At 50.6% G+C, this 117,917-nt stretch overlaps 2 protein-coding genes, 1 long non-coding RNA gene and 1 other non-coding gene across 26 annotated transcripts; 3 read left to right on the top strand and 1 right to left on the bottom strand.

Annotated features, from left to right (window-relative positions):
• Positions 1 to 11,262: 11,262 nt before the first annotated feature.
• On the bottom strand, positions 11,263 to 16,575 carry LOC102553569 (uncharacterized). Of its 14 annotated transcripts, none has more exons than XR_010053871.1 (5): positions 15,030 to 16,575; positions 14,228 to 14,480; positions 12,758 to 13,180; positions 12,029 to 12,088; positions 11,263 to 11,741 (listed from the first exon to the last, which is right to left on the bottom strand). It is a non-coding gene; the product is annotated as an uncharacterized LOC102553569 (long non-coding RNA). The 14 variants fall into 14 exon arrangements; XR_010053870.1 differs by having other exon boundaries at positions 11,263 to 11,520; XR_010053873.1 differs by having other exon boundaries at positions 11,263 to 11,738; positions 14,228 to 14,477.
• A 1,649-nt stretch (positions 16,576 to 18,224) lies between these two features.
• On the top strand, positions 18,225 to 98,897 carry Myh9 (myosin, heavy chain 9). 2 transcript variants are annotated; one of them, NM_001305877.2, is made up of 41 exons: positions 18,225 to 18,382; positions 46,263 to 46,614; positions 51,252 to 51,408; positions 63,152 to 63,179; positions 63,958 to 64,051; positions 67,456 to 67,548; positions 68,000 to 68,063; positions 68,632 to 68,730; positions 69,007 to 69,150; positions 69,915 to 70,010; positions 70,958 to 71,076; positions 72,231 to 72,383; positions 73,187 to 73,360; positions 74,575 to 74,748; positions 76,333 to 76,447; positions 78,140 to 78,333; positions 78,437 to 78,558; positions 79,743 to 79,812; positions 81,847 to 82,007; positions 82,703 to 82,811; positions 83,739 to 83,870; positions 84,345 to 84,551; positions 84,981 to 85,118; positions 85,625 to 85,748; positions 86,189 to 86,360; positions 88,016 to 88,228; positions 88,715 to 88,859; positions 89,881 to 90,087; positions 90,249 to 90,353; positions 90,516 to 90,668; positions 90,829 to 91,077; positions 92,161 to 92,373; positions 92,479 to 92,691; positions 92,945 to 93,106; positions 94,015 to 94,143; positions 95,042 to 95,130; positions 95,208 to 95,331; positions 95,629 to 95,837; positions 96,286 to 96,394; positions 96,478 to 96,650; positions 97,476 to 98,897. In NM_001305877.2, the coding sequence occupies exons 2-41, from the start codon at positions 46,282 to 46,284 to the stop codon at positions 97,591 to 97,593; spliced, it is 5,883 nt and encodes a 1,960-aa protein (NP_001292806.1). In that variant the 5' UTR covers positions 18,225 to 18,382; positions 46,263 to 46,281; the 3' UTR covers positions 97,594 to 98,897. The 2 variants fall into 2 exon arrangements, with proteins under 2 accessions (NP_001292806.1, NP_037326.2); NM_013194.2 differs by lacking the exon at positions 18,225 to 18,382 and having other exon boundaries at positions 46,261 to 46,614.
• Positions 19,577 to 19,678, top strand: LOC120093913 (U6 spliceosomal RNA). Its single transcript, XR_005487630.1, has one exon. It is a non-coding gene; the product is annotated as a U6 spliceosomal RNA (small nuclear RNA).
• Positions 98,898 to 103,978: 5,081 nt separating the features above from the next.
• Apol2 (apolipoprotein L, 2) lies at positions 103,979 to 111,244 on the top strand. 9 transcript variants are annotated; one of them, XM_235465.10, is made up of 5 exons: positions 103,979 to 104,086; positions 104,297 to 104,472; positions 106,114 to 106,194; positions 106,494 to 106,620; positions 109,412 to 111,244. In XM_235465.10, the coding sequence occupies exons 2-5, from the start codon at positions 104,409 to 104,411 to the stop codon at positions 110,292 to 110,294; spliced, it is 1,155 nt and encodes a 384-aa protein (XP_235465.6). In that variant the 5' UTR covers positions 103,979 to 104,086; positions 104,297 to 104,408; the 3' UTR covers positions 110,295 to 111,244. The 9 variants fall into 9 exon arrangements, with proteins under 9 accessions (XP_235465.6, XP_006242008.1, XP_006242006.1 ...); XM_006241948.5 differs by having other exon boundaries at positions 104,057 to 104,086; positions 104,297 to 104,324; XM_006241946.5 differs by lacking the exon at positions 104,297 to 104,472 and having other exon boundaries at positions 103,998 to 104,086; positions 106,135 to 106,194.
• The last annotated feature ends 6,673 nt before the right edge of the window (positions 111,245 to 117,917 follow it).

The raw sequence follows: 117,917 nt of genomic DNA, 5'->3' as shown, positions 1-117,917 counted from the left end.
CTCTGCAAGAACAGCCAATGCTCTTAATCATTAAGCTCTCTCTCCAGCTCCCTAAAGTAGGATCTTAACTCCGCTCAGTAGGAGTAACAGGGATACAATGTAGCAATTTAAATAAAGAATGTCTAGCAACTTATTAAAGTTTGCTGAGTGCCGGATACCATATGGGTGTTTCCCATCCAGCATTTTAACAGTGCTGCTGCGTTATGGGAAATGAGAGTTAACCTTCCCAAGGTCGTACAGCAAACCAGAGGCCAAAGGGAAGCCAACATCATGTTTTTCCTTCCTGTCAGCCATGCCTCACTGCACTAATTAACATTAGTGTCATGCTTTTCTATTTAAAAACGAGTCTCAAGTCACAGAAGACTTTTGACCCTCCTGTGGCATTTGAAAGATGGATGCCGAAATAAAGCTGGGGGAAGCTGCTTGGTCCCAGCCAAGCCAGCCTGGTCTTGTTCCTTAGAAAACAGTCATGTGATCCTGATAGCAGCGTCTGTCATTCTGTCTTCAGCACTGAAAAAGCAAGATTCAGAGTGCAGTATGATGTCCCTCGGGCCTTACCACAAGCCACTGGCAACATCAACAGGGCTGTTTTGTCTAACCCCAAAGACATACTTTGGTTGTTGTGCTGGACCTTGACCCCAGGATCTTTTCCATGGTAGGCAAGCACCCTACTACTGACCTACACCCTACACCCTTATTTTCTTTCTTCCTTTCTTTCTTCCTTTCTTTCTCTCTCTCTCTTTCTCTCTCTCTCTCTTTCTTTCTTTCTTTCTTTCTTTCTTTCTTTCTTTCTTTCTTTCTTTCTTCTTCAAGACAAAGTTTTTTCTGTGTAGTCCTGGCTGTTCTGGAACTCTGTAGACCAGGCTAGCCTTGAACTCAAAGGTATGCCGGCCTCTGCCTCTCAAGTGCTGGGACTAAAGGCATACGCTACTACCACCTGTGTTTCGTTTGTTTGTTTTTACTTTTTGTTTTGATTTTTTGTTTTTGTTTTCACTACTTAGACCAGGCTGGCCTTGAATTACCCATAAGATCCACCTACCTCTTAAGTACCGGGACTAAAGGTGTGTGGCACGATGCTCTGGTGGGCTTCTTCTTTTTTATTTATTCATTTATTCTTTTTTCTTTCTCTTTTTTATTTTTTTTAAAGATTTATTTATTATATATAAGTACACTGTAGCTGTCTTCAGACACACCAGAAGAGGGCAACAGATCTCATTCCAGATGGTTGTGAACTACCATGTGGTTGCTGGGATTTGAACTCAGGACCTCTGGAAGAGCAGTCAGTGCTCTTAACCTCTGAGCCATCTCGCCAGCCCTCTTTCTCTTTTTTAAATTTATTGTCTTAGTTAGGGTTTCAATTGCTATGAAGTGATACCATGAGCAAGGCACCTCTTATAAGGACAACATTTAATTGGGGCTGGCTTATAGGTTCTGAGGTTCAGTCCATGATCATCAAGGCAGGAAGCATGGCAGCATCCAGGCAGGAAAAGTGCTGGAGAAGCTGAGAGTTCTAAATCTTGATCTGAAGGAAGCCAAGAACAGACTTCTTCCAGGCATCTAGGAGGAGGGGCTCAACCACTCTCATAGTCACACACTTCCTTCAACAAGGCCATATCTACTCCAAAAGGCCATACATCCTAATAGTGCCACTCTCTGGGCCAAGCATATTCAAACCACCACAGGTATTCTTTCGTAATTTTACAGACACATTACACTTTGCTCATTGTCTGCCCTCTTCTCCTCTCCCCTCCCCTCTTATCCCTCCTGTTCAACCCTTCCTTCTCAACAAGTCTCTCTTACTGCCTGTCTTGTGTACTTCCCATTGGATTTAATTAGCGTTGCCTGGATGAGGTGGATGGTTTACTTGAGCAAGGGCAGTTCACATCTGCCTATACCACTGACGAATATGATCCCTCTCTCCCAGTAAACATTAACTGCCTATAATTCCTCAGGGTGGGGTGGGTCCTTACGAACTCCAACCCCATCCAGAATGGAATGTTTGTTGATGGGCCCAGTCTTGTGTGCTGATAGCCATTGAGAGCTGTATAACACGCGGGTGTAGCAGCTACTCGTCCAGAGATAACTTTCCTTTTTAGCTTAAATTCGTTCTATTTGTAATTGTGTGTATGTGCACATATCCAAGATAACATCTTTAAGAAAGTGACTCACTCCTTCTACCATCGTGAGGGTTCCAGAGATCGAACTTGGTCACTGGGTTTATCTAAAGCACCTTTCCCATGTCCACTCATACAGAATGACTTTATTAAGTAACAAGCACAATGGTTTGCAAAGGTGGAGCTCCCCAGCCTCTTCCATTTGGCCTGCCCAAGGCTCACGCACAGATTAGGAGAGCATTGTGTTACACCCCTTTCCAGCTTCCAAACTGAAGCCTGGACAAAGGTCACATAGTTAACCTGTAGATAGGACAGCATCTGAGCCAGGTCCACCCAAGAGAGCACACGGCAGGAAAGGGGAAGGGAGGGACAGTCAGGCATGCCCAAGGTCAGGCCACCGACTCCAACCTCCACCCTGCCTCTCTCTTGGTTCCAAGGGCCTCTCTCCAACCATCCGGGTGCCTCCTGCTCCGGGATCTCTCCGGCTCTGGTACGAATGTGCGGAAACCCGCCAGCTACCTCAGAGCGGAAACCTGGCGGACCTGTTAGGCCTTTGCAACCATTGGTGGCCGTAGAAACGGGATACTTTACATGCACGTTTCCTATTGGCTACTGGGGCGGAAGTAGGCGGGCCCTGCCAGCTACACCTGCCTAAGGGTGGAGCGAGGGCAGCTTCTGCGCAGACAAGGTGCGGGGGGAGAAGGCTGTGATTCTGGAGTCAGGAGTCAGGCAGGAACCGCCAGCACTGAACCCCAGCCGCTACTTGTGGGTGTGAACGGACTGGAACAAGACACAGCAATTGCTTAGTTACTTCTGGGAACTGGAGGATAGGCACAGAAGGCAGATTTTATTTTGAAATATTTTATGCCCCAATCTGAACCATGGGGCCTACCAAACCGTGTGTGTTTGTGTGTACATGTGTGTGTGTATGCACTTGATCTTACCCAAAAGGCCTAGAAAATCTTAAAGGAATAGCCATTTTCTAAGGATCCTCTCAGAAATGTTTTGTTTGTTTCATATTGTTTTGTTTCCAGACAAGGTCTCACTTCATATTCCTTGAGGGCCTGGATGAATGTTAGGTAGACCAGACTGAACTCAAACTTGCAGAGATCCTCCTGTCTTTGCCTCCCACATGTGGGGATTAAAAGTGTGCACCACCACACCTCTTATATTCCTATGCATGTATGTATGTATGTATGTATGTATGTATGTATGTACATATTATGTGGTATACGTACAATGTGAGTGTTGTGCATAGTCATGGAGAGGCCAGAGGAAGTCTTCTCTCACTGTCTACCTTATTACCTTGATGCCTGGTCACTCACTAACTCTGGAATTAGACTGATAGCCATCAAGCCATATTAATCCTCCTGCCTCAGTTTCTAGGAGTGCAGTAACCATGATCATGCTTGGCTTTTCACATGGGTACTGGAGATTTGAACCCAAGTCCTCATGTTTGAGCAGCAGTTGCTCTTCTCCCTTGGGCTTCCTTCCCAGACCCTCTCTGTGTTCTGCTCTGTGTTATTTCTTGAGTGGACATGTATGTAACACCCAGTGTCTGTCAGCCACTGCCCTCTGCACTAGGGCTCAGGCACAGAGCCGAGGCTGGAAGTCCCCCATCCTCTTGGAGTTTACAGTTTAATGAAGACAAAGTGGATATGCTGCCACACGGTGAGAGAACAGGAAGAGAAGGCAGGCCACAGCTGCAGGGAAGTCTTCCCCGGAAAGGGGTGATGACCTGTCACCCGGGTTAGGAGCTTAGAGGGGACATTCGAGTGGAGGTGGCATTTTATTTTAGGACTGTCTTGAATGATGTAATGGGAGTGGACAGTTGACACAAAAGTGCTCCTTGCTGGAGTCAGCAAGAGGAGTAGTCCCTGTGCCTCATCAGGGTTTAGAAAATGGATTTTGACTCACAAAGGGGAGTGGGGAGACAGATAGCCCAGGAGAGAGTAAGTTTGGGACCTTCTATTTCCCAGAGTGGCCAGCCTGGCCTCTACTTTGGTCACTGAGCTGAGCTGTAACCAGTAGTGCAGTATTTGGAAGCTATGCTGACTGAGATTTTACTTCTTTGGGAGGCAGCTTTGGACTTTAGGAAAGAGAATTCTCCCCCTTTTTTTCAAACATGTATTTATTTATTATATATAAATACACTGTCGCTGTCTTCACACACACCAGAGGAGGGCATCAGATCTCATTCCAGATGGTTGTGAGCCACCATGTGGTTGCTGGGATTTGAACTCAGGACCTCTGGAAGAGCAGTCAGTGCTCTCTTAACCACGGAGCCATCTCTCCAGCCCAGGAAAGAGAATTCTTGATCTGGCCTTTGTTGATGTGACCTTAGAACCTGCCCGGTTTGTTTAGTCTAAGTCTCCCCACAATAATTAGGTTAATAACAGCCAGTGCACCGGAGCCTGGTGAGAACTGTATATGCTATTCTGACACTTTAATAAGAGAATTGGATGTATGTCCATGTGTCTGTGTATGCCACACGTATGTAGGTGCCCACATTGCTGGAAGAGATCATCAGATCCCCTGGAACTGGAGCTACTGGTTATTGTGAGCTGCCTGACATGGCTGCTGAGAACTGAACTCGGATCCTGGGGAAGAGTAGCAAAAGCTCTTAACCACTCAACGGTCTCTTTAGCCTGCATCACATCACTACACTCTTAGCCACAAATGTGATGTCAGGGTAAGCTTTTCACATACCTATCTCACTCCCAAGGCATGCCTAAGCTGTCACACTTAGGGACTAACACAGGAACTGCTCACATGTCCCATAGAGGCACCTTACTTTGCAGTTATTTTTAGCCTTCGACTGGATACCTGATGTAGAACCTGTAGGTTTGAGAGGCCAGCTTATCATGGACGAGGGCTCAGAAAATGCCTGGCGTGTTCCACAATCCCCATAAATGTGCCTCTGAAGCCTTGGAAAGCCAATGGTGGGGAGACTGCTGACAGAGTTGGACTCTCCAGGCCTGGGAAGCACCTCAAATTAAATCAAGGGTATTTATGGAAGGGCTGTCTCTGGCTCTTGGGCTCACTCCAGGCAGTTTGATACTTTGGCCCTTGCTCACTGGGAGACACCCAGTCTGAGCCACCAAGCACCTCCCTCTCTTGCCCAACCGCCCTGCATGGTTTTGTCTCGTTTCCGTGGTTGAATGACTTCTCGTTTCCGTGGTTGAATGAGTTTGAGGGGCTTCTCTTGGGCAACTGTGGTGTTGTCGTCTCTGTCCCTCTTCCTCTCAGCCCCTCCCTCACGAGCCTCTGACCTCCAGAATCCTGCAAGTCACCCTCTGAGTTAGTCAAGATGACTATCAAGATAACATAGGCCCCTCAGGTTTTGTAAGTTGTGTTCTCACAAGTTTTCCTGGATAATCAAATGAAGCATGTAACTCGGTGAAGTTAGCCCACGGTTGTCATTTTTCGTCCCTTTCTTTCCTGCCACCTTCCTTGCAACAGAGGTCACGCTGGCCTTCAACTCTTGATTTGTACGCCCCCACCTCTCAAATGCTAGAATGAGAGGTACTCAGAACTAAACCTGGCTGGAACTCTTATCTGTTTATAAATGAAGAATGCTAAGGCCCAGAATAGTCAAGTAGTTAGCCTAAGGTCACACAGTAAGGAAATGGCTTTTCTTCCTTCCCTCCTTCCTTCCTTCCTTCCTTCCTTCCTTCCTTCCTTCCTTCCTCCCTTCCCCTCTCTCTCTCTCTCTCTCTCTTTCTTTCTTTCTTTCTTTTTTTCCTTCTTTCTTTCTAACCTAACACATGTAACAACCTCACCCTGGTGTGGTGGGTTTCTTTCTTAAAAAAAAAAAAAGTTCGTTTGTTTTGTTTGTTTTGAGACAAGGTTTTACAATGCAGCTTTGACTGATCCTGGAACTCACTATACAGATGAGGCTGGCCTCAAATTCACAGAGAGCTGCCGTGTGCGGTCAGAGATGACCCTAGTTCACCATCATGCCAGGCTGTATGCTCTGGGTTTTTACCTGTGTCATTTTAATGTCTCCCAGCTCGTAGGTAGTAGAGCTAAAATTCCTATCCAGGTGCTAGGTGACCAGGTCCAGGCTGCTCTGAACTGGCTTAAGTTATGTTCCCTGCACACTGCTCAGATCCTGTGAGCTCACCCATCCAACCACGTTTGGCTGCTGAGGCAGCATGGGATGCAGGCTTCCTAACACTGGAAGGGGCTTTATAGCATCCTGGCCATGTTCCCAGCAAACATGACTGTATACACAGCCCTTGGACACATGTAGAAAAGCAGGCTCCAGGGGAAGAGCCTGAGAGCCATTGGCACACCGAGTTCAACCATGTCCCGTAGTAGAGTCAAACTCACACCCTAGAGTATGGTGGCTCAGGGTGCTGTGCCTAAGGAGCCGTAGGCTGTGGGCGGAAGAAGTAGGCTGGGAGGTAGTTTTCACCTTCAAATACCTTTTGTGTGGGACCAAGCAGGGCACTGTCACTTCGTTTTTTCATTCTCTCAAATCATGGCATTATTGAGATACAATTCACGTGCCCTAAAGTTTCCTGTTTAGACTAGAATTTTATGGCTTTCAGGAGACTCTCAGAGCCCCCACAACTACCTCCATGATGTAATTCCTAAACATTTTCATTACCTTAAAGAAACTTCAGGGCCAGAAGGATGCCTTAGCAGGCAAAGGAGTTTGCAGCCAAGCTTGGCAGCATGACTTCCCTAGAACCAACATGGTGATAACCTTCAAGTGGTTCTCCAACCCTTACACGCCTTGGCATGAACACACATGCTCACACATGCACGCACACACATACATACTCACATGTAAGTAAATGCAATTAAAACCACTTAATTAAAAAAAGAAACTCCCTACCCATTAGCACTCACTGCCCATCCCCTTGTCTCAGACCTGTCAGCCACGATGGTTGTTCTGCATTGAGGGTGGTCTTGAACTCTGATCTTCCAGCTTCTACTTCCTAACTGTTCAGATGACAGACTGGCTTGATTGCTTTTTCTTTCCAGACTTTCGGGTATATAACCTTGCTTTATTCATCAGTTCAGGGACATTGGGTCTATGTAAGTAATGTCGCTATCATCAGTCATGTCTTGAAAACAAGTGTGACTCTAGGTCTCGAGGTACCACAGGTTTTTTTTCTCCTACTAACACAAGATACTGGGAAATGTAGGAAGAAAATAAATGTAAGGGTTGCAGAGACGGCTTAGCACTTAAGAGCACTGGTTGCTCCTCCAGGGGACCCGGATCCAATTCCCAGCACCTACATGGTAGCTCACACTCCTGTGTCACTCGTCCCAGAAGGTTCGAGACCCTCTTTTGACCTCCTGGGGCATGCACACGGTGCACAGACACATGTATAGGCAAAATACGCAGGCACATAAAATAAACAAGGGGATAAATAAATAGCTTTTTAAAAAGTCAGATGTGGTTTTAATCCCATACTGGCAGATCTGTGAGTTTGAGGTCAGTTTGGTCTACACAGTGAATTCCAGGGCAACCAGGCTACAGAGAGACCTTGTCTGAAACAGAAAAAGGAAATAAGGAAAAAAGTTTATTCCCTACAGTCCTTTAAGTTGGATAGCTTAAAAGCAAAGTGCCTGAATCTCTGGAGACCTTTTTGCTAGGTCACAATGTGGAGGAGCATATCAGGCAGAGAGAGCTGGGAAAACCAGAGTCCCTTTTCAAACAACACACTCTGGAGATAAGTCTTGCCCTCCTCCACAGGTTATGGGGGTCTGGTTTGTTTGTTTTTAGGACGGGGTCTTACTCTGTAGACGACGTTGGCTTTGAATTTACAGAGACTGCCTGCCTCTGCCTCCTGAGTGCTGGGATTAAAGGTGTCTGACACCACACCTGGCAGCACCTTTTCACTTCATACTGTAACCCGGGCTGGCCTCAGACTTGTGTCAATCCTCCTGCCTCTGTCACTCAAATGCTGAAATCACAGGTGTGCACCCTTTAAAGGTCCCCACCTTCTAATCTCATTGTGGTAACATAATTTCCACATGAGTTGGGAGAAGACATTCAAATGGTTTTTATTTATTTGTTTGCTTGCTTACTTGCTTTGCCCTACTGGAGATCCAGCCACTATTTTTTTAAAATTATTCTTTATGTGTGTGGATGTTTTGCCTGCACGTTTGTCTGTGCCTGGTTCCCCACAAAGGGCAGAGGAGGGCACTGGAATGGACAACAGTGTGAGCTGCTATGTGGGTGCTGGGAACCAAACTTGGCTCCTTCAGCAGAATAATGAGTACTCTTAACTACTGGATCATCTCACCAGCTTCTCATCTCCTCTTTAAATGTGTTCTTCCTTTTGTTGTTTTAAAGTGATTCTATTGCTCGAATGCACAAGACAAGCTTAAGCCGCGAGAGCAGTCCGTGGACGACTCATCTTCTGGTTGGGAGGATCCACTTCGCCTTGCAATAACAACCAATCAGTGAACTTGGCTCACTATCAGAACCAAGAGGAATTTAGCATCCTCATCCTTTCTGTTCCTCTCAAAATGCTGTGGACAAGACTGCTTTCTTCATTTCTTTTTTAAGCTTCACTGTGGAAACTGAGACTTCCGCCTAAGCTGTGCAGGGTGGGGTGGTATGCGGTGGCTGTGGGCTGAAGCACTTCTGCCCTGGAAAAGACTGGCCTGGAGGCTCCTCCCTCTTTGCTGTGTTCTTGTGAACCACTTAGTCTCTGAAAGCGCTCTCTCTCTCTCTCTCTCTCTCTCTCTCTCTCTCTCTCTTTCTTCTCCCTCTTTTCCTTCCTCCCTCCCTCCCTCTCTCCCTCCCTACTTCTCAGCCTCTCTTCTCCATCTTTCTTCTTTTGGGACTGAGAATGGTCCCAAGGCCTCACTCTTGCTAAGCACATGCTTTGCCAAGAAATCCCACTGAAGCTCTAATTTTCTCTTAGACCTGATATGGGATCTAAGGAGATCGCAGGACAGTTGGGTGCCTGTTTGAGCTCACTTGTCCATTTAAAAACTTACCCATTCCCAAAGGCTTGATTCTCAGTTCATTCACTCCTTCCTTCCTTCCTCCCTCCCTCCCTCTATCCCTCCCTCCCTTCTTCCCAATCTTCCTTCCTTCTGTCCTCTTTCCTAAGTACTGTGCATTGAACCTTGGATCTCTTACATGTTGAGCAAGTCTCTACCCCTGAGCCCAAACCTCTTTTTATTTTTTATTTTGAGTATGACTTCATTAAGTTGCCCAGGCTGGTCTTGAACTTTCCATTCTTCTTCCTCAGCCTCCTGAAGGCTCAGCCTTTCGTTCTTGTTTTCTTTTCTTTTTTCTTTCTTTCATTTTTGGTTTTTCAAGACAGGATTTCTCTGTGTCATCCTGACTGTCCTGGAACTCGATCTGTAGACGAGGTTGGCCTTGAACTCACAAAGATATGTGCCTCCCAAGCGCTGAGATTAAAATCATGGGCTACCACACCCAGCCCTCAGCCTCTGATTCTAAATTTGACACTTGCTTCTCAGTGAGGACCGATCTGGCCTCGGAGGGGAGGCACTGGAAGGTGATATTGAAGATACTGTGCCTCCCACATTCTATCATCTCCCTGCCCCCAGGACCTGGGTTGTAAACTTCACCCGAGTGTCCAGTTTTTCTGCTATAAAAAGGAGATTAGACACACCTCACGGGGCTATTAGGATCAAATGACTTTTGGAAAACATTCAGTCAGTGACTTGCACTGTCATTAAAACAGTACAATGCACCCATCCCGCCACTCCAGACGGAGTTAATGCAATGGCAGGTCAGGGCTGCCAGGTTCTGAGGAGCAGACACAGAAGAGGTCATGAGCTACTGTCAGAGCCACTGTAATAGAGGCATGTTTAAGGCTCTCTGCAGGTAGAGAGGAAGGGTGTGGCAAGGTGGCTTAAGCAGAAGGAAGTGGTGAGGGAAGGGTTGGGTGGCAGTGTGGCAGGTGGCCCTTTCTCTGCAGGGTAGATGAGAGGCCCAGGGACTTCTGGAGTGGGAGGAGCCTCCTCCTGGTGGCTTTTACTTTCACCAATGCTGATGCCTGATGAGTGGCCTGTCTCTACCGAGGGGGAATGGACTGGCCTTTGACTTATAGATCCAGATCAGGAGCCAGCAAGAGGGCACAGAGGATATGGGAGCTTGCCACCAAGCCTGAGGACCTGGGCTTCATCCTTTGGAACCCACATGATGGAAGATGAGAACCTACTCCTGTAAAGTTGTCCTCTGACCTGGACACACACACACACACACACACACACACACACACACACACACACTCTCAACAATCAATCAACCACACTAGATGGGACATAAACTTGACTCCTTTCCTCTCAAGCACACACTCAAGTCTTTGGGAATCCAAGGCCTGGTGGATGAGGGCTAAGTGAACACTGCTGAGTGGGTTCAAGAGGGAAGAGAGAGACCTGGCTCAGACCTGGGGGCGGGGCAGAGTGATACAAAAGAAGGGGTTTAGCAGTCTTCCCCTGCCATTTAATTGCCTGGGATCCTGGGATCTTTGGCAAGTCTCAACGCTGTCAGGCAGGGCTCAGTTTACTCCCAAGAGGAGACGATAAGCACACCCCTCCTCAAACAGTAAACACCAAGATGGGGTGAGGCAGTGTGAAGACACTGTCACAGAGTCCCCAGCTGCACGCTTTCATTGCAACCTGCTTATGACTGCATTTTTGGAGCGGGTCAGCCAAATGTGGACTCTCCGTGCACGGAGACACACACCGTTCAGCAACAGGAAAGAGTGAAATACCGACAGATGCTCCGACGAAACCGTGTTCCTGAAACACTAAGCTAAATAAAAGCAGCCAGACACAAAAGCCCACACGCTGTGATGCCACTTCTGTGGAATGTTCTCAGGAAGCCAATCCATCCAGAAAGTTGATTAATGGTTGTCAACTTCCAGACAGGGGTAGGGGTGGGGTGGAGAAGGTTGGGGAAAATGGGGAGAGACAGCTGATGAACATGGGGTTTCTTGTGGGGTTGGGGAAGGACCGCACAATCTTAGACACCGGCAACAACAACCTACGGACTCGAGCTCTTCGCATGAAATCTGCGGAATGGGAGTTACAGCCCAGTAAATGTACTTAGAGGAGCCAGCAGCATGTTTGGGAATCTGGTTCCCAGCACCCGGTGTGTGGGCCCAAACAAATGAAGAATTGTACTCTCCTGCCTGCCTTCAGTGTAGTGGGTTCATGTTGCACTCTTGCAATTTTTATTGGCTTATTTGTTTGTTCGTGCACCACACAGATACTCATTGAAGGTCTTTCGAGATTCCGAATTCCGTGTTGGGTCCCACGGATGCACACACACCGCCTGATGTGAGGTGTCTCAGCAGGAGGCAGGCGAGCTGGAGGGGCAGATAGTGGGGATTCCAGGGTGCTGTGAGGGAGAAGAGAAGGACTCCAGGCCAGGAGGGAGGATGCAGAGAGGTTCCTGGAGGGAGATCCATGGTCAGAGGCTCAGGGAGGTGGGGGTAAGGGCAGGGACATGGAGGCCAAGCTGGGCTCTAGGCAGTGTTGCCAAACAGGCACAGGAGCCATTGTGATAGAGATTGGGATCGTGCTTGTTGACTGAACGCTGGTGAGAGAATGCTAGAGAGTGGAGCGTCCCTCTTGGGGGAGGGGAGGCAGGCGTGGTCCTTGTGGCTGGTGCTGCTGAATGAATAGCAAATTGTGTGAAAGAATGCTGGACTCACGGCTTTAATTACCCCCTCTAGATATAGGAGGCCTTTGAAGGTTTGTTTCAGGCTGGCCTTAAACCTGTGATCCTCTTGCCTCAGCCTTAGGAGGGCAGACATATCTGCCTCAGAGCTAGGATCTCACACTTGTGCATGCCAGGCAAGTGACCCACCGCCGAGGAGTGTACACCACCTCTCTAGACATTTAATGTCCCCACAGTGGAATCTCCTCATCAAGCCCATAGACACCTTGATTAAACTCACTGCTTTCCGTTTGCTTTGTTTTGACACAGGGTCTTCTTGGTATCCCCGAATATCCTGGAACTTAATTTAGTTCAGGGTTAACCTCAAACTTGGAGCAGCTCTCCTGCCTCTGCCTTCCAAGTACTGGGATTACAGGTTTTGGTCACCAACCCTGGCTGCTTTTCAGACTTTGTCAGGATTCAGACCCAGTGAGCAAATTTGGATCCAGCGGATCAGGGTGCTTGCCAGTTCTTGCCCTAGGCTAATTTTCACTTACTGCTGGGTTTCAAATCTGGGGTTTTGCGGGGGCTCACTGCCTCTGTTGCTGCACTCAACCTCCCTGTCCTGGGACTTCCCACAATGCTTCTATCATCCAAGGACTTCACTTTCCACAGCAGGCTCTGGCCTTTTCTAAGCTCCGCTACTTTCTGAATGATACTCCCCACTCCGACGCTAAGCTGCCCGAGGTCCTGCCCAGGCTGCGTCTCCTCCCTCTTGTCCTTGTGTCAATGTGTCCTGCCTGGAATGAGCTTCCTTTGCCCTTCTTTCACCTGCATGCTCTCCCCAGCCCTGCTGAGCCTGTGCCGGAGGTCCAAGCATAGGACGTTAGAGGGCATGCTGTATACTGTTTCTGAATTCCAGTTCTTGCCCTGTGGCCTGGCTAAGCAAAAGTCCAGAGGCAGCACGAATACATTAGAGAATGACCTGTTGGAGGCAGTAAGGCAGGGGCCCACACATCCCTTGTCCTACCTGCGCTGGCTCCACTGTCAATGCTTGACATGTATAGCAAGCCACTGGACACCATCCTCAGAACAACCCGGTTTTGAAGGGAATGATATCAGCCCAATCCTAAGAATGAAAGATGAGGCACAGAACAATAGTTCAGTGTGGGCGGAGTCTGGATTCTACTTAGGCATCCCAAGACAGACACAGGACAGAGAAGTCCTGCCAGAGAGACACAAACATGTCATATGAAGCAGAAGGAACACTCTCCTTCTAGTGGGGCTTGGGGTATGGAAAGACAAGCAGGAGCTCAAGGGTCAGAATCCTCAGAGAGAGGATGAAGGCTGTGCTGTGGCAGTGGCTTGTTTATAGTGGCTGATGCATAGTGTGACCGGCAGCTTGGACAGAAGGCCACGTAGGAGAGACACGGCATTCCCAGAGGCTGGGGTCCTGTAACAACAGTGTAGGAGGCTGAGATTCACTGTAGATACCAAAAAGGCTCTACATGTGCACACAGACACACAGACAGACAGACAGACACACACACACACACACACACACACACACACCCTGAGAAAAAGAAGACACATGTACTATATATCTTTCTCCTCCCCCGTTCCTCTTCCTTGTGCTCTGTCACCATCCTTTAGTCCCCCCTTTTGGGCGGTATAGTCTCATTCATGTTTGGAATTAGAAAACTATCCTTCAAATTCCTAATCCGGGCTGGAGAGATGGCTCAGTGGTTAAAAGCACTGACTACTCTTCCAGAGGTCCGGAGTTCAATTCCCAGCAACCACATGGTGGCTCACAACCCTCTGTAATGGGATTTGGGATTTGATGCCCTCTTCTAGTGTGTCTGAAGACAGTTACAGTGTACTCAAATATATAAAATAAATAAATCTTAAAAAACAAAACAAAACAACAACAACAAAAATTCCTAATCCTCCTGCCTCCACCTCCCCAGTGCAGGGATTACCGGCATGCACCACATATCTGGCTGTAAGTACATGCATTTTTTTAAAAAAGAATTATTAGGGGTTGGGGATTTAGCTCAGTGGTAGAGTGCTTGCCTAGCAAGCGCAAGGCCCTGGGTTCGGTCCCCAGCTCCGAAAAAAAAAAAAGAAAAAAAAAAAAGAAAAGAAAAAAGAATTATTATATATGAGTATACTGTAGCTGTCTTCAGACACACCAGAAGAGGGCATCAGATCTCATTACAGATGGTTGTGAGCCACCATGTGGTTGCTGGGATTTGAACTCAAGTGCTCTTAACCACTGAGCCATCTCTCCAGCCCAAGTACATGCATTTTAAACTTAAGATTCTGCGTATCAGAAACAAACATATGGTAGCATGTTTCAGATCTTGGTCTGGCTTATTTCTCTTAACAGGATGATCTCCACTTCCACTCATTTTGCTGTGAACGGCATCATGGTATTTCATGCTTCTTAAAGGTTAAAAGTCCATTGTGGATACTCAGCACATTGGCTTTAGCTGTTTACCTGGTGGTGGGCACCCAGGCTAGATCCATAGTAAAATATGGATGTACAAGGGGCTCAGTGGCAAGTTGACCTAGATTCCTTCAGAATGTTTATTCCTTTTTTTCCAAACAGGATTTCTCCACGTAGCCTTGGCTATCCCAGAACTTGCTCTGTAGACGAGACTGGCTGTGACTTCGGTGATCCACCTGCCTCTGCCTCCGAAGACTGGGATTAAAAAGGCATGTGCCACCACGGGGGTCGGGGGGGAAGGCTGCTTGTAAAAAAAATTTTATTAATTATTTATATAAGTACACTGTAGCTGTCAGACACACCAGAAGAGGGCATCAGATCCCATTACAGATGGTTGTGAGCCACCATGTGGTTGCTGGGAATTGAACTCAGGACCTCTGGAAGAACTTCCAGTGCTCTTAACCACTGAGCCATTTCTCTAGCCCGCTTTCTTTCTCTCTCTCTCTCTCTCTCTCTCTCTCTCTCTCTTTCATTCTTTCTTTCTTTCTTTCTTGTGTATATGAGTACACTGTCGCTCTCTTCAGACACTCCAGAAGAGGGCACTGGGTCCCCTTACAGATGATTGTGAGCCACCATCTGATTGCTGGGAACCGAACTCAGGACCTCTGAAAGAGCAAACAGTGCTCTTAACCGCTGAGCCATTTCTCCAGCCCGTTGAGCCATCTTTCCAGCCCAGAGCTGCATATTACAATTTTTTAAAGTTGAGGAAAAAAAAGAAAGAAAGGAAGGAAGGAAGAAAGAAAAGATTGTTCGATAGTTGGAGGCCTGGGTGGAACATGGACTTGGCAGTTACCTCCAAGGCTGGCACAGTTGGAGGTGGCAGAGTAGGTTGGAAGTCCTGGAAATGAGGCACAGGTTGGTGAAAGAGAACTACTGGTCTGCGGACAGTGCATCGCTGTGCGCCTGCGCAGCTGGTTCCACGTGACTGGCCTGCAGTGTCCCACCCACCTACGTCACCAGGCTAGGGAGGAATCTGCAGGAAGAGTGTTCCTGCGGGTTTCTAGAACATCTTTAGAGGCAGGGACTGTTGATTTTCTCTCTTTTCATGTATATATAGTAAGCAAGTGTAGACCAATTTATCCACTTACTTTTTAAAACATTTATTATTTTCATTTTATGTGCATCGGTGTTTTTTGCCTGCAGCCAGGCCTGCATGAAGGTGTCAGATCTTGGAGTTCCAGACAGTTGCGAGTTGCTGCATGGGTGTTAGGATTTGAACTGGGGTCCTCAGGAAGACCAGTCACCGTCTTCTACTGCTGAGTCGTCTCTTCAGCCCCCATTACAATTATTATTTTTAAGTCAGGGTCTCATTATGTAGCCCAGGTTGGCCTCCAAACTCACTGTCTGCTGCAGCCTTTGGAGTGTTATGAGTGTTGGAATTAGGGACATGAAACACTGTGCCTGGTACCATTTTCTATGGAGTGACTTTTCTCTTACTACTTTTTTTGGGGGGGGGCTGTGGGTGGGGTCTAACTATATCACCTGGGCTGTCACGGAACTGGAGACCTATCTTACCTCAAAAATACTGAGCACTAGGATTTAAGGAATGAGCCACTAAACCTCTCTCTCTCTCTCTCTCTCTCTCTCTCTCTCTCTCTCTCTTCTTTCTCTCTCTCTTTTAAACATTGAAAAATTTATTTTGTGTGTATCAGAGAACAACCTGAGGTAGTAGGCACTCTCTTTTTGCCAGGGGAGTCCCAGGGACAGAATACAGATTTGGCAGCAGGCACCTTTACTTGTCGAGCCATCTCACTGTTCCCTTTTGATTGTTTTAAACGTCTGTGAACATTTCTGCGGCTTTGGGTTTTTTTTTTTTTTTTTTTTTTTTTGGAGCTGGGGACCGAACCCAGGGCCTTGCACTTCCTAGGCAAGTGCTCTACCACTGAGCTAAATCCCCAACCCTTGTGAACACTTCTGAACATCCTTTGATGGATCTAGCTAGTCCTCTTTGGTTGCATACATGCTTAAGAGTGGAACTGCTGACTCTTGAGGTGTATATCAAACTTTAGTAAATAAAGCCAAGGACAGGTCTGCTTTCTCTTTCTTTTTTGAGACCAGGATTCATGTAGCCTAGATTGGCCATAAACCCACTATGTAGCCAAGAGTAAGGTTGACATCCTGATCCTCCTGCTTCTACCCTCTGCAGTGCTGAAATTACAAGTGTGTGCCACCATTCCTGGCTTATGTGCTTTCCCAAAGTGTAGAAGCACATATTCCTGTAAGCAATTGATGGGGTCATCTCTTATCCATTGCTGATAATGTTGGCATTTTAACGTTAGCAACCACCAAAGGGTCTGTGTGTGTTGCTATGACATATATACGTGTGTGTGTGTGTGTGTGTGTGTGTGTGTATAATAGTATTTTATTTTGTGGGATATATATATATATAATATATATTATATATATATAATAGTATTTTATTTTGTGGGCTTTTGAGACTAGGTCCTGCTATGACAGATCCCCAAACTTGCAATGACTCTGGGTTTACAGGTATGAGCTGCCATGCTGGGTTCACTCATAGTTTTCACATTCATCTTCTGTGATAACAAATGGGGTGCTTCTCTTTTAACCTCCTGTGAAAGTCTGTCCTTTCTTTAGTAAATTGTGTGTGTGTTGGTGCTGATAGAGCCTGAGCTTGGCACATGGTGGATACGTGTTCTATTGCTGAATTACATCTCCAGTCTCTTGATGATTAGTTTTAAAAGTAATTATTGGCTTTATATATTTCACACCTTTGAACTGCGTGTCTGTGTAGTTCAGGCTAGTCTTGAACTCCTCCTCCTCCCTCAGCCTCTTGAGTTCTGGTGTACCACCCACAACCACAGGATTTTTCAGCCTCTTTTTTTTTTTTTTTTTGCAGTTGGATTTTTCTTATCAACCGGGAAGCAGTCTTTAATGTAATGTGGATAGCGATCCTTGGTCATCTGGGCTGCAAAATCTCTTTCTTTCTTTATCTGTCTTGTGACTTTAGAATGAAGTTTTCCCTGAAGTTCATTTGGGAAGGCTCATTTTGACTGTATTAGCAAGAACATTCCAGCAGTTAAGAGCAATGACGAGAAATTTGCATTGACTTGACGTGCTGCAGGATCGACCACACAGATCAATGGACACAACTCAGAAACGGACAATTAGGGCAGAAAATAATGCGTGGACAGACTCCTGATGGATTAAAGGCAAAGTACATTTTTTTAAATGAAAAAAGAAAACTTCTCATGGTAACTAAAATAAAACAAATGAAATCTACCCTTAAAATAATTTAGTGACAAACATCTGAGATGTGTGCGAGTTAATTACTCTAAGTGTGGCTTAGACAGCATTCCAGGCAGAGGGACCCGCCAGAGCAAAGGTTCAGAGGCTGGAGGACAGCCCCGAGCCGGCTCCAAAATCGAACTCAGGACGCCCACACGGAATGCAGGGTTGAAGCCATGCCCGCCCCCACAGTCATCATAATTATGTAAAATACCACTTTTCCCATATATGGTACTTAATATCTGTTCTCCTGTTAGGACAGGACGAAGGGAAAACACGGTTCGCGGGGCGGAGTGTCAGAGTCTCAGACCTTCCCAGCACGCTCCCTCCGGCCCTGGCGCGACCCAAGCTGCGACCGGAGCCGGGACCTGGAGCCAAGCGCGCCGGAGCCGCCAGCTCTTGATTGGATATAGTCCGCGTCAATCCTGGTCCTGTAACCTGGCTGTCCGTTGGGTCCGCCCCACAAGGCGTGGCTCCCGCCTAGGAAGCGCGGGTGGAAGGTGGGGTGGGCGGAGGTGGGGACAGATGAATCCCAGCCCTCTACTTCCTTTCCTTGTCTATTTATAGGCCGAAAACCTGTCAGTTTAGGCCAGACCCCTATTGGATTGGGCAATGTGGGAAGAGGCGGGCGCCTGGAAGCTCCACCCCCGAGCCGGCGGCGGGCTGTAGACCTGCCCTCCTCTGGAAGGGCGGGGCAGGGCGGGCGGCGAGCACCAGAGCTGGGTGCGGTGAGGCGCGCAGATCACCGCGGTTCCTGGGCAGGGCACGGAAGGCTCAAGAACCTGATCTGCTGTAGCTCCAGTCTCGCGTTCGCCCCACCCCACCGCGCCGCCCGAGCGCTCGAGAAAGTCCACTCGGAAGAACCAGCGCCTGTTTCCCGGGCAGATCCAGGTTCAGGTGAGCGAGCTCTGCCGGTATGTCCCGCCCCGGAGCTGCCGAGCGCGCGCGCGCGGCGACCAGACTCTAGGCGTTTGGGGTCGGCGGCCCTGTGGTTCTCCGCCTCCGCGTGGCTGGTTTCGGCGCGGTCGGGTGCGACTCGACTTCGCATCCTCATCCGAGGGGTGATAGGCAGCGAGGCCTCGGGGTTAGGGAGCCAGGGGGACACAGTCCCCGTCCCTGCCGGACGCCTTCCCAGTCCGGGCACTGGGAGCTCGGCCTGCTCCTGTCGCCACTGTGTTCCCTCCTCCCTGACGGCCGGCTCGGGCAAACTTTTTAACCCCTTCGGGGACGCTGCAGTCTCTGAGCCCTGGGCTGAGCTCGCCAGATGAGGTCGTGGGCTCCGGGCAGCGGCTCCTTTGTAAGTTTGGCAAAGGGAGGTAACGGGCAGGCGGAGACCGCTTGGCAGCTGTCAGGGCGTCCTCCTGAGTCAGGATCGGTCGGTCCTGCTGCAGACATTGCGCCTGGCTGTGTTTCCGCCGTCCGCTGCGGACTTCCTCATTTGTCCGTCAGCCCTCGGGCCGGGAGGGGGCGGAGAGAGGTACTCTGGGTGCGTGGGAAAAGGGGACCCAGCTGCCGCGGGGCTCAGGGCGCCGGAAAGACCCCCCCCGTCTGACCTCATTCAACCTTGGATTTCTATTGCCCGAGGTCGAAAGGCCTGGGTCTGCCTGCAGCTGTCCCGCCGCCCAGGCAGGCGTGCACCTGATTCCACCGCACCTTGGGACGCCACGCCCGGGCCAGTCTCTGGGAGCTGGCCCTGACTTTAAGTCCAGGCCCGACAGCCGCTTCTTTTATGTTTGGTTAGAGGCGGAGTTTTGAAGACATCCCCCACTTCCTTGCGCTGGGGTCTTCACCCCATCCAGTTCTGGAGCCACGCCTAGGGCAGGAACTGCACCCAGCTCCTCCCGGTCCCCATCTCTCCCAGGCAACGGAGTCAGTACCCTCTAGGACTTGCTTGCGGGCTGTAGTGAAACTGAGGGCTGAGTGGGCCCGGGCGGGTGCCTGAGGCCCCACCCAGCGGTGTTAGGGAAAAGGTTCCTGGGAAGTTCCAGGTCTTAGAGACCGGGAGGCTGCCTCTGCTGGGCTGTGGAGAGGTCCACTGGTTTCTCAGTTCTCGGAGCGGTTTTCTGGATTAGCAAGCTTTCAAAGTAACTTGTGTGTTCCCTATGGCCGCACCTATATTAAAATTGAAACGATACAGATTAGCTTGGCCCCTGCTTAAGGATGACATGCAAATGCATTGAGTTCCATATTTTTAGCCAACGCAAACTGGCGTGTCTCAGCCATCTCTGGGCAAGTATCTCTAAGAGTGGCTCACTCTCAAGCAGGACTAGGAGGTCTCTGCCCCCCAAGGGACTTCCTCCTCTGCTGTATGCCAGCCTGCCTCAGGAACCCCACCTGGAACTCTCAAGCCACTAGGCAAGTCTGTAACCCGCCCCGGAGCCCCTCCCAAGCCTTGGACCAAGTGAAAATAAAGCTTTTTGAAAGAGCATAAAAAATAAAAAAATAAATAAAAAGGTAACTTGTTCACAGAAACATTGTAGCCATTTTTGACTCCACTGTCTAGAGTCCAGGCTGATAACTTCACCTGGAGGCCTACCTCCCTTTCTGTTAAAGAGCTAAACTGCTTGAAGGCCCGTTTAGACAATCACTCAATATCAGTCAATTAATATACAAGGTTGTTATGGGTGGGGGTGGGGGAAGGGCCTATAGATGTGTAATTGAGCAAATATTTAACCTGCTTCTGCCAGGGACTTGGCCAGGTGCTGTGTGTGGGGGTGGGGTGGGGTGGGTGAGAATTGAGTAAGACCTGGCCGCCCCTGCTCAGAGGCACTCAGGGGAGTGCTGAGACAAAACCAGTAGGTGACTGAAGTGGAGACGTCGGGAGCCCCAGAAAGGTGCTGTGAGGCATAGGATTACCCTGTGAGAGCCTGCTGTCCTCCTGAAGGGACTTGTGTCCTGGGGAAATCTGAAGGCATTAAAGAGCAGAGTGGTAGACTAAGACACAAAGACAGCTTGTGGTGTGTCCCAAACAAGCCACAGACAAAGGACTCAAGGAATTCCTAGGCTCAGGGGGCCACTGCTGTCCAGGGGAGGCAGGGCAACCACCATGAGGAAGAAAGACATTTTCAGGCTTGACAAACTGAGGCAAGCACGTGGTGAAGGAAAGTGGGGAGTCATTTAGTGGATAATTGGGGAGCAGTTAAAATAAAAGCATCGAGGGATTGCTTAGTGTAGTTTGAGAGCCACTGTGCTTGCTGTGTGGGTGACACCTCCAGATCTTAGCTCCTACACTCAGCAGGTCTTGGCGGGGGAGGTGGGCAGAACCAGGTTCCCCTCTAACTAGCACTGGCAAGTTGTGTTGGGGAGGCTTTTGCTAGCCCTGGGTGGGGAAGGGAAGCTGAGAGGTAGGAACTCTCAGTGGAGCTTAGTGGGGCTTCTGGTCTGAAGGGCAGGCAAGGGGAGAGGAGAGAAAGGACAGGGTCCTGGTTTTCTTGTTTTCTATCAATTTTGAACTTTTTAACCAAAGAGTTTGGAGACGAGGCAACTTCTCTTTTGTGGAAGGAAGGGTGCAAGTTAATCACAGCCTGCCTTTTGCCTGGTTTTGCTCTAGAAAAAAAACAAAACAAGGATCTCTTAGCTCTTTAAAGAAGAGGAGAAGCACACTAAGAAATGCAACATTGTCCCTAGCCTGGTAGGGAATTGCTAGAAATGGGGTTGGCTGGAGTTTCCCTCACTTCCTCTTCTCACTAATCCTTCAGTAAAGTGCTTAAGACAGCCCCTACCAGCTTGACATCTTTATTTCAAAAGGAGAGGAGGGCTTTAGCTGTTGTTTTCCTTCTCTTGGTGGGGGAAGGAGCTAAAGCCAGGAGGGAAAAAAAAATCCTTGCCTTGACAGCTTCCTCCAAGCATCATGTTCCAAAAATATTTAGAATAAGAAAGTCTGTGTGTTCTCTTAATTAAACAAACGTCCTAATTTACTGAGCACAAAACAGCATCTCTACCACAAGGGCAGGAAGTGCATTTTCCTTTCGTGCTGCCCTACAGAATCACTGCCTCTCTGCTTTAACCCCTGGTGCTCTGAGCCCCTGGGTCAGGTCCTCTGGTGACAGCAGAACAGTGCCCTGGCTCCTAGGCAACTGGCTCATACATCTCCTTAAATAAAAAAAAAAAAAAAAAAAAAAAAAAAAAAAAAAAAAAAAAAAAGAAAAGAAAAATAAGCTCTCAGGAAAGAAGTAAATAAAGACAGATTCTAACTTAAGGCAATCGGTTCCTCTCTTCCACCATGTGGCCCTTGGGACTCAGACTCGGTGGCAAGAGTCTTTAGTCTACCAAGTTGACTCCAGAATCTCATTTTTAAAGTTGGGAAAAGGGAGTCAGGGAAAGAACTTTAACTGTGGTAATAGGCAGAGTTGAAATCTTTAACTCTCCTACCAGCGTTGTGACATTGCACACATTACATAATTCCCTAAGCCTCAGTTTTCTCACCTGGAACATGGGAATCAATTGCACCTACTCTGCAGAGATAGATGCAAGAACCAGAGGAGTAGTCGGTGCAAAAGTGCAAAAGGCCTGGTACACAGTGGCTGTCTACATTTTTCTTATTATTTTAAACAGTTTTACCAGTCTTGCCTCCTTAGGTGACTATGTGAGGGTGGAGGGTAGACTCTTTTCTTAGTTCCTAACTCAGTGTTTCTCCACCCTCTAACAAGGGGTGCATGTATCATGTGATGGTTGCGGTTGACTGAGGGGGGCCAAACTGATGAAGACGCAGTAAGTGGTTTTCAGTCCCCTCTGCTGCTGATTTGGGGTGCACTTGCTTACAGATGTGGGCTGAATGACCTGCTGTGAGGTGCTGGCCTAGGCAGGAGTTGCTCATACTGGCTGTGGTTTCTGCTTTTTCTCTAAGACATGACAACCCCTAGATGACAGACAGGCAAGGGTAGTATAGGAAAAACAACTGTGTTGTCCAGAGGCCTGGCTTCCAGTGGTAGTGCTGGCAGAGGGTAGGTTTGATTGTGTTAGCGAGGACCATATTCCCTGTAAGACAGAAGTAGTTTGTGTGCCTGTTGGCCCACAAAGGTGCCTGGGAAGCTCTACAGTTGAGGGACTACTGCCCTTCCAAACACCTCTGCTTCCCACTTGAGTTCTTTGTGGGTGGGATATATATAGCATGTACGTGCATGTGTCTTAAGGCCAGGAGCTAGAGGAGGCCAGAGAGGTGTGGGGGTTTCCCCCTTCAGCTAGAATTATAGGCAGTTGTGAATCACACGATGTGGGTACTGAGAACCGAATGCTAGTCCTCTGCCAAATCAGTACATTTAACCACAGAGCCGTTCCTCTAGTCCTGGGCACACCTCTTTTTCCAAGGTAATTGACACTGTCTGTTGAAGCATAGTCCCTTCTAACTTCGTTCTAGGAATTCACCCCGCAGATAAACTTGACTGTGCAGAAGGAAACGTCTGAGGACAGTCATTGTGGCATTGTCAGAGAAGAAGGCAGGAAACGAGCTCACTGTCCATTAGAAAGGTCACTGTAATCATGGGGCAGCTGCACAGCGGAAATCCTTGCAGCCCTTAAAAGACAGGCTCATCTCTATGTGCTTGCAGGGCATGCTCTCCAGGGGGATGAAAGAGCACAGCTAGATATTACAATGCACTCAGTTCCCATTCATGGAGAACCTTTTGCTTCTCTGTTCATTTGTTGAGGCAGGATCTCACTGTGCGAGGTCAGGTTCCCCTCTGACTTTCCACCCCTGACAGCTTGAACGCTGGGATTACAGCCCTGTGCCGTCACAACAGGCTTGGGTGCAAAGGGCTTACACATGGGCGGACTTGCTCTTCTGGCCTAGAACACTTTGGGTCCTGTTTTCCTCAGCCTCAGTGACAGATGTACTCTCCTGATAATGGGCCCATCACCCACTCCAGCCTGGGAAATATGAGTGGTGATTACTTTTTCTTTTGCTATGACAAAAAGAAGCTTGCATGTGTTTTTTATTGTTGAGGTATCACTATGTAGACCAGGCTGCCCTGGAATTCATAAGAGATCCATCCACTTGCCTCTGCCTTTTGAGTGCTGCGGTTAAAGGTGTGTCCCCTTTTTCAACTTGGGGTCAGAGCATTCCAGAATACACTCCTTTCTGCTCTGCCTCAGGTATCGATCACCCAGACATCTGCTCTATGGTTATTGATGCATGGCTATGGAAAAGCTCAAGTTTTTGAGACCATATGATCAAAGAGGATCATGGTGACTTGGGCAGGGGCGGCTGACCTTGGTCTCCAAGGAGGGCCACTGTCAGCCTTGAACAGTGGACACTGGAGAGGCTGCCCGCTCTGCTTATTGTATGCTGGGATCCTTTTCCAGGGCAGCCTGAGCAAGCGCCTCCCAGGGTTCTGAGTAGGACCCGCCCCACTGCCAGACACTATGGAAAGTAAGAGTGGTGTGAGTCACCCTAGATGGAGGACCGTGAGCCAGGCTCTAAAGTAGGCCTGCCACCACATGGGCAGGCACTTTTGAAGGCTGATGCCTATGTGTTGTCTCCTCTGGGGCACAGGGGATCTGATGTGGATCTCTTTAAAAAGGACCAGAGGCAAGCTTGTGCTGGAATTAGTCAGGGTCCCTCTTTGACCAGTTCCCTAAGCCTGAGGTGATTCAGCACGGGGCAGGTGGCTGGAGAAGGAGGCTCCTGGCTGACCTTGGCTGAGGTCTCTCTAGCTTCAATCTAGTTTCGAATGCCCAGGACACACCCCCCCCCCCCCCCCCCCCCCCCCCGTCCCTTGTGGCTGAGGAGCTTGCAATGCTCTCTGGAAGGAAGCTGCTGGTGAGTAGTAGGGCTTCCTGCAGGACAGGTCGGGCTGCTGCCCGGAGGTACAGGTTGCTGATCTTTTCCATCCCCCAAGTTACTTCCTTGTAGCTGCACTGATTCCAAGGTCCTTATATGGTGCTTTATGAGATGCTTTGCAGAGGAAAAGGGGGCCTCCCAGGGAGGCCTCTATGGTCCCCATGGGCCAGACGCTTGTCTCTAAAAAGTTTATGCATTGGGATAGCCATAGGCGAATTCCTTTCTTGTATAAGGCTGTCATGGACCAAGAGGACATTTGCAGTTTGGGCACTTGACCCTTAGATTTCCTAAAGTTCTTCTCCCTGCAGTGCTGGGAGTCAAGCAGTCCCAAGGCTGAGATGCTAGGCAACTACTTTGCCAATGAGCTTTTCCCAGAACTATTCTCCAGCCTCTGAATATTGATTGGAATTATAAATGGTGTTCTGACTAAAAGAAAAACCATCAGTGCTGGGTCTGGTGGCTCATACCTTCAATCCCAGCACTCAGAAAGCAGAGGCTGGCAAATGTCTGAGTTCAAGGCCAGCCTGCTCTACATAGAAAGACTCTGTCTTTGAAAAAAGAAACCAAACCAAATCTAAAAGCCCCTTCTGTTGAATTTGCTTACAGTGTAGAGTGTCTGAGCCCAAGGCAGGGAGGGGTCTTGGGTGTGGCGACTGGAAGAGTATTTTTTTCTCACCATGTTGGTGAGTACTTGCCCAGGACTCATGCTGAGAGTTGCTCTTGGCTTCACTCTGAGGCAGGGGAAAGTGCTTTTGAATGGCACCATCTTTCCTGGCTATTGTGAGAGTCCTTTAGCCTGCCCTCAAAAACCTCCCTCCCCTGAAACGTCTTCTCCTTTGAGGCAGTAAGTTCAAGAATGGGGGAGGGGGAGGGTTTGTCTGAACTTCTTCCAGTTGGGTGGGGCCCTCAGGCAAAAAAGTTTCCCACAGCTAAAAAACAAAACAAAACAAAACAAAAAAGAAAAGAAAAAGAAAAAAAAAGTAAGAAATTAGTATCTCTTCTTGGGTAGTGCCAAGCGGAATGGTGGGCCATCCAGAAAGCCACTCTGGCACTGGTCCTCCAGCCAGTCTGAATTTCTAGTAACTTTGGCTCTAAGTCTCAGGATCGGTAACTTTTTTGTATTTTCAATACAAACATGGTAGAAGGAACAAACCAAGGCGTTTTGGTTTTGGCTTCAGGCAGATCGTACATACCGCCTGCTGCCTGCCGCTCGCCTAGCTCGCCTACTCCCTGCGCTTGCTTGCCTCAGTTCCCCCATGCAAGCATGGAGACGCCAGCTTTGAAGGGGTGCAGTCTTCATCTTTCCCCCTGCCCTCCCCTCATACACTGTTCTCAGCATCATTTCTCCTCAGACGGGTGGGAAATGCATGTTCAGGTTTTAAAGGTTTTAATGTATTCTACAGAGCTGTTCCTCAGTGACAAGCTAACTGACAGTGGGCTGGACGCTAGGCTTGATGTTGAGACTTCTGAGGCCAGCCCCTTGTGGATCCTTCCCCTCCTACGACACAGCTCAGCTTGTTACTCTGATCTGAGCTGGCTAAGCATTAAGAAAAAAGGGTTTACAAGGCAGCAGCGGCATCTTTGTGTAGAATGTGTTTCCTGTGTTTTATGTGAAGTCACTGGGCTGGAGAAGGCAGCTTCCTGTGTGATAAACATGAAGGGCCAGGCATGAAACACTGGATGATTTAACCTAACTAGGCCCGAAAGGGAGCCAGGGCTAAGCATCTTAGAGCTCACTGGACTTCGAGGCCTGGAAAGTGAAAGGCTGGTCCCTTTCCTTTGTGGTCCCTGCCTCACATTGGGCTGGATACAGAGTCAGCTTCAGTCTTTGCTGCTTGAACAGAATTGAGATCTCCATCATGCCCCTTTTTGAGATGAGTTTCTGTTGCTGTGCTAAAACACCATGACCTAAAGCAACTTGGGGATGAAAGTTGTTTTTTAAAATTAGGTTTATATCTGTAGTCTTTCATGAAGAGAAGACAGGGCAGGAACCTGGAGGCAGGAACTGAAGCAGAGGCCATGGAGGAATGCTGCCTACTACTGCCTCCTTGTTCCTCATAGCCTTGCTTGCAAAGAGGGTGGACTGGTCTTCTCAGTTTTCCCCTTCATGGACTGTGAGCTTACTAAAGAGTAGCATCATCCCCATTGCTGCTGGTCACTCACCGAGGCCTCCTGTACCATGGTGTTTAGTTGAGGGGTGGGGCAGGTGAGAGGACCATGGCTGCCAGCATGAATTCAAGCCCAGGATGACTTTGCAGTTGTGGGACCCAGTGGTGCCCCGCTAGGGACTGTGGCCAGAAGCTCACTGCTGTCTTAACAGGTGGGCTCTTGCCCTATCTGTGCATTGTGTACTGTTCCTCTGTCTGTCCTCCTATCCAGCCCTTAGTTATTCAGTAACCACACTGGATAACGTGGGTTTCCCATGCTCAAAGATGGACCCCAGGGCCAGGTACTGGGAGCTACAGAAAGTGTGGTTTCTCTTTGTAGGAACTGATGGTCTCTGGCTCATACAGGAGAGCAGGCCTTGGGTGTCTGAGAAGGCTGCCTAGAGGAGGTGGCACTTGGGCTGATTACAGAATCAGAGCACAGGGCACGACGTGTCCAAGGATCAGGGATGAGATCTTGCTCAGGCATTTCGCTTTGTTTAGGAGTGATTCAGATTGGCGAAGGTTCTGTGACTCACTGACTGGTGAAAGGTTCCCCCTTTTGTAGGCCCTAGCCTTTTCAGAGCCCAAGGTAGCCTGTGGAGACCTGCTTTCCTTGAGCCATTTTCTGGTAAGTAGAGTGCTCCCTTCCACTCCCAGGTCATTAACTACTGATTGGGTGTCTTCTGGTTGGGTGGTCAGATATCAAGTTATTCCCAGTCAAAGGACTTGAGGTGAGACTTTTCATGGAGAATTGTGAAACACCATTGCTACTGAAAACAGTGTCCTGTTAAAGTTGAGAAGAGAAAGTAGGAGCTTGTTGTTTGCAGCACAAACATGTGGACAAAGCTGGCAAGAAGCACACACCATTGAAGTTTCCAGATTACCTGCACATATAAGTACTCACACACATGTATGTACAGGAACACACACACACACACACACACACACACACGCACACACACGCAGGCTTGTACTTATCCCAGGCAGAATGATACCGTGTACACTGAATTCACACTCAGTGCTGTAATCTGAAGTTTCCTATGTTGCAACATTCTCCATACTGGGTATTTAATGACCATGTTATGGTCCTCTGAGGGGAGGAACTATTATTTACATTGTCAAAAAATACTATGAGTTTTATTGACTCTTAAAATGTATTCACTTAGTGAGTATCTATTGTAGGTCTTGTCCAGAGATGGTCGTACATCAAGATGTCAGGTCTGAGATCACTGCTCCCCTGGGCTCAGGTCTAGTCCTAGGCACATGGTCACTGCCTTCTGGGGTTGTGGCATGAGACATGGGGGTTTGCAGAGGAGATGGGGCTCCTAGGTGCCCAGTCCGGTTCATATAAAGCTGGTAAAACCACTTTGTCATTCATGAGCTGTCAGGAAGCTCAGGAACTGGAGCCAAGAGCTGGGCGATCTTTCCAGACTCTGTGTATGGAAGGTCTTCCTTCCGCCTGTTACATCCCAGTTTTACCTGTCTCCTATCTCCTGTGTATACCAAAGAACTGGGTCAGGAAACCTATCTGGAAGAGGTGAGAGACCAAAAGTCTCCAAGGGGCCTAGTTCACAGGGTAGTCACTGCAGAGGATGCTACTGAGGAAGAGGGAGACTGCTGAGAGTAGGGAGAAAGGTAGGGGGAGGAAGGAACAGGGGCTAGGGTCCTTTCTAATGAGGGTGCGGAGGTCAGGAAACATCTAGACACCTTGCCAGGAGCCCAGGACTCAGCTGAGGCCTGGCTGAGATGTTGTAAGAATTGTAGCAATAAGTTGCAACAGTTGGCTTTGTTGTAAAAAAGGAAGTTTCAGAATCCTTGTTGCAGTTTTTGAACTGATCTTTATCTGCAGTGGGGAAGTATTTGCAGGGTACCTGGGTACCAGGATGGTGGGTCCTTCCCTTCATCAGGGAGGGCAAGCATTGTGCTTTGCTCTCTCTGTCCCCTCCCCTCAGTTCCCACTCCAGTTCAAGGCTTTCTGAAATGTTTGGTCTTCTTAGAGAGCAGGAGAGGTTACTTTGTTGCTTGGGAAGGTGCCAGAAGCTTGTTGCCACCTGCCTCTGGGGAATGAAGTGGGCTGGGGTGGCCCCAGAAATGCTGATGGGACTCAGGCATTGCAGGCCTCACTTACCTCCTTGGGTCTCTCCACTAGGCAGTTTGTATTTCCATCAGCCCCAGGCCTCTTGGGTTTGAAGTTTGCCATGGATCTCAATGCTCCCTCACCCCCCAGGTTACTTGAAGCAACACAGTCCAAGGCTTAATCTAGCTTTCTCTTCTCACACATGGGTTGAAGTTGGTACTAAAAAAGAGTAATTGGGGGAGTCCAGTGGCTGGTGGATTATAACGTTCCCAGTTAAGACAGGCCCTTTGTAGCTCTTTTAAAGAAAGATTGATTGGTTTATATGTATGGCCTGCATGTGTACTACGTGCATGCCTGGTGCCCACCAAGCCCAGAAGATTGTGTTGGAGTCCTGGATGTGGAATTATGAACGGTTATGTGTCACCATGCGGGTGTGGGAAACTGAATCTGGATCTGTGGCTCCCTTGTATCTTTATTCACTTCCTGTTTACACTGTGCTTGGTAATTGTGGGCCAAAGATTATCTTTGGAATTCATACTATTTTACATTATTTACCAGCTGTCCCAGTGCAGCCCAGACATTCTGGTGATCCTTTCAGGAGTTGTGTGTTGCCCCCCAACCCCATTTTGAGACAGGGTTTCACTACATAGCCTTGTAGCTCTGGCTGGCCTGTAGATCAGGGTGGCCTTGAATTCATAGAGATCCACTTGCTTCTGTCTCCCCAGTACTGGGATCTTAGTCTGCTTTGATATCCATTTTCTCATGTGTTAACAGAATACTACTGTAGGGGTTCTTAACGTGTGGGTCATGACCCTTTGTGATGTGACCCACCTTGCATATCAGACATTTACATTATGATTCATAACAGTAGGAAAATCACAATTATGAAGTAGTGAAACTAATTTTATGTTTGGGGGATACCACAACATGAGGAACTGTATTAAAGGGTCACAGGGTTAGGAAGGTTGAGAACCCTGGGTTCCTAAATCTTAGCTGGATTTAAGAGGAACTCAATGAAGTATAGGCTGGACTACATATTTGAAACTTTGTTTCAAACAAACCAAACCAACTATGCTTTGCACCACTCAGACCTGACCCTTGGCTTGCTGCTCTGTAGGATGGAGGGCCCTCAGCTCAGTCTGTGGACCGCTGTGCAGACCACAGGTGTGCTAGCCCTCATCCTTATCCTGCCTCAGTGGCCCCCTCCCACTTCAGATCAGCCCTTAAAGGCCTGGGTGCTGAGTATGGCCTCTCTCCAGAGGAGCATCAGCAAAGCCTGGAAGAGTGGGTCAGAACTATAAACGCTAAGTCCCCGGGGTTGGCCAGTGCCCAGTGGCTACTCTCAGAAGCTTCCTCGATGAGTACTTAGCCTGACTGAAGTGCCAATCCTACCTCTCCTGGAAGTGCTGGCTCCATTCTGGCCTTGCTTCACCACCAGGACCCTTGTGAAGTTCATTGCCCATGGTGAACTGGGAAAACATGTTTATACCTGACTGGTCAGACACACAGGTTTCATTTCAGCACCTCTTGTCTCCGGTGACCTTGGGTAGGTGGCTGTATTTCCTTGGCTTCTGAGGCCTAACTACCATGAAGTATGTGTCTAGTATCTACAGAAAGGTTGGGGTGGGGGGTTCTGGCTTCTGACCCCGTCCTTTTCTCTCTCTCGTAAGCTCTTTGACCTTGGCTAAGTTATGGGACCACTGTGTCCCAGGGTTTTTCCACTAATCTATGGACTGAGATAAAAAGCAATACCTCGGGGGTTTTGCTGCTCAGTGAAACCTTATTGATTCTTTTGCATTTTATTTACACATACTCTGCCCAAAACAGTGACAAGTTATTCCTTACATTTTTTTTCTAGTTATAAAAAATACCTGTTTTAGGTGCTAGAGAGATGACTCAGTTGGTAAGGTATTTGCATGAAGAACTGAATTTGGATCCTGAGTAATTGCATCAAAAAGAACAGTGAGATATACTGGTGCTTACCTGTAATTCCAGCCAGGGGAGGCAGAGACAGGAAGGGTCCTGGGGCCTACTTGGGGAACTGCAGGTTTTGTGACAGATTTCTATTAAAAATAATGGGGTGCTGGAGAGATGGCTTAGTGGTTAAGAGCACTGACAGGTCTTCCTCTTCCAGAGGCCCTGAGTTCAATTTCCACATGTAGTTCATAACCATCTGTAATGGGATCCAATGCTCTCTTCTGGTCTGTCTGATGACAGCTACAGGGTACTCATATATGTTAAATAAATAAATAAATAAATAAATAAATAAATAAATAAATAAATAAATACTAGAGAGAGTAGAGTGTTAAGAGTACCAACTGCTCTTCCTGAGGACTAGGGTTTAATTCCTAGCACGCACACACACACACACACACACACACACACACACACACACACACGGTGGAGAGCAGTGGAGGAAGATACCCACTGCTGACCTCTGACCTCTGCACATGCAGGAATAGACACATACAGAAAGCTATATGTAAGGTACTTTGTCACTGTGACTATATGAAGCTGTTTTGAAGTCCCATCAGGTTATTATGGCTGAAGTCTCCTACAAGGAAGGCTGTCGGGATTACTGCTCTCATTTTATAGCAGGACATGTCGAGAACCTAATAAACCTAATAATCAAGCCATAGGTAGACAGCGAGAGAGCTAAGATTCTCTGTCCCATGGCCTTCCCACCTGGTGACACTATTGTATGGGCAATGGGTTCCAATGGCCTACTGACTTTTTGGTACTGGGTATAAGATTCTACCTCAGGTGGATGTGGGTAGGCCAGGCAGACAGGCAGGTCCACAGGTGTGTGGTGGGTTAGGAAGGAGCTGCTGGTTTTAGCCTTTCTTCAGAGAACCCAGTCCTTTTGCTTCTCTTCTCCAGCATGCCTCTTCCTGCTGGCTACCATCAGCATGCTGTTCTCAGTCTGCCTTCTGCCCACAGCCTGCTGGCCGAACTGTTTCCTGTCCCTATCTGGGTAAGGAGGAGGAAGTGGATGTTTGGCCAAGTGCTCAGGAGGAATGCCTCATTGTCTCACCCTGTGGAGCATGTGGCATCCCCCGGCCTATCAGTGCCCTGCTGCTCAAGGTAGCCATCTCTCCTTCCAAGCCCTGGCCCAGGCCGTGAGTTTCAGGCTTCTGAAGGTCCCTCCTGCCACTTCTTTTTTTTTTTTTTTTTTTTTTTTTTTGGTTCTTTTTTCCGGAGCTGGGGACCGAACCCAGGGCCTTGCGCTTCCTAGGTAAGCACTCTACCACTGAGCTAAATCCCCAGCCCCCCTCCTGCCACTTCTTAGTTATGTGTCCTGCGTGTGAGGATACTGGGGATGCTCGCAGGTGGCAAGGCTCTTGATATCACACACCACACTTGGGAGCACTCTGTGAAAAGCACCTGAAGCTACTGCTGTGTGTGTGTGTGTGTGTGTGTGTGTGTGTGTGTGTGTGTGCACGCGCGCGCGCACCCCCCTTAGAAAACCAATCTTGGGCTTTAATTATCTTTAGGTTGAAATAGCACACCCCCCACCCCCTTCCGCCCACCCCCTTTCTTCTGGCTTTCAGACAAGAATGTGAAGAATGTGGTCCTCTGTTGTGGAGTAGAGGTCTGGGTGCTGGGGCCATCTGGGTGCCTAGGCCATCTGGGCGCTGGGGTAGGACTCAAGGCTCTTCAGTTTTACAGGCTGCTTTGTTATGCCTAGACTGACAGGGACATTCCGGATCAGTTGTGGTTTGTTTCCAGTCATGACAACTCCAGGCTTATTAAATTCCTGTGTATTCTATGTGGCCCTAGTAAGACTCCCAGGAGTCTTACCTCAGAGGAATCAAGTTCAAAGGGATTTGGGTCGGGGCGGGGTGGGGGGGGAGGCTGTGGTGAGGGGATCTGTCAGTATCAGGCCTGAGGAATCAATTTTGCTGCTCTAGCTGTGGGATAAGGAGGCCAGAGTCACCCCTGCACCTTTTCTTCTTGATCTGTTGTCTGCTGTGGTCCTTACTGAAGTGCTTCATGTGTCTGCTGCTGCCTTGCATCCTAGGAGGCAGGGAGCAAGAGGTTGGATGCAGGACTCTGAAGCCCAGAATGAGACAGCAGGATACAGAGATCAATAGCAAGCATGCACCAGCTGTCTCTTTTGTGAAACAGGATACCAGTAGAAGTTAGCTAATGGGGCTGCTGTGTGTTAGGGCAGTTGCTCTGAAGTATGAGCAGGAGGAAGTGCTCTGAGGTGTGTTCTGTGAGGGAGATTCCGAGTGATCGCTCGTTCACACCCCCGTCACCCAGACAGCAGACCATCCAGTGCTTTTGCTCAGGAGAGCCTACCTCAGGAGTATCACCTGCACTGAACCCACCTTCGGGGACACTTCTGTGCTGCTGTGTCTGTTGGCATGTTTGCATGCATACATGTCTCCGAGCACAGATCTCTACACATGTCATTGTATGCACACATCTCTGTGTGTCTCTAACAGGTCTGTGTGTATACATGCCTGTACATGTTTGTGTGTGACTGGGTCTTTGTAAGTACATGTCTCTGTATATATGTCTGTGACTGTGTACACGAGAACATACGAGTATGTGTAAGTAGGTCTTCGTGTGTACATATCTTTTTTTTAAAAATTTATTTATTTTATCTATATGTTAGTACACTGTCGTTCTCTTCAGACACTTCAGAAGAGAGCATCTCATTACAGATGGTTGTGAGCCACCATGTGGTTGCTGGGAATTGAACTCAGGACCTCTGGAAGAGCAGTCAGTGCTCTTAACCGCTGAGCCATCTCTCCAGCCCTGTACATATCTTCTTATGTCTGTATCCAGGTTTTTGGACATGTGTCTGTGTGTATCTGTTTACGTATGTAGGTTTCTGTGTACGTATCTGTCTGTATCTCCATCTTTATTTTTTGTATGTGTATGGGTGTGCAGGTATGTTCAGAGGCAAGAGAAAGCTATGGGAATTGGCCTTTCCTTATCTATCCTATGTGGATCCTGCTGATTAAACTCAAGAAGGTGCTAGGCTTAGCGATAGGCACTGTCCCTGAGCCATCGCACTGGCTTGTGTCTGGGTCTTTATGTATATGTATATGGGGGTTGTGGGTATAGGGCTTGTTCCTGAGCAGGATGGCCAGGCCTGAATGTCCCTAGTGTTGTGTTTTGTAAAAAAAAAAAAAAGAGCCAGGATATGTTTGAAGGAGGTATGGCGAGGTGGAAGGGGGTGCCTCTGTGGGCCCATGTTGAGACATCCTTTCCCCTTAGGATATAGTATGGAATAGAGTTTATTTAGAGCACCAGGAGGGGAGTAGAGGAGGGAAGTAGAGACAGAGAAAGGCAGAATGAGAGCGAGAGCGGGGGAGGGGTGCATTCAGGAACACAAGGAGAGAGAGGGACAAGGGGAATGCAGAGAGAAGGGACAGAGAGGGAAGAGTAGGAGAGTAAGAGTGAGGAGGGGGCCAGCAGCTCCTTTTATAGTGAGTCAGGCATACCTGGCTATTGCCAGGTAACTGTGGGGCAGGGCCTAGAAGGAATGCTAACACCTAGTGCAGTGTCACTGCTTTTAATGTGCAAACTTGGCCAGTCCTGGTCACTTTGGAGTCTGATTGTGGTCCAAGCAAAGGGACAATTCTGGTGAAGGCCGCGGTGAGGTCATTCCTGCCAGCCAGACTCCTATTCAAGGGCAGCTGGGCCGCCTGCCTTTAGATAAAGAGTGCTATGTTACCCACCCAGGGATTGTTATTTCCCCCTTATGTGGTCTTGCCTCACGCTCCTTCTTTGATTATCTTGAGGTAGGAGGCTCTGGAATGCAGCCTGACCACCTCAGAAGAGGCTATCAGATTCCCTGCTGCTGGAGTTATAGGCCATTGCCCTATGGGTGCTGGGACCTGAACTCTGGTCCTCTGGAAGAATAAGCAAGCATTCTTTTTTTTTTTTTTTTCCTATTCTTTTTTTTGGAGCTGGGGACCGAACCATAAGCAAGCATTCTTAACCCTGAGCTTTTCTCCAGGTCCTGGCTATCTGTTCTTTTGGTAAATTATTTTGAGAATTATCACTAAGGGGAAGGTAGGGCTTAAATAAGGTAAACATTTATGTATTTCAGCCAGAATATCTACTGATATACCCCAGTCACTAGTAATCTATGCCATAGCAACCTTTCAAAATAGTGTTATGTTTCACCAGTGCCAGTTTTTGCTGAATGAAAGCCAGTTGAGACCTATGTTTTCTGTAATGATACATAATATATTATTTTAAAACAAGGAAAGAAAAGGTCTTGGGATAGACTTGGCCTTATTGCTTCTAAAGATTCAGGGCTGCAGGTATATACACCATGCCCTGTCTGCTGCCTTCCTGATTTTTTTTTTTTTTTTCCGGAGCTGGGGACCGAACCCAGGGCCTTGAGCTTGCTAGGCAAGCTCTCTACCACTGAGCTAAATCCCCAACCCTGCCTTCCTGATTCTTAAAGAATGTTTCAGAAGGCAAGTCAGAACTTCAGGCAACTCTGAGCTTCCTAAGCTCCTTGTTTAAGGGTGAGGCACCAGGATTTCACCTTGGCTTGGGTAAAGTTGGCAAGTTCATACCAGGGGAATATGGTGAACTATACGGGTTCAGCAGGCATCAGGGTTTTGGTTTGCTGTTACTGTCTTCTGGCTTGCCAGAGCTTGGAGCTTCCTTTGCCTCTGGACTCTGGAGTTCTGCTTGGCCTAATTGAAGGTGGGACTCGGTCCAGCAGGACCAGTGAAGTGTGAGTCAGGTGGGTGTTTTCAGACTGTCAGCTCAGGCTTAGGGTCGATCTTGACATTATTTTTGAATGGGTGGTACTGATGTTTCTAGAAATGAAATAAAGTTCTTCCCAGTGAAAATTATAAGCACACGGCACCTGTTGAGCATTCTGTGAAGCTGGTTGGTGTTGGTCAAAACAGTTTGGAAAGTGTCCTTCTGTCTGTCCCTGCGTGGCTCTGCGTGTCCATGTCTGTGTGTTTGTCCTCCAGTGGTTTGAGATGAAAACTAAAAGCCAGAGCTCCTTGGATGAGGTATTCTGGGGGTGGGGGCTCTCACAGCTCTGACCCTGTGCAGTTCTCCTTCAGGTCTGAGCCGATCAGATCCTGGAAACCAACCTGGAAGCCAGCCCTTTGCAAGGCCAAATTCTGACTAGAGCTCTGGACAGCATTTTGGGAAGGAGCTGGATTCTTGGAAGGGATAAATCACGTTGAGTTGGGTTAGGCAGGGTGTGACTTCAAGCCCCTGAAGTATGCAGCACCAATGACTGACTCATTGTGAGTTCAGCCGTGACAGACTCATTACAGAGCCAGAGACATGTAGGGGGAGGGCTGCTTGTCTGGGCCTCTACCAAACATTGCCCCCATGACCTTGTATCTTTTACAGTGGCCCTAGAGTTAGGCCTGGCCTGCTACATCTTCCTTACTTTTCTGCTTCTCCAGTTACCACAGGGGGTTTGGGGATTACCTGAGGCCTGAGTCTCCAGTGTGTTATCTTGCTAAGACTATGTCCCCACCCTTTCAGGGGTGGTGTTCGTGGTCAGAGTTCACTCTTGCTGGATCAGTTAAGGGAGACTGTTGGGACTATCACTTGTGTTTTAGAAACCAAGATTAGTGTCAGTCGCACAGCTGGCCAGGTGGAGAGGCTGTGGTGACAGGAATCCTCTGTAGTCCCAGAGGTTTGGACCTGTGCTTGCACACGTAATCACTGATGTCTGGGCAGTGAGGTGTGTCAGCTAGTATGCTGTATGAGTGTGCAAGGCAGCTCTCAGGGCTTGCTGGCCAGCCAGTCTAGACAGATGCCAGCTGGGGTCAGTGAGAGTCTCAGAATAAAATAAAATAAAGTAAGGTAGAGAGAGCTAGAGGAAGACTGGACACTGACTGCCATAGACACTGTCTTCCCCCACCCCCGCTCTCTTAACTACACACAGAGAGCAAAAGGGAGAGAAGATGGGAGATAGTTATTCTATTGGACTTGATTCCTGGGATTCTGACATTTAGGAAAGGAAGATTAGACCCTCCCTTCCCCCTTGTCAGATCAGGTCAGTCATTATCTAATGCCTACCTGTGTTGAGCACCAAGGGCCTTGGTGACCAGAGTACCTCGCCCTACAGGCGTAGAAGAATGAGATTATTTGGGGAAGTGGCTCTATAATTCAGCTTAAAAAATTATCTCTTTCAGGGGCTGGAGATTTGGCTCTGGTAATTTGCCTGGTGTATAAGCACCACCCCCAAATCTAAAAGACAAAAAAAATGTTAAAAAGCTAACTGTCAGAAGAGAAAATATGATGCTGAAGATCTGGTGGGTTTGAGATACAGTGACCTTTGTCATTTACTTATTTATAGGCAGGACCTTGTCATGGAACTTGCCATGGAGACCTGGTTAGGCCAAATTCACAGGTCTGCTTGCCTCTGCCTTCTGAAGGGCGGGTGATGAAGGCCGGAGCCTGAGCCACCACCAGGCCCAGGCCTTGTTTCCGGCTCTGGGTTGCGGCCCTGGGTTGCGCTGCTCAGCGGTGTGACGTGGATCAGAGACTCTGCGCTTTCCCAGAGATAGTGCCGTATAATTAAAATGTTCGAGTGTGGTTATTTTTCAGCAAACCATGCTCGTGTGCTTGAGGGGAGAAAAACCCTCTCTCAGCAGAACTAAAGGGAAGGAAGGAACCTCACTGTTGGAAGGCTCCAAGTTGCCCTGTGCATGTATGGGCAGCTGCCAGCAAACTGGGAGAAGCTGTCTGAGAGCACACCACTAGTGTACACGTGAGAACAGCTCCACAGGGAGAAGGGAACCCAGAAGTATTCTTCCAACCTATCAAACCTGAGGGAGGGGGAGGGGACCCACAGCCCAGAGCTGGTTGGGGAATCTCTTCCTGGAATAACTTGCTTCCCTGCAGCTCCTGGATGGCTGAGTGAAAGCTCATTACATGCAGGTGAGGCTGCTGCGTGATCTCACTGTGCAAATATTGAACCAATTAAAATTTAAGCCAGAGGCCAGTGTAAATGACTTATCTGCAACTCCAGCCCCGCCTGCTACCTGCCTGGCCTTAGCTCTGGGCCAAAACTGCCTAACCTGTTGTTGAAGGCCCCACCTCCATCTGCTTTTCCCTGCCCCTTCTCCCTCTTTCTCTCTTCTGTCCTTTTCCTTATCTCCCTTCCTCTATTCCTTTGTCCTGGAGACTTAAGTACCAAGGTCCTAGGTGCTTGGACCCCAGAAGACAAAGTGTTTTCAAAAGTTCAGGTCCTTCCCGCAGCACTGGCCTGGGGACCCTGGATTGTAAAGAGGGGCAGAGGAAACAGTTCTGTACTTTGGAAACTAAGCAGAGTAGCAGAGGTTCTAGGGCAGAACTGAGCTTGGGTCGTGGTGGTGGTGGTGGTGGTGGTGGTGGTGGTGGTGGTGGTGGTGGTGGTAGGGATAATTTATACCAAGGCATTAGGAATGGGCTGCTGGGTGAGGGCTGTGCCTAGGGCATGGAAGACTCAGTCAGCAGGAAACACTGGTCTGGGGATGATATGAGAAAAGACAGTCTGGGGAGCTGACGTTGGTAAAGGCTCTGTGGAAAGATTGTCAAAGGCCTTGGGTGCAGGGCTGGGCTCCAGTGGCCTGTGTGGGCAGTTTGTCCTCAGGGTAGACGTTGCACTGTTGGGAGTGGCTCAGATCACTTTCTGCTCAGACTGACTTATTCATTCATCATTTAGAAGTGATTTGCATGGAGGAGACTCATGTCTGTCCTGTAGTTCTTGTGACATGTGCTACATAGGGTCCCTGACACTCAGCAAACATACGTAGAGCCCTGGGGCTGGCCACTTGTCATCTGGGAGGCTGTAACTGTAGGACTCCAGGGAGTTGGGATGGGGGTCAGAAGGTAAAATCTGGAGGCTTTTATCTTGTTCTCCTAGTTCTAACCCCGACCCCTGCCTGCCTGGATCCCCCTTAACTCCTATGCCTTCCTAAACTGGGAACTGGATCCCCTGTGTCCGCTACCCTGTCTACACTGAGAGCTGATTCCTGAGTCTTCTACTTTGTCCTGGGAGCTGAATCCCCTCTGAGTTCCCTACTCTGACTGCACTGGTCCAGGACTTCCCATATGTGGCTACCCACCCCCTCAGTGAAGTATGTAGGGTGAACTCTCAAATTCAGAGCTGATGATGTCATTTCCCCCTCCCTCACTGTCCCCAGAATAAAGCCCACATTCCTAAATGGCTGATAAGATCCTGCTTAGGCGTGGGTGATGCCTACAGCCCCTTGTAAATTCACCCCCACGTTTACTGCATAGGAGGGAATCTACACTTGTATTTACCGTGTACATTTTAAAATGTGTCGGTGTCCTTTGCTGGGCATAGGGCATTGTGAAAATGACCACAGGCCACATGTGGGTTTTAGAAAGAAGGCAGCCAGGCAGGCTTTGGGCTGAATTCCTCTGGGCCTTTCTCTGTTTTCCTTATCTGCCAAGCATCAGCCTGGGCCGGGGTTGGAGAACTGCTAATACAAACAGGTCCTAGCTTCTTCTGTAAGCAAACAACATTCCTGAGGGGTGGGTGCGTGGCTCCTGGTGCTCTGCCTGCTTCTATCTCCACCCCTCACAACCTGAGGTCCGTGGCTGCCTTACAGGGGCTACAGAGAAGCTGGCTTTGAGGTGGAGTGGTCCCTATGTGAACAGCCATTATCCCAGGTGTCTGTACCAGGCTCTTTGTGTGCTCTCAGGTTCAACAGCCCCAGTAGACATCTTGCAAGTGTGAAAGCTGAGGCCCAGGGTGAGGTCACAAACAGTGGTCAGTGCCAGGCCAGGTTCAGGTCTAGCTCTTCTGGCACAGCCCTTGTGCACAGTTCATGCGCACATCCTGTCACCATTTCCCAGATCAGCTTGGAGCAGTCCTTTTCCCCCACAGGATCTTCCTGAGTGCCAAGCCTAATCGGGTGACTTGGGCAGGCTTCCTTCTGCCTGCATCAGAGCTCTGCAGGAGGCTGTGGTGGTGTGCACTTCCTCCGAGGGGACCAGAACCTGCATAGTCACAGGGACCCTTCCTAGGGAGGATGAGGAGTCATTTCCAGAGCAGGGCAAAGTAGAAATGTGAAACATTAAATCTCGGTGGCAGCGTGAACCGCAGCTCTTTAGCAGCTGTCACATCCCCTCCCATTCTGAAGTGAAGTGTCACAAGAAGCAGAGGACAGAAAATTGTAGAATTCAAGCCCTGGTCTTTTTGGCCTCCAGGCTGTACCCATTCCATGTGTTTGGTGTACTCCAAGCATTTATCTTGGGGTTTGAACAGGTGCCCCCACTGATTGTTTCCAAGTTCTAAGACTTGGCTCCAAGCTCATGGCCAAGACTGACGGCTGCAGCCCTTGTGTGACAGGTGAAGACTTAGCCCTCCGCAGATCCTTATGTCACTCAAGGACGCGGCACAGGCCCTGCTTGTCAACATCCTTTCTGGTATATTGGTCTTGTAGGTCCAACTTTGTCTTGGTATGTTGGGGTGCCAGAACGTTCTTTTGGGGATGATTAAATTATCTGCACCCCATTGTTTCTTGGTAGATCGAGGCCTCAATTTTGCAATTTTGAGTGTGTGACACTCAGTCCTAGAATGACATAGTTTTCCTGGAAATGAGCTTGTCATGTTCTTCACTCCTTGATTCTGTATTTCTCCTTCCTCTCTTCCTGTACTCTGACCCTTGGCAAAGCTTAGGTGACTTTCTAGCCAATTCTGTTCATTTGTTTGTTAATTCATTCATTCACTCGCTCACTCATTCACTTAGAACTTTAGCTGAGTGCCTGCCCTGGGCCATCCATTGTGCTAAACATTGGAACTGAGAAGACTGAGACCCAATTCCTGCCCTCAAATGAAACTAGGTAATTACAGTTTGGCCGGTTGGTCAGTGTGGTGGAAATGAACCCAGGGTTCAGAGGGAGGGCCCATCAAACAGGTTATCTTCCTGCTGGATGAGACCTGAGGGCCTCTGATGCAGAGGGCACAGTCTCTTGGCATCCTGGTCAGATGGGCCATGCACATGGAGCTGGCATGAAGAGCTGGGGAGCACAGTGGAGAGGGAGAGGGAGAGGCAGGGCAGCTTTCACAGGCTGATCAGCAGGCTTGTTCTGAGTAGGGAGTGGAGCTACCGAATCTGCTGAACCTACCCAGCAATGTCAATAAAACAGGAGAGCGTGTCAGTAGTAATGTGAGCTGGGGAGTCCTGAGCTGGGAGCCAGGCTAAGGAGAAGTGTGAATGCACAGGGCACCGGGGATGGAGGCCTTGTTCATCCACTGGGGACAAGTCCACAGTGACTGACTTGGGTAGCCAGAGGGACAGAGACCCAGGGAAGGCCATGGGAGGTGGAGAGCTCAGGCAGGGTGCTCCTCCAGGTGGAGGTAGGTCACCCGAAGGTGCTTAGATGAATTGGCGGGTGGAGAAGGGAAGTGCTCATCTGGGATCTGAGTACCCAGGGAGGAAGCCATGGGCTCCCGAGACTAATCCTGACTGACACACAGTGTTACTAAGTAAATAGTATTTGCTTGGAAGTCTCCAGATAGGATGAGCTGGCACTAAGCTGGAGCAACCCTTGCTCTCCCTCCCCTGTTGCCTCCCAATCTCTGTTGCTTACCTGGACCGTTAGATGCTGCTGGACTTTGTATATGAATCACTGAGCTGCTGTGTTGGAAGTCCTGTACACTGCCTCTGTGTGTCTTAAAATTTATTTATTTATTTTCTGGGATTGAACCTGAGGCTTTGAGCACAGGACAAGCCCTCTGGCATATTCATCCCCTGGTCCCAGGACCACAGATAATTAGGTGAATTTCTTAAAGTGCTGCCTCTTGTAAAGGACAGTCCTATCTTGGTGACAGTGACATCCATACTAGAATTGGATCTAGTTATTGCATCCTAGAATCATGTTAGCCCCAGAATTTTACTTTCTTTTGACATTGGGTCTTGTGTAACCGTCAACTGGGCTGGCTTCAGACCTCTGAGCCCTCTAGGATTATAGGCATATGTGGAATTAAGCAACTTTTCCTGTGCATAGGGAAAGAAAGAAAGCAGCATGCATGGGATCTGGGGCTGAGGCATGACAAGCACTCCCTCCTCAGTCGTCATATCTGTCTAGTGGACACTTGAGTTTGGGGGACACTGACCAAAATGAAGAAAACTGCCTTTTTTCTGTCTGCCCTGTCTGCCCTCCTTTGTCCACAGGGATGCCTCGGAGCTGTGTGTGTGCGATCTGTCCTGTGTCTCTCTGCATTGTAAAACCCAGGAACTTCCACCTTTGCCGTGACTTCTTTATGTGTAGGTCTTCAAATATGTTTTGTTGATTGAACCAGTGAAGAAGTGAAACTCGTGGCTTTGAAGGTGGTTAGAGCAGTTTTATAGAACCAATGTCATTAATGGTGGGATTGGGGCTTGACAATTTCATTGACCTTAAAACTAATAGATGTGAGGAGAGGGAGGGTGGATGTGCTCTCTCTCGTTCACATACTTGTGATTAATCACACTGGGCTTCAGTGTGTCTCACTCAGCTGTGGGTCCTTGTGGCACTCACCTGGTAGAAATCCTTTAAGGAAGGGAAGATTGATTTGACTTGCAGGTGGAGGGTTCCTTCTGCCCTTCTGCTCTTGAAGTGGAGCATCTGGGGTAGGAGGAGGTGGAGGGAAGCTGCTTGCCTCATGGTAGTGAGGAGGCACAGGGATATCAAAGAGTGGCCTGGGACATGATCCTCATCCACTGGGCTCCACCTCTGAAAATGACTGCCATCGCCCATTAAAGGCATCTAATTGTGACTCTACTGAAGGGCCCAAAGTCCCACCTCCGAGCATTTGGGGACCGTCAGCACCTGAGCCTCTCTGGGGGACATCAGTGTCCAAACCATAACACAGAATCTGAGTTGAGAGTGCCAGGGTCAGGACTGGAGTCTCAGCCTTTGGCCATTGGCTGAGCCCCACTACACTTACCACTTTACCTCAGCTCTAGCAGGTCCCATCTTCAATCAGAGTCCCTGTGCACTCTAGGGCAGGGAGCCAGGCCCACAGCTTTGAGGAGACATCCTCATGTCTGCCTCACCAGGGGCTTCTCTCTCCATTTGTTTCCTTCCCATGGTTCTGTGACTTTGGGGAACAGTAGAAGTGACACAGGTTGGAGGCCCCAAAGGCCTAACTTAACCTGGATTTTGAGGCTTGATGGAGTCTCATCCTCGCCAGTAAAATGGGGTGAAATCTTCCTTATGAAGTGGTGCCAGGATGGGGTGGAAATGGAATACGCATTAGCAAGCACAGAGAGCAGAGGGTTTAGGTGACTGCCACAGTTTGAGGGGTGCCAGCCTGGAAAATGTGGCCTTGGAGGATGTTAGACCGTTCCTGGTTGTCTAGGAATGGAAAAGCTCACAGCGTCTCCAGCACAGTTCCCGTCTTTACTGGGCCAGCAGTGTGCTTTCTGAGTAAACACGGAGATAAGTAAAAGGAGAAGCAGGAAGGGGGCAGGGGAGACAACATAGTGGATGCTTGGGGGTGGGTGGGAGGAGGCTGAGGGAATTGCATTCTGGGCTGAAAGAAGAGGTTTTTGGTCAACCTCCTTGCTTTCAGTTTCATCATTTCCTGAGAGTCCTAATTTAGCTTCTGGTGTATCCTGCTCCATTATGGCCTAAAAAGGCAACAGCTTGGCTTTCTGGAGTTGGATGGGTACCCGCAGGAAGCTGCTGGGGAAGGCCAGCCCAACCCGACCGGTCTTCAGTGGGCCAGAGCGCCTGTGTCCCTTAACTCCTCAAGTGCTGCTGGCCAGCCCCTCGGAGAGCGTTCCTGTGAGTTCCAGGGCAGGCAGTGTTGGCACAGTCTCGTTCTCGCGTACACATGCTCCTGCCCCGACGGCAGCAGCCCTCTCAGAAGATGGTTAGACTGCACAGACATGTTCCCACACGTCCCCGCTGCAGAGCCTCACTGCAGGGAGGCCTAAGGTAATGAGGGGAACTAAACCCTTCAAAGTGCTGAGAACTGTAGACCGCTCGCCTAGCATGCACAAAGCCTCGGTTCAATTCAGTTCCTGGTACTGAAAATAACAACAAAGCTAAAACAAACTAAATCCAGACTCCACCACCCCAAACCCCATGTATGTCACTCCCAACCAAACCAAGCCAGCTTCGGAGTACTGTGCAGTCACTGATGAGCCACGAAGGAGCTTCTGAGTTTGAGTCCTCGCCTTCTTGGCTCCTGTGACCAGAGGGTTGCTTGATCACTTGTAAATGAAGCTTTGGGATAAACACAAAAAACCCTGGTCCTAGTAAGTTAGGGAACAACAAAATATGGATCTCTTCTCTTCCTCGACAGACAATTGTTTTTGAGTCGGAATTAGAGGGGACCTGTAAAAAGAGAGAAGAGGGCTTAAAATATTTCATTTGTATCAAGTTTTGCTTTCATGTATGTGTGTACACATGTGTGTGCTGGTACCCACAGAGTGGGTAGGGTCCCCTGGATCCGGAGTTACATAGATGGTTGTGAACCACAATGTGCATTCTGGAAACCAAAACTGGAGCTTCTGTAAGAGCAACAAAGCATGCCTCACTGCTAGGCCGTCTGTCTCTCCAGTCCCCAGAAAACTGATTTTTTTTTTTTTAAAACCTGAAACTCGCTCTGTAAACCAGGTTTGGCCTTGAACTCACAGAGATCTGCCTGCCTCTGTTTCCCGAGTACTGGAATTATAGGCATGTGCCACCACTGCCTGCCTTATTAAAAATATTTAAGAATATGCATATACACTCTGACTCCCCCACCCCCTTCCCTCCCAGGTTACGCTGAGCTGTGACAGTTACAGCCCAGTTCTAGGGCTGAAGCCACAGAGGCAAGGCAAATCTGGGTTGGAACCCCATTGCGTGATGGAGCTGGGGATTCGAGCCTGTTCTCTCTGGAGGTAATGAAAGCCGCTGTCCAGGGAGACTGACTAGTGAGGTTGTCGACGGGTAACAGCTGTTCTACCTCCTAGTGCAGGGATCTTGTGCAGGGTATGGTACACACCCTCAGGTGTACCCTCAGGCGTCTTGACTGTGATGGGTTTCACTGTGTAACCCAGTCTAGCCTCTTAATTCACAGTTCTCCTGCCTTAGCCCTTCAAGGGCTTAGATTACAAGCTCGAAGTGAAGCTGTCACCCAGCCACACACTTAGGAGTTTTGAGAAGCGCAATGGCGATGATGTCTTATCCTTTATGAGTTTGAATTCTGAAGAAATTAAACACCAGCAGCTCATGAAGCCTGGGCCTTGTGAGCAGAGCAGGGGCGTGGTGGGGAGGCTGTTAGTTTATGGTCAGGCACCTTTTGGGAGGTAGAGTACCACTGTGGCAGACAGAAGGTTTGTCCAGTGGCCTATTCTAAAACTGAAGCACATGCTGGGACATTGGAGCTCACTCCACAGAAAAGCTGAAGGCAAGGCACTTTACAGCTCCTGGTTCTGTCTTGCCTCTGGCTGGACCCTGCCCTCTCTCCTGCAGTCCTTGTAGGGTGGATGGTGCCTTGTGCAGGGGCTAAGAGGGTGGGTGCAAGGAATGCAGTTCCCTGATGCTGGGTTAGATGAGGAAAGCCACCAGCTGAGGGAGCTGCAGTGGCTGCCTGGGCTCCCTGAACTTCCTTCTTCTCCTTCCCTCTTGGGAGGGAGTTTGGGAGCACTGGGTTTCCAGGAAAACAGTCCCCGGTGGAGTGAGCAGAAAGCCCCTGAGCTTAGGTCTGGAAACCATTTAACAAGCCAGAGGAGGAGGCCTGGGTAGCCAAAGCCTCTTGGACATCCAAGTCCCTGTTGTAATCAGGAAACTTGAAAGACGAATAACTCTGGGTTCTCAACTGGGAACTTTGTGGTTTTCCAGAATAGGGTGTCCAGATTTGAGCTTACAGAGTGGAACTTTCTTGAGTCCTTTGGGTGCCCCGGCGAAGCTTCTAGTTGCTTCTTCTGGTGACTTTGGGCTGAGTGATTTACACCAGGTTTCAGATTCTTGTTTTGATTCACCCAAAGCAACAGCCTCCCAGGGACCCAGCCTCTGTCTCTGGGCTTCAGTCATTACCTTGCTAAACATGCGGATGCCATAGGACCTAGAGTCTTGAGCCATTGTGCACAAACTCCCCTGGCTCCCAGTACTGTGCTTACAGATGGGGGTTATCATGTGTGCTGTCCATTAGTGATTCTGTAAGGAGTATTAGGACTTGAAAGATGACTCAGTGGTAAGGAGCACTGATTGCTCTTCCAGAGGTCCTGAGTTCAAATCCCAGCAACCACATGGTGGCTCACAACCATCTGTAATGAGATCTGATGCCCTCTTCTGGTGTGCATGAAGACAGCTACAGTGTAATCATATACATAAATAAATCTTTAAAAAAAAAAAAAAGGAGTATTAGCTTCTAAGCTTGATTCTGCAGATGAGCTTTGAGAAGAGCAAGTCCTGGGTGCTCACGTCCTCCTGACCCACCAGCCATGCCTATTCCTTTCCCCTTCACAGTATACCCCAGAGCCTGGCTTGTGTTCTTATTTCTGTCATTGTGCATTTGTAATGGGTTGCCATTTTGGCTATTAAAATGCTGTGCTTTTGGCAGCGTTGAGTGCGTGGTCACTCCGCTGCCTTACCAGAAGACTGGCTGAGTCTGTCTCTGTTGACTTGTACACTCCTCCCTTCCAGGGTAGTTTCTTGTTATGGACTTGCTGATGTGCACCACGGGATGGTGTACTTACTTACTGATTTCTAACCAAATCTTGCTTTCTCTCAGATGTGTCGGGTAAAAAGATCCTGGCAGTCTCCCCATCTGCTTACGTAGAATTTCACTGTGACATGACTCATGTTCTGTCGTTGTTCCTCACGTAGGTCCTGGCCATAAGTCACCATGGCCCAGCAGGCTGCAGACAAGTACCTCTATGTGGATAAAAACTTCATCAATAACCCGCTGGCCCAGGCCGACTGGGCTGCCAAGAAGCTGGTATGGGTGCCTTCCACCAAGAATGGCTTTGAACCAGCCAGCCTTAAGGAGGAGGTGGGAGAAGAGGCCATTGTGGAGCTGGTGGAGAATGGGAAGAAGGTGAAGGTGAACAAGGATGATATCCAGAAGATGAACCCACCCAAGTTCTCCAAGGTGGAGGACATGGCAGAGCTCACGTGCCTCAACGAAGCCTCGGTGCTGCACAACCTCAAGGAGCGATACTACTCAGGGCTCATCTATGTAAGTGGCTGGGATGGGCGGACTCTCGCTTTGCCCCTAGGTGCCAGCCGACCAGCGCTCCCACTGTGTGGGCGAGAAGAGGGCTTTGAGCGGTGCCAGGTGACATGCTCACAGCTGCTGCCTCTGCGCATCCTAGTGGGATGCTTGAACATTACCCTGTTCCCCGCTCACCCTGTCTTTGGCCACATGCAGTAAGAGCACGCTCCCACCTGCTAGCCTCAGACCTCAGATCTTTCTGGGTTCAGGCCAACATAGTAAATTCCTTCTTCATGGAGTGGCTCTGTCTTCTGGCTCCTGACTCTGCTGTACTGCCTTGTCAAGCCCCATAGCCATCAGTTTGGTTCAGCCTCATTTTGGTGCCTCTTAGGTTTTCCTTGTAGAATTCGGTTGGTCCCTTCCTAAGTAAGGTTACACTTAGAACAGAGCTGAGCTGTCCAGAGTGGATTGGTGACATGTCAACACGTTTGTTAGTGCTGGTTTCATGTCACGTTCTACAAAGAAGTGTCATTAGTGTCCTGAGAGCAGTGTGTGCAAAGGCCCCAGGTACACCAAAGACCAGAGTGACTTTCTTCTGTTTGGACTTCTGTTTTGTTTTCAGGTGGACCCCTTTGTCACTGTGTGGGCAGTGTCGACAGCATTTTCCCAGCCCCATGTTGTAGGCAATGTGAGCTTTACTGGCCCTGAGGTCTCAAGGTTTGCCCACCCCAGGTTTATCTTTTTTTTTTTTCTTAAAGTCATTGAAAACAGCATCATTTTATGTTTGATCATTGATATCATCAAGATGATCCAGATGCTGCTACATCTGCTGCTCTCTTGAGCTTAGATATTTATTTCTCTATCACAAAATCCACGTCTGAGTCTCCCACAGACAATCTTTAGGCAACTGCTCTGCGGGTTCCTGGATCGTTTTGTCTCTCAGCCTCCGCACTCCAGTTATTCCCTTGCATTTGGCAGGACCACACTTGCTACAGCAGCTCAGAAGGTGGTGGGCCTTAGAGCTACCGCAGGGGTTCAACCATGCATCTTTTGTAACACTCTCCAAGGCCTGCCCATTGATACCTTGCTTCTGCCAAGGTCGGAGGTTCCTCTTTTTAGCTTAGGTGTTTAGGAAGAAATAATGTGGTGGTTGTTCTTGTTAAAATAGCTCTTTGTTTGAATGCGCTGCTGTAGCCTCCGTGGTCTTGCTCTCAAGGCCGAGTAACACAGTTCAGACCCCAAGGGCCCGAGATATCTCAGGGTTTCTATAGCCCTCTTATCTGACAGCTGGGAAGCCGTCTCAGTGCACCAGGCTTGCTGTTGATCTTGGGGAGGAGCGGGCTCGCATGCTGAGCTCGGGACCAGCCACTGAGTTTTCTGAGATGATTTCCCATTTCCACATTGTGCTGATCGCTTCTATTTCACCTGCCAGAACCCTCCACACGGAAGTCCCAGGCGGGCCGGAGCACAGCAAGAGCAGGGCTTTTACCACTAAATCAAACCTCTGAGCCCTGGACCTGGAGCTTTTGGTGAGAATGTGTATACAACGAATCCGAAACTCTTGCCCCTCAGGAGCATTAAACATGAAATTTAAATCGAGGGCCTGTGGAAAAATGCAGGAAGAAAGCCTTGTATCTGCTTAGATAACGGATCCACATTTCCCTGGTCTGAGGGTAGGGTGCTCCTAGCAGGCTTTGTTGCTGATGTTACACCCACTCTGCTGTGCTGCTCTGCCCCTTACTGACTATGTCACATGGTGCCTCGAGCTTCACTTCCTTGTTAGAGCTTCCAGGTAGCTCCTGGCTTGCACCAGATCTGGACTCTGTCTGCCACTACTTAGTCCTCTCCTTGGCCTCTTACTGATGTCTCCATTTAACTGAGTCCCTGTTGGCAACAGGCTGACCACCTGTACTTGCCTCTAGCTAGCTGCTCACATGGGCCATGTTAGTGATTAAGAGCATTCAGTATTAAGCAGTACCCCTGTGTAAGTCACAGTGCAGGGCTTCATTCTGTAGGTGGATGTGGTGTACGGAAGCTAATCCCCCCCCCCCACCCCCATCCCAGCTCTGGTGGCAGGCATTGGCTCTGTTTGGTTCCTTTGTCAGGCAGCTCCCTCTGTCACACTTCATCCCCCAAGTAGCATCACCAGGAGTTGTTAGTAGAAATCCCAGCAGATGCAGAACAGTGGGGTGAGCAAAGCCTTTGGTTGGCTGGGCAGGGCTGCAGCCTCCTTCACAGCCTACATATGTGCACCAAGGTTCCACACTGTGACTGCAGGAACATTCATGCTGCATTTGCCTAGCTTTGTGGGCGGCATGGCCAATTCTGTAGCACAGCTGCTCTGTCTTTTCCTTTAGGGGGAGGTGAGGCTTGGGACAGGGGGCGATTGGGCACAAAGAGCCTCTGTGGCCTGTGAATGGAGCAGCTTCCTGGTGTGACCGAGTGGGAGCAGAGCCATTGCTTAGCGTCTGTGTCTCCATGAACATTTAATGTGTTCCTTCCTCCCACCTGAGTTGTGCACCCCCTTCCCAGGGCTCAGCTGGCTAGTGTTCCTGGCTTAGGGGGGATCAGCCCAGAGAGTCCTTTAGAGCCCTCTATAGTGTCCATCCAGCTCTCCAAAAGAACAGTCCTTCTTTGGTCCCCCCCCCCCCCCCCAGCTGGGGACCGAACCCAGGGCCTTGCGCTTCCTAGGCAAGCGCTCTACCACTGAGCTAAATCCCCAACCCCCCAAAAGAACAGTCCTAATGACCCTCTGTCCCCTTCTGTTTTTGCCAGCTGTTTCAAGCATCTGGCTGTGTGGCAGTTTTACATGAGGACCATGTGTCCTTGGCTTTTATTGGTTTGGAGGGTAGGTTTTCTCCAAGGCGGAGAACAAAGTCAAAGTGTTTGGAGATCCTGGCATGATCTCATTATTCTTTGGGCTTGTATCTCATCCCCATCTGATGCCATCTGACATTTACACGGGATACTACAAGATGACCTTTCTCCTGTCTTTTTGCAGCACCTAAACCCTTGTCACATTGGGCTTTTTCGCTTTAACCTTCCTGGTCCCTTGAGAATAGAGTAGTTGGCAGGAGAACACACAGCTAGCCCCTCCCATTCCCATAACTCCCTGAGAAGAAGGAAGGCTGCAGTTCCACCTGCAGTCAGAGCCTCTTGTTACATCCAAGCTACCCGCTCTCCCTCGTGTAGAGCAGTGCACTTGGAAGCAGCTGACAAGTGACTGGGTGGTGGCTCCTCTGAGCATTGTCCTCAGTCTGATTTTTCTTGGCAGTTCCAAGGAGAAAGCTTGCTGGGGAAGAGCCCTGTCTTCACGCCTGGCTTTTATGCAAACCCCTGGGTTTATCCTTGTACTTTACCAGAGAGAGCGCAGGGAGGCAGGAGGGGCTGGACGCACATCTTGGTCAGCTCCCCAGATGGGCTGCCCCTGGATCAGGGGATAAACTATACGGTGAAGATGCAGGAAATGTGGAATGAGGAGAGGCAAAGATATCTGGAGAATGGGCCTCCTGACCCAGGCGGTTGGCCTTGGTCTTCTTGAGGCCTGAATTTGTTCTCGGTGAGGCTTTATGCCTTGTGGCCTTTGATATCCTTCAGTAGAGGTAGGGGCCTTGCTCTCCAGCCTTCCCTCCAGCTCGGGATCTGTTTTCCCAAGAAGATAGTGCTGGGAACGCTATTGCTGCTTGAAAACAGCCATGCCCCTAAACTGAGCACCCTGGGTCCCCTTGGCAGGGGCAGTTCTCATGCTGGTTAAGGGTCTGCCATCTGTGTGTTAGGAAGGGGGATTTATTAGAATTGGATTTATTAGAATTCTAATTCCTTAGAAACATGGGAGGGAAGAGCTGTCTGTAGGAAGCAGCTGTCCTGACCCATCAGTGAGTTCCTACCCCTCACCTTGCAGGAAGGAGCCAGCTTCAGCCTGTGGTCTTTATAGAGTGGGAACTGAGGCAGAAGGCTAAGGGATGCTCCCTGCCCCCAGCACCCTGGGTTTGAACCTTGCCTATCTGACCCAGGGGTTTTCTTTTAAAGATCAAAGTAGCCGGAGAGATTTGGGGATGTTGTGGGTATCCGGCATTAAGGGTATTGGCAGTTTTGAGTTTCTGCCTCTGGAGAGGGCTTTTAGAGGACCCCCAAAGTGGCCTTTATGTTTTTGAAAGATTTGCACAGGAATGCAGGACATGAGCTATTTTTTAGCCACTGAGGGCCTACTTGATTTAGAAAGAGAGCTTTTCCAGTGTTAGAGGGTGGAGAGAGAGAGTGTGTGTGTGTGAATAACTTGTGTTTCTCTGCAGTTTTCTGGGACACAGTTGAACCCTTTATCTCTGCATCTCTCATGAGAGACATCTACCTTATTGTACTAGGATCTGAGTTCAAGACAGGGCGTCTCCTTGCAGCCCTGCCTATCCTAGAACTTGTTTTGCAGACCTAGCTGATCTCAGCTCAGAGATTCACCTACCTCTGCCTGCTCCCACCACTGGCTGGATCTGAGTTGTCCCTCACCTCTCCCGCCCCACAAGCTTCAACAGGAGCAGGGACACCAGGGAGCGCTTTCACCCTAGGCTGAGGTGTGGCCTTGGAAACAGTTGGACACTCAGCCGCGCGATTTGAATGTTGTGGAGAATCAGACTTGCTAAAACATTCCCTTCTGTTGCTTTCTTTAGACCTATTCAGGCCTGTTCTGTGTGGTCATTAATCCTTATAAGAACCTGCCTATCTACTCAGAGGAGATCGTGGACATGTACAAGGGCAAGAAGAGGCACGAGATGCCGCCCCACATCTATGCCATCACAGACACTGCCTACAGGAGCATGATGCAGGGTGAGTGCTTAAGGCCCGGAGGTCCTTGCCTGGCCCTCCAGGTTCCATCCTTACCGGCAGTGTCAGTCACTTGCAAGAGCTGATTCCCATTGCTCTAGTGTCTGGTGAGGGGGTGGGGGTCATCATCAAGAGCCAGAGCCAGTGGCTATATAAAGGACATGTTTATAGGAACTTTAGAGACGATACTTTGTTTTCCTACTATTTCATCCTTCTGAGTTGCCCACATCAGTTTTCAGGTCTGTTCTAGGTCCTTCTTTTCTCCGCATTCTCCCTTCCGCATTCCTAGTGTAGCTGGTGATATGCTGGTGTACTTTCCCTTTTTAAAGAATAAATGTGAGGTCTCCCTTGGTGGCTGCACCCCTCCACTTGCCCAGGTTCTCTGTCCCATCACAGTGGAGTCCTTTGGGAGGATGTTTGTTCAGTAATCCCCTCTCCTCTGAGCTACACCCTTTGGCTACTTCCTGGCTAGACTGACTGACAGGTCACCCATTATCTCTGTAGATCTGTGTTCCTACCTCCTTCCCCCCTGCCTGGTGCGGGGCAGTCTCCCACTCTGCCTTCCCTTCAGTTGTCTCTCTGCTCCCTTGGGCTCACCCTCCCTGGTCTGCTTGGCTGTCTCCATGGTTCTCTATTCTGCCTATGGGTGCTCCTCTGAGGTTCACCCTCAGCCCCGGCCTTTCCTTCAGTGGAATGGTTTCTGCTGTCAGTGCCTGGCTAAAATCCCAGTCCATCCTTACACGTCCAAGCGTGAAGCCTGGAACCTAGGCATGTCACACACACTCTCCTGGCATCACCCCTTTCCCACATCAGCCAATACTTAACTTTGGGTTTTGCTTTTGTTTTCTGGGTTCTAAGGTAGTGCCTCACTATGTAGCCTAGGATGGTCTTAAACTTGGTTCTCCTGTCTTGTGCTTCCCCATGCATGGCCTCAGTTTACTCTGTAGGCATCCATTCTCTTAATGTTTCTGGTCCTATTTTCTTCCTGTTCTCACAGCTTTGGCCTTAGGTCAGGCTTTGCAATCTTTATCCATACTGTTGGCCTCTTAGTCTCCATAGTAACAGAGCCTCCGTCTCTTCTGACCACAGATCTCAGGCGTAGACATACACAGAGCTTTCACAGCCCTATCCCCAGCCCACCCCGCCCCCTTCCCCCTACTCCAGGGAGGCCCTGCAGTTCTCTGGCAGGTCTTTCTGCTTAGGCGCTTCACCGTTGCCCCATCTGCACCCAGTGCTCGCTGAGTCACTCTGCTCTCTGCAGCCCCCCGGCCCGCCAGGAGGAGATCCACACTTGATGTGAAGCCCGTGATGCTTGACTGGACTCAGGCATTTTAAGCTTCTATTTTCTCTCTTCAGTATGGATGAAGCCCATGCTGTTATTGTCGTCTTAGAACAAGCATAGCCCTGGCATACGTAATCCTAAGTCAGACCCGACTCCCAGCAGCCTGGCTGTCTTATTTTGATAGTGGTTTCTGGTGTTCTTTGTTCTTTAAACGCCATGGTCCATCTGGGCAGTGGTGGTGATACCCCTCGTATGTCTTTGCCCTGGTTTAGTGGGGTAAAATGGCAGTGTGCAGCATTCACCTGGCCCACAGTCTTTGTAGAAGGTGTTTCTCGGTTATACCTTAGGCAGCATGCACAAGTTTGGCCTAGCCTTTGGCTTGCGTTCATATCTATCAGAATTCCTGTGGAAGCCAGCCCTTTGGTTTGAAAGTAGATGTCTGTTTGAAAGTGCTAATGAGAACAGTCTGGCAGGAGAACACTCTGAGACTCCAGAGGAGTCTGAGTCTCCGTCTCTTGAGGTTCTGAGTCACTTTCCCTTGGCCCTCCCCAGCTCGATGGGAGAAGTGCATTTGGGGTCTTCCTGAGTAGGGAGGGCATGCTCTCGTTCTCTCTGGGATTTAAGCTGCTCTCTTCTGGCCTGTCAGGGAAGAGCAGTGGAGAGAGGCTCCCGCAGCTGATCATTGGAGCTGAACTTTTAGACTCTCATCGCAAAACCTGTAGGGCTCTTTCCCAAGAGAGTTATTAATTCTCATTCTTCATGAGAAGAAAGTTTGGGGATGGATTCCTGAAAGTCACATAGATTGGAAATGGTTAAGAGAAAGAGATTAAAAAAAATGTGTCTCCTTCCTTCCCGGCCTCATGAGGGAAGGAGCTGACTAGGACCCTGAGGGCAAGAGCAGGTGGAGGAGACGGTTGGCAGTGTAGGGTACCTGGGAGCCCTGTGCAGGCTGGGGCTGCAGTCTCACCCACAGTCTGAGAAGCTCCCACCTTGCTTTCTGTTTTGCTTTGGGCTTGCTGGAACTCTTTGACCCCCATGTGGACCTACTAAGCATGTTCTAGGTTGCTGGTCAGTTCCTTGTACACAGTGGGCCCACAAAGCCTTTAGCAGTAGGTGTCTTGTTCTTGGGATGTGAAGGAAGTTACTCACACAGCCTGCCTGTGTCATGGTGGGTCACTAGTAGAGAGTGTCTCCCAAAGGAGCCCTGGGGTCTCGCTCTAAGGCAGGCATTAGAGGTGGAACCTTGACCGGCAGTCTATTGGGGCTTGTTCCTCTGTTTTGGACTTGCTGCTCACTCTGGGGGATGGGGGCAGGTTTGCTTTGTCTTTTGCATCTCAGAAGGTAGATCCAGATGGTTCCTCTTCTGTCCCCCCTCCCCCAAGAACTAGACAAAAATTTCTTTCCCGAGTTGACTGTGGCTTATGACATACTAGCATTCATTTTACCAAATAAGGTGGTTGGTGGCTTTGTCTGGGGACTGTTATGAGACAGACTTTTTGAGCCCCTCCCAGGGCCCTTGTCTCTGAAGCCTTCAGTGCTGGGTTTGCCTGTTCAATCTCAGTTACTGCCTGTAGTCCTTCAGTTTCACCCTGCTTCGGATGACAGGTGACCTATTTCTATTTGTCAGAGGCGACACTTGGGATTCTGTAGGATGCATGGTAGTTATCCTGGCCTCTTTCATTCTCCCTAGTTGTGACCACAAAAAAAATCCCCAGCCACTTCCATTAGATGTTCTCTGATGGACAAAATTGCTCCCAGTTGAAAATCCCTAGACCAAGCTTTATAAGTTGTCTGGACCCTGTACTATCAAAGATTTGAGACAATCTCAAAGAATGCTGGGATAGATTAGTATTGTCTGCCATTAGTATGGGCACAGGGTAGAGCATTGAAGGGTGCGGTGTTTGGCTTCGGCCACACAAGCAGGTAATAAGAAATGTTGGAATATTAAAAAGGGCTCGGCTACTACCCTGTCCCTGGAGGCCTCCGCAGTCCAGATGACAGAGAAGACAGGCTTGCCGACAGGTCTGGGGCTACAGTTGCACGGCAAGGCAAGCCGCTGCTGCCAGGGCAGTGGCAACAGGTGTCAGGTGTCTCAGAGTTCAAGGAAGTTGTGGCTGCTGAGGCCAGCGTGGCGTCAGTGAAGGCACCGTGGAGGTAGAGCCCACGGGAAACTTGGCTGCTTCATGTTAATAAGTGGTTCTGCTGTGGCCCAGACGTGCCTGCCTGCACAGTTTTGTTTGTTGTTTTAATCTCCAGCCTTGGGTTTAATTAGAGTTGTGTTTGCAGGCTTACAGCTCTGGCTCTCCATTTGTTTCATTTTTGCAGTCTTGGCTATTAAGAGGCGTTTTAGCCTTAGGAGCCAGGTGAGACCTTGAGCCTGTGTTGCTGCCCCCAGCATGTAGGGTGCAGGCGTATCCCAGGGCAGGCCCAGCGGCTGCTGGTGGAAAGGAGGCCGTAGCACCTGTTCCCTGTGTGTGGACTGGGGGAGGGGAGCTTTGGCTTCCTCTGGGCCCTTGTTGGTGAGAGTGAGTGTTGGTCTGATCAGTGAGAGAATTTGGCTTAAGCTCAGTTATTCTCCCAGCGCAGGTAGAAAAGCTGTGCTTTTTGTTAGCTCTGAGCCAGTCTGGCTCACTCAGGGATGGATGCTGGCGTTCCAGTGAGCTCACAGGGTTTGCAGGGGAGGCATCAAAGTTAGCTTGCATTGCAGGCCTGCCTTTTGCACTGTGCTAGCCCTCTCTCCATCCCTTCTTTGCTTCTCTGGAAGCTGCCCTGGAAGTGGTTGGTCACTGAATGACCACATTCCTCTGGGTGGCTGACTGACCTTCTTGGGTAAACAGTGACAGTGAGCTTGGTGAGTGCCCTTACCATCTAAGAATGGTTCCCCTGGCTCACAGGTGAAGGGATGGGCTCAGGTGTGATAGCTGATGTGTCATCTATTGGGACTGGGGGTGGGGGTGGGGGGTCTCTCTTTTTCCCCACCTGAACAAGGGGGTCATGGCTACCTCTTTTCTGGCTAGTCCTTGAAGGAATTCATGGTATGTAGCAGTTAGGTGGGGGCGCATGCACATGGGAAAGCCCTCCCTTCACCTCTCGGTATCTGATCAGCTGGTGCTAAGTCTTCTTGAGGAAAAATCCCCGACTCGTCAGAGTCCAGGAGAGTATTTCAGGTTCTGAGTGGCAGCATTGGAGCTGGAGCAGTGGGAAGCCACAGATGTGATGACTCCACTTAAGCAGGAATGTGCTGGCCAGGAGGTCTGAGCCCTGCCAGTCTTCTCACAAAGGCCCCACTGTCTGCTGGGAAGTATGGAGTCGGCCCTGTGCCTGGTCGTGTGCCTCAGGAGGCAGTGTGGCTTTCCTGAGGAGGGCCATGCTCTGTGTCTATGTGAAACAGGGCTTGCCTCATGCCTCCTGTGTACTGTAGAACATCTACATGTGCGGGCCATAGGTCCTGCTGAGAGGATTGCTGACTGGTACCCAGAGGTACCAGATGACAGTGTGGGGTGGGGACCCTCTGACAGTGACACAGAGGTGGTGTGCCCTGGAACTTTGAGGTGGGGTAGGTATGGGGTTTAGAAAACCACTAAGCACTTTGTAGACTACAGTCAAGCCTCAGCTGTAGGGAGAGAAGCCTTGTGAACAAGAGGGGCCGTCTCTGGGAAGAAAATGGAGTTTAGATCGAATAAAGCAGGACTCTTGCTCTTTCTCTACTAGCTGATTGGCACCGTTATAAAGTCTTTATTGTTTTTTTTTTTTTTTTTCTGCCACTCAAGCTTGTGGCTAGGCTAAGCTACAGAGATTCAGGAGTGGTTGTAGGCAGTGCAGGCCTGTGTGCCAGGTGCCTGTGGAAGGGGTAGCAGCTCCATGGACTTCCCAAAGCCCAGTCCTGACTCTACCCTCCAGCCTGCTTACTGGCAAATGAGCAGGTGCACCCTCCCTCCAGGGGCTTCAGTGTCAGCCACAGCGCTGCCTTCAGGATTTCAGAGGGCCTTCAGCCCTGCTGCAGTGAGGCCCTGGGCTGATAGTGATGGTCTTCTAGGAGAGCGTCATTTACTCCGTGGCCTCTCTTCCTCCCCTATTGCTGGTGGGCCAGTAGAGGCACTGAGCTGACTCACAAGCCTCCCACTGACTTCTCCCACTCTTCTCTGGAGCTAGGAGCCTGCTCATGGCTGCTCCCTGGATGGCAGGTCTGCTCTTGGAGTGAGTTACCTCCAAGCTAATCTCACCCGTTCTCTTGATCTCATGTCTAAAGAGGAGCAGTGATGTATAGGTCCTTTCTGTTGGCTTCTTTTTTTTGTGTGTGTATGCTGAAGATTGTACCTGGTGGATCACTTTTGAATCCAGTAATCTGCTGACCCGTATCTCTAGCTCCTTCCTTCACAACTCAGCTTTATGGTTTTCACCAAAACTCAACGGTCCCCTCCCCACTTCACGCTTTGACCTGGGCCAGCAAAACTGCTTTTTTAATCGGAGTAGTTGGAAAGTTGACGGTCTGATTTTGTGAGTCAGTGCACCCTTGTCTATCCCTGCCAGCAAAGGTAAATCCACCTGTAGGGGCTGGAGAGATGGTTCACTGGTTAAGAGCATTGGCTGCTCTTCCAGAGGGCCAGGGTTTGAGCCCCCTGCATCCACATGGTGGCTCACAAACGTCTGTAACTCCAGTTCTAAGGGGTCCAATGCCTTCTTTTGCTTTGGAGGGCACCAGGCACGTAGACATACATGGGCAAACTCCATCTTTTAAAAATCCACTGTAAAATCCAGTGGGCAGACCATGTCTGCTTGCTGTCAGCATTGTTGTATCAATGTGTGTGTGTCCTGCCCTCCCACGATCTATCAGAGACTGCGCTGGGGCTATGGCCCATCAGTATACTAGAGCCAGACAGTGCTGTGTTCAGAGCAGAGAGCCGCTTTCCTTTCCCCATTTATTGGCTTTCAGGAGTAAAGCTATGAGATGAGCAAAAATAATTCCTTGAAGTCAAAGTGGGCAGCCTGCACACATAAAGTTCCTGCAATGTTAACCCCGGTTACTGGCTCAGGATTGGCTCCCAAGGACCTAAGGTGTTTTTAGCATTCAGATAGTAGAGCCTGGTGGTTAAAGTCTGTTCGTAGTTTTGTCCGTCCACCTTTAGCTGGTCTAGAAATACAGTGGGAGGTCCAAGCAGAAAGGCGAGGGTGTGCCACTGTGCTCCTGTGGCCTGCTCTTCTTGGCAGCCTCCAGCATACTTCTAAGTAGACTGGCAAGGTGGCTCCAGCCCCACACCTCTAACTGATGCTTTTGAGCTTATTGGGTGGAGGTGGGGCAACAGGTTGCCCTTTGGACCAGTTCTCCCTGAGCCGTGCCTGGCTGTGTCCATACGGCTCCTGTCCTACTGCTTCTGTCCTACTCTCCCTTTGCTCCTTCCCCAAGGCACAGCTCTGCAGAGCCATGAGCTGTGGCTCCTTAACCCTCTGTCTGGGACCCAGCAAGGGACACCCCTTTCTACCTTGCCTTTGCTAGTCCCCAAGGGAGGTGTTGGGAATGAGCAAGGCAGGGCTGATCACGATGCCACCTGAAGGCGTTTGCCATGGGTAGTGGGCACTCATGTGGTTTTGGATATCTAAAAAGGCCAGAAACCTGTCGGAGTCGTCTGTGCCAGGCGGGCTGCCATCAAGAACATTGTGTCTCAGTCTTTCTGGCAGAGAGGGGGAAATTGTCCAATTGTGCACCTGAGTTTTGCTGGTGCATCTGGCTGAGAGAAAGCTTGTGTGGGACCGTGTTCATCTCAGCACAGTGAAGTCAAGAGTCATCTCTGCAGCTGTGTTCTAATCATCCAGCAGGGAGGGCTGCCCGACTCCTGCCTTCTGCACCGGGGCCTGGCTTTGTACCAGGTCTCCCTGAGCAGTGCAAGCGTGGGTCTGTCTCTAGCAGGGATTGCTGCTGAGTGAGCAGCTACTTGTGCATCCAGGTCCATGCTGTGTGCTTGGGGGACCCTGGCAAGGGGCTCCTTTTTTTTTTTTTAATTATTTATTATATGTATATGAGTACACTGTCTGTTGCTGTCTTAATACACACCAGAAGAGGGCATTGGATTCCATTACAGATGGTTGTGGGCTGTCATGTAATTATTGGGAATTGGACTCAGGACCTCTGGAAGAGGAGCAGTCAGTGCTCCTAAACCACTGTCATCTCTCCAGCCCCCAAGGGGTTTCCTTCTTAAGGGGCTGTCTGTTGGAGACTGCTAGAAACCTCTGTTCAGCCTGTCTACAACCTCTGCTAATAAGTAGGAAGTGGTATTTCACACCTTCTCTTCTCTCCTTTCTGTCTACTTCCCAAGCCTGTCACCCAAGCTGTGATCAGCTGGCTGTGGAGATGGCCTCAGCGCTCCACAGGCTCGCTTTCATCATGAGAGTGGCCCTGGCCAATGTGCATAGAGGTTGGACCCAGCTGTTGGTGCATTTACTGGGACAAAGTCCTGAGTTCTCTCCTCAATTCTGGACTTGAATCATCAGGTTCCTCAGGATCTGTGGCCTTCTCTGCAGGCCACACTAAGGCCTTCCCACTTCTAGCTTTGAACTGGTACCTCACACTTTATACGCTTTGCAAAGTCCTTTGTGCTGTGGCTCCCTGAGACCCAGCTAGGGTTCAGAGAGGTGACTGGAGTTGCAGCATTTGCTCAGTGAGCCAGCTGGAGTCACTTTGCCCACAGTCTTCACAGACTAAGCTACCCTCAGATCTGCTGTGCAGTTTTCCCCAGAGTACATTCAAAGGGGGGCTGCTTGTCATAGTCCTGACTAGGGTAGGCTTGTTTGCCTACCTTGACAGATCTTCTCAGCTCCAGAGAAGCCAGTGGACCTGGAGATGGGCTCCCTCAGGGAGGCACTAACCCAGTTGTGGCCTTATGACAGTTCCTCCAGGGAGGTACACACTCTCTGAGCCCAGCCATGAGTCAGTTCTAGTAGTGGCCTGCACCCTTCCTCCTATACTTCCTGTCTGGCTGATGTCACCACTGTTAGTAGTCTCAAGCCTCACAGCCTTTTATGGACAAGAACCAGCCATAGCTCCTCTCACAGAGGAAGTGAGCCATAGTGTATCTGCCCGCTCCCCTCCCCCATGCGTGCAAGCCTCTAAATGCCTGGAATGAAACACCTGCAGGCCTCAGTGGTCTTCCGAGTTGGCTAGAAACCTGTCCACTCAGGGTGGCCACATCAGCTCTGATCTCATTCTGTGGACCCAACCCTGGGCCTCTAGGTTTAAAGTCTAGTCACAGGCAGGAAGAGCTTGACTGCTGAATGTTTAACTTATGGGAGCCCTTTTTTTTTTTTTTTTTTTTTTTTTTTGCGGTTCTGGAAGGTTCTGTTAGGTGCTTAGAGCTGTGGTGTGGGGGTGGCTAAGAAAAGCATTCTGAGCGGGCCTCAGGCATTTATTTCCACAGGTCTTCAGAACAGACCTTGCTCATTCCCAGAGGTCAAGGTCTAACTGCTCTGGGTGTGTGGACCAGTAGCAGTCAAACTGCTCTCTGCCAGCCAGTGTCCCCTGCTCAGGGCTTTGTTCTGACTGAGGAATGTTGAGAGTTCTAGAGACCATGGCTGAGACTCACAGTGCTACCTCAGCCCACATCCTCTGACACAGGCTGAGATGGGTCCTGTGATTCAGAGCCTGTGTGTCTGAATAAGGCTGTGCTGGTGGCTGTTACCTCCCCAAGTCCCAGGTTAGAAGAAAGAAATAAGGGTGTTTCAGATAACCTGTTAGACTGCATAGGACCAAGTATGGACTTGGGCAGAAACAATGGCTTTAGGAGGCCTGCGAGTGTCCTCAGCTTCTGAGATGACAGTGTGAGGCAAGACTGTTGTCATGAGTGTCAGGGGAGGTCCCTACCCGAACACACAGGGTGGCAGGAAGCAGGATGAACTGGTTCAGGCCTACCACTTGCTGCAACTTCATTATCTGCAAGGGATGCCCTGAGCTCAGGAGCAAACTTCAAACATAAGCGCTGTGAAAAAAGTTACCTTTCTTTTCCGAGTGGTGAGAGTTTCCTTTGGCTACTCAGGAGGTCAGGTATCTGAGTAAGACTTCCAGAAAGTGTTGTAAGGATCGTGAGGAGTTAGAGGCAGTTTGCGTCACTCTAAGCCTACCATGCATGCTCGGTGCTGGGGGCCTTACTCCCCTTGGCGGTGGCTCAGCAGAGTCTGAAGCACCCGGGATTCCTCTGGACTTGTGTTTGGGCTGTGTGGATGGCAGCAGAAGTGGAGAGGACAGGTCACGGGGAGAGCTAAGGGTCCTGGGTAGGCAGAAGTTTCATGGTGAGTCCGGCTCTACGCGCAGGCCTCTATGTATATGTATATACATAAGTACATTGCATGCGGTGGATCTATTTAAGCACAAGTGTCTGTGTGTGTGCTGCTTTGTGCACTCTGTTCCTGCTCACATGTCTGTGCACACATTCTCGTGTGTATGCATGTGTGCTTCTGTGTGCATATGGGACTAAATGCAGCTGCCTGCATGTCTCTACTTTTGTGCATGTGTGTCCGTGTGGGTTGGCCACCCTGCTTCCTGTTCAGTAGTGAATAATTCTGACTCCTCCTCACATAAAGGAATTCCAGTCATCCAGGGCCTGGGCCTGGACAGCCCTGGGAACCAGTTCCTTCTGAAAGGAATGGAGAATGTTTCCTTTTATGGTAGTACCAGGCCCTTTCTGCTCGTGCCTCGCCAGCACACGCAGGTACATTCTTGCCTGCTCCAGAGCGGTGACTAAACATGCCCGCCTGCAGCCACAGCTGGGGCCGACCACAGGGAGCTGCTGGGAGAGGGCAGGGCCTGGGATGACAGAAATGCTTGCTTCAGCTTCCTGGGCCACACTGCTGTTGGGGGAGAAGGGGTAGAAGCAGCTGTCCTCTGGTCTGTCCACTCCTGCCATCATACCCAGGCTCGGTTCGGTCCTAGGCCTTGTCTGGCAGCATTTGGGGGTGGAGGGGCAGAGCAAGGGGGAGGAAGGTTGAGTGTCCCCTCTTGACTTGTCTCTGAGTGGTTCTCAGGCAAGTGGGGTGGTATTGGTGTGAGTGGGATGATGGGGGCCCCATTCCAAGATGTTTTCCTTTTTTCTTGATTTGGGGGTTTGGTTTATCAGCTTTATGGTTCAACCTCGCTTATGTCCACAGCAGTTCTGCCTCCAAGTGCCTGGCTTGGTGGCTATTTCTTGGGAGATTAGCATGAAGGCTGCAGCCGAGGGCAGTGGCAGCTGCTGCCTGTGTGGGATGTAAGGCTTTTCCCCTGCATCCTGTATGAGTCCTGATAGAGTAGAGATGGCTGTGTGTACTCGGCAGGTATGCTGCTGAGGTATGCTAGAAAGCTCACCTGCAGAGCACCGAGATCTGCCTGGTCAGTCTGCCACTGGATGGTTAATTCCCTGTCCCGAGGCCATGTGCACAGAAAACCATGAGTCATTCACCCAGCACCTTGTCACATGGGGTCCTGAGCCCGTGCAAGGGCCAGGAGTGCCAACATGATGGCCAGCAGCCACGAGTGCCCCTGACTGGTTCTCCTGTTCCCCTACCCCCTCCCCATACCACTGTGAGTTAGTTTACTGTATTCACAGGGTCAGCACCAGGTCTGTTTATATGTTATATTTATCAAAATAATCATGAAGTAGGGTGGGTAGCCAGTGTATGCTGTGCTGTGAAGCGTCATGGTCAGGTACCTCGCTGTGGTTCTGATGTTACCAAACGGCCCATGGGGGCTGGGTTCAACTGTTTAACTATAGGGTTTGAGGTGGGCCCATGGTCCCGGAGCTTGGCCATCTTAGCTTAGAGTTCAGAGTGCAGGGAGCTGTGGCTGTCCCTCCTTGCAGAGGGGAACATTCCTATTTCTCCTTGCTGAACTTGTGAAGGTAGGGTGACTGTTGGAAGTTCTTGCCACTGGTGTGTAGAGAGCAGGCTGTCACAGGCTCATGCCAGAAGCTGCCATTTATTCCTGGCTCCCCCTATCCTGTCGTCATTCATTGTGCCTTACATGAGCCAAGCACCATGCATGTGGATTCACATGTGTCCCTTTTACATGTGCTACCTCACAACATGGAGGAGTGCATGGGGCTCAGAGAAGGCTCAGTGTCCCATACTGGGACTGTCCCATTGTAAGCTAGGCCTTGCCATGTCGCCTGCTCTGTTTTCTGGCCCCTTAAACCATATTCCTTACTTAAATGTGGGCAGTGTTGCAAAAGCCTGCCATGGGCATTTTCCCCTGATATTCATGGGCTGGAGTGGGTGGCAGGGGTGTGCAGCCAGAGCTGGACGCAGGCAGCTGCCTGGGGCTCCTCCATTGTGAATGTCCCTCCTCTGAGGCTGTCCACAATAAGCCCAGGTTGGAGGCTTGGGAGAGTCCTTTCAGAGAAGCATTTAAGTCTTTGTTCCCTATCTTGGCAACTCTCCGTTGAGATAGGAAGGGGGAGGTTTCTTCTTCCTATCCAAGGTAACCTGATGTCCTCTTTGTTGCAGACCGAGAAGATCAGTCCATCCTTTGCACGTAAGTGTTTCTGAGAGAGGGAGGGGTTAGGGGAGAGAGGGAGGGGGAGAGGGAGAGGGAGAGAGTGTGTGTGTGGTGTCCATTGCTCTGATGATTTTATTTGTGGTGCTGGGGATTGAACTCATCCCTGCTCTTATTCCTGGGGAAAGATTATTTTTATCCTGTCAAAGGCAGGTTGATAAGCTCATTCCCAGTTCAGGCCCCTCCCCTCCCTGGGACAGGACTCAGGGCTGTACCAGTTGTCTCAGTGAGCTGAGCTGAGCATCAGCCCTGGAAAGTACTCTAGTGTGGGTGGGTGACAGCGGAGGAGCACCTGAGGCTCCAGTGAGAGCCACCAGCGGGCTTTTCAGAACCCCCAGCATGCCCTCCGGCCCCGGTTTGCTGATCTGGCGACTTTCCATCTTAATAAGGAGGCGGGGAGTTCATGGAACAGAAACTACCTCTCAGGAATGTTTGAAGGGAACACACATTAGTGCCTTTGGCTCCCAGGTCACCAGCTGCCTCCCTGATGTCTAAAACATTGGCTCTGAAGGTTGCCAAGTGACCAGGGTAGGCAGTGGCATGAATCGACTTTTGTCTGGCTCTCGAGGGCCGTGGAAGCAAACCGAGAGAAGGTTCCAGAGCATCCCATTTGGTTGCTGTTCCTTTCTCTTCATGTTGGCTCCCTCACGGGGACCCACAGAAGGGCAGAGTGGTAGACAGCAGCACTGTCCCCCAGTGGGCCGGAGGATGAGGACGAAGCCACATCTCAGTGAGGACTCATTAACTCTGTTGGCAGGGGTGAGTCTGGAGCAGGCAAGACAGAGAACACCAAGAAAGTCATCCAGTACCTGGCACATGTGGCCTCCTCACACAAGAGCAAGAAGGACCAGGTGAGTGCTTGGCACCTTGTGAAGGAGGGAGGCTTCATCTTTAAAAATGAGGATGCTCTTGGGATCAAGCAGAGGCTCACCCACTTCCCTGGTTGGTGGCTTAGAGGTAATGGGAGTGGCTGGATAGTAGCAGGTCCATTCCTTTCCTGGCCTCTGAACTCTCCAAGTTGCTATGGAAACTGGAGCCATCCCAGGGTTTGCACAGCAGAATGCTTGTCATGGCAGCTAACTGCTGCACACAGGGCCAGCCCAAGACGGCTCTCAAGTTGATGGAGGCCAGAAGGATTTGGGTTGACCTGCCTTTGATCCCCTACCCTTGTTCTGTTGTGTGAACCAATGCTCTGGGTGGACAGCCTCTCACTGAGGAAGCACAGTTGGAAAGTCATCTTACTTCCTTTTTTCCCTCCTCCCTTGGTGGATTTTGGTGGAACTCAGCAGTGCCCTGGCTAGGTGAGATGCACGTTTTACTGCACGTTTGCACTAGGAATGCGTGTTCTGCCATCGTGTGCCCTTGGACGCCATACATTCTTCTGAGCAGCTTTTCACCCCACACTTTGTCACTCTCCGCAGCTAGAACTTTTCCTAGAGGCTCGGCTCACTGATTGACTCGGGAGGAGGGCTGGGCGTGACGCACACAGCAATTCTTGACTGGGTCAGCCTCATCACCTGGCTTTTCTCAGAGCTCCAGACCTGCCTGAATTCCAGTTGGGCCCTGTGCAGTTCTGGTCTCGGCACGGTGGGATGTGCACCTGCCTTCCCAGAGTCCCACACGCTCAGTGGTGCATACCAGTCACAGATGACTGGCTCTTCCTCTCCTGGCACAAGCTGGGAGAGATGCCAGGAGGTCCCAGATTGGAGTTTCCAGGTTTCCTTGGTTGCCCTGAGAAATCTAAGTGCCGGTGATGTCACCCCCAGGCTACTGGGGTGCTCGACTGGCCTCACTGGCTTCACCATACTGGCGTTCTCCACACTGTTCACTAGTGAGTGGGGTGTCTCTGCATGCGTAGCTCGGGTGCAGCCGCACGGCATCCGTATGCCGTCTTGTGGAACCAGACCAGAAACAACTCTCTACATGCCAAGCTTCTCAGGACTTTCTGAGACTTTTTCCGTGGGGTGTTAGGAATTATATTTAGAAACTAATAAAGTTTCTTTTCTCTCCCCACCCCCTATCCCCCACCTCACCCCACCCCATTTTCCATTCTTTATAGGAGACCTGTTTTAAAAACAGAGCTGTGAGGTTAGGAGGTCTCTTGCTGTGGTTTTCTGTCTCTGAATTTGGAGTAAAATCTATTTCCCAGCTATTTGTTGAATGCTTGGTATGTGACTGGTTTTTAGGAGGGTGCTATTGGAGTCTCTGCCCTGGAGGACAAGAGACAGGACCCTAGTTAGAGAGCAGTAAAAGGGCCCCATGTGCCTCATGTCTGGTTCCAACTTTAGAGGGAAGGCATACAAATGATTGGGGTCTTAGGGTGGGAAGAAAGCTGTGAAGATGCACCCTGTGGTGGGCACTCTGTGCCTGGGTCCTCCTCCAGCTAGAGTGGTTGGCTGACTGCCTCTGCCACTGCAAAGGCCATTGACTGGTGTAGTTGTTTACCGTGCCTGAAGCTGTACTGTGATTTCCCATACCTGACACGTGCGAGGCCTGTCTGACGTTTGTGGGCGGGAACTCTTACCTGCAGTGACTGGCTTAACCCCTGACACCTGCAGACCAAGCCCACCAGACATTTTATGTGGCCTTGGCTAGGTCAGTGGATTTTCAGAACTGAGCTTCCTTAAGAGGACAATGAACTTCTGCTGTCTGAGCAGCCATCCTGTTTCCTTCAGGGTTTTTTTTTTTTTTTAGTAATTGGAGCCCCCTGGCTGAAACACCCCCTACCCTGAAAGTTTTTCAGAAACTGGACCAGTATTTTCAAACTTAGGCTCATACACCAGCAGATATCATATTGTGCAAAGTTCATTCACAAAGTTTCTTCTGTACCTATTAGTTGTCTGTAAATCGATCACCATTGGCAACGGGGAACAGGCTCTGTAACTGCTCCCACTTGGCCCACTGATTCTTCTTTCTGTAGCAGCTGTGAGTGGGTTCAGGAGAAGCCTGAGCTCTGCCTCTAAGGCAGGCAGAGACTGCTGAGGGAGCAGGAGTGGCCCAGCCATCCTGGCAGCCTGGCCTCTGCTTTGATAGGAGGGATCCCAGTGCTTGCAGAGCCATGGCTGAGGGCATGGCTGTCCTTGCCCTGTGGCCTGGCCTCAGTGGCCCTCTTCTCAGGAGTAGAGTGACCTTTTCACTTACCTGACTGGGCTGTGGAAGTTTCTGCAGAAGAGGGGAGCCCTGGCTGAGGTGACTTAATCTGGCTCACTTCTGGACTCTGGTGGACTCCAGAACCTTGCTGGTGCCCTGTAGACACACGGTGTCTGTGGCAGGTGTGTTGGAAGGCAGGTGTGTTGGAAGGCAGGTGTGCTGGAGGACAGGTGTGTTGTTGACTCTTGGGAGAGCTAATGCCACCACTTCTGTGTTACTTTTCATCCATCTCAGGTGGCCGCTGTTTCCATAAAGCCCTGGCCACTGTTCAGCCCTGCTGATAAATGTGAACTCTGCTTGGTGAGAGTCAGGCACTCCACTAGAGGTCACGAGGAATGGGGTCCTGGGTTCTCAACGACCAGTTTTGGCCATTGTTGATTGATGCTTGCAGAATTGATTTGGTGGACAGTGGCCAGGACAGGGGTATTAAAGTGATTGGCAGTAGTTAGGTAGAAGACTTGAGTTGGCTGACTTCGTGGCTCAGGGATCTTGAACAGATTGTCCCTTCTTCCCCAACCTCAGCTCCTGAGTCTGAGAAACAGGGCAGCTATCTGCCTATGTAAGCACCATTGGTCCAGGAGCAAGATGTACAAGGGTTTATCCTGGCCCCTAACAAGCCCCAAGATTCCACAGATAGGATTTGTGAAAATTATTGATAAACATGTGGGACTCCAAAGTGGCCTTCACCGGTCCCTCATTTGGATGTCAGGGAAGGTTTGGATGGAACCCGTAGGGACAGTATCTCTGACTCCGTCTGGATGGGATAACCTGTGTCTTGTGGGCCTGATGCCTGTCCTGATGCAGAGGGGAAATGGTGGGGATTAGATATGTGGAGGGGCAGAAGGCCAGTGGGCATAGGGCGAGACTGTCTCGGAGACTGGGTTGTGTCTTAATCTCCTTACTCTCAGCACTTTTTCCCAGAGCTGGTAGCTTCCTGATTTCCTCACAGGTCAAATTCTGATCAACTTGTTTGCAAAGGCCCAGCAGGAAGGAGGAGGCTAGAATGGCAGCTACCAGAGCCCTCCCTGCAGGCCTGTGTTCCTGGTGTGTTGGGCTTAGCCCACACTGTTACCTGGCCTTTATGAGACTCTGGGTTCCTCTGCAGGGGGAGCTGGAGCGCCAACTGCTGCAGGCCAACCCTATCCTAGAGGCCTTTGGAAACGCCAAGACGGTGAAGAATGACAACTCTTCACGATTTGTGAGTACCAACTGGTGGGCACCATGCACGTATCTTAGCACCATGGCTTCCCACCTGGTGCTTTTACCCCAAACAAAGACGTGAGTTTTGTTCCCTCCTCCAGTTGCTGTTCAAGTTTCTGTCAGCGTGGCCCTCCCCCTCTTAGAATGGCCACAGTCTCCTTCACAGAAGATGGGAAAAGCCAGTGAGGAAGTGTTGTCTGTGCCCTGTCATACCAGTGACCAGTGGGCTCCCAGGGTCAGGTCACATAGCAAGGAGAACAGCCCATAAGAGCCAGGAGCCAAGTCCAGGCTGGGCATTGATTAGCTCAGGGCCTCTGAGTCCTGTATGTTGGCTCAGCTTTTAAACACAGAGCTTCTGGTCTTCCTCAGCCTCTGGGTACAGGAGCAGGGCTGGGTGAGGCCTCTTGTTCTCTTTCCGATTTGTCTCCTCTGTATTTGTCTCTCCTCAGGGTAAATTCATTCGTATCAACTTTGATGTCAACGGCTACATCGTTGGGGCCAACATTGAGACTTGTATCCTTATGACTGGCAGAATCAAGAGACAGGGCATTATGGGAGGTGGCAGCCCTCATAGAAGACAGGCTGCTTCCTGATTTCAGCACCTCCCTCTGGGCTTTATTGTGTTAGCATTTGTGTGGCATTGGGGCAGTATTAAGAACAGCTGACTCATGGAGTTGCTGACTAGAAATGTGACCTGGGGCTCAGAGGAGAGGTCCCTCCTGGATCAAGAGGGGACTACTGAAAACCGTCAGTGGGGCTCTTGAGTGATAGCCCCATGGTGGCTGCTGTTCTGTGTCTCCCTCATCATACCAGCCTGTGGCCTTTGTGGAGTGCTCGCCACAGTACTGTCACTCACTCCTCAGCAGAGTCCCTTTAAGCAGACATGGCTCTCCCAGTGTGTGAGCTGCACTTTTAGTCCAGCAGCCTCTTTGAAGGCTGGAGGCAAGGTGGCTGGCTGTGCCCTGCTTTGCTGTTCTGTACCTTTCTTCCTTCCTGGTGACATTCAGTTCTTTGTGATGGAGATGGGACTAGGCAGGGGGTTGCCTTCCCTCTAGCATGTCCCTCCTTAACCTACTCAAAGATCTTCTGGAGAAATCTCGTGCTATCCGCCAAGCCAAGGAGGAAAGAACCTTCCACATTTTCTATTACCTGCTGTCTGGGGCCGGAGAGCACCTGAAGAGTGAGTCAGGGCCCCATGGGAGGGCCTGCATGTCACTGCGGAGTGGAAATAAGGTTTGGGGAAGAGAAGCAGGGAGGACTTCTGTCTTTAGGCACAGCACAGGCAGAGCCTCAGCCTCAGAGCTTTGATGCTCTGAGTTATGCATGCAAATGCTAGCCGTATCTGCTGAGTTTCAGAGAGTGGTCGGGGTGATCACATCCCTAAGTCTTGGAGGTCACAGCATTGCCTGGAGCCTGTGAGTCTCATACCTCACTTACCATACCTTTCTCCTCACAGCTGATCTCCTGTTGGAGCCATACAATAAATACCGCTTCCTGTCCAATGGGCATGTCACCATCCCAGGGCAGCAGGACAAGGACATGTTCCAGGAGACAATGGAGGCCATGAGGATTATGGGTATCCCAGAGGATGAGCAGATGGGTAAGGCCAGTACTTCCTGTGGTAGAGGTCCTGGGGCTGGCTGGCTGGCCTCTGGGCATTTTGAGGTAGATGAGAGGCCTGTAGAAACTTCCTGTTGGCTTTGGGGCTGGGGATCCCCATGTAATCAAGGGAAGTCTTTAAAGAATAGGCTTGGGTTTGCTGCTGGCAGCACTACAGGCAAGCAAAGGAAAGAGTCATGACTCTATGAAGTGTGGAAGAGACTGGCAGGCACTGTTTAAGTAGATGAGTATAACTGTGTCCCAATAGAACGGTATTTATAAAAGCAGGCCGTGGGCCTTGAGCCAGAAGCATGTCCTTACTGTAGGCTTAGAAAGGCTGAACGTGGGCCAGGCAGTGGTGGTACATGCCTTAAATCCCAGCACTCCAGAGGCAGAGACAGGTTGGATCTCTGAGTTTGAGGCCAGCCTGGTCTACAGATCGAGTTCCAAGATAGCCAGGGCTGTTACAGAGAAAAAAATTCTTTTCTCAAAATAGAAAAAAGAAAAAGAAAAAGAAAGAAAAAGAAAGGTTAAACATATTATCAGACCTTGTGTGTGTGTCTAGGAGAGACAAGCCATCCTGAGTAGTAGAGAGCCCCCAAGACAGGAAGCCTCCACACTATGAGACAAGGCCTGATACCCTGACACTCCAGGAAGTGCGGTACTCATGCTTAGCCAAGGTTCTCTTGTGGACTGGCTACCACAACCACTTGGGGCTTCATCCAGCCTCTGTCCACTCTGACCTGTCTTTCCTAAACACCGAAGGCTTGCTGCGGGTCATCTCTGGCGTCCTTCAGCTTGGCAACATTGTCTTCAAGAAGGAACGGAACACTGACCAGGCGTCCATGCCAGATAACACAGGTAACACCAGGCTCTCATTTGAACTGAGGGTGTGCTCAGCAGAAATTCCAACCCCCGTCCCCCCTAACTGTCTGTGTTTGTGGGTGTGTAGCTTTTAGGTTTTAGCTTTACAGGGTTTTCTTGAGTTGGGTTTCAGCCGTGTTGCTCAGGCTGGCTGTGAGCTTGAGGTATCGAGCTGTCACCTGTGCTAGTAGCTGGGATCACAGCTGTGCATTGTTAAGCCTTCCTCCAGCTGTTTCCTTTGAGCAAACGTAAATTACAGTAAATTACACACCGCCAGTGGCTGCCGGTGAGGCGGGGACCTAGGGACCTTCTTTCCTGGCCTGAGTTTTGCTCACTTGTTTCTGAAATCAAACGGCTTGTCCTGGTGCTAAAAGCCATTTCTGCTTGAGACAAAATAACCTTTGCTTCATCCTTGCAGTGGTCAGGATGTGACACCATGTAACTCACCTCACCCAGCTTCTACCATTTCCTGTTTGTCTTACAGTGTCTAGCACTGTCTTCACTTGCAGTCCTCTAAAAACATTCGATGTGGGCTGTGTGGCTTTGTTTTGGGTACTTCTGTGGGACTACATTCTGCTGGGCCTCAGGTGGGCCTGTCCCCTTGAAGGTCTGGATAGAGACCTACATTGACACTGGTTGAGGCCTCTGCTCTTCTGCGATGTCTGTAGGCCTGCACTGTGGCTAGCTTTGCCTTCCACCTTTTTATGTATATGAGTACACTATATCCGTCTTCAGACACCAGAAGAGAGCATTGGATCCCATTACAGATAGTTGTGAGCCATGATGTGATTGCTGGGAATTGAACTCAGGACCTCTGGAAGAGCAGTCAGTGCTCTTAACCTCTGAGCCATCTCTCCAGCCCCCGCCTTCCACCTTTCTTCTGCACTACATGCGGGTTTAATTAAACCACTTCTCACCCTTGCCTTATTTTTTGAATTTGTCAGCTGCTCAAAAGGTGTCCCACCTCCTGGGGATCAATGTGACCGACTTCACCAGAGGCATCCTTACCCCGCGCATCAAGGTGGGCAGAGACTATGTGCAGAAGGCACAGACTAAAGAGCAGGTATGTTGTGTCTCTGTGTCACATTGCCTGGACATTTCCTGGGGAGATAGCTGTTTTTTGCAGCTGTGCAGTGTGAGGCTTGCTTTGGACTGCCAGCGGTGTGGAAATTGTTGAATAGCTCTCCTTATTCAGAGCTCAGTACTGACCACTTGAGGGACATGCCCAAGTCCACCTTTGGAAAGTGCTGCCTTAGGCTGGTTGGTGTTTAAGATGATGCCACACCTGCTTCTGCTTAAAATGAGGCCTCACGGTTTCTGTGGTGTGGTTCCTGGTGCCAGCAATGACCCCATCATCTTTAGAACTCAGGCCAAGTGGCTGTTTCTCTACCACCTGCTGCCTTGCTACATGTGCTGAGAGACAAGCAGGGTCTTTCCCATCTGTGCCAGGCAAGTGTGCTTGTCATTCCTGGGCCTGGTGCCCTCGAGGCCGGACTTCCTCCTCCTCCGGCTTTATCCATGGCTCTGGTCATGGGGTTTATAGCGCCAGCTCTTGGATGATGCCGTGATCAAGGCTCCTCCTAAAGTTTCCCACTGGATAGCTGTGAGCTGTGGCTGCTCCTGGGAACGCCATGGTGGCAAAGAGAAGAGTGTTGTTTTCAAAAGTCAGTGTTCCTGATTGCTGCCAACTGTTCATGTCTGTAAGAATTAACAAGAAAGTTTGATTCCCCCCAATTAAAAATTGCTACAAAAACACTTCAGAAAATACAACAAAGTCAGAAGCAGCAACAGTGTTTATTGTCTTACCCATGCGGATTATTATTTCCTGCAGACGCTTTTCCCTTTTAACTTAGTTTCAATTCTGGTTTTTTATAATGAAACTTTGGAAACAGGCAACACAATAGAATGGCCCCTTTGTACCTGTCCCAAGGAACTTAAGCAGATCTCTAGACTTGGTCAGTCTTCACCCTCCTTCTCACCTGTGTTATTTTGAAGCAAGTCTTGGGATGTTACCACTTTAGTAAATAGTTTTTGCAGGTATCTGGGTCCTGTGCTGTGGGGGCACAGATGTTTTCCAGCTGTTGTCATGGAGCTGCACTTCAGCCAGGATTTGTGATGCTTCCCCGTCTTCCATGCCTAGGCTGGTTCTCTGGGGATAGGGACCCGTGGCTTTCAGACTTTGTATCTAACCTTCATGCCCCTGGCTCTCCTCCCTAGGCTGACTTTGCCATCGAGGCTTTGGCCAAGGCTACCTACGAGCGGATGTTCCGCTGGCTGGTGCTTCGCATTAACAAAGCTCTGGACAAGACCAAGAGGCAGGGCGCCTCATTTATCGGGATCCTGGACATCGCTGGCTTCGAGATCTTTGATGTAAGCTCTGGCCGTCACACTCCCAGGCCTCCCCTTCGGCGTCTTGGTTGCCATCTCCTTGGGTCCCGAGTCTTTTTTGTTGGGGTCCCGTAGCTGCTCAGACTGACAATCTTCTCCGAATCGGAACACTGTAGGTGTGTGTTAAAGAGCGCAGGTGCAGGCCCACGGCCAGCCGGCAGGTTTAGAGGGGCTGGCCTTCGAGGTCACACAGTGTTCCTGTTCACAAAGCCTTTGAGATCCAATAGGAAGAGCCGATGAGATCCTACATCTGCTCATAGGAGACCTCAGAGAAGCCAAGAGCTCAGATTCAGGGAACTCGGTCTTCAGTTGTCACTAAACTCTCACTGAAGTGTTACAACTTTTTCCCCTTGTGGCTTGAGTATAGTGCACAGCCACGGTGGTAGCAGCCGAGTCACAGATCTGTTGCTGTCACTTTCGTTCATCTCTGGTGGGTCAGTTTTGGAAAGGAGAGGAAGCCCACAGCTAATCCTTGTTCAGGAAGAGCACAGATGAATTTCCATATCCTGGCTTTTGATTAAGATAGTCAACAAAACCCTTTTCTTGCTAAGTCTCTTTGTTTATCTCATAGCATGATCAGCGTAGGGCTTTGTCAGCCTGCTAGAGCGCACAGCTATCCTCAGAAGGCAGAGGCTTCCCGCTGTGGAGTAGGGCACATGCAGGACAAATCCTGGCCACTGCCTACAGGCAGTGCTTGGAGTGTCACAGTGACCTTCCCTGCACTCTATCCCTGTGGCCCTGGGCCCTCAGTAGGAGGGAGCTCTCATGCCTTTTTCTTCCTGCAGCTGAACTCCTTCGAGCAACTTTGCATCAACTATACCAACGAGAAGCTGCAGCAGCTGTTCAACCACACCATGTTCATCCTGGAGCAGGAGGAGTACCAGCGAGAGGGCATCGAGTGGAACTTCATCGACTTTGGCCTTGACCTGCAGCCTTGCATCGACCTCATTGAGAAGCCGGTAAGAGCCACACTGGTCTGGCTGCTCCTCACACCTCTCTGCAGTCCCTGCTGGCACTGGTATCTAGTCTTCTTCCCGCTGTCTGCTGTCTGCAGAGCTCACAGCCCAGGTCCCCATCAAAGATGCCCTGATCAATGGGGATGTGACTGGGCTGAGCGTTCTGTTTGCCCTAGATCCAGCAGGTGCTAACCAGTTTGTCTTAAAGAAACAGCATGCTTTTGTGAAATAAGAAGATTTCCCCCACCCCCACTTGCTATAGCACAGAACTGTGCGCCATTCACATAAAACCCAGCTTTAAGCTGCTGAGACCAGCACAGCCACATAGCATTTATCCCGTGGCCTTGATTGTTGAGATGGCTGGGGCTAGAAGAAGCCTTCCTCCTCCTTAAGTCCGACCATATTTATAGCTCTTGCTAGATGGAGTTTCCAGCACCCGGTTGGGCTTTTGGGTTTGTGCATGGTATTGAAGCCTGACCTATGCCTGACCTATTTCCCTCTCTGAGTCAACTCCTGAGTGCAGTTGGACGATCAAGGTGTAGTATCCTGGACATGAGTCACAAGAAAGATTATCAGAAGGCCCAGGAGAAAGTCTGGGCACTTTGAAACACTGTCAGTGGCAGTGGGACCTGGAACATGTACTTTGATGCTGACCTTTCGAGGTTTTGTTTTTGTTTTTTCCTTAGTTGAATCTATAGTTGTCAGGACCCTACCTGGCTCCAAAGTGTCAGACACTTGCTGAGTAATCATCTTTTAGTTCAGTGATCAGAAGACTATGGGGTCTCGGGTCTCTCTCCTCTCTTTTAGGCCTCTAGACTCCTCATTAAGCTGTGGTGTAGTTGCAATGTGGGGGCCAGGGCTTGGGAAGGGGCCTTTAGTCCAGGGACAGTCACTTTGGCAGCCTCTGAGCGCCCTGGAACTAGCCACTTGGGGGTGTGGGTGGCTGTGGAACTGCGTTTTGTCAGTCTCCCTGGGATTTCACTAGCGACTCTCACCACAGTACCGCATCTCTCAGCTGCAGCCCAGACTCCAGAGGCATTTTAAAACAGAATTCTTAACTCAGGTCCTGACCTCTAATGACACAATTTTTCCCGTTTGGAGAATGCCCATCCTCTGTGTAAGAATTCTGAGGATTCACGCACCAACCCTGGCTCCTCCTGTGGGTGGGCGTGGCTCCATACCCTGCTCACCCTGTTCCCTTGCTGTCCTTCCTCCAGGCGGGTCCCCCAGGCATCCTGGCCCTGTTAGATGAGGAATGTTGGTTCCCTAAAGCCACTGACAAGAGCTTCGTGGAGAAGGTGGTGCAGGAGCAGGGCACCCACCCCAAGTTCCAGAAGCCCAAGCAACTGAAGGACAAGGCTGATTTCTGCATCATCCACTATGCAGGCAAGGTGAGGCAGCCGGAGAAGGGCGTGGCCCGGCAGCTTTTGATAATGTGTAGTATGCGTAATAAGTAGTGAGCCTGCAGTCTGCGTTCAGAGCCCTTCACACAGGCCTAGCTATGGTTGGAAGCTATGGTGTAGAATATGGTTGGGGCGTCAGGGTGTGGTGTAATGTGTTTTATGGGTGGAGGGGCTGTAGCTGTGACCTGGAGTTGAAATGAGACCCCAATACTTAGGAACTGAGTGACTTTTGCTTAATCTCTTTGAGCTTCCGTCTCCTGACCTGGGAGCAGAGATTACGAGAGCTCCTGTGGGTCCATACTCCAGGGCAAGGTTTCTTGGCTTCTAGTAGCCCAGGTGTCTTTATTTTGACTTGTGCTTCTGCAGTGTTGAGTAGCACCCCAGGTTTCTCCTGAAAGAATTCCGGCTTAGCACCTTCCCACACTGTCTCCAGACATTGCCAGTTGTGTTCTATTACAGGGGGAAGGGAGTTGTCCCTGCTGTAGATAGCAGCCATTGTCGTGGGGCTACACAGCTGGTGTGTGGTAGAGCTGCGCTCAACCCTTGGCTAGGATTCATCAGAGTCTGTGCTTCTGGGGCCTCAGCCTAATGTAGTCTATGCTGAGACTGAAGCTGCTCTTTGAAGGCTTCAGTACTAGCTGGGGCACACAGTCTGGACTGTTGGCACCTTTTCAGTGGTGCTCTCCTGGCCTGTGTTGCCTGCCTCTCCTGTGAAGCCTGTGTACTTCCTAAGGCTGCTGAAGCAACTCTTGAAATTTCCCAGAAAAATACAGTAAAACCCAAAGCACAATGTACACGCTGCCCTCGGAAGGCTTCTGGCCTTATGCCCCTTTCCGCCTCCCATCGGTGCCCAGCTTCCAGCACAGCAGCCCGCAGATGCTTTGCTGCAGGATGCATGGAAGGGGGGACACTGCCTGCCACTCAGGTCTGACCAATGGAAGTAGTTGTGCCATGTCTGTGCCGGGGGTCGGGTGGTGGCACCCACTCTGTTTTGCCCTCTTACAGCATGTGTGTGCTGGTCTTAGGACAAAGGAAGCTCCATCCTGTTCCTCAGTGGCAGCTGCTAACCATGTGGGCTAGAGAGAGGGAGGCCAGTATGCCTGCTACTTTGTCTGTGTTGTTCTGGGACCTCCTGCAATGGAAGTGGGCCTTGTGATACTGAGAATGTATTTGGAAAAGGTTAGAGCAATGCATGCAGTTATAGAAAACATGGTGTTCTGAAAAGACAAGAAAAAGCAGAAATAACTTACCTTATGGCTACAAAGAAATGTTAGTTAACATGGAGTGGTGAGTATAAAAAGGACTTTTGCTTGTGTTCCTCTTTAAAGACAACAGCATTCTGTGGCCAGCCGTGACATCATCCCCTCAGCTGTCCCTTGTCAGCTTGTTTTTGTCTTAATGGCCGGCTTCGATCTGCAGCCCCTCAGAGAGTGTCTTGCCAGTACTTGCTGCGTCTGTCCCTTGTCCCTTGCCTCTCGGAATGGTGTTCACACCAGGGGTCTCGTGTCCCTTTAGCAGTTCCGAGAGTCTATTTCCCCCAAGTAACTCGTGACGGGTCTCTGCGTCTTCCAGGTGGACTATAAGGCCGATGAGTGGCTGATGAAGAACATGGACCCTCTGAACGACAACATTGCCACCCTGCTTCACCAGTCCTCAGACAAGTTTGTCTCTGAGCTGTGGAAGGATGGTACGCCCTTTGCCCTCCAGCCCTGCCTCACACTGGGCCTGTCCTCCTCCCAGTCTGCAGAGGACCCAGCCACCACACAAAGGACCATGACATTGGTCAGGTGTCTTTTGCCCTCTGTGACTGTCACAAGAAAGATGTGTCAGGACTGAAAGGGACAGTTTGCCCCACACAGCACCATAGCCATCTCCTCCAGGGCAGAGGCTCCCTAGGCTTTGCAGGTTCTCTGGCCAAGCGGCCAGGCACCTTCCATAGGCGGCCCCAGCCTTAAGCATACAGGCCTACAACCCCCAAGCCTCCCTGTACTTTTCCCTCTCCTCCTTAGGACACTGGTTGCCTTGAAGCCTGTTCTTTTTCTGTCTCTCATCTTCCCCTCTCCTCTGCCTGGGTCTTGCTTTAACCTCTCTGTTGCAGAGATGCAGAGCACTCAGAGAGCCTATTTCTATCGCCGCTTTCCCATTCTCCACCTAGAATCAGGTGACTGGCTGCCTGCACTGGGTCTCTTGTGTGCCATACCCAGGGCTGTGTACGTTTTGCACGTTTCTGTCTTATTTTCCTTACCCCACGGCTCCTCCTGCCTGGCTGTGCCTGTTTCCTGTGCTGCCCTGGTCTCCTGTCCTCTGTATGCCTGTCCCAGGCCTCCAATAAGTTTCACACACGGGGAAAACCATGGAAAAACTGGCTTCCTTAGAGCTCCCCCTAGAGGCCGCCTTCTGTGTGCGCAGCTGTGTGTCTTGCATGAGGTTCAGGTACAGTGTGTGCTGCTGTGTGTCAAGTGGAAGGGCGGCTGTACGATCCTTCAGCAGTTATTCAGAGAGCACTGCCATGTGTGTAGGTCAGCAGCAGGATATGTACAGGGGCCAGTCGCCATGGGGCCACATGCTCCTTCCTCTCTAGGACCCAAGTGTTTCCTCCAGCCACTCACCCCCGGGCTTTGGAGGCCAGTTCAATAGGCCCCATGGCAGGGTCCTGAAGTCAGTGGCTCGCAAGCTCCACTGTGGCTTTCATTTTAAGCTACATTTCAGTTTTTAAAAAATTGTCCTCATATAAGAACGAGCCCCCTGGTGAACAGGAGTAGGAACTAGGCTTGGCTGCAGAACCCATAACCTGTTCCTAGTGATTGTAGCCTTCGGATTTAGCACTAGCTATGTTGATATCAGTGGCTGTTGCTTGGATTTGTTGATTGCTTTTGTTGTTACCTTGGAGAAACAGCTCACTTCACTGAACATGTCTTTTGGGGTTGGTCTAGAGGCTAGAGACCTGTGGGCGGCACCCACGTACCATGTAATACTGTATCAGTGCTCCAGGAAGATCCTTAGGGCAGCACTGGGTTTTCAGAATTGTCTCTAATGCTACCATGGGCTGCCCTGGTTCCTGCTTTAGAGGTCTGTGCTGGGGGAGGTTTACCTTGGGAATCAGCTCTGGAGGGGCTTCCCAAGCTGGCCAGGGTAGGGGACATGAGCATAGGGTCAGCCTTGGTGATGAACTAGAGATGTGCCCCTGTTCTTTCCTGCCGTGGAAAAGGATGTGCCTCCTCCCCAGGTCAGGTCTGCCCTAACCAGAGACCCTTGCAAGTCTTAGCTCAGAGCAGAAGGGTCCTGCAGCTCCACACAGGCTCTTTGTCTTGATGCTGTGTCTCCTGTGCCCCTGACCCTCCAGTGTGGCGTCGGCACTCACAGGCTTTGTTCTTCACAGTGGATCGAATCATTGGCTTGGACCAGGTGGCTGGAATGTCTGAGACAGCGCTACCCGGTGCCTTCAAGACTCGGAAGGGCATGTTCCGTACTGTGGGGCAGCTGTACAAGGAGCAGCTGGCCAAGCTCATGGCCACACTGAGGAATACCAATCCCAACTTTGTCCGCTGCATCATTCCCAACCACGAGAAGAAGGTGCGGATGCTCGACTGTGCCCCTAGCAGCAGGGCTCACCTACCCTTTACTAACGCGCCCCTGGTACAGTAGTGAGGTTGCTTACATGGACTTTACTCTCCAGGCCGGCAAACTGGACCCACACCTGGTGCTGGACCAGTTACGCTGCAATGGCGTCCTTGAAGGCATCCGAATCTGCCGCCAGGGCTTTCCCAACAGAGTGGTCTTCCAGGAGTTCCGGCAGAGGTGAGCTGGCCTAGGCCCTTTGTTTGGCCCAAGCTACACGTGCCGGAAGTCTCAGGTGCCTTGTTTCCTGAAGAGACCTTCAGCTGGGCCTGTGTCCACATGTTTGAACGCACAGTCTCTGGATCCTTCCTCTGTGCCCTGTGGGGAGATGGTTCTTAGTTCGGTACCACCACGTCTCACTGACTTCTCTGTTACTGTGATAAAATACCATGGCCAAGGCAACTTAAAGAAGGAGAGGTTTGCTTGGGGCCTATAGTTTCAGAGTAAGAATGCATCACCATCAGGGCAGCGGTAGCAGGCCGGTACCGCCGATGGAAGCTGAGAGCTCACATCTCTAACTAAACAGAAAGCAGAACAAACTCAATGGCACTAAGTCTTTTTTTTTTTTTTTTTTTTTTTTCCTCTCTCTTTTTTTCGGAGCTGGGGACCGAACCCAGGGCCTTGTGCTTGCTAGGCAAGCGCTCTACCACTGAGCTAAATCCCCAACCCCGGCACCAAGTCTTTAAGCTCTCAAAGCCCATCTCCAGTGACACTTCTTCTCACAAGGTCACACTTCCTAAGCCTTCCAAACAGGGCCACCAATGGAGACCTTAAATTCAAATGTCTGAGAATCAATTCAGCACACCCACGTATGTGAGGAGAGTTGCCCCATCTTGTCACCAGAAGGAACATTGTGTGGGGCTTCATTTCCAGGGACGATGATGGGTGGGTGCAAAGGGAGCAGCCAGAGACACACGCTCACCAAAGAGACTATGGAGCAGGGCTGGAAGGTGCTGTAGCTTCCTGCTGTGTTGCAGGAGCTCGTGCCTTGGGCTTAGTCTGTCTAGTGATGTTGAGTGCTGATTGCTACCACAATGCTGCTATCTATTCCTTGGGCTGATATGTGGTGCCCAGAGGACCTGGGAGCATGCCTGTCCTGGATCCCAGATGAGGGCTCTCTGGTTAGGCAGGAACAGGTTCAGCCGGTAGCTTATTCCTGGTGTCAGAAATGTTCCAGTGTTCTTTCCAAGCTCACTCCCTTTTAGCCAGGAAGGAGCAGGGTGTGACTGGGGTGGGGTTCCTTCTCTGGGAGACTCAGTGGTCTGCTACTCTAGAAGGGTGGCTGGCCTTAGGTTTTGATTAAGGTGTAGTCCATGCAGAAGTGAAGCGTGGATAGAATGACTAACTTCTCTCTCCTTCCTCAGGTATGAGATCCTCACACCTAACTCCATTCCGAAGGGCTTCATGGATGGGAAGCAGGCGTGTGTGCTCATGGTGAGTCCTGCTGCAATTCCCTAGAGTGGCCACCTTTGGCTGTTGGGTCACAGCTGCTCATGTGACGAGTGTCCATTGGTCATTTTGACCTGAAGATGCCTGTGCTATGTGGTCTCTGCTGTGCTTAGGTTCTGATTTTTCTTAGTTTCCTGAGAGGCTACCCTCAGAGGCCTCAAGGTAGTCAGGGATATGTGGGAGCCAGTATGGTCCCCAAGGACGAGGCCAAAGGAGGTAGGATTCTGACAGGAGTGGCTCTGTTCTATTCAGGGAACAAGTCTACTGCTCTCCTGGCTTTTTTTTTCTTTGGCCTTTGTATTCAGTGAGTCCACAGGCAGCTGGCTGTGAGTGGTCTAGGGATTGACCCGACATCAGGACTTTCTTCCCTACACCTCCTGCCGTAGCTCGGTGAGAGGTGCACACTCTGGGTTCTGGTTTAGTCACCAGTGGTCCCCGTGCCATAGCCTCACTGGGGCTCAGCCCACCGTGGGCCCTTTCCTGGGCTTCCTATGCAGCTTCCTGTTCCCAGCCTGGCCTCTGAGGGGCCACTGCTTGCTGTCTCGAGTTATGGAGGCAGGGCTGCTGATATGAAGAGTTATAAGAAGAAACAGCTCAGCACTTCTCTTGTAGATTAAGTTTATGTTTGGTGGTTTTGAGATTGAGATAGGGAAGGACGTGGGGTGGGGGGATGCTGCCTGCTCTCCAAATGCTTGTCAGCCAGTGTGGGAGGGGAGGGCAGGGTTGGGAAGTCTCCTCTGGGATCTGGATTACCTCTTCTCCATGGACCCTTACCCACTTTCTTGTGGCGTGGGCTATGTGCCTTCTACAGGGACCAGAGTTCTCTCCCTGGCTCTTCAGGAAAGATGGGTAAGACTATTCCTAGGTCTTGTCACATTGTAAGAGAGCTAGGGACACGGCAGGAGACAGGCCCATACCCATTCCTACTTTCCTGACTTTCTACCAGGAGTTCTTGACAGACTGGTCTGGTCTTCCAGAATGCACATAGACTACTCATTGACAGTGCCAGTGGGAGCTTATTCTAAATCCCTCCCAGACAGTCAGACAGGCTGGCTGGCTGGCACACATATCTACTTGTGTTAGTTACTTTCTCATTGTGGGACCATGTACTTGACAAAAGGCAACTTCAGGGAAGAGAGGGATTGTTTGGACTCCCATTTCGAGGGTAGAGTCTTATCATGAGGGACATGAGGGTGTGGTGGGAAGACAGGGAGGCAGCTGCTCCCGTGGCGTCTGCATGGGCAGGAGAAATGAGTGGCACTCAACTGCCTTCTCCTTTTGCCCAGTTTATCCAGTTCAGGACTCTAGTCTATAGCATGGTGACACCTATCCCTCCTTGGGGAAACTCTGGAGACTTCCCGAGGCATGTCTCCTGACTGATTTTTAAATCCAGTCAGTTGACAGCAGAGAACACCCTGCCACTCGGGCTTTCTGAGCAAGCTGCTGCCCTGGCTGGAGTTACCCAAGTTTGTCATGATGACTAAAACTTGCTTGGAGCTCACTGGTGCTTTGGCCCTGTGCTGAGTCTTCTGACATTCTCTTGGGTAGGGCTCGTGGCCCTGCTGGGAAAGACAGTGTCATTTGCTTTGTGTCTATTTTTCTTTTTAAACTGAAGCATCACCCCCATATAGTTGAGAGACATGGCCTCAAGAGAGGAGACAAGCCAGGGTCTCCAGGTGGTGCTGGGTCCTGAAGCCCTTGAAGGCCCTTGGTACCAGTGAACTTCAGGTGGAGGCTTCCAGGTTGAGCATTTGTGGAGTATGACTCCAGGTGCAGAGGCAGGAGGTAGACGAGGTCTCTGAAGAGCCCTGTGTTTCTTTGACAGTCTGGTTTGTCACCTTGCTCTGTGTTACTCCTTCTCTTAGTGCTCCTGAACCCATGCCCTCTGGTCCTGGGGCAGAAGGCTCCTGCAGGAGGTGCAGCCCCTCCTGAACCCCTGGATGACTGGGCTGAGGCAAGTCCTGGCCTTTTCTCCCGCTGTGCAGAGTGGCACAGAGTGGTCTGCTTTGCTCTCTCTAGATCAAAGCCTTGGAGCTTGACAGCAACCTGTACCGCATCGGCCAGAGCAAAGTGTTCTTCCGGGCCGGAGTCCTAGCTCACCTGGAGGAAGAGCGGGACCTGAAGATCACTGATGTCATCATTGGCTTCCAGGCCTGCTGCAGAGGCTACCTGGCCAGGAAGTAAGTGGCAGGGACCCTTAACCCACACCTCTCACATGTTCCTGCTCTGAGGACAGTATGGTCAGCTGTGGTTGAAGGCCTCTGGGAGTTGAAGGCCTGTCTAGAGGGGTGTCTGGGAGTCAGCCAAATGAGCTTTGACTGTCCCAGGTGTCTGCTTATTTAATCCAGACTTTTCACCATGTGGGGATGGCACCAGGCCTGTCTGTGCCTGTCATACTCCATGGAGGCATCCTGAGCTCACCACGCTCAGATTCCCCTGCCGCAGCAGGCAGACATGCTCCAGGACAGTCCCAGTGTGAGCTTTGAGCCTAAAAATGAGCAAGAGCTTGTGTTGGGCGCCCACGCCTTACACCCACCTTTGTAGCACACCGGCTGCCAGTGCTGTGCACCAGCAGCAGCTCAGGCGGGGAGGCAGCAGGGCTGGATAGTCAAGCCCAAGTGCCCTGGGCACAGATGGATCATGACTAAGGTCATAAGGTCATAAGGTTGTAAGGTCACAGTTGGATCTTGCACCGAGTGGGAGTCTTGTCACTGGTTCTCGTAAGTCCTTTATGCCTGAGAGCACCTCAGTGGAGGGCAGTGGCTGAATGACCTGAGCCCTTGTCGTTCATTGTGTGTTCAGTGTTTCGTGAGTCAGGGTTGTTGGTGTGTGCTTCCCTCATCCCTGAGTTGCTGACTGAGCTCTTCATCTCCAGGGCCTTTGCCAAGAGGCAGCAGCAGCTGACTGCCATGAAGGTCCTACAGAGGAACTGTGCTGCATACCTCAGACTCCGCAACTGGCAGTGGTGGAGGCTCTTCACCAAGGTGGGCTCTCCACAGGCCGCTCAGCCTCCTCTGCTCGTGGTGCTTGCTCACATCACAAGCCTTTCCTGTAGCTCCACAGTGCTCAGTGGTGTGAGCCTAACCTGGTGCTGGGAGTGCCTGCCAGCAGCTCCGCCTGTTTGCTGTGGATGGCAGTGTCCGGGCTGGGCAAAACCAGAGCAGCTCCTGTGGGCGAGGGCTTGCCTTTCCTACACATGGGCCCTGTGGCAGAGACTAGCCTCTTGTGGTACCCCATGGCAGCTAGCTGCTGAGAACTTCTCCTGTATACCTTGTGTCTTTAAAATGCCTTTTGCAAGCTGGGCATGGTGGCATATGCCTTAATTTCAGCCCTCAGGAGGCAGAGGCAGGTGGATATCTGTGTCTACGTAGTGAATTAGGCCAGCTAGGACTACCCAGAGACCCTGTTGCAAAAAAAGTTCCTTTGCAACTTGTTCTGTCAATTTTAGTTTATAATGTATAACGTATGCTAAATGCCAAAAACATAGAAAGGTCATAGAACCTCAATCATGGGCCCTTCACTCTGAGCCAACGCCATGATGTTTCTGTATTCTCATGTGCAGTAAGTCTCAGCTATGGAAACTGCATTTTTACGTAGCCAAGCGCTGACTTGTGTACATAGTCTTGTCTTTTGCACTTTGTATTTAGAATTCCCATCAGCATCAGTTTTTAGGAGCTGTTGCCTAGAGGATGGACGGGTCATTCCTAAGTCTTGGGCCTATAGACAGTGTGTCATGGACGTCTTTATGTACATGTAACATGTTGTACAGTCTGACTTCTAGGAAGGTTGCACCTACTTGTACCCTCTCCCCAGAGAGCAGGTCTGGTTGCTGCTCACCTCTGGAGCTTACATTCCAGAGGCTTCTAGGGGTGAGCAGCTGGCCTTAACTCTGCCCCTGTCTTCTCTCCCAGGTCAAGCCCCTGCTGAACTCAATAAGGCATGAGGATGAGCTTTTAGCCAAGGAGGCGGAACTGACAAAAGTTCGAGAGAAGCATCTGGCTGCAGAGAACAGGCTGACAGAGATGGAGACTATGCAGTCTCAGGTAGGTGTCAGTCTTACCCGTCAATCCCAGCTGCTCTCAGTGCTGCCCCTATTGGACACTAGCAGGCTGGCTGGTTTTGCAGCTTAGAAAACACTTGCAGTCCAGTGGGAGAGCAGTAGTCAGCGGGGAGACTGAGCCATAATCCCACCCTGGGGCCCTGTTGCTGTGACAGTGGACCTAGGATAAGTAACTTAAGGGGGATGAAGAGATTGGGCCTGCGGTCACTGGCCCCTGTTGAGGCGGAATGCCACCACTGAGTGTGGTAGAGCAGAGCTACTCACTTCTTTGTGCCAAGGAAGCAGAGGGAAAGAAGGGTCTCTATTCCCTGCGCCATGGCCCCGCTTCTAAAGTTCTCAGCAGCAAACAGTGCCAGCCACTGGTAACCAAGCCTTTCGTGCCTGCCTTGGGGGACATTTCTTATCTGGACTACGAGGAGGCCGCAGGGAGCTTAGTCTTTGTACGTGTTCTTTGCAGCTCATGGCAGAGAAGTTGCAGCTTCAGGAGCAGCTGCAGGCGGAAACAGAGTTGTGTGCCGAGGCTGAGGAGCTCCGGGCCCGCCTGACAGCGAAGAAGCAGGAGTTGGAGGAGATCTGCCATGACCTGGAGGCCAGGGTAGAGGAGGAGGAGGAGCGCTGCCAGTATCTGCAGGCAGAGAAGAAGAAGATGCAGCAGAACATCCAGGTACCGCCTGCGCCTGCGCCTGCCGGGCAGGGCGGGGCACAGGCCTGTGAGGGGTCAGCTGGGGGCACCCAGTGGCACAAGACAGACACACAGATCAGTTGTCACAGCAGCCTTCTTTGTCCACCTGGGCATCTCTGTGGAGGCTGTTGGTGACAGTCGCCCAATGTCCACGACTCACATCTCCATGAGTCTTACCAGCTGAACATTGAATAGGCCACCGAGCTTCTCTCTTTGGTCCTTCCTCCATCAGCCTCAGCACAGGCCTCTTTGTGGCATGCTGGCTCAAGCAACCCTGGGAATGCTATGTCAGTCATGTGCCCCAGTTCTCATACAGGTTTCCTGAGTAGGAGCCAGAAGTACATGTGTGCGCGTGTACATGTCTGTGTGTCTGTGTGTCCTCTGCCCTTCTCACATCTCCTCTCCCTTTAGGAACTCGAGGAGCAGCTGGAGGAGGAGGAGAGTGCCCGGCAGAAGCTGCAGCTTGAGAAGGTGACCACTGAGGCCAAGCTGAAGAAACTGGAGGAGGACCAGATCATCATGGAGGATCAAAACTGCAAACTGGCCAAGGTGGGGCCTGCTGTTCCGTGCAGTTATGGATGCAGTAGGGCAGGCCCAGACAGGCCTACCTGCCTGTTCACCCGCAGTGCCATGGCTCCGTCCAGTGGCAAACACTTCTCCCAGGGCACACAAGGCCTCTGGACACCAGCACCTCTCGTGAATGAGAAGGCTGGGCCAGAGGCTTCCTGTTTCTCCTTGGTATCGGTCTTTCCCAGTCTTTAGGACTGAGGAAATACCAGATGATAGCCTCTTAATAGGGCTAGGGGTGGGGCTATTTGTTCTTTCCCTAAGCTAGTTGATACCTAGACGTCTTTTGTACCTGACCCCCAGGGAGGTCTTGGATACCTACATTTGTAGTGTCTAAGGATATGTATTTACCCAGAAGTCCCAGGTCAGACCTTTAAGGCTCTGCCTTACCCTTGATCCATATAGATCTCTGGTTGAGCCTTCTTTTGGAAGACCTAAAGTATGTGCTCAGCCAACGCCGAACTCTGACATCCTTCCCCCACTTGCAGGAGAAGAAGCTGCTGGAAGACAGAGTAGCTGAATTTACTACAAACCTCATGGAAGAGGAGGAGAAGTCCAAGAGCCTGGCCAAACTCAAGAACAAGCACGAGGCGATGATCACCGACCTGGAAGGTGAGGTGCTGACCATGAGCGTCCTGCCCATCCAGAGCGCCGAGCCACGTGCTGCTCATAGGCAAGCCCGGCTCAGCCCGGGGTGAAGCCATCAGGCTGTAGGGACACTATCTGGTTCTCCTGGGAGTCAGGGCTGCAGACTCATTGCTGCATGGCTGGCTGGGTGCCTGTGTGAGGAGTGATAAGCAGGAAACTTTGATATGGCATGTGTCGGACACAGCCATTCTAGAAGCTGTTGAGCTTTTGACAGCTGTGAAGGGAAGAAGGAAGGAGACGAAAGCTCCAGGTGCTGTGTTGCCATGGGGACACAGACGCCTTGGTTCCGCTTCATCTTCGAGTTGGAAGTGGACGTGTCCATGGTTAAGCTGCCCATGTGTCCTACAAGAGCATAGTGCTTGGCTTTACAGGAGTAGTTAAGGCTCTGTGTCTCTTCCTGGCAGAGCGCCTTCGTAGGGAGGAGAAGCAAAGGCAGGAGTTGGAGAAGACCCGCCGCAAGCTAGAGGGAGACTCCACAGACCTCAGCGACCAGATTGCTGAGCTCCAGGCGCAGATCGCAGAGCTCAAGATGCAGCTGGCCAAGAAGGAGGAGGAATTGCAGGCTGCCTTGGCCAGGTGAGGCTCAGCTCCTAGCCAGTGTCACATGTGCAGGGGCTTCCTGCCCCATTCTCGGTGCTGCAGTAAGCCGTGAGCGTGTTCTCTGCTTCTGTCTCAGAGCCTATGGCAAGATATGTCTGCTCCACAGACAGTGTGCTCCGGAGTGTTTAATCTTCACAAAAGCCATCTACTGCCCATTCTCTGTACTCCCCGCTCCCACTCTCTGTAGTCCTCCCTCCTCCCCTCCCCACTCTCTGTAGTCCTCCCTCCTCCCCTCCCCACTCTCTGTAGTCCTCCCTCCTCCCCTCCCCACTCTCTGTAGTCCTCCCTCCTCCCCTCCCCACTCTCTGTAGTCCTCCCTCCTCCCCTCCCCACTCTCTGTAGTCCTCCCTCCTCCCCTCCCCACTCTCTGTAGTCCTCCCTCCTCCCCTCCCCACTCTCTGTAGTCCTCCCTCCTCCCCTCCCCACTCTCTGTAGTCCTCCCTCCTCCCCTCCCCACTCTCTGTAGTCCTCCCTCCTCCCCTCCCCACTCTCTGTAGTCCTCCCTCCTCCCCTCCCCATTCTCTGTAGTGCTCCCTTCCCCTTCCACCCATTCCCTTTCTTACTTCCCCTCTATGGTCTCCTGTCCCCTGCTCTTTCCTTATTTTGTGGCTGTAGGCATATATTAAAAGTAACTTTTTTCTTTTCAATTTTTTTACATTTACCTATGGGGGTGCCGAAGGATAATGTGCCACGCTGTACATTGGAGGTCAGAGGGCATTTGCCTAAGTCAGTTCTCTTCTTCCCTGTGTGGTCCAGGGCTTGACCTTGCACCTGCTGAGCCATTCAGCCCCCTGCATACATTTCTTTTTAAATAGTATCTTTAGATTTACAACAGAAAGTTGTGATTTCTCATTCGTGCCCTGCCCCCCTTGTACAGCCCCTCCCTCCCTCCGTCTGCCACCACCACAGAACAGTGGTTTCAGCTGACTTACCAGCTCCTAGTGACGTAAATTCACAGCACTCACACCCACATGACCTATACTGTTTTATTTCTTTGTATCTTTCCAGTAAACATTTGAAGTTTTATATATTTGAGGCAGTCTTAAATTCTGCTGTATTTCTCTCTTTTTTTTTGGCATTTCTCTTTAATATATATTTTTAAATTTTATTTGTGTGTGTGTGTGTGTGTGTGTGTGTGTGTGTGTGTGTGTCCCCATGTGTCCCCATGTGTCCTGGAGTTACAGAGAATTGTGAGCTGCCATGTAATTGCTGGGAATTGGACTCAGGTCCTTTGGAAGAGCAGCCAGTGTTCTTCTTAACCACTGAACCATCTCTCTGTTGAGCCGTCTCTCTGTTGAGCCGTCTCTCTGTTGAGCCGTCTCTCTGTTGAGCCGTCTCTCTGTTGAGCCGTCTCTCTGTTGAGCCGTCTCTCTGTTGAGCCGTCTCTCTGTTGAGCCGTCTCTCTGTTGAGCCGTCTCTCTGTTGAGCCGTCTCTCTGTTGAGCCGTCTCTCTGTTGAGCCATGCTATTGTTCTGAAGCATCCTGATGGCTCGGCTTTGCTCAGGTTGCTCCTCAGTCCCTGACTGACTGTACATGGTGCTTTGGCCACGCCTTCCTAAGGCTCTTCTGCGCATTCCTGTTGCTTGGAGGTGAGAGTGGCCTCACACTGATGTCGCTGATCTCTCTGGCAGAGTGGAAGAAGAAGCTGCTCAGAAGAACATGGCCCTGAAGAAGATTCGAGAACTGGAAACTCAGATCTCTGAGCTGCAGGAAGACCTGGAGTCGGAGCGAGCCTGCAGGAACAAAGCTGAGAAGCAGAAACGGGATCTTGGAGAAGAGCTAGAGGCTCTGAAGACAGAGCTGGAGGACACTCTGGACTCCACCGCTGCCCAGCAGGAACTGAGGTGCGCCAGGGCGGGCCGATAGCTGGGGAGGGAAGCCTGACCGCGTGAACCAGGGAGCATGCGTGCTGGTGGTCTCTCAGCAGCTTCTTCACAGTGCAGGTCCTGCTGCAGAACCCCGTGAGATGGAGTGGAGGTTAGGCTGACAAGGCACGAGTCTGCAGTGTACATGCTGGGTTGGGCCTGAGGATGGATAGATGACCAAGGAGGGAGGCCAGTGGTAGGGAATCTGGGAGTCTGGTCATGGTGGCACACACCATAATCCAGCACCTGGGAGATGGAGGCAGAGGGTCAGGAGTTCAGGGTCACTCTTGGCTACAAAGTGAGTTTAAGGCCAGCATGGACTACATAAGAACTTGTCTTAAAGGGTGGGTAGGGGTGCTGTGTGAATGGCTATGTCCCCTTCAGGACTCTGCAGTTAGAGATGGGACAAGGGACAACACCCCCCCTACGAATGTTGCCTCCAGTCTCATGGTGTTCTCTGTCCAGGTCAAAGCGTGAGCAGGAAGTGAGCATCCTGAAGAAGACTCTTGAGGATGAGGCCAAGACCCATGAGGCCCAGATCCAGGAGATGAGGCAGAAGCACTCGCAGGCCGTGGAGGAGCTGGCCGAGCAATTGGAGCAGACTAAGCGGGTATGGGATCTCAGGGAGAGGCGTTCAGGAGTTCAGGGCCCAGATGGGCCTTGTAGCATCTGAACCAGAGGAGGGCAGAGCAGTTGCTGCTTCAGACTTGAGGCTGGGTCCCAGCCTCGTCAGATGACATGGGCAAATAATTCCCACAGTGCCTCAGCTTGTGGGAAGATGTCTTGTGATCATCTGAGGTGAATTGATCATACTGTGAACTATAGTTAATGTTCCATTAACCTGACCAGAAAGCTCAAGGAACAGCCACGACCTTCACCCTGAACCTAAGGAGGCCCCAATGGCCTCTTCTGACTAGGAGGTCCTTTATTACACACTCCCAGCCAACGTTCAGCTGGAGTCTTACAAGGAAACCCTAATGTCCATCCAGGCAGTTGGTTGCTGGTGGCTCCTTCTAGACAAATTCTGCCTCTCTTTGGCTTCCAGCTCATGTTCCTCTGGGTGACTGGACAGTTTCTTCCATGTGGCAGTCTAGAACATTTAGAAGCACACCTCCACCAGCACTGCGTGATCTGTTTTTGTTTGCTCTTTTTTTTTTTTTTTTTTTTTTTTTTTTTAGTTAGTGTTTCGCTATATAACCTTGGCTGTCCTAGAACCTACTGCATAGACCAAGTTGGCCTTGACTCACAGGGATCCACCTGCCTCTGCCTCCTGAGTGCTAAGATTGAAGGCACAAGCCACCTCACCTGACACCTTCGTAGTTTTTGGAAGGATGTCACATTATTGCTTTGCACATCACATTTCAAGTCTCAGCGCAGTTTTCCTTGTACTATAGATGTTGCTAAAATCCCTACAGATGACCATGAAACTTCATATACTAGAACATCCCCGCCATCCAGAGAGGGAAAGTCTGCAGTATGCGATCACCTACCCTTAGCACCACCTAGGCTTTCTTTGTCCGGGCGCATGAGTCGGAGGCAGCAGTCCAGAGACTGCTAGAGCCCTCACCTCTTCAGCAACCATACCCAACACTGGGTGCTCACCACACCCTTGTCTCCTCCTCCTCCTCCAGGTAAAAGCTACCCTTGAGAAGGCGAAGCAGACCCTGGAGAATGAGCGGGGAGAGCTGGCCAATGAGGTGAAGGCCTTGCTGCAGGGCAAGGGCGACTCGGAGCACAAGCGCAAGAAGGTGGAGGCGCAGCTGCAAGAACTGCAGGTCAAGTTCAGCGAGGGAGAGCGTGTACGGACCGAGCTGGCTGACAAGGTCTCCAAGCTGCAGGTGAGGCTTCTGCTGGATCCAGGCCAGGGGCGTGCTGCACCGTACGTGTGCTTCTGCATCCTGGCTTCTCAACCAGAAGCCCATGGTTCAGCTCGAGTAGTCCGGCTTTGCAGGAACAGTTCTGAGCACCCACAGTTTCCGCCTCTCTCTTCCCTGCCCAGGTTGAACTGGACAGCGTGACTGGTCTCCTTAACCAGTCGGACAGCAAGTCCAGCAAGCTTACAAAGGACTTCTCTGCGCTGGAGTCCCAGCTCCAGGACACACAGGTGAGGACAGTGTCATGACCCGCAAGCCCCACGAGCCTTAGCTGCCACACCGTGCTTCTTGCTTGCGGACAGACATACCTGATAACACATCCTCTCTCATCCTCTGCTGGGTTTTGGGGTACTCCTGCACCTCCTGAGTGGCCCCTCTGCCCTCTTGAGTAGGAGCTGCTCCAGGAGGAGAACCGGCAGAAGCTGAGCCTCAGCACCAAGCTCAAGCAGATGGAGGATGAGAAAAACTCCTTCAGAGAGCAGCTGGAGGAGGAAGAGGAGGCCAAGCGCAACCTGGAGAAGCAGATCGCCACCCTCCATGCCCAGGTGTGGTGCCCTCTCCCTCCTGGGAAGAGGGAGGTGATGGAATGGGTCCAAAACTAGGTTAGATCCCTGGTCTCCCTTTACGGTACAGCAGGCTTGTCCCAGGTTGTCCTGAAACGGGGTGCCAGTGTGGGTGTTTGCTTCACTTCCCTGTGCTGCCCAGGTGACTGATATGAAGAAGAAGATGGAGGACGGTGTAGGGTGCCTGGAGACAGCAGAGGAGGCAAAGCGGAGGCTTCAGAAGGACCTGGAAGGCCTGAGCCAGCGGCTTGAGGAGAAGGTGGCTGCCTATGATAAGCTGGAGAAGACCAAGACCCGGCTTCAGCAGGAGCTGGATGACCTGCTGGTGGACCTGGACCACCAGCGGCAGAGCGTCTCCAACCTGGAAAAGAAGCAGAAGAAGTTTGACCAGGTATGGCCTCCCTGCCACCTTCTTATGTCCTCTCCCCTCGGCAGAGCGGTGGGGTGGGCACAGCCAGGCCCCCCCAGTCTGCAGCTTCATGAGGGGCGTGGGGAGGAAGTAACCAGAAGGGGATTTAGGAGCAGGTTTTAGACGTTGGCCAGCCCTCCTTCCCCCATGGAGATGCAGACACTGGGGTCAGATGGAATAATAGTAAAAAAACAACTGGGTCAACACGTGGTAGACAAATCCAGTCCCTCCGCTGTGACTTAAAACTTCTGTTTGTCTTACACTTAGTCATTTAGTGTGTGTGCATGTATGCATGTGCTGAGGTCAGAGGGCAACTTGCACAAGTCCATCTTCTGTCATTTACCTGTGGAGCCATCTCCTGTCCCCATGTTTTTCCAGATAAAGTTTCATTGTATGTAGCTACACTTGTTTACATGCTGCCACTGGCTCCTAGTGTGATAAGTGGCAGAGCTGAATGGCTGCTTTGAGAGACTACAGCCTTCAACCTCTAAGTAATGTTCTTTATGAGAGGCCCAATCTGTGGAGCAGGTGAAGGTGGGCAGAGAACCTAGGAAGGCAGGGAGGTGAGGAATAGTGAGGGTGGGCCCCATAGAACAGGTACAGTGGTGCAGCCATCTTTGGAGAAGGACCACACGTGGGATTTAAGCTTTTGAGCACGGCTTTTCAGGAATGTGGGCATCCTCACTGGGTAACATAAATGAAGGACTGAGCAGAGAGATTGCAGAGATGTTCAGCTGCTAAGAGATGAGTTTCATTCCTATCACCCAGCAGTTCACAGCCACCTGTAACTGTGGCTCTATGAGGTCCAACATACTCTCCTGGCTTCTAGTGACACCAGCACATGCACATGTATGTGTACATGCACGTTTGTGTGTGCATGTGTGTGCACACACAGATGAAAGTCGTTAAAAATTTAAACAAAGATCAAAGTACAGTGTTACAGGAGTCCTTGCCGTCCCGGGAGCCAGCGAGCCCCTGGGTAGCAGCCTTGGGCCTGTTGGTCTGGGTCTGGCCGTAGGGTAGTGGTCTTCAGTCTCAGCCTCACAGCAAGACTTCTTTCCCTAGCTCCTAGCTGAGGAGAAGACCATCTCAGCCAAGTATGCTGAGGAGCGAGACCGAGCTGAGGCTGAGGCCCGTGAGAAGGAGACAAAGGCACTGTCACTGGCCCGGGCACTTGAGGAGGCCATGGAGCAGAAGGCAGAGCTAGAACGGCTCAACAAGCAGTTCCGCACGGAGATGGAGGACCTCATGAGCTCCAAGGATGACGTGGGCAAGAGCGTGAGTGCTGGGCTGGCGTCCTGGGTTCGGGGGAGCCTGGTGTGTGTGGTTGGAGCTCAGGGCCCCTAGCTGTTCGTGTCTGTAACTAACATGGGGCTCTGCTAGGTCCATGAGCTGGAGAAGTCCAAGAGGGCATTGGAGCAGCAGGTCGAGGAGATGAAGACCCAGCTGGAGGAGCTGGAGGATGAGCTTCAGGCCACTGAGGATGCCAAGCTCCGTCTGGAGGTGAACCTGCAGGCCATGAAGGCCCAGTTTGAGCGGGATCTGCAGGGCCGGGATGAACAGAGCGAGGAGAAGAAGAAGCAGCTGGTCAGACAGGTGCGTATGGCCTCCTCGCTATGGGGAGGGACACCAGGGACTGCATCTCTGTCCCCCTGTGCAACACCTGGGCCTCGGAGGGGCTCCTGGACCATTTTCCACTGCCTTGTTTCTCAGACTCTGTCTTAGGGCTCTGCAATTTTACTTTGTACTTTGTCTCGGGTGGCCCCATGGACAGCCCAGAACTGGTCTGAGCTCACCTGAACTCAGTGCTCAGCAGTGAGCGCTAAGCATGAGCCCTGCTGTTCCTCAGGTGCGGGAGATGGAGGCGGAGCTGGAGGATGAGAGGAAGCAGCGGTCCATTGCCATGGCTGCTCGCAAGAAACTAGAGATGGATCTGAAGGACCTGGAGGCTCACATAGACACAGCCAACAAGAACCGGGAGGAGGCCATCAAACAGCTACGGAAGCTTCAGGTGAGGCAGACCCAGGCTGGTCACAGATGGGGACAGGTAGAGGCTGGGAGTCGGGGCCTGTCTCACAGGTGAGGCTCGGGCTCAGAAGGGACACAGTAACAAGAGGGGGCTGAGTCCATTAAGTCAAGAGGAAAGGTAGCTGGACGTGCAGTAGAGTCAAGGATGGCGGCCACACACACTCAGGCTTCAGGAAGAGACCGGAGTGTTCAGTGATGGATGGTCTAAGCTGGTGGCTCTGAGAAGTGGCTCAGAGCTTGAGACATACACTTGGGAGCAGTTTTCACTCACCAGTGTGGTCAAAGACTAACATTAGTACAAACAGCTCTTGTGTGCCCATTCATGCCGAGTGTAGCAGCAGGAAGAAAGATTAACCATCACGTGGGCAAGGCTGTGAGCAAGAAGGTCAGCTTGCTGATGGCGTTTTTAAGAGTCACACATAACAGGAGTCACACTCTGCCCTCAGGGTGTATGCCATCGTGAGGCCTGTCTGCTTCAGATCAGGGGACAGGGGACCGAGCTCTCCGCTTCGTTGTTGCCTTACCTGGCAGGAAGCATACTTCGTGTCTTGTCCCTGCTTTTCCCTGGTCACTGACTGGACGTCATGGACGACACATTGGATGATGCCGCTGGCATTAGCTGCAAGCCAACAGGAAGTTAGAGCAGGCAGACGGGCCCAGGTTACACTGTGTGCAGGGGTCTGTGCCCTGAAGAGCCACCTTCTAAGTCTAGTCAGGAAGACAGACGTGCAGAGCCACTTGCCTTTGGTTACTTTTTTGCCTGTTTATAAAAAGGTTGGCTAAAACCATGCCAGGCGTAGAGCAGGTCACTGTTGGGGACATGGCCCCTTAAGGGGTCAAGACCCCGAGCAGGCGGAAGTAGTTGGCGATGCTGACGCCTCCTTCACACAGGCCCAGATGAAGGACTGCATGCGGGAGCTGGACGACACGCGAGCCTCCCGGGAGGAGATCCTGGCCCAGGCCAAGGAGAATGAGAAGAAGCTCAAGAGCATGGAGGCCGAGATGATTCAGCTGCAGGAGGTGGGCCAGCGGGGGATGCAGGGCCACTGCCTCTGGCCAGCAAGCGGCAGCCTGGGGCCTTTCCCTGTCCTTAGGAGTCAGCAGGGAGGGAAGGGCAGAAAGAAACTGAGCTGCACACCTTGGCATGGTGCATGGTGTGGTATGTTCATGTATGTGCACATCTGTAATGGGGAAGAGGGTGAGACGCAGCCTTCCATGTGGCTACAGACCCCGCCTCTCTTAAATGAATCTGTGACCCTCGAGTCCCCAGTTAATTTCACGAGCCAATGCTGAGTTGATTATGATTCTCTATCAACTGCGAAGGGCAAGGAGGGGCCTGAGTGCCCCCTGGGTGCTGTTTTAGTTACACAGGAACCGCGTGGTGGGGAGGGTGGGGTGGTGTTTCCAGGTCTGGAGGAAAGGGCCATCCTCAGTTCATGAGTGCTCAGTCAGACCCTCTGCCCTGGCATGGCTCTTTGCCCCTGCTGGGTCTGGGGTGACCCCTCCATTATCCCACCATGCATGGTGCTCTGGAGGCTTCCACAGCCCATCTGCTGCCCTTGGTGGGCACAGGACCCTGGACTCTAGCCTCCCTCATAAACCTCAGTATCTGGTCTGACCATGTGCAGAGGGACCAGCACTGCAGGTCTGTCTACACAGCCCTCCCTTTTGGGCTGGGCGTTTCCTGTTTATAGCCCTGGCTCCTGGCTTCACTCCAAGTTCTTAGACACAGGGGCTTTATAAACACAGGCCTACACTATGCCCTAGGGTGGACTTGACCTGAGAGCTTAGAGGAGCTCCTGGGAAAGGGCTTATGGAGGAACGGAGGAATGTGCTAAGGGCACAGAGAATGAGAGGGGGCTGTTGGCATTGAAGACTGTTGGTCCCAGTGGGTCATGTTCTGGTGTCCTTGTGATAGGAACTGGCAGCCGCCGAGCGTGCTAAACGCCAGGCCCAACAGGAGCGGGATGAGCTGGCCGATGAGATCGCCAACAGCAGTGGCAAAGGGTGAGCCAGAGAGGAAGTGCGGGGGTGCGGGGAGGACCTCAGTTGTTCAAGCGCTCACTTCTCCCGGTCCTCCCCAGGGCCCTAGCATTGGAGGAGAAGCGGCGACTAGAGGCCCGCATTGCCCAGCTGGAGGAAGAGCTGGAGGAGGAGCAGGGCAACACAGAACTGATCAACGACCGGCTGAAGAAGGCCAATCTGCAGGTGAGCACCAGGCCAGCAGCAGGCCTTGCACACTGGGCTCCAGACTCTGAGCTCCTTGTGGGGAAGCAGGCCATAGCGAGCAGAAGTAGAATGGGTGCTCTGATTGCTTCTGACTCTGAAGTCCTGTGCCTCTGAGACTAGGTTTCAGGAAGTTTCTGGGTCCTGTTCATGGGCGGATGGATCCCTTTCCGAGTGAGCTGGGATGTTGTTGGTCCTAGCGTGTGAGAAGGAGAGTCCTGCATGCCCCTGCAGCTGGGAGCCAGCCTTCCTTCAGGTCACCATACTTGCTCCCTACAGATCGACCAAATAAACACCGACCTGAACCTGGAGCGCAGCCACGCCCAGAAGAACGAGAATGCGCGGCAGCAGCTGGAACGCCAGAACAAGGAGCTCAAGGCCAAGCTGCAGGAGATGGAGAGTGCTGTCAAGTCCAAATACAAGGCCTCCATCGCTGCCTTGGAGGCCAAGATTGCACAGCTGGAGGAGCAGCTGGACAACGAGACCAAGTAGGTGCCCTACTCAGATTGAGGGCAGGCAGTGTTGGTCTGTCACCTCAGGTCGGGTCAAGAACCGGTTCTGTCTTCCAGGCTCCACAAGCATCTTCCTTTGCTCTGAGAAGTTTGTGGAGTTTGAATGGAAACCCATCGCCCACACCTAGAACTGGGGGCTTTGTGGGCTGTTTCTAGTGAGAGATTCTGTCTAGTTATTTTTTGGTTCACCAGAACTGAAACTTGGAGGTTATGGGATCCTTCTGGGTCCCAAGCCTCCGTTTCTCCATAGACAGTCTATGACTGGTCTCCCGGGTCAGCCCAGGTGTCATCCTGAGATAGCAGCGACTGAGTGAAGAGACTAGCAGCTTAGCCTCCAGACCTCCATGTGGCCCCTGAAGTGGAAGTTCCAGCTGCCAGCTTGCTGGCTGTGCCCCCTCTCAGTCACCATTTCTGTCGTACCCAGGGAGCGCCAGGCAGCCTCCAAGCAGGTGCGCCGGGCGGAGAAGAAGCTGAAGGATGTGCTGCTGCAAGTGGAAGACGAGCGGAGGAACGCGGAGCAGTTCAAGGACCAGGTTTGTGCTCGGGCCGAGCCTCGGCTCCGGGTGGGCTGCACTCAGAGCGACTCACCAGTGTCCCTGGCCACCTGTTTCTACAGGCCGACAAGGCATCCACTCGCCTGAAGCAGCTTAAGCGGCAGCTAGAGGAGGCCGAGGAGGAGGCCCAGCGGGCCAATGCCTCCCGCCGGAAGCTGCAGCGTGAGCTGGAGGATGCCACAGAGACTGCCGATGCTATGAACCGAGAGGTCAGCTCCCTGAAGAACAAACTGAGGTAAGCGGCCTTCTGCCCTGACCATGAGCACATGGTCAGCCTGGCCTGAGCACATTTCAGTGTGAAGGTGGTGGGGTACAATGACAGGCACAGAGGTCGCCCTCCCTGGTGTGCCCTTTGAGGTCTCTGCCTCTGGGGCTTAGCCAGGCTCTCCAGTGAGCTGCAGAATCTTGGCAGTTCGTTCCCAGCCTATCTTCATGGTCCATCTTGCCTGATGAGCGTTGCCTCCAGGGTGGGGTTTGCAGTTGGCTGTTAGAGGCCTTCTGTCCTGAGGCAGCTCTCCTAGAAGCCTGGCTTCACTGTGCAGCACGCAGGGAAGCTTGGTTCTCTTAGTGTCAGAATGTCGCTGAGTCCCCATTCTCCCTCCAATCAGAGGCAATCTTTTTTAAAGCATGAAAAGCGGACTTTCCTGAGAATTTCATCTGTTTTCTAACATGATCAGAGGATGCCCCTGACTCCTACGTGAACAGTTGTCCCCGAGCTTCTGGGTCCACCTATTTCCTTTTGTCATGTGCTGCTGGGAGGGAACTCGGGCTCTCACCTGGGTTAGGCATGTGTCTGCCACTTCAGACCCACCCTGCCCACTTGTGAGGCTTGAGCGCAGGCGGCTGATGCAGAAGGCAGCTCCGTCTGCCTCCATCAGGCCCTCTGCTGGTCGTCAAGGCACCCGGCGGGTACGACCTGCACTTGCTCTGATGGTCGTCCACTTCCGCTGGCAGAGATGCCCCCGGCCTCTTTCCCTCTAAGGATCCCTTTGAAATCTACTCACTGGGCTGCCCACTTCTCTTCAGTTGGGCCCCACTGACCCTCTGCCTCTGCCCACAGGCGTGGGGACATGCCATTTGTTGTGACCCGCCGAATTGTCCGGAAAGGCACTGGCGACTGCTCAGACGAGGAGGTCGACGGTAAAGCAGACGGGGCTGATGCCAAGGCAGCCGAGTAGGGACTTCTGCTACCCAAGACGGATGGACAGACGGCTCCACCTCCCTTCCCCAGCCCTCCATACCCCTGCCTTGAGACTGCTCTGCCCATGCCCCTCTTCCTCCCAGGCCTTCCTGAGGGCATTGGCTTCCTCTGCTGCAGCCCTGTCAGTCTTCCTTGCCCTTGAGAATCTGATACCAAAGAGTCCAGGCTGGATGACCCGCAAGGTCTTGCCCCACTTGCCTGAAAGCACGGATGGCGGGTGAGAAGGCCGGCCATGGGAGTGGCCACAAGAGTTTTCTATGAATCTATTTTTTTCTTGAGATAAAGGTTTTGATAGCTCAGGCCCTCTAGAAGTGTCACCTTACCCTGCCTTTGCTGCCAGTTCCTCCCCACTCCTTCCTCTGCTGTTGGCAATCACACACGGTAACCTCACACTTGCCCTTTGGCCCTCTTCCCTGGGCCCTTCCTGGTCCAGAAGGAGCAGTCCAGGGCTTACGCCTCTGTGCTGGGTGCAGAACATGGGGCACTCTGGGAACCCCCACCCCTACCCCTACCCCCTCTGGGCAGCATTGGTGCCTCTGCTCCTTTCAACTGTAAAAATGTCTCAAGTGCAATGCCCCTCCCTCCCTTGCCCAGGGCAGACTGTCCTGGCACTGGGGCAAACCAGACAGGGCATCAGGGCCACTCTAGAAAGGCCAGCAGCCTTCCGGTGGCTTCTCCCAGCACTCTAGGGGACCAAATATATTTAATGGTTAAGGGACTTGCAGGGCCCGGCAGCCAGAATATCCAAGGGCTGGGCCCGCCGTGCGCTCTTGTGCCTCTCCTAGGACTGGGGCCAAGGGTGGCTGAGCTGCACCACCCACTCTCTATAGCTTCAAGTCTGCCTTCTACAGATGCTTTGAGAGAAAACCAAGGCTTTATTTTCCCTTCTTGTAGTAAGCGCTCTAGTTGTGGGTCCTCACAGCCTTGCCCCTGGAGCCACGCTTAGAAGAGAGTAGCCTGCCCTACAATGGTCTACACTGGTCGCTGAGTTTCCCTGTGCTCCTCCTCACTGTGTTATAAATGCTGTGATTAGAGTCCCTATGGCAAGAAGGCTTTTTTTTTTTTTTTTTTTAAAGGAGAAACAGTCAAATCATGAAGCTACATATGCTAGAAAAGCTCTGAATTCAGGTCCCAGTTGCTGTCACAGGAGTGAGTGGGACCCGCACCCCTTTTTTATATAATACAAGTGCCTTAGCATGTGTTGCAGCTGTCACCACTACAGTAAGCTGGTTTACAGATGTTTCCACTGAGCGTCACAATAAAAGAGTACCATGTCCTGCTGTCTGGTGTCTGTGAGTCTGTCCACAGCAGGAGGAGGCCTGGGAGGGCCGGGCCAGCTGTCACAAGAGACCACACTTGACTCTGCTTAGTTAGCAATTTGAGAGAGCTAGAGGTATCCTGGGCAGGTGGGGGCTCACAGCCCTAGGAATCAAGGGCCTCCTCCCTCCATGCAGGCTAAGGCTGGGCAGCCATGGGCCCGGGGCTGGTTCAGGTATCCCTCTAGTTCCCCTGGAACATGCTGGACGCACCTTTCTCCTCTAGGAGGAAGGGGGTTATGGGGAGAGATGCTACAGTTCTAGCAGAAGAGAGTGGGGAGGAGAGGGTGGTGAGCAGAAGAAGCCTAAGGAAGGGCGCAGTGTGCACAGCAAACAAACCAGCAGTAGTGGTGGATGGAGCCCCGTGCTACAGGAAAGAAAGGATCCAGAATGTGTCAGACCAATGCATGGTGGTGCTAGGAGGGAATCGAACTCTGGCAGACTAGTCAGTTCTGATGGCCACGCCGCCAGGGCCTCCTGCAGCCTGCTAGATTTACACACGCTAATCCTCACTGTTTTTATCCCTTACCTGATTCGTCCTGAGTGTGCCTCTGCATATTTTGCCTTACATGATTCGTATTTTTCTGCAGCACTGGGCTCAGAATCCCCGCCCTGTGCTTCTTAGTAGGAAAGGGGCTCCAGCCCTCCACTGGAATCGACTGCAGTTCTCTTATCAAGTCTTGTGATGAAGATTTTGGGGTATGAGCTGGCCTGGCTGAGCCAGCAGCTCTGTGTGGAACCCCAGCCTGGCTGCAGTACTTTTTATTGTGTGAATGTTTTGCCTGCGTGTGGAGCTGTTATGCACCTGGTCTCCATGGAAGTCAGAAGAGGGTGTCAGATTCCCTGAAACTGGAGTTAAAGGCAACTGTGAGCCACCACACGGGTGCTGAGAATCGAACCTGAGTTTTGCAAGAGAGCAGCCAGTGCTCTTAACAACTTGAGTAGGGCTCTCTCCCTCTGAGAGTCTATTCTTCTAACCACTGCCTCAGAGGATCAGGACCCAGGATGCCACCAGCCCTCCAGAGGATTCAGGTGCATGCCAGCCTCCCAGAGCCTGGCGTGGGACCCGCAGGGGTGTTCAGTCTGAAGGATGGAGATGGGAATCTTTGCTCGAACCTCGTGGATGCTTCATTCCCCTCCGGAGGAAACCAGTGGCAAGTCCTACTTCCTAGACCAGCCTCTACCAGCCTTTCCTGGGCTTACTGTAGCATTACCACTGGCCAGATAGCTTACAACAGAGCTGCTCTCAAGTTCTGAGCTGAGGCGTTATCTCCAGGAGAATCTGGTGGGTCCATGTATCCCATGGCTTGGACCAGCACCACTCCAGTATTTTGTCTTCACGTGGCCTGCTTCCCCATCTTTGAAGTATTTTTAAGGATAAAAATGATGTTCTGTATATTAATGTCTTATCTGTGTGTATGCCTGTGTTTTACTTGCATGCCTGTTGGTCAGAAGAGGGCATCAGATTCCTGCCTGAACTGGAGTCACACATGCTTGTGAGCGCCAGCCCTCTGCAAGACAAGTACTCGAAGCTACCGAGCCTTCTCTTCAGCCCTGAAAAATTAAAAAAATTAGCCTTTGTCTGTCTGTCTGTCTGTCTTTCCCCCGTTCTCTCCCTCTTTCTGTGTGTATGTTTGTGTGTGCACACACAACCTCCCCACACCCCCATCTGTGTGTGTTGTGTGTGTACACATAAGCTTCTTTGATTCAGAGGACAACTTGAAGGAGCAGGATCCCAGGGATCAAATTCAAACCCCACCGTGCTTTGCAGCAGGTGCCTTTGCTCACTGAGCCATCTTGTCAGCCCCTTCTGTAGCTAGCTTTCTTCTTTCTTTCTTTCTTTCTTTCTTTCTTTCTTTCTTTCTTTCTTTCTTTCTTTCTTTCTTCCTTCCTTCCTTCCTTCCTTCCTTCCTTCCTTCCTTCCTTTCTCTCTTTCTTTCTTTTTTTCTTTTTAAGATTTTATTTATTTTATTTACATGAGTACACTGTAGCTATATTCAGACGCACCAGAAGAGGGCATCGGATCCCATTACAGATGGTTGTGAGCCACCATATGGTTGCTGGGATTTGAACTCAGGACCTCTGGAAGAGCAGTCAGTGCTCTTAACCGCTGAGCCATCTCTCCAGCCCTGTAGGTCTCTTAAAAGGACACATGGCGTTGGGTTTAAGGCCCACACAATCCCAGATTCTTGGTTTACAGGCTCTGCCAGCGTCACACTCTGGCCTCCGTCTGGTTCTAGGGGCCGGGTGCTATGAATTTCAAGGCCATGCTGTGGCATGACTGACCTCAGCCAACCCTCTTTGGTGACTGAGGAGTGTGGTGATGCCCTGGACACATGCTGCAGAGCTGTCCAATGGGGTGGCTCCTAGCCCCTCTTCCCTCCTGTTTGAGAGTCTACTGAACTTGAAACGGGATCCTCTCTCTGGTTAAAGCTCACCAGCACCATCCTCATTCTCAGCTCTCAACAGTTTTGAGGTGAACTCCAGCCTCTCGGGTTAATAGTTTGTCCTGTTTGAAATCGGAGTCCCAAAGCTGCTGTATTCACTCAGCCAATGTGTCTGACGCTCCTGACAGTTATCTGTGCCTCAAACCGAGGGCAGCGTTATTTGCATGGCATCAAAAAAGTTCAGTAATGGCGATTTAGAGCCTGTCATTTTTTTTTCTTTTTTTTTTTCAGAGCTGGGGACCGAACCCAGGGTCTTGCACTTGCTAGGCAAGCGCTCTACCACTGAGCTAAATCCCCAACCCCGAGCCTGTCATTTTTATACTTCACTCTAAACCCTGAAGCCGACATGTTTGGAGACATGACATCCCATCTGAACAAAGACAGCACAGTTCTCTCATTGAGGCCGGTGACCAGGCTGCGGTGGCTGGGAGCAATGGCTGCCCTTCCCACTCCCAGGCCTTCATGCAGGACTATGAATGGGGGATATGGTTTTCCTTCCTGTGTTTCATAGTCCTGGCAGGTTAGTCTGGGGTGACCAGTAGGTACTTTAGAAGTCCTGGGTCAAATGCTCAGTTGTGAGGTCCCTGTCCCCTTCTGCATTCTGAGACGTGGGTGCCTGTCCTGGGGCCACCAGTATAGCACCCAGACAAGCTTTTAAAATTTGGCTTGTCTGTGCCAATGTGTGCTGGGATCGAGGTGATCATGGTGGCCAGATAGATGGCTTTGGCTGCTGATCCTTCCACCATCCACTAGATGGTGTTGCATTCTGCCTGACTTCAGGCTGAGATGTCAATCAATCCCTGTGCCGGGGTGGGATGGGGTGTGTGCATCCTGGGAGACTTGCTTAGGATGCCACCAGTCAAATTGAGCTGTTGTGTAGCAGATCTTCAGATGTCGGGGAGTCTCTAGGGTTCAAGATCTCTGTACCCTAACCTGCCAAGTGAGTCCCATCCAGGTGGCTCCATCCAAGACTGTTGGAGAGACCATGTTCTGGTCTATTCCAGCCTGATTACTGCTCACTGCTCATACTGGGAATTCACCTGGTTCTGCACCTTTAAGTAGTTTTGTTTGGCTGTAGAATTACTATTAATGTCAGTTCTCGAAAAGGGGGAAGACTTGATGGAAGGGAAACTATAGGGAAAAAAAGACCACAAAATAACTATAAGCAAAAAGGGGGGATTATGGGTGTCACATGTCAGAATGTTTATCTCAGTTTGAATCTTGGTGCTGCCTCCCTGGTTGTCTGACAGGGACTAAGTCTGGCTCCTGAGATGCAGACAGCCCAAAGAGCTCTCATCTAACCCTCCTTTTGAGCATCAAGTCTGTTTCAGGTCCTGTGGGGGAAACTGAGGGCCCAGTGGTGGGGCGATTTGCCAAGGGCTCCAGACTAATCAGCTGGATCACCTCACCCCTGACTCCTCATATCAGAAAGCAGGAGCTGTCCTGGGAGTCCAGATAGGCAAGGACATAAGGTGTGGGGACTAAGAGGGACACATTGCCAAACATTATCCCTAGAGCCATACCAGCTCTGTAATCCTAAGATCACTGGGTAGACCATGGGTTTGAGAGACTGAGTGCACAGAGGTGCAGACTAACTCACAGCCTTTTTTTATTTTAATTTTTATTTTATTTTATTTTATTTTTGAGACAGTGTCTCTCTAGAAATCCCAGTTCCCCTACATAGTCCAGTCTGGCTCTAAACCTTTTCATCCAAGCTTCCTGAGTGCTGGGGTTCTAGGTTTGTGCCACCAATGTGTCTTTTAAAGGTCACACTTAGTACTTCAGTCTCGGAGTAAATGGGGCAGCACTGATCTCCACTCTGCCCACCAGGAACCTGTGTTTTCTTTCTTTCTTTCTTCTTCCTTCTTTCTTTCTTTCTTTCTTTCTTTCTTTCTTTCTTTCTTTCTTTCTTTCTTCCTTCCTTCCTTCCTTCCTTCCTTCCTTCCTTCCTTTCTTTCTTTCTTTCTTTCTTTCTTTCTTTCTTTCTTTCTTTTTTCTTTTTCTTTTTTTGGGAGCTCGGGACCGAACCCAGGTCCTTGCGCTTGCTAGGCAAGTGCTCTACCACTGAGCTAAATCCCCAACCCCCAGAACCTGTGTTTTCAACTGATGGACACATCGTTTGTGCTGCTGACACCCCAAAGGCCACTGCCCACCTGTGGGATGGGGTTGGCGTCTCTACAGTGGGAGGAAGGTGCCACAGCCACTGTGGGGAGATGAAGGGTCAGGAAGAATAGAAGTGTCTCACTGTGGAGTGTGAAAAGTCTCACTAGAGGGTCAGTCACAGCAAAGACGTGGAGGTGTCACAGTCAGTGGGGCAGGATGCACTTGAAGGTGTATGATAGAATTGGATGGTTGGGAGGGAAGGAGGGAGGACAGAGGGGCTGCAGCAGGCTTGAGGCCTGGAGTTCTGGCTAGAGGGGCTTCAACATGACCCTGAAAGGTCATCAGGGACCCCTTAGAAGGAGCAAGCTGTCTTCACTTCCTCCCTCCCTACCCTGAGGATGCCCTGAGAAGGGGTGGGTCGGGCTTTGCTTGATTGCTGGAGCTCCAGCTGGGAAGAAGAGGGTTCCTATCAGGGCTGCACAGCTGGCCAGAAGCAGGGCGGGGTAGTCCTTCCTGGAACAGCCTTTCTATAAACCGAGTCACAGCCGCGTTAAGAGGTCCACTGTGCCCATATTAGCACCCGGCTACAGCAGCACGGGACCAGGTCAGTGCAAGGCTTTACTGAGGGGCCAAAGAATTGAGACTGGGGGCTTTCTTTGCATATGAACTTCTCTGCCTGGGGGTGGGGAGTGAGTAGTCACCACTAAGACAAGAATAACAGAGCAAGAAGATTTTATCTGCTTATGAAAGGACAGAATATTGATGAACCTTCTGAGAAGACATTGAGAAACTCTCCTCCTTGTTGCTCTTGCAGGAACTGGGGTTCTTGGTCCTGGCGGCTGGTAGGTGCCTTCCCAGAGCTCCAGAGAGGTGGGGAGAGCCAGACAAGTCTTGGTTAAGTTAACCCTGTGGTAGTTAACCCTGTAATGGAGTGCCTCGGTGTACCAAGTGTGCATGCAGAGCTGGGCAGGATTGGAAATGGCAGTGAAGGTCGGAAAGGGACAGGCACTTGAAAAGGCCACTTCATCTCATCTGGTGACTTGGGGGACATTTGCAGGCCTCTCTCTGTTTCTGTCAGGCCTTTTTATGCCTGAAAAATACCATCAGAACCAATTCTTTTTTTTTTTTTCTTTTTTTTTTTTCGGAGCTGGGGACCAAACCCAGGGCCTTGCGCTTGCTAGGCAAGCGCTCTACCGCTGAGCTAAATCCCCAACCCCCAGAACCAATTCTTTAAAGATTTATTTATTATATGTAAGTACACTGTAGCTGTCTTCAGATACACCAGAAGAGGGCATCGGATCCCATTACAGATGGTTGTGAGCCACCATGTGGTTGCTGGGATTTGAACTCAGGACCTCTGGAAGAGCAGTCAGTGCTCTTAACCACTGAGCCATCTCTCCAGCCCCAGAAACAATTCTTACTGATTGCCCACACCCACCATACCAGTGGGATGGAACTACTTTTAGCTTTCTGCTTAGGAAGTAAGCTAGTTTCTTTTTATTTTTTAAAATATTTTTTCTTTCTTTCTTTTTCTCTTTTTTTATTTGTTTTGTTTTTGTTTTTAGAAATAGAGTCTTACTGTGTAGCCCTGGCTGGTCCCCAATTTGTTATGTTGACCAGACTGGCTTTAAATTTAGAGATCCACTTGCCTCTGCTTCCAGAGTGCTGGGATTAAAGGCATGTGCCACCACACCAGCCTAGACTTATTTTTCAAGTGTGTGTGTGTGTGTGTGTGTGTGTGTGTGTGTGTGTGTGTGTGTGTGTGTTTGTGTATGTGTGTGTAAGCCAGAGGACAACTTGTGAGAGTGAACTCTGTCTTTCCACTATAAGGGTCTGGGATTGAACTCTGCTCATCAGCCTTAGCCACAAGCACCCTCACCTACTGTGCCATTTTACCAGACCTCTTGAGGAAGTAACCTGAAATGCAAAGTTCTATTAAAGGAGAATGTTCTTAGTGCTGTGACTTACATAAAGGATGGCTATGACCTGAGGTTCAATGGTTAGGGATGGTAGATGGGCAGCCCAGAGCAAGTACAAAAACAGAGACAGGGAGTGGCAGGCTTCTAGGCCCTGGTTAGATGCAGGATCCTGCAGAAGCAAGGAGTGTGAACTTGTCCCCTGGAGGGCACAGGCGTGGCTGTTGATGGGAAGCATCAGCAGCACACTGCACGGGAACAGGAGGATATATCCTGCTGGAGTGTTTAAGGGACCCAGGCTTAGTCAAGGGGGTCACGCCTCAGAACGGCTTGGGCTCACATGCTGGCTCTAACACTGGTATGCAGACTGGGGGTGTTAGCTAGCCTTGTAAACACCAGTTCTTATCATTAGTTCCCATGTGTTCCTACCCTCAGAGGGCTGCCAGAGCATTCCCCCTCTTCTTGCCTTCTGTATACAAAGTTAGTTACTTCCCACAGCTGCATCATCAGCTGATCCCAATGGGACAGGTGCCTTTGCCTGGGCTGGAATGGCAGATTTGGGATGGACAGTTAGATGACAAGCAGGTGTCTGCAGACGACAGGGAAGAGAAACACTTTGGGTAATGTCTGGTCCACGGCAGACACTGTGGAGGGAACAGTGGGCTACAGGGCTTAGGTGTTTGCCTTCTCTGTAGCTGATCCCCCTCTGTTGCAGTTTGTTTTCTCCTCCTTGCAGCTTGGGGCAGAGATCCTGCATTTGACACCATGGACCCTTCAGATGGCGAGGACTCTCCAGGTAGTTATTTATATTCCCCTGGCTTCTTCTTGCAGTGGCCTGGACCTCCATACCGAGTGTAGAGAAATTGAGGACAGCACAGGGGTGACCCAAGGGGGCATTATAGGTGTTCTCCCAACACCAGCTCTCCACAGGGGAGGTCTGTGTCTGGCCCTGTCCTTGGGGAGTACAGCGGGACTCACCTCCTTCCTAATCCCACCTCCTCGGGTGGGACTAGGGCAGCCTGGGAAGCCGGCTCAATGCTTAGCGTTACTCAAGCTCCTCCATTTGTCCTTCTACCTCCTCTCCTCTCCACCCAGCAAGCAGAACCTTCATTGAGGAAGCCACTGAGTATCTGCAGCACACGTCGGGCAGGGACGACCTGAAGCTGCTGCTGACTGAAGATGGAGCCTGGGAGGCCTTTGTGGCTGAGGCTGAGTTGTCCAGGTCACCTGCAGTTAAGGACTTCCCTCTTCCTGGCTTCTCGTCCCCTGCCTGTGGATGGTGCAGCCTTATTCACCTCGTGTCTTCCTCACCCAGTGCCCTTGTTCACACGGGTGGTGCTCTCCAAAGCACCTCCTGGATATACCCACAACTGTGCTTTGGGAATGTGCCCGTGTCTCTCAGTGAAACTGAGAGGCATCCGAAGGCTGGGCCACACACACACACACACACACACACACACACACACACACACACACACACACACACTGTCCTTAAGGCTGACCTGGGGTTTCTTACTTTCCTGGAGGTCAGAAATGACACCAAAGCCCCTTCTGCACACCATAGGGTAAAGACTGAACACTCATTAATATAGAAAATGCCTGGGTACAGAAATCAGATCCTAGATTTTCCTGATTTTAAGATATATTCAACTATGATACACTGTGGGGGCGAGATTCACATCTCAACATGAAACACTGTTGCTGTCTGCAGATACACCAGAAGAGGGCATCGGATCTCTTTACAGATGGTTGTGAGCCACCATGTGGTGGCTGGGAACTGAACTCAGGACCTCTGGAAGAGCAGTCGGTGCTCTTAACTGCTGAGCCATCTCTCCAGCCCCTGTAATTATTTTTACACCCAGCACAATCTTATCTATGCTCATTTTAATTTTTTAAAAAGAGATTTATTTTTTTTTATGTGCATTGGTGTTTTGTTCTGCATGGCTGTCTGTGCGATGGCGTCAGATCCCCTGGGACTGGAGTTACAGACAGGTGTGAGCTGCCATGTGGGTGCTGGGAACCGAACCCTGGTCCTCTACGCCTTTTTTAGTGTCCTTGCATATGTGTATGACCCGTCCCTTGAGGTCACTTGTGGTGCTTCCTACTGTGGCTTCCTGACGATGCTCAAACGACTTCATCTGCTGGATCCATTCACACTTAGAAGATTCATTCACTCACCATGGCTCGGTTCAAATGAGTTCCCAGCCAAAGTGCCCAGCCAGGAGCAGACAGTCTTGGCAGGCAGGCATGACAGGGCCTTCTGATTGTATCTCAGCCGCAGAGGGCAAAGGAAGGCACCTCGTGACACATTAGCAAACATGCCATGAATTAAGGATGACTTATAACACAGTCCTGCTTCCCTGTGCTCATCAGCAGAGCCATCCCCCATCCCCCACTCACAGTTCCTCCCCACCCCTGATAAATCTGCCAATGGTCATAGTGTCACCCCTGAGCAAGAAGGCGTCTCTATTTTATCCAGTGCTTGGTACTCAGGGCATTTTATTTATTTTTTCAACAAGGTCTGACATTGGCCTTGAACTCAGACATAACCAAAGACCATCTTGAACTTTTCATCCTCCTGCCTCTACCTATCGAGTGCTAGAATTATCGATGTGTATCAGTATGCCTGTCTTTATGCAGTGCTAGACCCCAGGCCTTATACATGGTAGGCAAGCATCTTACTTACTGTGCCAATCCCCACCCCTCCCAAAGAATGTTTTTTATGTTTTTTTTTCTTTTTTCTTTTTTTCGGAGCTGGGGACCGAACCCAGGGCCTTGCGCTTGCTAGGCAAGCGCTCTACCACTGAGCTAAATCCCCAACCCCTTTATGTTTTTTAAAAAGACTTGTTTATTTCTATTTTATATGTCTTTGCTTGTGTGTATATGTGTGGACCTGGTGCCCACTGAGACCAGAAGAGGGTATTGGAGCCCCGAGAACTGTAGTTATAGGCAATTGTGAGCTGTCATTTGGGTGCTGGGAACCAAACCTGGATGCTTTGGGAGAGCAGACTGTGCTCTTGGCTGCTGAGCCATCTCTCTAACTGCAAGAACAAAAGCAGTTAATGAACAAATAAGATTTATTATGTTATTTATTTATTGAGACAGGGTCTCTCCACATAGCTCTGGCTATACTGGAATTTGATTGTAGATAAAGCTGGCCTTGAACTCTCAGAGATCTGCCTGTCTCTGCCTCCTAAGTGTTGGGATTAAAAGAGTGAAAGGAGTGTCCCACCATGTTTGGCAACTTAATAACTTTTTAACTATCTGTCTGTCTGTCCATCCATCCATCCCTGTTTGTCTGTCTACTTGTCCACATGTCTGTCTGTCTGTCTATCTACCTGTCTGTCCATATGTCTGTCTGTCCATCTGTCCATCCATCCGTCTGTCTGTCCATCTATCTACCTGCCTGTCCATCTGCCTGTCTGTCTACCTGTCTGTCCGTCCGTCCATCCATCCATCCATCCATCCATCCATCCATCCATCCATCCATCCATCCATCCATCCATCCATCTATCTATCTATCTATCTATCTATCTATCTATCTATCTATCTATCAACTTACCTGTGTGTGAATGTGCACATGCACAGACCTAGGGAAGCCACAAGAGGGTGCCAGATCCCCTGAAGTTGGAGGGATAGGCGATCCTGAGCGTTTCACCACATAGACCATGCACCAAGCACTGTTAACTGTGCAGCAAATTCCCCAGCCCCATGAAGAGCATCTGAACACAACTTTTACCCATTATCGTCTGTTGATTAAGAACAATTTACAATTAATAAGTGTTCACCATCAGAAGGAAGATTCTGTGTGTCTATGAAATCCCTCCCAAGTCACAGTAGGCACTCTGTGACCTGGGCAGAGTACATGTTACGGAGCCTATAACAAACTGTTTATTTTCATATTTTTATAGCACTGGGGATGGAATCTGGTGCCCCATGTGTGTTAGGCAAGTACTCCACCACTGACCTAAATCCTAGCTAAATCTCTCTTTATCACTTGATACCTGTTACAGAGCTGACGCAGACACTTTACGTGATGCCCTCAATGCGCTCACAGCAAACATGGCTGAGGAAGACCAGAACAGGCTCCAACATGACCTGCAGGATGTGGAGAGGTTCATAGATGTGTTTCCCCAGGTGAAACTGGAGCTGGAGAGACACGTCAGGAAGCTTCGCACCCTTGCAGACAAGGTTGACAAGGTTCACAGGGACTGCACCATTTCCAAGGTGGTAGCTGGCTCTACCAGTACTGTGTCTGGAGTCCTGACCCTCCTTGGCCTCGCTCTGGTACCTGTGACAGCTGGGGTCAGTCTGGTGCTCTTGGCAACAGGGATGGGTCTGGGAGCAGCAGCGGCTGTGACTAGTGTCTCCACGGGTATCGTGGACTACACAAGTAAGTCATCAGCCCAAACAGAAGCCAGCCACCTGGTGTCAACCAGCATGGTTAAAGTGAAGATGGCTGCAGAGGCCGTGGTTTATTCAGGACCCCAAGTCTTTTCCTTATCTGAGAGTTGCTGCCGAGTCCTACGGTGCATTGAGCAGAGCGTCTATGCCATCAAGCTTACCAAAGCCAACCCTGCCTTAGCAGCTAGTGTCAAGCGCCTCATGACCGTGGGAAGCATTTCTGCCCAAAGCGATAAGCATGTGAAGAAAGCCTTTAAAGGCACTGCCCTGGCAATGAGCAGAAGAACCCGGATCATGGGCATAGCCACCGCAGGTGTGTCCCTCATTGGGGATGTGATCAGCCTGGTGAAAGAGTCCAAGAATTTGTACAAGGGCGCAAAAGCAAAGTCTGCCGAGGAGTTGAGGCAGCAGGCTCGGGAGCTGGAGGAGAAATTGGAGGTGCTTGTCCAGATCTATGACGGTTTGCAGTCAGGCTCAACTCAGTCGTCCTAGATGACAGTGGTGGTGGTGATGAGTGGGGGTGATGACAGAGTGGGCACAAGAGTTGTCAAGGGACCAGGGTGCTCTTGAGGACCAATGAAATTCTATTGACTCTCTCTAGGGTGTGCTGGGATGGTGATTGATTTAGGGCTGGGGAGTGACCCAGATTGGACTGACAGGTCAAGAGATTTTGTAGCATGTCCAGGTCGGCCAGCCTGTGGTCATGAGACATACCTTTTCAGAGGCACAGCTTCCTCAGGAGACGGGGGAGGGGGAGATTGGGGGAGGGTGATGGACAAGACCACCTCTCTGCTCATCTTCCTCTGTTACCCTGTGTTCTATGTAGACTTTAGCTCAAAGAATATTAGCCAACTACTCTAGGAAAACGGGGCATCCCAGACTGAAGGTCCCAAAGTCATAGGAAAGGAAAACAAGGCATTAGAGCAGGGTTTAGGATGTGGGATTGGAGAGCATCCACCCTTATCCTAACCACCTAACAGCTAGATCCACAGCCCCTTCTGTGAGGCAATGTACTCGGTCCAGGGGTAGAGCACAGCCTCGTAGGAGGCCCAGAGGTTATTCTGCTCATAGATCAGCACCAGAGGAATCAGGAGGTTAACACCAGATTTATTCCTTCAAAGGAAGGGATGTACAACCTGTTATCTGCCCAGAAGGTTGGGAGCAGATATGGTTAATAGTTTGGTGACCCTTTATGCTATTCTGTGTCTAAGACCACACCAGATCCTTCCTCTGGACCTTTATTGTGAACTTGTCCACCTATAGAACCCATCTTTATGAAAGAGGTCATGTGTACAGAAAGAGTTTGATGTAGTCATGTCGTGAGCTTTATTGTGCACACAGATTGAGTTAATTATTACCAAGAAAGTGTTGCCCAACTTGTGGTATGCTTCAATATGCCTAAAATAAACTACCTGGGGCAAGATCCCAGCAGTTTGAACCAACACTGGCTATTTGGTTGTATCGAATCAAATTACCTTTCTTGCCTCTTGCAGATTGTTTCTCTACCTGTCATGGTGGCCACAGAGACCCAGTTTACCCATGTGGAATCCTTCTCAGTCATTTCAGAAGTGTCCCAAGTGGTCATTCCCAGGGTTGAGAGTCATTAAGTGGCAAGTAGTCAGTCTTGATGGGGCATGGATCATATGTGGATAAGCATGGCCTCTCTCTCTGCCACGTGGTTCTGAAACATCTCTGGAGACACCAGGCCGCCGGGGAGGGCAGAGGCCTGGTGGCTACAAAGCCATGTTCTTCCCTTGATTGTAGTGTTTCTTAGGGCTGGGCCTGGAAGCACACACCTGTAATTCCAGCACGCAGTAGGCAGAGGCAGGTAGATCTCTGAGTTCCAGGCCAGCCTGGTCTACAGAATGAGATCCAAGACAGAAAGAACTACATAGTGAGACCCTGTCTCACCCAACACCTCAATAAATAAATAAATAAATAAATAAATAAGTAAAAAAAAGCCTCTTAGGTAGAAGAGATTTTCAAGAGAGCATTCCTATGGGACAGGAGGAATTTCTCATTTGGCTCCATCCTCTCCCCTATGTATCTTTGCTGCTAATCTCTTAGTCCTACTGGAGTGCTGAACTCTAGCCAGAGCCTCTGCTGATATCCAGGCTACAATGCAGAGGATGTAGGATCCAGGTAGAGAGGATGGGGAGATGCTGTCTGCTTCTCAGCCTCACCTGAGCTGTTCCGCAGCTCTCCAGGGCTAACTAAAGCTTGCGTGTAGACAAAACTCCAGACTATCTGAGCAAGACTGAATACCAACAGCCGGGTGTTGGACACCAAGTCTTCGTGGTCTTGGCGTAATCGGTGCACAGTCATTTTACTCTCCAGTTTTTGCAAGCTGGAGTTTGGCAGCTGCCCATTTTAAGCAAAGTCAGCCTTGCTTGGGGCTCCCGGGTATGATGGGTCTGTAGCACACGACAGAGCTGCTCCACCCCTGCTCTCTCCCCAGCCTGTGACTTCCCCGTGACGTGATGTTACAGGGAGGTTGGCCCTACTTTTCTATGTAAAGACAGATGAGATGCTCCCCCGGCATCCCTGTCCTAGTATCCATGCATCCATCCTAAGCCACGTGTAGTGGGTAAATGTCTGCTCCGACTTGGGCTCCCAGATCTGGAGCAAGTGAGGAAATGCTCATGGGTGTCAGAATACATTCTCAGAGACTGGCGGGGAGTGGTAACGGGTGTCTGAGTTCTGCCTTAGAGACCTTGTGATGTCTTAAAAATCTTCTTCTCATTTCCCAAGACTCTTTTCCAGCTTTCTGCTGAATTAGGGTAACTTCGTGTCACTCATTGCATGTAGTTTTTGCTACCCAGCCTTAACGGGCCATACCAGCCCCCACCCAGGTTCCCTCAGATCCTTTGATGAAAAACACAGACACACACGTGATGCTCAATTTCAACCTGCCTTACTGGCTCAATTGCTGGGCACTTCTAAGCCTCGTATACCAGCCCAGGAATAATGGGATAGAGTGGCCATTGCCCACTCTAACCGAAAACTTACGTGGCTGGTTGGCTCTATCTCCTGCAGCTACTGCCTCCTTCTCTTCCCCAGTTCTCTCTCCCCTGTGTCTGCTAGTTTGCCTGCAGGGACCTGGAAGTCCCACCTATTCCACCCAGCTCATTGGCCGCTGGCATCTTTGTTTGATGGATCAAGCACCAATCGGGGAGCAGGAACTTAGCATCAGAACCACCTCCCTACACCCAACCGGACATATTTCTTGTTTTACTCATGCAATACTGATTTTGTCATTTGGCTGATTGACACACACCAAGAGTCCAAGGCTGCATTATTTGTCCTAATTAACAGGATCAACTTTGGAGTGACAACTGGAGTATTGCTTCAGGCTGAGGGTGTTAATGACTTCTTGCCTTTGTTTTCTAAGACGTATGACTGCTGAGCACTAGCCAAGCCAGAGAGGCGAGCCCCTGTGTCACAGATGTCCCCATTCCTTCCTTTAAGCCACACTGGTGACCCTGAGACTACCAATCAAGCTACCTGCTGGTCCAGAGGTAGAATTCTCTAGCACCATGTCTGACTATCCCCTACCATGTTCCCCACCATGATAATCATAGACTAACTTCTGCAACTGTAAGCAAGCCCCAATTAAATGCCTTCTTTTATAAGATTTGCCGTGGTCAAGGTGTCTCTTCATAGCAATAGAGCACTGACTGTTCCCTACCCCAATCATGGGTCTAGAGGACCTCCTGCAGCTTCCAAGGGCACCAGTGTTGGGATTTAAATCTCGGCTCACATCCAGACAGACCACACCAAACCAATGTGGTTCCACGTGGAGAGGTTTAATGAGAGAAGAGTAGAAGAGGAGAGGAAAGGCCGGCCACGAGCATGTGGAGGGAAGTGGGGAGGGAAATGGGGAGATAAGGGACAAAGGGGAAGAGGGCAAGAGAGCAGAGAAGAGAGCAAGAGCAAGAGAGGGAAGAGGGGGCAAGCAGCCCATTATACAGTGTCAGGCACAGCTGTTGCCAGGTAACTGTGGGGGTGGAGCTTAGACAGAATACCAACAACCAGTGTCAGCGTACACGCCAGAAGCTGAAGTATGGCAGCTGGGAGGGGGTGAGGTGTGAAAGAATTAGTGCAAGGGAAACTGAGGACATGTGACATGTGCCCTTTGTTGTAGGATGATGCCATATGGATGAAGGCAGGTACAAGATAACACGAGGCCTGTCATTGGATGAGAAGGAAGGATGGGTGGGAGAAAAGTTTTAGGGAAGAGGAGGAAACTGGAACAAGAGGAGAGAGAAGAGGCCAGGAGAACATGGAGGTGGATGTTAAGATTCCTCTCTGCACGGCTACGGTTGTTATGAATATTCTTAAGGGATGGATGTGCACAGGGATTTGTGTGTCTAGATGAGCAAATTATCTCTTATCAGTTGGATCAGAGGTTATTGTGTTGTGTGTTCTTTCATGTGGCGATTTAAGTTCAATGTATGTAGTTCAATGTAATGATTTAAGTTCAACATAAGTTTAAGTATGTGGTGGCTGGAGACGTGTGTATGGTGGCAACCTGCCTGGGGAACTAGATGGGTAGAGAGATTGCTGCCAGGCTCAGAGAGAGGCCTTCGGCAGTGTGATATGGGATGGAGCAGAGCAGGTGAGAGGCTTTGCTGACTGAGATGAAGATGTCTACCAGATACCTTGGGGCGCTGCCGTGACGGACCTAGTGCAGGGTAAAAGAAATTTTTTTAAAAATAATTTTACAGCAACACTTTGTGGCTAGTGCTCTTGTGAAAATAGTCAATGAGGTGCCTACACGTGTGTCTTCATGGTGTTAGCTATTTGTGTACGTTTGGTCAGTGTCCAACAGTTTGAGTCACATGTGTGTCTTCGGCTCATCCACCATTACCTGAAGGATGCTCCAGGCTCATGAGAACAGTGGAAGCATGTTAGCAGGTGGTACGTGTGGTGTGTGACAGGATTGTTTCCCAGTCCCTCATCCCTTCCTTCAAGGGTGCCAGGTTTGCCTTATGATGCAGGTCTCAGGAATGAGTGCTAAGAAGAGACCACCCAGCAGGATGCTCTTTCCGAGTTTTACAAAGGAAAGCAGGAGGTATCCACCCCACAGGTAATAAAGGAACCAGCCCCACAGTGAAAAATACCAGGACCACACAGTAGCATTTAGTTTACCTGACAGCCTGCAAGTTGTCAGCCAAAGTCAACGATACCTCCAAGGTTGGCTACTGGCAACTCTGGCCAGGGTTAGCAGGCAGCAGGGGGGCCAGCATCCAAAGTGAATAAAGCAAAAGTCAATGATACACTTCAGTTTATGGCTGTCTGCCAACCTGGGCAGGAGTGTGGGGACAGTGTGCGATCATCTATCTCTCCAGCTGGGCCAAGGGGACCCCAAGCGACTTGACCCTTGATAGGCCCAGGGAATGAACCAATCTCAGGAAAAATTATCTCAGTTCATGCCATCCAGTCCTGTCTAGTTCTTGTTGTCAGTCCAGTGAAAAGACCCCCAGGCAAGTAGCTCTGGGCTCTTATTCCCCTTGCAACCCTTCCTCCTCCCAGGAATATCTCTCCTGTTAACTTTTCCTTAACAAAATCCTCTCTTGCTTGCTCCCGTGTGTGTCCATGTCACTAATCATCATTGACGTAAGGCAATGAAGGTGAGAGTCACAGTCGACTTTTGGGGATCTGAGTCTTTGAGTCAGGCCCCATTGTTCTCTGCATCAAGGTCTCTCACTCAGGCTGTAGTTTATTGATTGTGACCCTCCCTGTCCCCAGGGATCGCAGGCCTATATTGATTCACGAGGGCAAAGAGAACAGGCACGGCAAAGGGTTCAGAAGCTCTGTGAGTATTTACAGCAATGACAACACACAGGGACCAGCTTCAGGGAGGCAGATCAATTTTATTTGGGGCGATTTAAAGCTTATATAATTTTAGGGATGGGGGTCAGAATATCCAGGATGGGCAAAGACCATTGGCTGAAGGCATAAGGTACTGAGATGCCTCGTTACCATGGGGAGTCATTCCAGAATCTCAGGTGCTAGTTGAATGGATTCTTATTGGGAGAAAGGAAGTTGAATCTGTAATCTTAACCAAGCCCATGTGATATTTTTCAGCTAGAGATGTGTGTGTATTGGGGGGGGGTTGTTAAACTCCCCAGACAAGGTCAGAGAAGTGGAAGCCCTGCTAGTAAAAAGAGTCCTTCATATAGCACTGAGCTCAGAAGGCTATCCGGTTGGTGGTGGACTTTGACCTCAAGGAGCAGGGTTTTCCCACAATTGATTCAGCTAGACTTACCTGGCCAGCAAGCCTGGGATACCCTTACATCACTGTCTCTCTGACATTACAGATGTGCGCTGCTGTATCTGGCTTTTACTTCAGAGCTGGGGATCTGAACTCAGGATCTCATGCTTGTAATGCCAACGCTTTACTGACAGAGCCACGTTTCCGGCCCCCAAGTAAAGAATTTTTTGAGCAGTCCCCAACTCATAGCCTCCATATTGGGCTAAGCTGGTGACAGGGAGAGTCATGGGCCACAGAAGTGAAGATGGCGGTAAGTAGTAGGCCAAGGAAGAGGGGACAAGAACTGTGGCCTATGCGGATCGCAGAAGGAGTGGATGGAGAAATGGTGATGAGTTCAGGTTGTGGAGGCAAGGGCTAACAGGAGTCGAGCCCAGAGACAGCAGACTCTGATGGCCAGAAGAGCCCAGCAGACTGTGAAGCACTTAGAGCTGAGGGCATTCCCTTGAAGGGTTGGTTATCTTCCGGACTGGACAGGGCTGATTGTAGCTATGGCTACCTGCCTATGGCCAAGCCATCTAGATCAGTCACCATGCTAGCAGGGAGCACTGATGAGACTCAGTAGGTTTTTTAAAAAGTTGAAACGAAGATAGAAGGGCATGTCTCGGGCTGTCTGGGGAGAGCCAAAGGGTTTGGGGAAGAATATGATGAAGGTCATAGCCTGCGTGTATAAAATTACCAAAGAATAAATCAGAGATGCATAAAAGCAGTAGTCAGAGCATCCTACCCCAGGAGTCAGTTTGAGATCTGGGTTTCAGAGTGTGATGAATGAAATGCGTAGACATTTAGCAGTGAGTGCTAAAACGGAGGCATGTTTCTGTGTAGCAGGGGAGCTCTTGTGAGTCCTGCTGGAATCTAGCAGCTGGATGACCAAAGGTCTCCACAGCTCCCACCTAACAGGAGGGAGGGGCCTCAAGACTGCATCGCTGCCATTATTTCTTGATGTTTTCTCTCCCTTCCACTCTTCACCGTTACTCCTCTACCCAAAGCCACTTCCCCCGTTTCCCTTCAAAAAAGAACAGGCTTCCCAGGGAGAGCAAACAAACGTGGTGTAGCAAGTTACAATCAGACCAGGCATAGACTCTCATGAGGCAATGCAGTAGGAGAAAAGGGGGTCTGGAGAGCAGGCAGAAGAGTCAGAGATACCCTGCTCGTACTGTTAGGAGTCTCACATGAACACCAAGCTACAGAAAACATATGCAGAAGACCTAGCTCAGAGCCTATGAGCCCCTTCAGTCCTGTTTAGTTGGTTCTGTGTTCTCCTGGTATCTTTGATCCCTCCTCAGGCTCCTACAATCCTTTCTCTTGTCTTCCTCAGGATTTCCTAAGCTCTGCTTAATATTCGACTGTGGGTTTCTACATCTGCTCCTATTTGGGGGCCAAAAATGGACTTTGCAAAGGAGTATGGGGGGGGGCTGTAGTCAGGGAAGCCACTGGTTGCCTATTAGTCTCCAGTCTGTTGTTTGCTTTTGTGGTTTTTCCAGGAAACAAGTTGTCTTCAGCTGTGCCTAGGAAGTGCTTGTTGGCAAGTTAGAAGCTGTCAGGGTCAGGGCCCCATCCTGACTGCTTGACAGAGTCTAACTCCTGATGTCAGTGAGGCTTTTCAGAGATGGATCCTAGTATGAGGTCACTGGGTCTGGTGGCTGTTTTTCAGTTGTCCTCTTGACTCTATCTGGAGTGAATTACAATTCAGAAATGGAGGGCACTCCTGTGATCTGGACCTTGAGACAGAAAGACAGCATGCCATTGATCTAGATCTTGAGGCTGGAAGACACACAGGCTTTTGATCCAAGAACTTGAGATGGAATTGTTAGCATTTTGTCTAGGCTCAGCCCCACAGT

This window comes from Rattus norvegicus, chromosome 7 (assembly GCF_036323735.1).
Source record: "Rattus norvegicus strain BN/NHsdMcwi chromosome 7, GRCr8, whole genome shotgun sequence".
NCBI classification, from domain to species: domain Eukaryota; kingdom Metazoa; phylum Chordata; class Mammalia; order Rodentia; family Muridae; genus Rattus; species Rattus norvegicus.
This window is presented reverse-complemented; position numbering and strand designations above follow the sequence as displayed.

Bases quoted from the DNA above. Each gene is read 5' to 3' on its own strand.
- Myh9 (NM_001305877.2), top strand. From the start codon at position 46,282: ATGGCCCAGCAGGCTGCAGACAAGTACCTCTATGTGGATAAAAACTTC. The intron at 82,812-83,738 runs GTGGGCTCTCCA...CTTCTCTCCCAG, and splicing joins GGTGGAGGCTCTTCACCAAG to GTCAAGCCCCTGCTGAACTC. The intron at 95,838-96,285 runs GTAGGTGCCCTA...TGTCGTACCCAG, and splicing joins CAGCTGGACAACGAGACCAA to GGAGCGCCAGGCAGCCTCCA.
- Apol2 (XM_006241942.5), top strand. From the start codon at position 104,226: ATGAAAGGACAGAATATTGATGAACCTTCTGAGAAGACATTGAGAAAC. The intron at 104,353-106,113 runs GTGGGGAGAGCC...CCTCTGTTGCAG, and splicing joins CTTCCCAGAGCTCCAGAGAG to TTTGTTTTCTCCTCCTTGCA. The intron at 106,195-106,493 runs GTAGTTATTTAT...CTCTCCACCCAG, and splicing joins AGATGGCGAGGACTCTCCAG to CAAGCAGAACCTTCATTGAG.